The sequence below is a fragment of the Sinohyriopsis cumingii genome, chromosome 16, assembly GCF_028554795.1.
Source record: "Sinohyriopsis cumingii isolate HCF-2022 chromosome 16, ASM2855479v2, whole genome shotgun sequence".
Lineage (NCBI taxonomy): Eukaryota > Metazoa > Mollusca > Bivalvia > Unionida > Unionidae > Sinohyriopsis > Sinohyriopsis cumingii.
The window spans coordinates 78,185,352-78,322,687 of record NC_142976.1 but is presented as its reverse complement, the minus strand read 5'-3'; the positions used below and the strand labels follow the sequence as shown (position 1 = coordinate 78,322,687).

The following is a 137,336-nucleotide window of genomic DNA, read 5'->3' as shown; positions in this document are numbered from 1 at the left end:
AGGTTCCTGCCTAAGGGTCGGTGTGACTTTAGGAAAGGACAAGGGACAACAGATATGGTATTTGCATCAGCAGCAGAGAGACTGAGCCCACCAACTATTCCGTCCAACAGAACCCTCTATCGAGAACACTCTTGATAGAGGGTCTTATTTCACAAAATAAACCCTCTATTCAGAAAACTATGATAAATAAGCTTTCTCTGCTGACTAGAAGAGTTATTTCATGAAAAATAACTCACTATAAAAATACTTCTTGACTCCGGGGTCTACTAGACGAAACACTTGGTGGCCTAGTCTCTCTGCTGCTAGAAATGTAAATATTTTTAATCCTTCAGGATTTCTAGTTAAAAATTGTATCTAACCCAACTCGATACCGTGTCCGAGGATCATGTAAATTTATCGTTACAAATCCGTATGGTTTTGCCTGAGCACGACTAAAGAAATTTCTGAATTTATTTATGTCCATGTCACCGCTGCACCAAGTCCGATGAATATTTTGTAGCGTGTGTGCGTCAACGCCGTTAAATACCGCGAGAACGTTACAGTTATCTCTGATCACTTTTGGTATTTGTGTATACCGTTGAGTTACATAAATCACATCGGTGTTTTTATGCCTGCCACGTGAAAATATCCTGGCAGGGTTTGATTGTTTGTCCAACATGATATCATCGTACACGACTAAATTATTAATACTCCCATCAATATCATCGATACTCGGTACTTCATCAATATCAGTTATAAAATCAACAACATCTTCTTCACTTATCAATTTTGCACTTTCGTTAAAATCTTTTAATACCTGATAACATCGCTGATCGTCCACTGATGGTGCTATCAAATATAATTTTTCCCACTTCATCCACTTCATTATTAAATTAAGTAACAACTGCGTCTTACCCGACCCAGATGGACCTATAATAATCATTCGAATTGAATTTGGTAGCACTGAGTTATGTTTGATTGGCTCTCGTCGCTTTGACGCAGAAAAGTCAGTGATCTCCATTAGATATATCATAAAATAAATATGAATTTATATTGTGTGAAATGCCAAGCACATACCCCAACTGCGGATATGACAACAATTACAACAAAAAATAATCGACAAGCGCTTACAGGCAAGTGTGAACGATGCGGTATAAAAAAGTTTAAATTTATTATTAAAAAAAAGGAGGTGATATCGCAGCCAAGTTAGCCATGTTACCAGGGGCTCCGTGGGCTAAATACCCAGGAGAAAAACATCTTCCAGGATATAATTATTGTGGTCCAGGAACCCGACTTGATATCAGACTTGATGCTCAAGATCAGCCCAATCCAGGTGAGTATCCGATAAACGCTATTGATAAGGCGTGTCATGCGCATGATGTAGCTTACCGAAGTAAGGATTTGCAACAGCGCCATCTCGCGGATGTGAAATTAATTCATGCGTTAAATGCCATCCCTGATAAATCTTTCAAAGAAAAGTTAACATCCTGGTTAATAAAATCCGCAATGAAAGGTAAATTAGCGTTAGGTACTGGTATATAATGGAGTCGATTTATTATTCCCCAAGAGGATATTGGAGAGGTAGCGCAGCAATTAGTAAACTCGCTGAAGAAGCAAAAGTTACAAAAGTTGCTGCTAAAAATTGGTTATCCCGACAGGCAATATGGCAAATTTATCTACCGCGCCCTAAACAAATTTACTTTGCACATTTTGATGTTAGTGTGCCAAATGAGGTTCATCAGGCTGATATATTATTTCTGCCACATGATACTATCCGAAGACGTACATACAAGTACGCGTTAACTGTAGTTGATGTTGCAAGTAGATACAAAGATGCTGAACCGTTAACGACTAAAACAGCATCCGAGGTTGCTTCTGCGTTTAAACGAATTTATCACCGTGGTCTACGTTGGCCAAACCTATTACAAGTTGATCCTGGTAAAGAATTTCAGGGTGCAGTATCATCGTTCATGAAACAACATAACGTCACCATCAGACGAGGACATACTGAAATTCATCGCGATCAGGCAATTGTTGAGCGATTCAATCGAACACTTGCTGAGCGGTTATTTGGATATCAATACGCGAAGGAATTTATTCAAGATACGAGATCGCGCGAATGGGTTGCAAGATTACCAAGCGTGATAGCTGCGCTAAATAGCGAGATCACACGAACAACCAACATGAAACCTGCCATCGCGATCACAAAAAACATATACCCGTACGACGTGATTCTTCAGCACAGCCAATACTGGGTAATGTTACAGTTAGATATTTATATGAACCGGGTGAACTTGAAGGTGGTAAACGAAGAGCCACTGATCCTATCTGGAGTGTTACCACACACAAGATAACCACCGTGACAAGATCTACTGGTAGACCAGCAATCTACAGGTTGGATTCAACTGCTCCTCAACGTGGATTCACACGTGAGCAACTACAGGTAATTCCCGAGGACACACAATTACCGCCAAAATCACTTCAGTGATTTCGATCACTTAACTAGCGCCTCTACGTCGATTGCACTCAAGACAGGTCAACATGATATTATCACGTGTATGACCGCGATTGTTATCTTTTCTGTCTACGGTAAATTGTCTTGAATTTTTATTCGAATACTGCCATAGCATTATACAATTACAGCTCGCGCAGTGATTATTCTGCTGTTGTTTTAACTCAATAATAAATTCAACATCAAGATCAAAGTCGCGATTATTTTTTTTTGTCACTCTGTTTGTAACCAGAGAGTTTTTTCTTATTACATCATCATCGGTGATGCTGTTGTTTTCATTATTAATTTTATCAGCTATTGAATCTTCCAAGACAATTCTTCGCAGTTGAGATATTCTTCTGACTCTGGACACCGCTAGGTAGACTAAGTTTGACCATTCGATTCGATCATCAACAATCCAGAGAGTTGTATCACTAATAGTTAGTCCTTGAGATGAATGAATTGTCATTGCGTATCCTAGCGTCCACGGGGATTTATTCATTTTTAGTGCATCTTTGACAGCATTAATATCAACTAACACAATATCATTCAGTACTAAATTCTGTTTCCTTGACTCTGTCAAGGTCCCTGACGCAGTCAGACGCCCTGGAATATCAACATCTATATTCTGTAACCGCGTATCAGCTGGTCTATAACATAACGGCACTGGCAGCATTGGAAACGTTTCTTGTTGTAATTGAAATAGTTGTTGTTGAAGTGTGTCTCTGACTATCTTTCTACTTGCCACTATCAAATCGTCTGGTTTCCATACACGTAAAAAGTCGCTCATTGAAGTTTCAGAAATCATCTCGCGCATAATTTCACATTGAATTTTATTCGGTTGTAATCTGTTTAATGTTTTAAATTCTTTCAACGTTGCATCAAGTGCTCTATGATCATCAGACACTTCTTCGTAATAATCAACAAATCTTTTAACCAATCATGCGGAGATGCGCCGACAAACGGAGGTGGTTGACCGTGATCGCCGCACATAATCACTGCAGTATTTTTCGTTAGCAGCCAATCAAGAAATGTTTTTAATGTTTCCAGCGGCACCGTACATATCTCATCCCAAATTATTATATCATTGATATATTTTGTTCCCATTCGATCTGACGTCCACACACCGCCGCTGTATTTGAAAAAGCTGTGATAAGTACAAGAATTGACTCCTCGCTGTTTCATCTCCCTGGCAAGCCTGTGTGTAGGTGTTAGCACAATCATATCCGATTTTCCAAATAATTCAATCGCTCGAGTTGTTTTACCAGACCCGCCCGGCCCGTTTAAATAAACGGTTTTGTGTCTAGTGATTGGATCATACACAGATGGTGCGTTCGACATTTCTGACATTTCTGATAATTTACAATAATCATCCTTAATTGCAACATCAGCGGATTCACAATATTCGTGTAACATCTCCGCTTTTATTCTCCACGAACTCCATGATTCATCAGTGCTTGTAAAACGAGCCAAAAAACTGTATATTTTTTATTGATATAAAATGAATCCGTTGCAACTCTAACTGCGGTGTCAGGAAATCGATTTATCATTGATAGTAAATTTATAGAAACATAACCCAGCATTGAAGATCTTAAATGTGTGTACTGAGGCGATTCTTCGTCGATATAACTTACAATTGTGCCCAACTTTTTCCCGTCGGACAAGAACACATCCTCCCGATTACAAAATATATTTCTTGCAACAGCGTCAGCAATTATAAAATCCAATTCAGCATCATCGATAATCAGTCGCGAGTGATGCATTTTATGATCAAATGCTGCACCCTGAGTAAATTTACCGATTATTCTTCGTCCAAGATCTTTTGCTATTTTTTCACTATTGCTATGTTTGATCTTAAGAACTTTAGGAGCCTCACTGACAATGACATCCATCGGGGTATTTGGACTCTCTCGTGCATACTCGCTAATAACTTCATCCACACTGACACGCTCCGGTGTTGGTAACCAAACTGAGGTCTGCGGTCGATATGATATGATTGCTTCACTGACAGTCAACGATACCAGTATTCGGCTGTCAAGCATATATCGCAATAACACTATTGGTACCCAGCACTTTTCACTGAAGTGTCTGCCAAACCAAACATAACAGCACGGATGAAGTCTCGCGGCGAATTCAAACGAAGTCACATGAGCAAATCCTGTCAGGTCAAAATCGGGTAAAACGCCGTTTATAGCAAGTCGTGTCATCGAGTTCGTGGGATGTCCAAATCGCTTAAAGTATTCGCTGCACCCGCCCATGCCGAGAAAGCTTCCTGGGTAGCAAGCAATCATATCCACGGAAATCATATCCCGGTAGTCATATCGGGTATTCCACAGCCCGCCATGCCCATACTCGACACAACTTAATTGTATATCCGAAAGAAACTGACTTCGGGTTGGTCTCCACGAATTTCTTTCTCTGGCGGCGTGAGCGGCAACACTTGGAACTGTAAAACAATTAACCAATAACTGCTCAATGTTGTCTTCGGTTTTCGCATATTTCTCTGCGAGTTTTTTCATTTGTTGTTGCAACGACTCCGTCCGGTATAATACCCCGTTGGGTTTTACAAATTGATCATACTCGGAATCTTCGGAACTCTTAAATAACCACACTGACACAGGGTCGGTTTTACTCAGTGTGTAAATAGCATCAAATATATTTCCGGAATAAAGTTTGACAACACGATCTCGTGGAAATATTGTAACTGCATCAGTCCAGGCATGAGAGTTATGATCAATAATTTCAATCGGTGATCCTGACTTTTTATAATGTTTGGAACTATATAATATTTCCCCGTTTAGTGTTTTTACTGTTAATGAAAATTTTAATTTACTTGATAGCACAGCAACATCATTTATTGTTGCCCCAGTATCCTTGACTTGCTCAGCCCATGTTGTTATTTTTTCACGTCGCAGATCGGTTAAACCGTTTCCTCGTTTTGCGTTTTTAAAATGTTCCATTATTCGCTCGGCTACACAATTCAGCGTAGAAACGCTTGCGTTTCCAGAAAATCCTTCGGATTTTGACGACGTCTTCATCGGGGTGAGTTTATCAATTTTTGTTTTTTTTACCAGATAGATTCCATAAATGACTGCGGTTACAGGATACGCTCGAGCGTAATATGGTTTATCAATCCCGGTCAGCATTCCTGGTTTACAACCACTACTTAACAGAATGGTCTTTCCGTTAGCAACAACAGGGTCGAGTTTGTCACGGATAATCCATTCATCGGAATCTGTTTGCACAATAAATTTTATTCTGAAAAAATATTTCTTACTGTGTTCATCGCTTTGATGAATATCAAATAGGTAATCAATAATTGTTTTTGCTCGGGCATCAGTCATTGTAGGATCGATGACTTCGTCAACATCGATGCTGTCATCGATGATTTCGTCAATATCGCGGATAATTTTAAATGACGACCATACATGAGAAGCGCCGTCGTCGCGGAATTCTTTTTTTACCCTCCCTGATAATATTAAATAGATCAGTTAGATTCCGCCGTCGTGAGTCTCTGTTTAGCATGTCAAGATCGAATCTCCCAGGGTAAAATAAACCCTTCATATTATATTTAAGACAAATATTTAAATAAGAAATATTATATAAACAATGAATAACTGCAAGTGGTTAAAAGTTGGATCTGTAACAGTCTGTAATAAGCCTTGCAGGAAGGAATTCTGCGGTGAACATATACAAAGCATCAAACGAGGAAGCACAGGACCCATACCGTGTCTTCGATGTGGCATTGGTGTCAGGGGTAAAACACAATTATGTGCGGGATGCGGGGGGAAACGATACCGTGAACTCAAGCGATATTACAATAAAAAAAATAACGGAGATGTGCTGAAATCCGAGAGCGATTATATAACTAAGTTTTCAGACAAATTATAAATTAGACAAATATATTATTACATAAATGAATCAAGAATTTGTTCGACATCCAACCGTTAAAAATTACGAAGCATCACGTGAGGGAATAGTTAGAAATAGCAGGTTGAAAAACCCAGTTGGTGCTGTTAGTAATACTGGTTATCTAAGATTTAGGGTTGGTGGGGGTAACACCTATCATAATCACAAGTTCGTGTTCGAGTGTTTCTTTGGAGAGATCAAAGATGGTCTTGTAATTGATCACATTGATGGACACAAACTTAATAATTTATCCAATCTGAGAGCTGTGACGCAGAGCGAAAATTGTAGGGCTAGGAACACTGGTCGTGGTAATAAGATCGCCAGGAGAGTTGTTTCCATAAATTTAAATACAAATGAAGAAATAACATTTCATTCGATGAATGCAGCCAGTAAGCATTTTGATATTTGTGGGGCTTCGGTTCAACGTGTTGCACAAAATATTATCAAATCAACTTTTTCACGTAAGTTTGATAGCTGGATTATATTTTCTTATGTAGATAACTCTGCAGTGACTGTGTGAAAATCCGAAGGAGTTTTGAAGTCAATGATACAATTATTTCCCCCTTGTCACCTTGACAGCGTCAAGGATGACAGCGCGCTATAACACTTCCGCATTCACAGGTAACACAACGAGCAGACGATTTTCTGCACAATATCTTAAGGTGTATTTTCTTACCTGTAAGCGAGCCCTACCTGTATAAATTTCACAACAGGTAGATCAGTATATAATAATTTTTAAATCCTATATTATCAGATTGGACAGTGGCACAGTGGTAACGCGTTTGACTTTCGTCCCGACGCTATCAAATGCCACGTTCGAATCCTCGTTACGGACATATTGTCGACGGGCCCATTTAGGGGTTTTTATAATAGATGGGTGTCACGGAATGGTGTAGAGGTTGTTAATTAAATACATGTACTCGGGTTTCGTTTCTTTTCTCTGTACAACGATGCCCGAGGGTGATTATATCAGGGTCTATTGTATTTCGAAATCGTGAGTACGATTCGTCCTGTGCCACACGTGCAAGGTGCCTTTGATAAAGAATAACGAAAATTCTAAAGGTATAAATACGTTACTACGTGTAAAGGACCTTTACAATACTAATGGTTTTGTCAGCAAGCGGCCTGCTTAAAGGATTCGCACAACTCCAGCTGTAGGGGTAGGTAATTTTTGGGTTTTAAGTGATAACTAGTGTATTACCATATTTGCCTTTGCATGTTTGTTACAGTTTTCTTTACATACCATAATGCGTGCATTTTTTATTCTTGTTGCGACGTAGTGCAGGACTTATATGGGTAATGTAAAGCTACATTTTTTAAAAGAATTGTTTACTATTGTCTTATCAAGCAGGGTTAGGTTTACTATTGAACCTCTGTTTTGTAATTGCCATAATAATATAATCTTTTTAACTTGCCATGTATAACGTCCTTACGTTATGTCTGTAACAAGTTTAGTACACTGCATCGGGTATATTTTCAGCTGAGTTTTTGATGGTAGGAATATCCGGGGTGTCCGGTGTTGTCAGAGGGTAGAAACGTCCGTGTGTCAGGAGCGTTTAAGGTGCCGGAGCGTCTAATGTCTAGCGTCCGGAATGTCAAGAGTGACTAAGTGGACCCAGCTGTAGAGCCGTCAAAGGACCAGGGGGTCCGGAGGGTCTAATATTTCAAGTGTCCGGAGGGTCTAATATTTCACGTGATCATAGTATTCCGAGGGTCCGGAGTCTATATTGGTTGTGAAATTGATTCGGAGGAGCTGTGGAGCGGATATGGTGCACGGGTGACGGAGTGCATCTCCACACATGTATTTTTAGCTGTATGCTAATTTTGGGTTAGTAAGACCCAGTGTATTATTCAGGACTGGAAGGATAGATTGTATATCCGTTCTTGTTTAGTGACGTAATTTCGCTACCTGAGCGAATACATTTTTTTTACTATGTGTAAACACCTACATTGTTTACTATTTGAGTGAACTATATTCATCTTTCCATTATTGAATAATTGTGAAATCATTTATCCTGTGTTTTAGGGTTACTGAACTAAATTTATTTGTATATTTTTTCCATCTTTGAAAGTGTGCGTTTTATGTTAAATAGATCCAATATTTGGATTATAAATACGCACACATCTTCATAATCCACTACTCATATAAATCGCCATATTAAACCATATATCTGTGTCGTCAAAACGTGTTCTGTTGTTAATCCGAGATATCCCACCCGGTTATCTTGTTACAATGGGGGCTCCAGCAGGGGCCTTGTGTACATATCTCCTCCACGTCGAATCGAGGGGGTACGTTTTACCCCTGGGATTCGATTGGGGGGGTATGTACACAGACAGTTTCACTTTCGCTTGGAGCCCCCAAAATAAACAGTAGCCGTTGATGTATAAAGCTCTACGGTCAAAAACAAAATACGGCTAAAGAACCGATCACGAGGATGCCGAGAAGCTGTAAGAAAAGCTCTGTAAGACTGAGATAAAAAAAAAATCTGAAAAATAAAAAAATCACCTTGACAAAGTGTTTCAATGACAAAATCAAGGAAGTAAAAAATCTCAAGTCTGAAAGGACCCATAAGACTAACCGCTGATAGCCGCTAATGTTTATTTTTGTTTATTTTAAATATATATAAATATGAATCACGAAAATATCAATAATGTGATTGATGCTATTAAAAAATTAGAAAAACAAGGATTTAATATATTACTAAATCCTGAAACAATTCTGTCTGATTTTGAATCATTATATGAAGCTAAATGCGCAGGGCGTTATATTCTTCCTGCTCAATATCGATTCATAAAGATGATCCAAAATAATTTGTATAAATCACTAGCTGGCGTAGAAGAAGCACAAATAAATGAATTTGTTCCACTGTCTCGTGCAATCGAAAAGATCAGGCTGGCATTAGCAGGCGAGTATGAGATGAAAAAGATAATAAATAATCGCGTCCGAAAATTGAAACATTGTATGTCCGCTGACACTGTCAGCGATGACACTGTCAGCGATGAAATCAACGAGGAAGTAAATACCTCACCTTGATTTCGTCATTGACGAAGTCAAATACCTTGATAAAATCAAAGAAGTGAAATCGAGTACTTGTAAGTGAAATCGAAAGTAAAAAAAAATATTGCTTTTTTTTACTGTCCAAATTATGCAATTGTCCGATTTCACTGATTGCTACTAGCAAATACCCGATCAAGATTAGCAACTTGGACAGTGTTGCAATAAAATATTATAATAAAACCAGCAATTTGGACATTTTCTCTGGCTTTTACTAGCAAATACCCTATCAGGATTAGCAACTTGGACATTTTCTCTGGTTTTTACTAGCAAATACCCTATCAAGATTAGCAACTTGGACAATTTCTTTGGTTGCTACTAGCAAATACCCTATGAAAACCAGTAAAATTGTCAGTGTTGTAAAAAATATATATAAAGTAAAAATTCTTTAGAATTTTCAAATATTTTTACTGCACAAAAAAATAAAATTATCGTGAAATCGTCCGATTTCTGTGATTTTCCCCCCTTGACTTTCACTGCAGTATCTTATCAAGATGATCCCGCGAAATACACGAGTGAGCATAATTCATGATTTGGTCTGGAAAACATGTGATCGCTATGATATGATTTTCTTGTAGTTGTTTCAACTGCGATTCTGTCAGTAAAAAATTATCATTGCCGTATTTATCAATAACTATTTTAACTTCACCTAATTTCATCATTGATGAAATCGACGACGATCCGCCGAATAATTTTTTGATATATTCTTCAAGTGTTTGTTTGTCGTATATGGAACACGTGCTGATACATGCTATATTTTTTTATCATTTAATATAATTTATTGTGACAGTGCTGTCATTGATGGTGATGTTACCAACAGTGCCATCATCGTCGTCACTGTCACTAACAATAAAATCACTGTCAGAGACATCTTCATCACTAACAATAAAATCACTGTCAGAGACATCTTCATCACTAACAATAAAATCACTGTCAGAGAGATTTTTATCATCATCATCATACTTCTGGTAATTCTTCGAATTTCTCGGAAACGCTTTGCATTTCTTGTAAGTCGAAGATTTTTGGGACATTATTATGATATGATATTATTAATTGAAAATCGTTTCACGATTTCACCAGCAAATTAATAATAATAGTTTCATTTCTCAGGTCCAAAAGTCTACCCTGCTGGTCAGTGACTTTAAAATTCATCCTTGTCAGCATTGGACTTAAACACTGCAGAAATACTGGATTAATTGGCTCTTGTACAATCAAAAACCCAGGTGGTTCTTCAGGAGTAAATGAGTATAGTATAAACCCTTGCTGGGCTTGATTTGATACTGTTGTGTCTATGTTGTAACTGCCATCAATTGCGCTACACACAAGATTGACCGCGACGACATCAGTGATATTTACGATTCCCGGAGAAATATGTCTGCCATCGCTCGCTGTGGAATTGTCATATCTGAGGATATTTGGCGATGGCAATATTCGCTTGTGGTGTTCAAGTATGTCACTGAAGTATTCATCGACGATATCAGTAACAAATTTTTTCAAGATGACCGGGGAAACGTATCCTGGAAACTTATAATTCGGCAACGTGGCTTCGGTCAGCGAGTACCTTTTCAAAAATAGTTTAATGACGGGGTTACTGTAAATTACTACCCGAATTGCTCGCCGGTTAATATATTCCATATCTGCGGCAAGTTGATTTAATATCTCAATTTGTTCAATAATTTCGCTGCGTGAACTCATATCGGAAATGTGTACATTTCCAAGATGTTCTTGGAAGCGCTGTTGTAGCCGTGTTAGTTGTTCTCTATGTGACATATTAATAATTTTAAAATATTCAGTAATTTCGCTTAGACGAAGAGATGATTCATATTCTGAGATAATAAAGGACCACTCAATATCGTCGCCATCTTTAAAGGGGGTAATCCGGCCAGACGATGAACGTTTTATATCATCCAGATGTTGTTTGTATGACGGTGTAATTCCGTGATATGACTGCGCGTCAGTGATATAATCAGACCTTTTTGGTTCCGGTGGTATCGGCGATGTCGGTGGTGGATTTTCAGACCATCCTAATACTGTTCTGATTGAACTGTTACAAATGTCTATGGCGTAATCCGGTGAAGCGACTTCGATGATCGTTGACAACGTTGGCTCGTGGGCGGTTATTGATATTTTTGCTTCTTTTCCGGTGATACGCTTTATTTGACGCTGTATTTCTTTGTTGATTTCTCCCATCTGATAAGACCCTGTTGGTAACGTGACAACGTTCCAGTCGGGGGTACCGTCGGGGTTATTCTGATACGAAAATACAAATGAATTATCTGGCAACTGTCCGTGAAATGATGTCGACCTGATGTTGGGCCAACTGTGATATACTCGTAATTGTGCCAACGCGATTTCTTTTACTGGAATTGCAGTTGGAAAATTAATATTAAACTCTGGTTGCGTCGAAGATATTGTTATCATTGATGTTTTTGCCGGAGCTGTGTTTGCGGCTATCTGCTGAAGTAATTCCGTCATTATTTATCTTCATCGTTTTCAAATCAAAGTACTTTGAAAAACACTTTGTGTTTTTGTAATCGTTGTATGCGCTGGACATCAACGTGAATTCGGAATCGGATATTGTTGTATCGTCAAGGCTGGATGATATCAACGAGGACAATTTCGAGTAGGTGCTCGTGGCCGCGTTGTTTAACTTTTCATATTCGTGTAATTTTGTTAGCGCACACGAGGATATTTTGTTTGCAATTATATTAGCAACTCCTGCAATCGTCGTTGATGCTGAAATTATGATTGTAATCGCGATTGCAGTTGTCACTGGTGTCAGCGCTGATAATAGCACCCCAGTAGATGTAACTACCGCGGATACCGAATACACTATTATGTCTAATAAAGTTACACGCCGTTTGTATTTTTTTATCTTTGTTGCACAATTGTCAATAGTGGTTTTTAACTCTGACTGCCATTCGCGTACTTGATCATATCTATATTGCTGAGCATTTAGTGTTGTCGTTGATGCCGAAACACTTTGCATTTATTATTTTACGCGGTAACCAATTGAGGCGTTTCAGCTACAAATTCCAAACACCACCAGTAAGATGTTGCGGTTAATTTCTTGTCTGCGGTTTCCAGTATAAATGTTTCTTCGGTTCCCTTGTTTAATATGATAGTCACAACCCCGGAATATTTATCGGTGGAATGTCTCCAGGGATATGTTGTGAAGATCTCAAATTTAGCGGCACTGAATACAGACAGTCTATACACGCCAGTGGCTGTTGCTGTATATTTGATAGTATTATTTTGTCGGGACCATATTGCGAATCCCGATGATACCGTGTATACGATGTTGGTGATATGCCCGGGAGTAACTGCAGTGGGGACTTTAATCAGACTGGTTTTGTTAACGATATCTTGCTGTGTTTGTTTGATCGTGTCAATGTTGGTCTTGATTTCAGAAAGTTTCATATCGATGACTGGAGGAGCCGCAAAGAACTTATCCACGGCCTCATCAGTTTTTGCGAAGTTTCTTCGAAGTCTTGTAAACGCGCCCACGTGAACATCATACTCTGCCCGCAACGTAGTTAGTTTACTGTCAACGGTGTCTACATATTGTTTGTTTCCGGCATCTTCCGGGGATGTTGGATCTCTTAAAACGGTTATTTTGTTACCGTTCATGCTGAGTTCACCTGTCATTGTATCACCGGTCTTCGCTATACGTTCCCTTGCGGCTTTTCGTGCATCATCTCGATGCGCCGCGATTGATATCAGCGAATCTCTGATTCTGCCGCTGTCAGTGAATACAACGATGTTGTCCGTGGTAGCTCCAATAACCCTGCGAATTATGTCATTCCACTTAATGTTACTGGTTTTTAGCTTGCCATGTCGATTTTGAAAAATTACAATCTCATCTGGGTCTATTCCGGTTAACGTTAAAAGATTATCAATTTCATCTTTGGTCGCATACTTTGATAAATCGATATCTTTTTTTTTCTTAATTTGTTCTGCTTGATCTTCCGTAAATATCAACCATTATTAGTTATGGGGTTGTTTAAATTTGGAAATCACATCTGTGATTTCAACGTGTATTCATGCACGACTTTGTGAGAATTCGCTGATTTCGAGATCGCATCAAGAACATTTAATACTTCACGGCCACATATCGGAGGATCGGTTAGTGTTTGTGTTGGCAGCGTTGAGTACCAAACCTTTGCTGACGTTGTTAACGGGGATACATATCGGAGGAATTCAACTGGCGGTGCTAGCTCGTACAAATCAAAATAGATAATTCCACGTGGATCGATCGCGTAAGCAACCCAGTGAGTTCCTGGACCATCGCTGTTATCAAGATTAATAATTCCTGTTTCTGGATTATTCGGTCGTGCTGGTAATTGATCTCGCATAAAGACACCTCTGAAATGTTTTACGCGTAATCGTTTAGCGGCATCAAGTAAATCAAAGTTGGACGCTGGAAGTGAAACAGAAACACCTTGTGTTTTCAAAACCTTTTTGGGTACCATGATGGTGGAGTTCCTGGAAGTCTTAGCCCTCGGCCCGTTTTTTTTCTATATCCGGATCCTGATTGTTGTTGCACTTTTGGCAATGATCTTAAGTGTTGTTGCACTTTTGGCAATATCGTAGAAAATACTTTTTGTGCCACAGGAGCTAAAGCCGCTGCGAATTCTCTTCCTGTTGGGTTAATTTTACCGGTTAGTGCACGATTCATTCCCATGAGTGGCAGGAGTATATTTCCTCCTTGTTTCTTATATTTTCCTCCAGTGGCTTTCTTTAGTGCCATTCCAGCTGCGGTTCCAACTGCTCCTAACGCCGCAGCTTTCGCTACTGCTGGTGCTGCTGCGGCAATTAACGCTGGTATCGCTGCAAGAAGCGGAAATATTCCACCGGATTTAATCATATCACGAACTGCTTCGGCACTAAAATCCAGTCTGATTCCTTTTCCTGTCGATTTAGCCTTGTTGATTTGATTAAGCTGTGTTTGTGTAACTGATAGCTTATTTTGACCACCACTTAGTTGTCCATGTTTGAGTGTTATTGATATTCCTGTGGCATTTGCATGCTTTGATTTCAATTTTTCGATCTGACCAGGAGTCAGAGTGACATTAACATGACTGTATGACATTTTATTTAATACGAGATTGATCTAATTGTTACCTATCTTCGGAAAATATTACATATTTTCTACTGGTGCATCAACGAGTATCATTCGGAAGCCAGCACCTTCAAGCAACATTGCTTTATCGGAAAGTATGACCGCGATTGCTCTGTAATTAGCTATAACTCCTGCGTCTCTATTCACGGTAGCCCGAAAGTGAATGTCAACGACAGACTGTCTGGTTAAATCAAGATGCTCCAGCGAGAAGTAATAGATTGGATAATGAGATATAAAATCCAATTGTGATATTTGCAAACCAGTGTCGATATTTAGATCACGCTCAGGATATTTCGTCAATCGTTGATATGCACGTGCAACATGGTTGTTAGCAAAATTTAACATTATGTTCTCGGATGGTTCCTGATGTCCGTTTATTCTCAAAGAAACGTCAGTGATACCAAGTTGATCAAATATCATATGCGAACGTGTTTCATTACCAACCCGTGCAGCATCCTGAAGAGCGATGAAAATATGTCGCGGCGCGGCAACCCCCTGCTGTGATGCTATATGCCATGTGAATAAACCGTTATTGGTACTTTGAATACTAGCTGTGGTTGTTGTAAGCCACGATAGCAGCACTTTACCACCTTGATCCATAAAAGAAAGCAGTCGCTGTTCTTCAGTAATTGCAGGAATCGTTACCGGCATCCAGAGTGATAGTTTTGTTATGTTTACCTTACCAGCGTCACCTAGAGGTCGCCATAGCGCATCATTATCGTCGGCTTTTCTAACAAGCACGACTGTATGTTTTGCTCCAAAAATCACCTTTCTGACATCTCTGCAAAATCCAAAGATATGCGACAGCGGAATCGCACATGAAAAATTTCTACGATTACCTTTTAGCATTTGTCTACGTGCAGCGAAACCTAAATTAAATTCTGCATTAGCACCACGAACCACCGGCCACACATCAGCGTCAGCGTTATCGGCAAAGTTTCTTGGTCGTCTAATATCGTACTGATCACTGTTAGAAAAATTAGAAGTGTCCTTGGCAAACATCATTGATGGACCGGCTGATCTTGTATAATCATCAGAATATCTCGCTAGACCAATTATTGTTGTAGCAACATCGACATCTTTTTGAATTGATTCAATATTTTTTCCATCAATCATGTAGATAGCACTATCAAACAAGGCCATAATTCCGTTATTGACAAAACCGATTTTAACATTGGGTCCGTATTCTGTGTCATCGGTTTTTATCATTTCACCTTCTACCTCAATAAATGCTTCAGCGGGCAGGAAATATCTACTTGTATCCTGAACCTGAAGTTCAATTCGTCCTCGTTTATTTGGTTCTCGTGCGTCATAAGAATAATACTGATAATCACGCACTGATTCATTTTTAAGAACCGGTTCGTCTATGTCGAATGCTGGGTCGGATTCCCGTTTAAACATTTTATTATAGAAGTTATCGTCTAAGACGAAGACCACTTCCCGCAATCAGACTTGTGTTTGTTTGTTCAGGATTTATCAGCGCTGCTAGTTTTTGATTTGCGGCTTCATTTATTACTTTACTAACATTTCCTGGCATGTCTGTGGTTGCTGGTAATTTTACCGGCGGAGGTTTTCTACGCATCAGTAATGCTAGTCTGTCCTTGATTGCCAGGAATGCTTTACTGGCAGCGCTTCCAACAGCGCCAGTAGCTTTATCTTTAATAACATCAATGGCTTTCATTGATAATTGTTTTACGATCGGTATTGCTTTAGGTGCCATCCTCCCGAATAAACCCCGAACAACATCGCCTAATCCGTTTCCATAAGTCATCCTGTATACGGGTACTCGTGAATTTACCACCCTGACCATGACTGGTCTACGATGAGAATTGTGTACAATCATTTTATTTAATTGTTATTTCTCTAATCGCTGTCCACGAGTTCATCAATAAGTTCCCGATAGATGTGAGCATCCATGATGCCGCCGCGAAATAGTCGCTGACAGATATCAGCTGCTTCATTAATTATTTCTGGTGAGTTATTTCCGGCACGCCTTCCTCCTAAGAGAATTTCTAGCCGTGATACATCATTGATGATATTATCAGGACAAGTAATGTGACCACCAAGACCACTACCTGTAGCTCCATATAAGCCAAGACTTTTGAGAATATCATCATCTTTTTCATCTGGACGCTCCTCCAATGGCGGTGAATAGGGAGGTGGAAGTCCTTCTTGTCTACTTTTGTCAAGTTTCTTTATTGCATTTACAAGGGCTGAAAATTTTGAAACGTTAGATTTGACCGTTTTCTTGTCGTAGTATACACGATACGCCCATTTAACAAAATTGTCATCAGTCGTGGACTTATATTTCTTGTTTAAAACTTTTTCTTCTGGTGTGTTTTTAAGGATTTTAATAAAACCCGGATCAAATTTTGCAGTCAGTTCAACAATTTCTTTTACTGCTTTGGGCGCAGCAGTTTCGGCGACTTCAGTGCCTTCTTCAGCGGTGGGTGGAGGTTGAGCTACAGCGATGGGTGGAGGTTGAGCTGCAACTATATCAGTTGGAAGATCTCGTAAAATCTTTTTTGTTTGTTTGGTTCTCCTTGCAATCTTTTCAGTCTGCTCAGCGGTTTGTTTTAACACTGGAAGAATACCCTTTTCATCTCCCAATAAAGCTCTTTCAGTGACCGCCGCAGCTTTCTCAGTAGCTGTTGTAACAGGTTTAAATAATTGTTCTGCACCTGTTGCAAATTCAACTTGTGCTTGATGCCGTGCTTGTAATTTTTGTCTTACACTGTCTCGCACAGGAAGAAATTTTTTTATTGCTTCTAGTCGCTCTCGAGCTAGTTTAGCGGAATGTGCTTCTCCAATGTTGGCCATTATAGTTAACTTAAATTTTTAATTCACAACAGAAATCCTAGAATATTTACATTTTGAGCAGCAGAGAGACTTGGCCACCAAGTGTTTCGTCTAGTAGACCCCGGAGTCAAGAAGCATTTTTATAGTGAGTTATTTTTCATGAAATAACTCTTCTAGTCAGCAGAGAAAGCTTATTTATCATAGTTTTCTGAATAGAGGGTTTATTTTGTGAAATAAGACCCTCTATCAAGAGTGTTCTCGATAGAGAGTTCTGTTGGACGGAATAGTTGGTGGGCTCAGTCTCTCTGCTGCTGCATCTCGTCAACTCCAGGAGAAATGCCAAGAAGAGAATTACAACCTGACATGACATTCATTGACCTGACAAAAGCCTTTAACACAATCAGTCATTGAGGTCCTTAGAAAATTATGTCAAACATTGGTTGCCCAGAGAAATTCATCGTGATGGTTCGGCTATTCCATGATGGCAAGCTCGCTTGTGTCATGTACATTATCTGAACTATTCAAAGCCACCAATGGAGTCAAGCTATCTCTGTGTTGGCCCCAACCCTCTTTAGTACAATGTTCTCAGCCATGTTTATTGATGCCTTCCATGACTATGACACTGAGATTGACGTCAGACACCGGACTGAGGGAAACCTCTTAAATCTGAGGAGACTACAGGTGAAGGCAAAGTTACAGTAAGCGATTGTTCATGATCTATATGCTCACGACTGCTCCAAGAATGCCAAATGTGTGTCGCCCAGGGAACTGAGTATGCACCATTTCTATTCAGCTCGTGCCAGTTTAGGTCTCAAAATCTCTTTAAGACAGACCAAATTACACCAAGAAAGCTTTACAAAGAGCAAACTATCACAGTAAATGGACAAACCCTCCTAGAAGTGGACACCTATCTTAGCAGCATACTGTCACATAAAGTCGACCTAGACGATGTAACCAACACTAGAATTTCTAAAGCATGTGCGGCCTTATACATACTACACGCAGATGTGTGGGAGCGCAGACATCAGTCTACAAGCTGATCGTGAGGTCTACAAAGCCATTCTGCTTGCAAAATTTCGACTGTGTACAAACGCCATGCCAAGAAGATAAACCATTTTCACATGGGTTGCACGAGGAAACTGGTGAGGTTGATATAGGATGAAGATAGCAGGACTTGGTCCCAGACATTGAGGTTATGAAACGAGCAGGCAATTCAAGAATCCATACTCTGCTAATGAAATCAAAGTTGCAATGGGCAGGCTACGCAATTAGGATGTCAGAAGAGTGACTACCAAAGAATATCTGAAGGAGTGAATGAAAGACACTGTGGCGTTCTGACGTATTGGGGTGGGGTTCTTCCAATATAATTTAATTAAATTATGATGAAAGTTCCACCCTGGCTCGTTAGGTTAGAAAGTTAAATTAGTGACGAGATAGATTTACAGCTCTGAGCCCCCACTCAGCAATGCCGACGGTTAAATTATAGAGAACACGAAGATGAAATTCAATCAATAACAATTTAATGAATGTGATAATTTAAAACGATAACTTCCAATCACTCGTCTTTCCCTCGACCAAGTGACAGCCTAATTCATCCCGTGATTAACAGTGTGAGTTCGATTTTCCCCCTGTTCTTGCATCTACTCATCTATTTCTTCCCGCTGATTCTTCCTTCTTTCCGTTCCTCTAACTCCTCCTTTGTCTCTGTTTCCTCTCTACTATCTCCTCCTCCAACTTCGCTCCCAGACTTCAACTTCTCCTTTCTTCTCCTTTCCCTCTCTATTATCTCCTCCTCCAATTTCGCTCCCAGACTTCAACTTCACCTCCTTCTCCTTTCTTCTCCTTTCCTCCGTCTCTCTATCCGAGACTACGGGACCAAACTTTAACTGGTCTGTCCCTCAAAGCTTCCTGTGAAAAACCACAAGGCGTTAACATATGTTTCATTGAATCTCACCTCACACTATAGCGACAATTAATCATCAGATAGCTATCACTGTTTCGGTCACGCATGCATACACATCGAAATTCCCACACACTTCTTGCAGGGTAAACAATGGCGTAATAACACGGTATCAGCGAATTGTTATACAGACATCAATACATTGCGTCACGTCAGTATATACAAATATATATTTAATCTCATCGTACTATAATCTGACAACAATCAGACGCATGTCTGTACATTACAAATATTCAACAATGGCAAAATCTATAATCATATGAACATATGTGTTAGTCTACTACAAAATACCCGCATAGCAAAGTACAATATTAACTCTTACGACGGCTAGCAAGCTATATAATTCTTTACAAATATCAACTCATTTCTTCAAAATATGCAAACATATTAACAAAACAAAGTAATTCTTCGTACTACGATTCTAGTAATAATAAAGTATACATACGACCTACAATTAAAATGCAGTCGCATTCCACAAAGACCGAACAAATATCTACTGACCTTTTAAAGCTTTCTGTACTTAGAATTTCCCGCTCTAAGATTTTCCCGCCAATAACGAATGGCTATTCGGAGTTACGCTAACCTCTTCTCTGGGTAATTTCTCTCAGCGAACTAACTTTTGCCGGAAAACGCGGGGATATCATTCTACCCAAATCAAGGTCTCCCCCCATCTCGATTCTGATTGGGTGGCGCTGTGCCCCTGTCCAATCGTCTTAGCAGCCAGTTCAACCTGTCTGTCTGTTTGCAGGGGAAAGAAGTTAGGACACTCCCACTTCTTCAGGCAATTTCTTTTGATCTTGGAAACATTTCGACACCTAGGTGATAATTGGCTGTCTGTGACTTTGCAACTCCGATGTCCGGTTCTTCTATTCTAGCTACAACAATCTTACGTAAGGGATTAGTGCTAGCCCTCGGCAATGTTTAACATCAAACAATGGCCCGTCAGAATTACCTTGATTATACATGTTTCAAACTGGGCTACTCTGGGTCGGGGTAAACATGACAGAGACTCAAGGTGGTCAGAAGAAACGCCTCAAAGATTCCATCAAGTCATCATTGAAACACTTCAGCATTTACCCCATGTATTATGATGATCTTACACAGGATCGCTCCACCTGGCGCAGTTTAATCCATACTGGAGTTACAGACTTTGGGCGGAATGCAGTTGGAGAGGCTGTGCAATGTCAAAACTGCAAAACGTCCTCTGTTAATCAAGCAAACCCAAGCGGTATCACCTGTATGTCAAGTGTGCCACAGACAGTTCAGAGTACAATTGGCATGATCACTTTCTCACATACTCGCAGAAACCCACTCAGTGATGTCGGCCATCTTCGACCTCGAAGGATGAGCAACATTAGTAGCACATATATAAGCATCTGATATATATTCATAGGCTGACAAATATGGTGTTTGACAAAGATGAGGGGGTCTGCAATGTCTCAGTTGCCATAAAGAAAAAAAAGCATTAGATAAAATAATTGTCTTACATGTACAATTTGTATTCAGAACGTAACTAGCTGTGATGATGAATACATCTATACCTTGTTTACCTGCAAAGACGATATGTTCTTTACTTTGCTCCTAAAAATTTGATAAAAGGGTTTGGGGGAAATATTTTAACTATAAGACTTATAGAAACTCAAGCAGGATAAAAATACAACTAACAAAAGACAACTAATGTAATCCCTCAAGTTGGAATGTCTTGTCACTAGGTACTAACTTCAATGTTGATTGTTAGTCCCAATCTCATAATATTCTGATACAGGTGAGATAAAATGGTTTTCTGAAGGTAAAGATCCATATATCTTTATCAACTCCTGTAGACGTAAGGCATCGTCTGTTGCCCAAATTGGCTGCGAACTTGCCAGCACACAAAATTGGCGACTGATTTCATAAAATAAAATAAGAATGCTAGAAACTCAAATCCTTACAAGTAAACTCACATTAAGTAAAATCTGTTGTTTCATGATGTTACTCTCTGATTTATATTGATCCTTCGGTAACTGTTATGTTAGTAACCCGACCGCGTTCTTTCAACAGATCTAAAAGCGGTGGTCCGATTTTATATAATGTGAATATACACGTTGCGAGTATTTTGCATGCTTTTCAAGTTGTTAACGGAGTCCTTTCGATAAATCTCAATATAAAATGTTTTTCATTCTCGAATGACGAAGAAAGAAACGAGTTATACAAAAGACTTGTTCAAGCTCATTACATTGCTCACGCAGAATAGTTATTTGGACCATCATGATCTAAAGCCCTACCAAGAAGAAGGCTTCAGAGAACAGTTTGTACTTCGTCAAGCGTTAATTTCATAGAACTTAAGCTTACTTCAGTATGTAAAGGTCTATCTAGAACTGGCACGTGCAACTTTTAAAGTCGCGCCCAATGATGTAAATAAGCACGTAAAATCAGGTCACGGGCCAGATTCGGTACTCGAGCCATATGTTGTATCACAGGAGTCTGAGTTTTATCAATAAAGTACGGCGAAATCTCTGACAACATGAAATCACCTTATTGGTAATACGGGCTACTTCCGTCTGGTGGATTCTGTATGAAAGGGTTTGTGACCGCAGTGGTGAAAATAAAGGTTAATTCGCCGGATTGGATTAATTACATGGTCGTCCGAGAGTTATGCGTTGGTACGTCACTGTCTGTTGAATGCACATGTGTAGTTTTTCAGTCTCCTTGCGATTCTGAAGCGATTAAAGACGCGTGAGAAAAGTCGAATAGAGCGGAGATTTGTGGTCACCGTTGCACTCCCTATGTTCATTTGTATATGCCTCATCGAGAAAGTTATCATTAGCTTCATGGAGCACTATTTTTTCTGTAAAAGTTGGTTAAATAATTCAGCTTTGTCAACTTCATCGGTACTTATTGAGCCGTTGTGTTGAAGATGGGGATTAGAATGTGCACGGTCAGGGCTGATGAATACCGTAAGGACTGACCTGCAGTCTTTGGATAATGTAGTGCATGATTTCAACTTTTGTACTAACTTGTCAGTATTTAGCTGTTTGACGTCTCCACTCATATAGATTGTTTTATTCCGCAGAGAAGGAAATCTAGTCCAGTGAGGTGAAAGGTTAGATTACTCTGCTTTCTTGATAGACTCTCTTACGTTTGTGTATTGACCTTTTGATTGCCGTATTGATTCAATGAGGTTCTGATGGTATAACTTTAACAGGTCTGTTAGGAACACATTGGCCTAGGTAGTTTCTGATAGTTTTGGTATATTTGTCAGTTTCGTCACATTTCAAGCTATCACAGTCGGTGGTGGATGCTTTATGTTTCAAAAGGTCATAGTCACCTTGGCCGTATATACATACGTGCCTCGGAAACTATTTAATTTTTTGCTTATATGTAATTAAATAGCCCATAAATGGGCAATGATGTAAACTTTTCACGGAATAGAAGGTCTCAACAACAAAAACAACGCTCAGAACTAATCTTTTATTATTCATTACAAGTAATAGATCTATCAAGACTGAAGAGCTTTCGTTGAAATAAGCTGGATCATTAATGCTAATGCATAGAAGAAGGGAAAGATCATCACATCCTGATTTCACTTTGTGATCGGAGAGTGGATTTAGCATATTGAAGTTAACGTCGCCTGTTACAGTTTTATCTCTAATCCCTTTATCAACAGTAATGTGTATGGAGTCTTCTATCATTGAAGTATACGCGTTCCTTGCTTTGGAGTTCAACAGAATAAGTCAGAGTCCAATCTATAAGCATTCTAAAGAATTTAGTTCAAGGTCATGTCGCGTTTGGAAATGAAGCGTTTCTTTCACATATATTACACCACCGTGATTATCACCTACACGATCTTTCCTAACTTGCTTGTGGTAAAATTGGAGTCAAAGGTAATTGGAAGAAATGTAGGTTTAAGCCAAGTTTCAACGAAGGTCAAACTATCGAATTCCTGCAATTACGTATACAACATATTTAATTTGGACACAATACTTTGATATTATAGTGCGTAGCAATGGAGGGGCTATTTGAAAAGTCACGTAGATTGCAAGAAGAAACTGATAAGCTAGATGTGTTGTATGAGGAACAACTGAAGGAGGCTGTATATTCTGGTGTAAAATTAAGATGAAGGGCACCGGCTATTATGAATAAATTCAGAAACCAGATGCTCAGAACTAGGATAAATATAATGCGTACAAGAAAGAATGTGAAAGTGATATTACTTATATAGGAACTGTTTGCTAGAGCACGTCTAGAGTTACCAATCAGCTGATTCCCATATGAAATCAGTGAGTACTTGGGCACTTCAAACACAATACTCTCATCGCATATTTAGATCATGAACATAATCAAACCACAAAGCAACAAGGTAAATATTAGATTAAGACGACATGACCTCATGACGGCAACTGGATTGCTTCTACGAGATTTTACGTAAGTGTGATGTCATAAGTCAATGAAGAAACAAGCGAGTCACGACCATAAAAATGTGTGCCATCAAACACACGCTACACAAATAAACTTTGCTGAGTAGTACCTGTGTCGTCATATATCTGCATAAATTTGCTCCATAAGCACGAGTTACACGGTGAGGAATAAAAAAATAAAAAGAAGTGAGAAAAAAATATGCAAAACAAAAATAACAACGAAAAAGACACCATGTGTGGAGTAAGATCTTTCGTCTGTAAGTTGTGATTGGTGTGCGAAGATTTAAATGTTTAAAAGAATGTGCATGATACCGTTGTAGCATAAACTACGTGTATTGATGACTAAAGTTTTAAGTTTCACAGAAATCTTGTAATAAGTAGTGCAGAGAACGCAGACTTTATTTGTATATAAGTACCATATTATCAGCTAGGAACAAGGTAGTCACAATCAGAGATGCAGCGTACAAAATTTATATATCATGAGTTTTTGCAGACATCAAGCAAATACCTACTGTCCAATGCCTGTTTTATCTGAAACCAAGTGATATACGGATGTTAGAACTAAGAATTTAGCAACGGTAAAGTTACAATTACAAGTAAACTTGTCAACCACGTATTTCTTTCTATACAGGGATACATTTATAGCACACATTTGAAAACAATCTTCAGCATCGTGCAAATAATATAACCTGCATAATTATTAAGCAACAATTTATATGCGTTAAGAAGCTAAAACGTGCACAGTAATACAAAGCATGCAGGTGTAAGTATTTTCGTTGCGAAAAATCAATGTCAGCCTGATGTACGGGCGAGAGGGCGCTGCAATATTACAAATTCAGAAAAGGGAAGTTGTTGTTGCTGTAGGGTTTAACGCCATTTTTCAGCACACGATAGGCTATACATGGCGGCCAGTATTAATGGTGGAGGAAGAACCCGGGAAATCCCCGGAAAGAACCACAGACCCTCGAAAAGCTACTGGCAAGCTTTCTCACATACCCACATTGGCCGAATCCGAGACTCGAACCCACGCAGACAGAGGTCAGATGGCAGTGATCCGTAACGGAGAGCGCTTTAGACCACTCGGCCACTCAGAAAAGGGAAGTAAAAAGGGTGTAATTATAAACGTATAAAGGACAAGGAGTAATAGGATAACGACATACGTATGTTAGAACCAACTATGATTTTCATGGGTGATGATGAAAAACAAGTTACATGACAAGTATGAAGATAAACGAGAAACCATGACTAGCATAAAGGTCCTTAGTGGTTATGTTGTGATCATGTTTACAGAAATGTGCAAAATAGCGTTCCAATATAAAATATGTATCCTTAGTTTCATGTTGAGTTTCAAAGGGTACTTGTAAAACAATGTAATGCAAAGATACATACAAAGACCTTTGTGGCTAAATTAATATGGTGTTACCAAATGGGAACAAGTGGGTAGAAAAAAAACATGACGCAATGCTCAAATATTTTACTACACATTTGTTACCACGTGAATTCTTTCACCACGTAATGTTGCTTAACATACAAGCAATTATCCATAAATTGTGCCAGCCATTTCTATCAAGAGCATACTGCTAAATACATGGCTATACAAATATCAATTTTTATATAGAAAATATTTAAAAAATAATTTAGTAAAACAGACAATTTGAATTTTATGAAAAATCATGAACAAATTTTCAAACTACAAAATATATAAACAATGTGGAAAATATATATAATTTGTCGTAGCGTAAGCAAACAGTTTCAATGTAAATTAGCAAAGCAATAATGATATTATATCCATTCTTTTTTATGTAGCAATAACGATTACTTAAAGATAACATTTATCATCCACTTCCTTGTACACGGATAATAAACTTGTAACAGATATGAAATATTGTAATAGTAATTTTATAAATCAACTTCCCTAGTAACGTGCAAAATGGCATACTTTGTGAGACTATCAACTAAAGTGCTTAAGGATATTTGAAAATCTACTATAATACAATTCTGAGTAAAAACTGAAAATAAAATGCCAGTTTGGTGCAAGGGCGAAGGGAACATGTTGCAGTTACATAATACAATATCCGCAAAAATAATAAACTTAAAAAAGAAGTGTATCAAATCTACAAAACGGCTGGTAGAAATAGAACAATAATGGAAATAAGTCAAGATGAATCATGGTTTTCTTGGGCCATGAAATGAAGTGATATATCTCCATCAGCGGTTGAAAGACAATACTGTGAAGGTTCATTGGATAGAGAATTTAATGTTACACCCGGAAGAATTTTCTCGAGGTCCGCAACAGAATTAATGGAGTTTTCACGAGTGATTTTTAAACATGATCGTTGAATCAGATGTCGTTGTTGTTGTAGTTTTTAACGCCATTTTTCAGCATACGATAGGCTATACATGGCGGCCAGTATTAATGGTGGAGGAAGAACCCGGGAAATCCCCGGAAAGAACCACCGACCAACGAGAAGCCACTGGCAGGCTTTCTCACATACCCACATTAGCCGAATCCGAGACTCGAACCCACGCAGACAGAGGTGAGATGGCAGTGATCCGTAACGGAGAGCGCGTTAGACCACTCGGCCACTCAGGGCCCCGAATCAGATGTCAAAGCTTTAGCCAGAAACTTGGATTTTGCTAGCTAGTTTTCTTAGATCCTCATTAATAAATATTCCATCGCAATTCTTGTCTTAGGTATGTGTAGGGGCTGTATACAGTCTGACAAGCACAATAAGAAGCAAATTTGATAAGTATATCCCTGGGTTTGTGTGACTGTCATTACGTTGGATTTTTGTTATCTGTCAGTGTCTTTATCTAAGCAGGACGCATTTGACAGTATCATCATCATATCATTATGAACAGTCCAAATAAATGTTTTTCCTCTTGAATAATATCTAATTACAATATAAAACATGTCTGCAGACTTACAACAGGAACGCAAGAAATAAGAACGACTCCAAAATAGAAATGACTACGATTGTTCAGTTCTCCCTTTATATACACCTTCTATTACGACTATATTTCACAATATACCCCACGTGATGAATCTTACTACTCGATTGATTGCAACAATGCATATTCTTGTGATCTAGCCTAAACAATGGAAAGTTTATTAATTCTTCTAGAACCGTTCAAACGTCATCAGCCAATGCGAAGTTAACCCAAATTCGTCATGAAGACTTATTATTAAGATGATTATTAGTAATTGTCAAAATTTACATAAGCATCTATCATTAGATCTATGTAATGTTATGCTCTTAATATTCCTTAACCTGGATAGAGTCACGTAGACAAAATCTAACTAAAGACAATCTGTTCAATTCACAGCCATGAATACGAATTACAAAAATTAAATAAAAGCTTGTTCCAGGAGTTATCAAAATATAGATATACATAACAATTATGAGACTGCTGTGATCCATTGCAGTTTCGGCGGCTATACTGTAATGCATGTATTGTATTGTAAGCATTTAGGTGTAGTTTCCTAATGCGATATCTGAGTATTGAGTTCTCATATTCCAGTTGTGTAATTCTGGCGCTCAGGACTGTAGTAACACCATCGACTGTAGATTGAACCATGTATGAATATTTCCTGCAGCAGCTTGGATATTTTTTAGAAGCACCGCATGTCTTAGTGTTATAACATGCACGGAAGAAGCCGATACCATCTCTTGCGAATCAAAGTTTTCTCACTCTCCAGGGAATTCTGAATTTTCACTTGTTCTGATTCACCCATTCATTCTCGTGTCAAGTCTATATTCAGGTGTTACGTGTTTAGGCTCGAATAAACAGTAACAGAAAGAGTGAAAACAACAAGCTTTGTAAAATTTTATAAATAATTTATATTCCTGGAAAATTTCTATTAAAATAAAAAAGGAGAAGAACTTACGGTTTTAAGAATCAAATCCAAATAGTATGTAAGAAAAATCCCCGAATTAAATTGCAAAAGTACTAGTAATAAATGTTCTAATAAATTTAGAACTAAAAAACAATTAAATAAAAATAAATATGAATTAAATCAGATATGCGTAACAGCTTTCCCCATAAAAAGCAAGATTTATATGATAAAGCTTTCTTTTTACAATAAATTAACACATGAGTTTTAAGAAAAACATAAGAAGTACTCTTATGAATTACAAACAGTGTATATGAAATATTACATTTCTATACACGGAAAAGTGCATCTGCTATTAAATTATATTTTCCCTTGATGTGCCTGATGTCAAGATTATATTCGTGTAACAACAAACTTTACCTTAGTAGTCTTTGATTTTTATTTTTCATCTTGCCGATGAAAGTAAGGGGGTTGTGGTCACTAAATACAACAATCAAGGAAGGAGCTGAACTAAGGTAAACTTCAAAATGATGTAATGCCAGTATCAAAGCCAAACATTCCTTCTCGATTGTTGAATAATTCCTTTGGTGCTTATTTAATTTCTTGGAAAAATAGCACACTGGATGATCAATATCACTTTCATCTTCTTGAATCAAAACTACTCCAACCCCAACATCACTTGCATCAACAGAGAGTTTAAATGATTGGCTGAAATTTGGAGCTGTAAGAACTGGCGCGCTTGTAAGTTTGGCTTTCAACTTGTCAAAAGCCTCCTGACATGTTTCAGTCCAAAGGAACTTGTTTTTCTTACTCAATAAATTTGTCAGGGGTTCGGCAATGTTAGAAAAATTGGAACAAATGTTTTGATAGTATCCGGCCATACCTAAAAATCGCATCAGTTGCTTTTTATTAACAGGCACGTGAAATTCAGAGATAGCCTTTACCTTAGCATCTATAGGTTTAATTTGTCCATGTCCCACATTATGTCCTAGAAATGTAACACTAGCACGACAGAACTCACTTTTAGATAAATTAATTGTCAAACACGCATCTGTGAGTATGTCAAGGAATTTCCGAATTGTTGCTAAATGTTCTTTCCATGTGTCGCTGTAGATGATGACATCATCGATATAAGCATCACAATTGTCTAGACCAGAGGTAATCATATTCATGAGTCGTTGAAATGTACTTGTCGACCCTTTCATCCCAAACGGTATTACTTTATATTGGTAAAGTCCATCTGGAGTCACGAATGCCGAAATTTCGTTTGCTCTTTTCGTTAGTGGAATCTGCCTAAATCCCTTCAGAAAGTCAAATTTGGTGACATACTTGGCATTCCCAATCTTATCAATACAGTCATCGATTCTTGGTAATAGGAATGAATCTGTTTTTATCACACTATTCACCTTCCTATAATCAGTACACATACGGAAAGTTTTACCTGGTTTTGGAACAAGTATGCATGGTGAACTCCAGTCACTTTTACTGGGCTCTATAAAATCATTCTCCAGCAAATACTGAATTTCATTTTTTTCAAGTATTCCTGTTTGAGAGGGTTCATCCTGTACGGGTGTTATTTGACAGGTTTGGAATTTACAATTTCAGCGTCATGGAAAATGTTGTTTGACCTTGTAGGAACATCTGGAAATAAGTGCTCATATTCAAATAATAAATGTTTAGGTTCATTTCTTTCTTGCTCTTGCAAATATGAAAGTTTCTGGTCCAGATCTTTCATGCTTTCTGGATTCCGAAGAGTTGTCACTCCAGTGGCAGTAGAAACTGATGATATTCCTTCACTTAAATCTTCACTGAGTGGGACAGGTACAAGCATGTTTAACTTGGCTCATTCAATATAATGGGACTCCTATAATTTATTTAGATCCCAGGAGCACTAATATTATAATTTAACTCATTCATTTTCTTCTTAACCTTGTAAGGGCCACAATATCTAAACTGAAGAAAGATTTGAAGAATGAGCAAGAGAGACAGAACTTCACTATTACAAAACTCAAAAGTTCTCTCCATTTTAGTTCTGTCAAACCATAAGTGCACTTCTGACATGAATAGCTGAATGCCAAATTCAAGCACAATAGGCTGGAAAGTTCCATACCTAAAATTTGACTCTTGACCCAATTGGATAGAGTTAGAAAGGCCAAAGTGAGTAAAATACTTTACATAATGGTCAACAGGTATTGGTTACCTGACTTCGTCTTAGGTAATGGACCAACACAATCGACCATAATTTTATTGAATGGTTCGTCAAAGGCAGGAATAGGTTGTAGATGAGCCTTGGGAATTTTCTGATTTGGTTTTCCTAGCATTTGACAAGTATGACAAGATCTACAGTATTTACCAACATCACTTTTGACTTTTGGCCAATAGAAATGAGTTAAGATCTTGTGATAAGTTTTATTGATGCCTAAATAACCAGCCAATGGAGTTTCATGGGTCAGACTAAGTATTTCCTGTCTGTAAGGTTTAGGAACTACAATTTGATAGTTCACTGACCATTCGTCATCAGGAGGTACCTCGGGAGGTCTCCATTTTCTCATATGAATTCCATTTTTAATGAAATAACAGACAGGAACTTCACTAGCTTCAGTTTCACTAATGGTCTTCTGAAACAAACAGGAGATCTCAGGATCTTTTTCCTGATGGACGAAAATTGATTGTCGTTTATTACCCTGATTAGAATAAAAAGAATGTGTCGTTAAAAGAGGATTACTGTGTTCAATACCTTCGGCTTGATCCAAATAAGGAGTGAAAGTGACCTCAACAAAAGCCTGATCAATACACGTGTCAGCTAAAGGAATACATTCCTTATCAACACCATTCTCAAGAGCTTTCTTTGCCATAGTCCTGGTAACTGCACAAGTGTAAATAAATCAGGAAATTCTTTTTCAATTGGATCGACTTTCTAATCCAAGCTAGGCTTATCAGTTGCAAGTGTTTGTTGCCTATTAACAAATGAATGCCCTCAACGGGTAAAACAGAGACTCTTCCGACTGTCACGGGTCCTGAAACTAAGTCTGATTACAAATTTACACAAAGGAGAGGAACATCAATAAAGCCGTACTCTACTCCCTGAATAAGAACACTCTCATTAGAAGAAGACTTCTAAGAAAAAGGCAAACTACTTGACAATAAAAAACTCTGAGAAGCTCATGTGTCCCTTAAACTTTTAATAGGGATAGGATTGGCCGAATCACCCAAGAGTGATATAGAACCCTTCGATATGAACGGTTCATAATTCTCCATAATCAAATCAGACTGGGGTTTATTAGACCGAACAAATGTATTGCTTTCAATACATGACTGTGACCTTGACCTCTTAAAAATAAGAGCATTTGGAATAGGTCTTCTTGATTCTGATGCCAATTTTTCAATTTGTAGCAATCAGAAATAACGTGTCCTTTTGTATTGCAATAGATACACGTAGGAAGAGATAATGATCTTTAATCCAGTTTCTCCGAAGTTTGAATTTTAGAAGTTGTGCCAGTTTGAGTTCTAGAAAGGCTTGTAATAGGCTGAAATACTTTCCTGCCAAAAGACTGTTGTACAGAAGTCTTATTTACAAAATGAATTTTATGAGTTAAAGAATACTCATCAGCAGCACGGGCAGCATTTTCCACGGTTTCAATCTGATGCTCGTCAAGATAAGACTTACTGTCACTATGTGCACAGTGTTTGAACTCATCAAGTAATATAAGTTGTTTAGGACGTTCATAATTTTGTTCAACTTTCTTGGCTAAGCACCATCTATCAAATAACTGTTCTTTTTCTCTAGCAAATTCGACACGAGTTCATCCAGCTTCTATAGTTTCTGAATTTTTGCCGATAAGCTTCAGGGACTAATTCATAACCCCTTAAGATGCATTCTTTAACCGTAGCATAGTCACCACTTTGTTGAACTGACAGTGAACGATAAATATCACTAGCTTTACCGGTGAGTACACATTGTAATAATTGAGTCCAATGATCCCTTGGCCATTTCAAATTTTCAGCAACTTTTTCAAAATAAGGAAAATATTTGTCTACTTCTTTTTCTCTGAAAGGTGGCGTAATCTACTGTTCTTTGTTCTTTATCCTAAATAAACCTTATATGTATGCATAATTGGGATAAGTATTGAATTTTTTTGTTGTTTGTAGGTATTGCATTTGCTGTATGCGTTTCCGCTGGTGCGAGAGAAGGCACTTCCCACAAAACTAGAGTGTGATTGAAATTAAGAAAAAGACAAATTTTAACAAAACTGCAAACTGATCAGGAGAGATATATGAGCAATTCCGTACTTTAGAAGATGGCACTCTGTTCTGTTATTTTGGCTGTTGCGATCGTGTTACGATTGTCACTAAACGTGAACGCAGTACTAAGTAGAATGCAAAATGCCTAATGACGGTGAATATGACATGTATACATGTATATACATGTATATATCCGTGTCCTTTTATATACTGGATTCTACGGTGTGACACGTATAGGACACGTAGAGGGAAACTGTTGACACTTATTTATCGAATTAATCGTATACATATTAGTGGTGATCTAGTGATATTTTTTTATCTATTTGTTATAAACGGTTATTTATGTTATTATATTTATGATATTTGAACATCGGGTAAATTAGTTGTTATTGTTGCACAGTGTAGTCATTTGCAAAGACATGGGGTGCTTTATAAAGCAGGATACAATAAGGTAGCTTAATGTGACTGATGGTCTACATAAAGGGGAAATATTAGACCAAAGTCTCTCATTTAGTACATTTGTCCTAAAACCCATTATTAGGGATATCAAGAAAGCAGTTAAGAGATTTAAACCCAAGATTCATGAATTAATAAAGTAGAATAAACTGAATTATCAATTATGGTAGAATTATTTAGATAGACAGATAGATAGATAGATAGATGTATATCATGTATGGAAATATATGTGAGCAGAGAATATGGAAACATTCCAGGCTGTTCATTTTGGGGATCATCATAATGTTTGGAACTAAAAATTGTGTCATTATTACTCATCATCATCATCATCATCATCATCATCATCATCAGTCTCATGACCTAGTGTGGTCGTTGAGGCACTGTGCTGCTGAACATCTGACCAGTTCCCTCCACTTGTCTCGGTCATGTGCCAATACCTGTGTCTCCGCAAAACTTTTCCTGGTCCATTCTGTGATGTTGTCAGTCCACTTTTTTCTCTGTCTACCTCTCCTTCTGCCACCCTGGACGCTGCCCTGCAGGACTGTTGTGGATAGACTGTTGGCTTTAGTGACATGGCCATACCATTTCAGTTTTCTCTTTTTGACGGTGGTGAGGAGGTCCTCATATTGGCCCACTTTGCGCCTGATGGTGTTACGCACCTCTTCATTTGTGATGTGGTCCATGTAAGAGATGCCAAGGATGGTTCTGTAGCATCTCATTTCAAGTGACTGGATTCTTCGTTGTAATTCTGCTGTCAGGGTCCATGCCTCACATGAGTACAAAAAGACTGAGATGACTAAAGCTCGCAATAATCTGATTTTAGTTTTCAGACAGATATTCTTGTCTCTCCAGATGGGTCTTAGCTTTGACATAACTGCCATTGTTTGTGCTGCTCTTGACAAAATTTCTGCTCTTGATCCCTCCTCAGTGATTATGGAACCAAGATATTTGAACTGGCTCACTGTTTCCAATTCATGTCCTCTGACTTCAATCTTGGTTGAGATTTGTTTGCCACTATTTGTCATCAGTTTTGTCTTCTCAGCGCTTATCTCCATGTCAAATCTGGAAGATGTTTCATCCAGGTTCCTCACTAAGGTGGCTAGCTCGTCTTCACTGCCTGCCAGTCCATCAATGTCGTCTGCAAAGCGGAGCTTGGTGATGTTACGCCCTCCAATGCTGACTGTCCCACAGTAGTTTTCCAGGGCTTCGCTCATGATGCGCTCTAAGTAGATGTTGAAAAGCGTGGGTGACAGGAGACAGCCTTGACGCACTCCCACTGTTGTCTGGAACCAGTCCCCCACAGCACCTTGGGCAATTACTGCACTGGTAGCCTTGGCGTACAGCTGCTTGATGGTATTGATTAACTTTTGACCCATGTTATACTTCTTCATTGTGGCCCACAATGCCTCATGCCACACTCTGTCAAAGGCCTTTTTGAAATCGACGAACACATGATAGATGTCTTGTTGGTGTTGCGAGTACTTTTCGCACAGAACCCTGAGACTGAATATTTGTTCTGTTGTGCTTTTTCCACTCCGGAACCCGGCCTGTTCTTCTGCGATTATTTCTTCTGCTTGTGGTTTCAGTCTGTTCAAGATGATCTTCAGCATTACCTTACTAGCATGGCTGATCAAACTGATAGTTCTGTAATTTTGGCATAGCTGGAGATTGCCTTTTTTGGGAAGTGTTATAATCAGTGACTGGGTCCATTGTGTTGGCCATTCACCTGTCTGCCAGATCTTGTTGCAGATTTTTGTTAGTAGCTCTTTCACTGATTCTCCCCCATTCTTGATAAGTTCAGCTGGGATGTTGTCTACTCCAGCTGCCTTCCCATTCTTCAGTGCTCTTATTGCTAACTCCACCTCTTCTTTGAGAATGGGGAAGTCATCATCATTTGTGGAGTTTGGAACTTCAAGCACCTCTGGGTCTCCTGTGGACTGATGGTTGTAGAGTTCTTTGCAATACTCAGTCCATCTTTCTGCAATGTCACTCGCTTCTGTGAGGCATTTTCCATTTTTGTCTTGAATGGTACTGACTCTTGGTTGTTTCTGTCTAGTGAGGTCTTTCACAATTTGGAATGCCTTTTTGCTGTTATTCTTTATCAGACTGTTCTCCATTTCTGTGCACTTTTGTCCAATCCAATTTTCTTTTGCTTTGCTCAAGTTTTTTCTGATATTCTTGTTTATTTCTCGGTACTTCAATGCCCCTGTTGTGTGTCTGGTGTTTTTTAGTTCTCTTCGGGCATCACACAACTTCAGAATCTCTTCTGTAACCCAGGGTTTCTTCGTCGGTCGATGGAGGCCAATGATGTCCTTGGCAGTTGCTGTCATGACTGTGTTGAAGGTGTTTGTCATCTCATTGACATCACCATCCATCACAAGGAGTGGAGCAAATTTTCCTCCAATTGTGGCTTGGAATGACTTGCAGATGTTAGGGTCCTTGAGTTGTTCAAGGTTGAATTTGAGCCTGATGTTCTTTGGCTTGTTAATTTTCTTCAGCCTCACTCGGAAGTTCATAATCACGAGGTCGTGATCACTCCCGACATCAGCACCTGGGAATGTCCTTGTTTTTGCTCTATTGATGCCAGATCGGTAACGGTTTTGAACCAGTATGTAGTCGATCTGGTTGTGATGGGTTCCATTTGGTGAGTGCCATGTCCAGCATCGTGAAGCTTTATGTTGTCCCAGGGTGTTGGCTAGTACCAAGTTGTTGTAGCTTGCGAACTCGAGCAGCCGTCTCCCTCTTTCACTGGTAAGCTCATTGCAAGAAGGTCCACAATGTACTCCCCAGTCTTTTAGAGCATCTTTGCCAACTTTGGCATTCCAGTATCCTTGGACAATGAGGATATCTTTCTTACTGACCATGTTTAGAATACCCTGTATTTTATTGTAAAACTCCCCTATTTCTTCATCATCATGATCGGTAGTTGGAACATAGACTTGGATAATTGTGATGTTAAAGGGAGATGCTTTCAATCGAATGGAAATGATTCTGCTAGATATGGGGCAGCATTCAAGCATAGATCCCTCGATGGCTTTGTTTACAAGGAAGCCTACTCCATGTATGGACTTGTCACACTCTCCACTATAGTATAATATATGCCCATTGTCTTCATAAAATGCTGCTTATGGCCAATACAGGCCATCGTACATTTTTTAGGCGTTACTGTCAAGGTTGTTCAGGACTAACTAGAATTTTGTTTATTTGCAAACAGTATGTGCATAAAAACATGTCCTGTTGAATTTCTCCAAAATCCACTTCTCCTTGCCACTAATTGGATTATTCATAAGTGTCAGTGGCATTTCATTTTCTCTGCAGACTCCATATTGCTGTACACGGCACCAATCTATGTGGACAAAAAGGTATAGACTTTTTTACAAGTTATTCTTTAACACACTCGCTACTTAATGTTGCATGATACTTAACTGAAAGAAATGGGACATCACTATTACCATAATTTGTAGCCATTTCTTCACAGAGTACCATCCCTCACCCATCTGTACTGAACAGTACCTTAATAATAGCCATTAAGACGTGTACATGCCGTAGAGATTTTCAATAACACAGCTAGGTCGAATTAATGTACATGACAGACGAATGAAGAATTTATAAATAACATATAAACAATGATCCATACAAACTACTCATACTAATGTCAGTTGCTGGAGCTCATAAAAACAGCTAAGACTGGACATATTCTCTAATTCTGTCCAGCTCAAAATAGAAAACATCCGATCATCCGCCATTTTATCTCCTTTAGATCTCGATCATACTGTCTTGGTAATACCATCATAGAGTGTTTCTTAATTGTAGTCTTAAAATAATATATCATCAGAAACAAATTGCTACGGGGAGTATTTCTATAAATGCAAGAGATGTACTGTCTAATTAAACATAGCTTCACCCTCCCCCCACCTATTTCTGGATGTGAAGTCTACTCATGGCCCAGTCTGATAACATGAATATAGTCACTGACCTATCTGTCAACCAGGGATGTGCAGTCTACTCATGGCCCAGTCTGATAGCATGAACATAGTCACTGACCTATCTGTCAACCAGGGATGTGAAGTCTACTCGTGGTACAGGATGAGCACCTTTATCCTGGTTATGTTAAACCTCAGAGACATAGTGATACTACCTAACAATATACCTGTTTCACTTTTCCATTTTCAAGATGAGTTCTAGAGAAGACAGATGTAGTAGAACTGTGTTGTTTAAAACTGATTTTCATTATATATATGGTGACCGGATTATAGCTGATCCGGCAGTACATTATAAAGTGGGGGTTTCATCTGCACGCAAGAGCCCAAAATAAGGTACATAAATAGCTCCCACGCCCGCCAATGGTACTGATAGCCAAAGTCACGTCAAACACAGAATGCAAGGAGTGATATATATGTTTTCCTACGGTTGATGTACACCCGCCTAACCGTGAACAATATTTGTAATAGAGATTGTCTTTCTGTGACACAGAAAGACGTCTTAATATTTCATTTGAGACAATATGACGAAAGTATATATACACTGTTTAAAATGATCAAGAAAACATAAACATAAACTGAACTTGCCATTAGTAACGTCCATTTAAGTTACCATTGCAACGTCGCGGATGATAGAATCACGTGAGTTTTAGCGAAGTGAAAACCCTCTTACTCTCGTCTGCATCCAGCGTTTGTACAAGTGAGATAATGTGGGATATTGCCCTGAGTATTTTACTGTCAAATACATCATCTAGGATAGAGAATTAATGGATCCGGACAACTTATTTCAACTCGCTTACTGGGAGTTAATGTATCAGACCATTGCAGATTGCTGTTGGGATTAGAATGATGTAAGAGGAGCCGTTTTTGTTTCATGATTACAGTAATTTTGACATTATGACCAGCTCACTATCATCAAAAAATATGTGTTAGAAGTAATCGGAAAGTACACAAAAATTTCACCAAGGTGAAGAATATTTAAGAGCTAGCATGCTTAGATGCATTACCCATGAATACAACCGTGTAACTGACTACATAAGACTAATAACATTTGCAATAAGTAGCATATATCTACATAATGTCTTAATGTGGTTTCTCTTTGCAAAAATGCACATTCGCTAAACCAGAAGATGCAAACTATCTCGTTACATTCGCTTCAAAGTGTCTTTCACTTGGGATTGAATGTGTTACTTCGTCAGTAATGATGAAGCAGTGTGGACCTGGAACCGTGATCGATAATTATGACCTGAAAGACGTCTATGTATGACATATAAGTGATCATAGGAACAGAGCTCTGTTTTAGTGTACACTAGATGGAAAATGATTATAAAATTATGTAATCTGAGTTTAGATAAGATTCTTCCGGAGAGGTACTGTACTGTGGAGATAATAAAGAATTATATGGTCTTCACCATGGTTTACCCCTCGTTAGAGACCTCCATTACCCCCGTTGCCTTGGGGATGGAGATGTTTGACTTAGTTACCATAGCACCATAAGTAAAGGGTGAAAATAAATAAACATATTTGGTATGACTAATATGACTAGGTCGTTGTGGATTCTTGTATCTGTCTTTACTGTTTCAAAATCTGAATTCCTTCAGTCTACGAAGAAAGATACATAAATAGGTTGGCTACCACTGACATGATCACGACAACGGCACGAAACAAAATCTCTTTGGTTACTGCTTTATGCCAGAGACTCTTCCCAGAACTGATAATTGTCTACATCACAATGCTAAGTTCTACATGGGAATTCTTTTTCACAAGGTTGATATTCCTATAGAAAGACACGAAATGAAAAACGCTGATTGTCTTTCAGTTTAAAACTTGTTCGGCCGAATTTTATTTATTTTGCAAACTATATTGTAAGCGACCTCTACGAAGAGTTTCTTGAAGACGTTCCACTCAAGAATAAGTAAATTAAAATTTCTAATGAAAGTAGCACACAAAAAATATGGAAATGTCATCATTTTAGTTCAAACCTGTATGAATTAATCCAATTAGGAAATGCTATTTCATTTTTTTGTTCTTATATAGTAAGAAAAAGAGACAAATGTGAGTAAATCATTGCAATAAAATATTTCAGAACAAGACAGTCTTTTCAGTGTTTGCAAAAGTGAAATAGTACTTGAAATCATAATATGACCCTAACATACAAAAGTATGAGGATTTGCTTTTTATTAGTTTTAACCTAGGTCACCAATGTGGTGTGATATAAATGTAATCTAGGTTACCACAGTGATGGGAGATAACTGTAACTTAGGTTAGTAATGTGCTGGTAGATAACTGTAACCTAGTTTGCCAATGTGATGAGAGAAAACTGTAACCTAGTTTACCAATATGGTGGGAGATAACTGCAAGAAAATATGAAAGATTAATTTGTTTACTCGAGTATTTAATGACAGCTACAAGCTACACAATTATCAAATGCCATCATCTGCAAAATTACAAATGTTTTACTAGCTTTTCACCTAAATAAGGTATAAATGTACCTACAATTATAAGTATTATTATTACCTTGCCGGTCCAATAATATGTTAGCATCATTGTCATCATCATCATCATCATCATCATCATCATTGTCATCATCAGCAGCATCATTGTCATCATTATTGTCATCATCATCATCATCAGTAGTAGTAATAGTATTAATATTTAAAGAAGGAATTCATATTTATTTATTTGAATATTTTTGGATGTTTCAGTACTTGAAAGGGCGGTGAACTTAAAATTCACTAATGATGTTTATATGCCAGAAATACGCTTTTGAAGAAATTTTGTTTGCAAATTTGAACTCGACTGCAAGGAGAAGTTATCTGGCAGGTAGTGTCATTCAACCCTTTAAAGGACCTTCGCTAACAGGTGACACTAAAATATCGACAAGCATATGGCACCTGAAATGTAGACCCTAGTGATGGTGCAGTTATATTCCACATGAACAGCACGTTGTTCAAACTGCACAGTTACAGAAGTATGAAAGGTCACTTCAAGCTTTGATTTATGAAACAGTCGTGGGCCCTAATGATGGTACAGTTGTATTTCCTGGGACTGGAGAGCAAATTAACATGAATCACTGTTGTGTTAAAATTTTGCATAGTCGCAGGGGCAAGAAAATACGCTGCAAGCTTAAGTTTTGAAAACAAAGTCTCATAAAAGAGTTTCCTGCTAACATAGTCAAATACACATAAGTATGGGTTACTGACACTTACTTTGTACATGGGACAAACATATTTCATTAGGTGGATACACGTGCATTTCGCAAAGTGACTACATGTAAAATCGAACAGTCTACTGAAATATATATATATATATATATATATATATATATATATATATATATATATATATATATATATATATATATATATATATATATATATAAACCGAAGATGTCGAGGAATGCATTCATCTAGTTGAGCATTCGTTGCATAGTACTTACACTTTGGTAAAATTGGATAGATTTGTTTTTTGAAAGCTAAAACGTATCTCCACCCTCCCTACCATGACAATGTCATGCTGTTATACTGGTACTATATACATGGAAAGGAAAAATCTAACAAGGTAACTTAAAGAGAATGTTGTTAGTTGTGTGACAAAACAAAATCCCCGATTTTGAAGGTCAAAGGGCGACATGCAGTGTCTAGAAGTGACCATTTCTGGTGTCATGGGACCACAACTGTCCTAAATGTTGGTTTTCGTGACCATAAACATATTCCCATGGTCAATGGTTCATATTTCATGTCAAGGAGTTGATGTTCACTTGTGTGTAAAATATCTTAAAAACTATTTCTGATACAGATCGTGGTACCTTTATATATTAATAGCAGTATCGATGAAAGCAATACTAGTTACAGCGAAACCTGTCTAAAAAAGACTTGGGGCCAGACATTTGCAGTTTATATATAATCAAAAACATGGATACTAAACATGAGACTCAGAAATGACGTACTTTAAAAGCACGAGTTTTATGAAGGTGTCTTGATGGACAAGTTTCAATGTAAGTTGGTGGAAGAATTAAAATATCTTGGTCATATGATAGTAGTCTTCCCCCATTACAAATGTTCCAAACAGCAAAAAAGAAGAAACAAAAAAAAAGGAAATTTTTTTTAAAATCAATTTATGCAGAAACAAGTAACGTTTACGTCAATAATAATATTCAAAAATGTAAAAATAAACGTGTAAAACTTCTGTAATAAAATATGAATCTAACAAAGCTCTCAACGTATACATATCAACATCCATACCATAGCTGTGTCTTCATCGATTTTTGTTCTAAACTGAGCTAACAATTTTGTATTTTAAAAATTACAAATAAGACAAATTCAAGACGTTACAAAATGTGAACAGACTGGAATATAAACGGTTATTTGATGCAAAAGAATTTATTTTCACTTGTTTGTAAAATATCTTGGAAACTATATATATATATATATATATATATATATATATATATATATATATATATATATATATATATATATATATATATATATATATATATATATATATATATATATTCATATGCGTATTACACATATGCCTACTAAATTCCATCTGCCTATCTAAAGTGACTTTAAAGTGATTTTAACTTAATCTTTCTTACAATGTTTTGTCCAAACATTACAAGTCCCAAACGTATGCAAACGTACACGAGATGGCAAATTATTAGAAAGGAATGAAAATCCAGTAAGGAATGATATTTCAATTAATATAAATATGTCAGATTCCATTTGTGAATCTCAAGTGATTTTCTGAACTGGGTTAAAAAAAATTTTTTTAACAATGTCTAAGACAAAAAGTAAAAAATGTAAGCAAATAATTCAAAAATAATTTAAATTGCCAGAACCAAATCAATTCATGGAACCTACTTGCCATATATTAAAAAGCAGTCTGGCCTTGTCGGTTTGTTTTAGTTTGATTGTTTACAAGTTATACTGTGAGATCCAGATTTATAGATGGACAACCCGAGACCTAAATATGAGTGCAGTGTATGCAATGATTAGGTACATATTATATTGAGGCATGATTAGGTACATATTATACTGAGGCATGATTAGGTACATATTATACTGAGGCATGATTAGGTACATATTATACTGAGGCATGATTAGGTACATATTATACTGAGGCATGATTAGGTACATATTATACTGAGGCATCAATATTTCAAACTTATCTCTATTGATAATGTCGATGAGTGAGTAACTATTGTGCATTACTTATGCTAGAACACAGGAGATAAACACATGATTTACTCTCTATAAATTAGGATTGTGAACATAATGAAATGTGTTCCAAGCATTCCACCAAAGACGATGGTGTTTGGAAACATTTCTGAGTAAAACTACTTCCTTGCAATAGCCACGTAAAAGAATGCTCAATTATTTTTTTATTTCTTGGAAAGGGTTTCCATGTGATCAAACAATTGCGAGGTTTCCATTATTACTCGACGTCAAAAATATGCACTCCACCTAAAATACGACTAAGGATAATCAATTTCCATTTTATTTTTATTTTTACCAGTAAGTATGTCCAAAAACTGAAAATTAACAATTGTATGTGCAACATGCCTTTATCTTATAACCCATTTGAAGATAAGCTCCTGTTGTCTTTACTGTACTTACTCTGTTTGTTTTTTTTTTTAAGTAACCAAATAAATCACAAGGCATCATGGCTAATGTAGAGCATGTTAAGCTATGGTGCACCTGAAATGCCTCCTTGTTATTTAGGTCCATACGATCTACCATATAACTCGAGAATTAATGTGCAATCAATATCGTACACGGTAATAATTCTTTATTCATGTATGAATTACTCTTTATGGTTTAGTTAGGTAACTAAAGAATATTTAGTATGACTACGGTTCATTCATAGACATAACTGGTCTCCACAAATATGAAATGTTAATATAATTTGTTTCGAAATGAGTATTGTATTAATAAGCTGATTTAAAGTGATATTATGTATACTTCTGTGCAAACAACGGTATTATTTTCAAAACGTACATATAAAATTCTTCATAGGTAATGTATACAAATGGCAAGAACAAAAGAGTTGTCTCCCTTCCGTTATAATGACAAGCATGTTATTTATTTCCGGGAGTGTGAAGGTGGTGATTATAAACAATACTATGTTAAATGAATTTATCTATCTGAAATTTAGCACGATGCAGCATATAAAATGATGATGGACTTATATTCTTGAATTTCCCTCTCTTAGACAACACCGAATTTCAGTTTGATGGAAAGATGGACTGAAATTAGTGCAAACGGTTAAGATGTCATAACCCCAACTGAAGTGATGCCCAACTGCAAATGCTGAAGTATGTCATTATACTCCCTATAAATGCTCTGATTTTACAATGTGCTATTGGCACATGAGGAGAAATGTTGCTCCTTGGGCGAAAATTGTTTTCGTCATTGTCTTGTACCCATGTTATACCACACGCAAAATATCTGCAGGTGATCGGCGTGCAGCTGCATATAATTTTTAAGAACATTATTTTGTCGATTCGGCATTACATTTATTGATGGGTTCAAAGAAACAAAAAAGCTCAAACAAAAGTTTCAGAACTTGTTAAATACATCTCGTAATGGACATATTACGATAACACCACGTTACAGACGCGTGAGGTTAATATCAAGTGAACTTAAAAGAAATATAAGAACATCTGAGAAGACGAATATTATATCGGACAATGTTATATAATGTAACTGTCACGTGGGTGGAATTCTTAAAATATGGCATAAAAAAGAGGTCCAAGTGAGTCTGAGATTGCTTTCCTGACAGATATCGACCAAATCGAGATGTCTGCCAATAAATATTGTTTAGTATAACAATTTCTAATATATATTATAACTTATATTTTCTTATTTAACAATGACTGCGGTGTTAGTTGCTGGATTATCGTTACACACAGGCTTGAAAAGCCTATTCCAGGATGCTCTCTGTTACATTTTGTTCAAGTTACTTGTTATGTTTTGATTTTTCTTGTTTCTTTGTAACAACGGCTACACTGAATAATGGATAACCTTCGTTCGAGCACATTTGGAAGCATGATGCTTATGTCGGATTTTTATCAGATTATGTTCGGCAGTTTTTGAGAAGTTATGCAAACTTTTTTTTTTTTTTGGTATTTCATATCATTTCTAAAAATGTGAAATGTTTCTCCAAGCTTTCTGCAAAATTTGGTAGATTTCATGTTGGGCAATTTTTTTGGGGGGGGGGAGGGGTGAAGTCGTTTAATGTTTTCCTTTTTTCAATTGACGATAGGGTGACCATATTTGATGGCCGAATCGTATTTTTTTTTCCATTTTACAAATTCATCAAGCTATTTGGTTAAGATTATTTCTCGTCAAATATGGTCAAATGCTGTTCAGCGTTTTTTTTTAAATATTATATTCAGTTGCTTACATGTGTTGTGCTCATGTTGTTGTTTTTGCGGTTTTATTTGTGAAGGGTTTTAACGGCGACAATACTGAAAGACGGATTGACAAAATTTGTATGAACTTTCAAGCATACGTAACAATTTATATCATCGGTTCTTTTTAAGAGATTTTGAGAAACTGTTTACAAGTTTTCTTTCCTTTCTTTTTATGTATGAGCGACCATATTTTATAGCCTATTCATAGCATAGAAGCCGAATCGGATTTGTTTGTATTAATTTAAAAAATGTTCAGCTCGGAAACAATTTGACGAAAAATTCTTGTTTGGTTTTCTTTTTTGAAAAGGAACTTATAATATCCATTATATTGCTTTAAACATTGACAGTTATCTTGAGGTGAAAGAAGAAAAAATATTCATGTTCGAAAGAAAATACATGCCCACCCCAAAAACTAATTGTTGGTCATTGAGAGGTTTTCTATTTTTAATAACGGTTTGTCGCATCTGAGGGCTTATTGGCATCATTTGTACAAATATTTGAAGGTTCTATTAAGAAAACATTGCGGGCATTATGTAGTCATGTCTGTCCGTCGGTCAGCCCATCTATCTGGTAATAATTTAGTATCTTCCCTTATACTGTTGAAGATACAGACTTGAAACTTTGGATATGGTTGACCATTGTAGTCTACTTCACTACCGATTTTATAAACAATAGGCATCAAGGATATAAAAACAAACAAATATGCTCAAAACTAAGTTATTTCATTCATCAATTAATTACCTGATTGTCGTCAGAAGACCCAAAACACTACCAGCTTTTTGGCGCTTTGAACCAAACGGGAGTTTCATTATTAACACTGTCGCGATATTTCCTTAGACGAGCCTATGTTTACAAGCAAAATATGAGATGTAGTTCGCCGTCGACGATAATCTTAATAATTCCATCAAGTTTGAAGTTATATCTCTATTAACACATGTATACAAGAGTTCGTCTTTTTTCCTGTTCAGTTTGTTTTAGACATGTTAAAAATAGACGTTGCAAGCATTAGATGCAGATTTTACTGAAATGGACTGTTCTATAAACCAGAAAGGACATGAGCAGTCTGCCCCCTTGTTTACACTGAGTGCTCCGTTTAGTATGAAACATCAATAAATTGACAGTGTTAAGGACTCCTGGGGACAGTCAGGTTAAACTTATAAACTGATGAATGAAATTACTTAGTTTTCAACTTTGATTATATTCTTTCCTGTGGATTTTGAGAAGAAATTGATCCAAAGTTATAGTTTAGTAATGAAGGCCATATTTAATGGCGGATCTGTATCGTCTGTCAGAGTGGTCCCTGCCAAAGGTTTGTCGAAATTATGCTCTGTCTATCTCTATTGTGTGCTTAATATTTGTCTATGGTTGTAGATTGTACTTTACGATAATGGTCATTTGTAAGCAACATGTTTTCTAAACTTTGAGTTCAAGGTCTGACCTTATTTACGATTACTGAATTTTTCCATTAGAAATGATCCGTTCTCAATAACATTATGTTGAGTTATAGGTCAGGTGGCAGTTTATATATGTAATGGGCCTTCGTAAACTAAATCTTCACTCCTGTTTAATACCGGTCCTTGTGAATATATATAATCAGAGGTTTTATACTTGTGTTCAGATAACATTTAAGAGGAATTATTTACTGAATATATTCTTTGGAAAGTGTTCATTGACTTTTGGACCAAAATAATACTTTGGGATTATTGAAGACTCCTTCAAAGACATTCTGGATTACATCATTGTGGCACATCAGGACATTCAAGACTATTGGAATTCATTTAGAACATTCTTTGCAACGTGATAGGACACTGAGGATTATTTGGGACGTAAGTATTTCTTAAATTTATGCTTTGTAACTTTAAGAAATAAATTATGTGTTCATTATATTCTTTTGCATAGCTTAAGACCATAGAGTCTTAACAATAAATTTTGCAACTTTTTAGAAGAATCGACAATTGCAATTGTTCACTAAGCATGACTCACACGGACGCAGGGCCATACCATAAACTAACTTGACCATACGGCCAGGTGAGATTAAACTGAGAGTAGAACTTTAAGGTAAATTAGACAGGCAAAGGCTTGTTTCAACACCATAAGTATCAAACCGTAATTTGTGGAAATGTATTCCGGTCTCCACGTTTAAAGCAACTATGAGTCGAAGTGACTCTCCATGAGTAAGGGGAAGGCTCCAGTTTTTCACGGATTTATTCAATCGATATAGGTTTACTTCAGCCGATTGGAGCACCAAGTATAAAATACCAAGAAATCACATATACGTCGTAGGTTTTACTCAAACTTTCCTGACGCTGATTGACTAAGCTATGTTATAACAGAAACTGACAACAAACATTCCCTCGAGCAACATGGTTTATAACCCCTACACTCTATATATTCTAATGTACGGGTCACATGACTGTTTTCTACAACATCCTTATACTTTACACTGCCGTCATGTCACCGCTCTGGTGGCCTATTTTTTAGACCGTCCACCTCAAATGCGGGACGTCACGGTTCGAAACGGACGAGTCATACAAAGATTCATAAATTAATGGTACCAACAGCCCTCTCGCTAGGCGTTCAGCATTAAGAGGTTAGTGTTAGGACTGGTTGGCCTGGTGTCAGGACAATGTGACTGGGTGGGACATCATGATACATGTCTGCGGCATGATGTCCCAGTGCTAGACATCTCTATAAACAACCACACTGCAGACATCGTAGCGATATGACTGAATTATTATTTTTAGCTACGTTAAAAATCCAAATCACACACACACACACACACACACACACACACAAACACACACAAACACACTACCTTCATGTTTGAAAGAAACCGATATAGTACAATGACTCAATAATTGACTCATTTCTATCTGGTGTTATTCAACATTAGGTAAAATCTATACGCTTTCTATTACACGTGAGGAATGGGAGAAAAGATTCATAATGTTATTGGCGAATACTGTTCATGTCTTGCAAGTCTTTATAGTTTCCATCTCTCGCACCAACTATATCATATTCATTTAGTCTTTATAGTTTCCATCTCTCGCACCAACTATATCATATTCATTTTTCCTGGATAAATCAAACGTCTTTCAAGTGTTTAAAATTCACCTGATTTAGAATTCATGCATTTATCTATCAAATGGACCTTTCTGATGCATGATATCCGCATGGATAAAAAAAAAAAATGTGGCATATTTTGTTTGCCCCCCCCCCCCAACTAGATTAATTACAAAGAAGCCCCTTACCGACCCCAGCAAAAACAACAAATAATTAAAAACATTAAACTACAAAATTAGCTACTACTACTACTACTAATAATAATAACAATAATAAATAGAGTTTGGCACGCGTTTCGACACAGAGAAGTCGTTATTTCAATGCACAATTTCCTACAATTACAATTGTTGACATGGGTGTCGGATTCTTTCCGTTACACAAGATGTTACCGCCACAATAATTGTCAATTTAAATTCAGAAAGGAGGTAATTGCCATTATGCTATTTCCGCTAACCACTTCATATAGATTGGAACTTCAGGGTACAAATTTTTGCTAAAATAAAGTTATAGCTTCAAAAACTTCTTAAGAAAGTTAATTAGGTGCGATAATTTATTTGCTTTCTTTTCAGCCAAATGTTGAGAACAAAAAATCAGAAATAAACGATTTTTACTTTTCATTCTCATAGATTACATTTACTTTACCTCGCTTTATGGAACAACCTTTTTAAGAACTTGTAGAAAATCCTGCTGATGACGTGGATGTCAGTATCAGCATAAGTAGTAATAGCAGTGATTTCTGGCAAATGTTTCAGTTTTAAAAGACTACGCAGTGTTTTTTCGAGTGAGTCCTCCTATTCCAGTACTGCCTAATTCATATTGCTCTAAAAATTACTGACCAGTTCGACTCGATTATGTTTTGAAAATCATTGAAAAAGCACGTGGAAATTCGTAAATGATTGAAAATTTTTATACATCATAAATAATGCAAAATACACATGCAAAATGTCAGCGGAGAAAAATCTCGTAGTGTTTTGACCGTGTATTTAGCTTGTACCGGTACATTTGAAATATAACGAGTTGATTCCATTGGTAGTAGGATATGTACTGTCAGTTTCAGTGTACCTGAGTCGATGATACATTTTAAATGTTTAACAACATATTAAAAGTAATATTTGAAAGATAAAAAATAAGCAATAATAAAAATACAAAAAGGATATTAGTTTATTTTTGTTTTTAAGAAAAAGAACCTATAAAAAAAATTTCTTTAAAAATTTGTTTTAAAAAAAAGAGATATTTGACAAAAATACTTTTGAGAAAATAACTACGATATCAAGATTATATAATGAAAATAAACATAGTTGATAAATGGGTACCACCTAGTGGTCTAATGTGCTCAGTGCATAATATAAATCACATTTTAATGTAAAAAATAAATAGCATCTCTGAGGTTTGCAAACAACATTCCAGGTAGTGCTCTCATTTATTTTTACATCCAAACGTAATAGGTCCGCTTTTGTATTTTTATTAAATTTTTAAAACAGTGTCCTCTTCCAGACGTGATTCTTTTGCAATGTAATAATCTACTTCCTGTTAACACTTATGAGCGAGCACGCGTTGCTTGTTTTCTTCTAATCCAATATCCAAGCCAAAAAGAAAACATCAAACATCTTACAGGTTCAATATACAAGGAAACACGGTTTGTGTATAATCGTGACAACATATAAGGAGAGACATTTATTTTGAAATCCTGATTATGTTTTGTTTGTGTGTGTCTGTGTGTGTGTGTGTGTGTGTGTGTGTGTGTGTGTGTGTGTGTGTGTGTGTTTATGTGTTTTAAATGTATATTCATTAAAATGTTGAGGAACATAGTTCAGTCCATTAATAATAACTCAATACCGTTTCCGTGTTATTCATTTTTAAATGTCTATATAATTTTGTCAATTACGGTTTTTGCTGGATCAGTTGTATCACTTAATGCTAGGGTCTAGATATATCTATTCACTTAATGCGAGGGTCTAGATATATCTATTCATTTAATGATAGGGTCTTGATATATCTATTCATTTAATGATAGGGTCTTGATATATGTATTCACTTAATGCGAGGGTCTAGATATATCTATTCACTTAGTGCGAGGGTCATTTAATGATAGGGTCTTGATATATCTATTCATTTAATAATAGGGTCTTGATATATCAATTCACTTAATGCGAGGGTCTAGATATATCTATTCACTTAATGCGAGGGTCTAAATATATCTATTCAGTTAATGATAGAGTCTTGATATATTTATTCACTTAATGATAGGGTCTTGATATATATTCACTTAATGCGAGGGTCTATATATATCTATTCATTAAATGATAGGGTCTTGATATATCTATTCACTTAATGCTAGGGTCTTGATATATCTATTCACTTAAGGCTAAGGTCTAGATATATCTATTCATTTAATGCTAGGGTCTAGATATATCTATTCACTTCATGATAGGGTCTTGATATATCTATTCATTTAATAATAGGGTCTTGATATATCAATTCACTTAATGCGAGGGTCTAGATATATCTATTCACTTCATGATAGGGTCTTGATAGATCTATTCATTTAATAATAGGGTCTTGATATATCTATTCACTTAATGCGAGGGTCTAAATATATCTATTCAGTTAATGATAGAGTCTTGATATATTTATTCACTTAATGATAGGGTCTTGATATATATTCACTTAATGCGAGGGTCTATATATATCTATTCATTTAATGATAGGGTCTTGATATATCTATTCACTTAATGCTAGGGTCTTGATATATCTATTCACTTAATGCTAGGGTCTAGATATATCTATTCATTTAATGCTAGGGTCTTGATATATCTATTCACTTAATGCGAGGGTCTTGATATATCTATTCACTTAATGATAGGATCTTGATATATCTATTCACTTAATGCTAGGGTCTTGATATATCTATTCACTTAATGCTAGGGTCTAGATAGATCTATTCATTTAATGCTAGGGTCTTGATATATATATTCATTTAATGCTAAGGTCTTGATATATCTATTCACTTAATGATAGGGTCTTGATATATCTATTCATTTAATGCTAGGGTCTTGATATATCTATTCATTTAATGCTAGGGTCTTGATATATCTATTCATTTAATGCTAGGGTCTTGATATATCTATTCATTTAATGCTAGGGTCTTGATATATATATTCATTTAATGATAGGATCTTGATATATCTATTCACTTAATGCTAGGGTATTGATATATCTATTCATTTAATGCGAGGGTCTTGATATATCTATTCACTTATAGCGAGGGTCTAGATATATGCATAAATTTAATGCTAGGGTCTTGATATATCTACTCATTTAATGCTAGGGTCTTGATATATCTATTCATTTAATTCTAGGGTCTTGATATATCTATTCATTTAATGCTAGGGTCTTGATATATCTATTCATTTAATGATAGGGTCTTGATATATCTATTCACTTAATGATAGGATCTTGATATATCTATTCACTTAATGCTAGGGTATTGATATATCTATTCATTTAATGATAGGGTCTTGATATATCTATTCACTTAATGCTAGGGTCTTGATATATCTATTTCAATTTTTAATCTGCTTCCATTGTTAGTTGTTCCAAAGCATTAATATCTTTTATAATTTCTTTCATCCTTTCATCAATACTGCTTTGTGACACGCTTACAGTATGAACCACTTAACTATTGTATTTGTTTTAGATTCTTCAACTAGTAACCTATTATAAATTTTGCTATCAGAACATCTTTTTCTTTTTGTCACACGCTTTTGTCATTGGGGTAAAATCTTTCTTCTTTTGTAACTCTGACAGAATATTATGTTTATTTTTTATCTTGTTCAATTTTTTATGCTTTTCTTCTATATGGCACTCTTAATGTCACAGGTTAGTAGCAGTGGGTTTTGCAGTGACATATATATTATCGATGTATATATGTATGACAATGAATTCATCCCCACTCAAACACACACACACACACACACACAACACACCTAGCTAAAAAGTCATTTTCTTTTCTTCTTTTGCACGATTTAGATTAAGCATCTACTCTGCACAATGAGCATATACATGTACGAAATACTGCAATGTCAGTGATATGCTGAATTAAAAAAATTAAATAACAAGACATTTTACCTCATGGTGCCCAGTTAAATATTTACAGTAGGCTATGTACATAACAGACCTGGAATATAATATTATGTCATTATAACAAACATGAAATTAATTGGTTCACTTTGCCAGACATGAAACTATTTTGTAGAATTAATATAATTTATGTTGAAGTAATGAAATTGTAAAGATGTTATATTCACACATGAAACACGAATCTATGCTATGAACTTGCAGTGTTCACAAAAGTTGTAAATTCGAAAATAGTATGTAAAAATGTCAATAGATATGACTAAGAGATAGAAAACAACATAGATTTCAGCTAAGTAACGAGCCGAAACAAATACGTCAAGCTGACAGAACTATTGAAACTAAACTAGAGCAATTAATTAGACATATAACACAGATGGAGGAAAATATTAGAAAAAATATTGAAAGGAAAACGAAAACGTTGGAGGAAAATTATCAAAAGGTTAAAGGCTAAACTAAATCTCCATACAAAATTATTATAAATTAAAGTCAAAACTAATTGTCCATACAAAATTATCATAACCTTAAAGGCTAAACTAACTGTCCATACAAAATTATCATAAATTAAAGGCTAAACTAACTGTCCATACAAAATTATCATAACGTTAAAGGCTAAACTAACTGTCCATACAAAATTATCATAATGTTAAAGGCAAAACTAATTGTCCATACAAAATTATCATAACATTAAAGGCTAAACTAACTGTCCATACAAAATTATCATAAGGTAACAGGCTAAAGTAACTGTCACGGTATTGTTACAAGCCATGGTTTGATGTCTAAACGTTGCCGCAGGCTAGAGTTGATCTCTTACGCAAGGTTACATTGACCAGAGAGAAGACCCGGCATCTTGGAACGGCACAGGGTTAGATCGAGCGACTTCCCACCTATGTATTTCAGCTTAGTCCTAAGATCAGAGGAACCCGCGAAGAACCGGGGCATGTTCTAAATCCATCCCCACGTGAACAGACAGCGAGATGACATTGTCTGCTAAGTTTGATTGGATCGGGTCAAGCGACATTCAATCGGAATTGTGATAACAATTTCGATCCGAATTATAACTTCTAACTAACAAGCGAAAATTAGTTACGCCTACACAGATTGCTGAGCAATATAGGGTTACTCCGAGGAAGCCACTCGTAATTTGGCGGTAAAACTTAGAGTGGAGATTCTAAGGAAAGACAAAGCTTTCTAAAGGTCAGTAAAATAATAAAATAAACTACAGACAAACAGTCATACATATAATTATATTGTTATAAAGGATATACAATATATCAATTTAAATTATACAATTTTATATAGTGCATTAGCATTAAGTCAATTAGGATACAGAGTATCTAACTTATGAATCCATTAAGTTTCTTTTATGAGTCTATTCAGTTCACCATGCACAATATCTATTGGCATGAAAGAAAAATCAGGTAGAGAGTGATTATTGGTGTTAAAGTGTGTTGAAACATTAGAGGAAAACTGAGGATCTCTATAATTTTTTATATGAAAGCGATGTTTATTCATTCTCTTAGAAACTTGTTGAAGTGTTCAAGCAACATATTGCATGCTACATTTTTTTACAGGTTATTAAATAAATCACATCAGTTGATATACAGTTAGTGTTATCACGTAGAGAAAATACCTCTTTTGTATTAGCACTACTGAAAGAAGTACTTTCTCTTATGTTTGCACATTGAGAACACCGGTGTCTGTTACATTTAGATGACGAAAAGTGTATTTTTTTATTTTCTGTCTGTTTAGTTCTGATTACAAAATCTTGCAAATTCTTTGGTCTTCTATAAGCGATAACTGGTTTAATTTTGAAAAGTGATTTGACGCTAGTTTTATTGGATAAATTTAGGAGACTATAATATTTATTAATTATACGACCTATATTAGGTAATGAAGGATTATATTGTATTGTGAAAGGAATTACATCTCTCTCTATTTTACATTCTGCTGTGTTTAAAGCCTCATGTTGAGTAAGATTAAAGGCTTTGTTCAATGCAGAATCAATTATGTATGTAGGATAATTTCTATTTTGGAAATAAGTTCGTAATTTATTCAAAGAATTTTGTAATTGACAATCATCTGAAATAATGCGTCGGTATCTTTTGGCCTGGCTATATGGTATACCGTTTTTACATGACATGGGATGACATGAAGAATATTCTACATATTGGTGGATATTAGTTTCCTTGATATGAATATTTGTAGAGATAGTGTTATTAATATTTTTTATTACATTTACATCTAAAAACGAAACATGCGTACTTGATGCAGTATAAGTAAATTTAATTGTCGGATGAAAATGATTCGGGCGATCAATAAATTTTTTCAGTTCTTCATTCATAAAGGTCAGTAAGTTATTCTCGATTTTGCAGAATATTACGGCATTGTAATTGTAATTATGTGCATAATGTATACTTAATTACTAGGATCGTTTAGTACGTAGGATTATCTTTGTAGTGTTCATTTACAGGTGTATTTGAGTATTATGGAGAGAATTATGTAGATTGCTAAAACTTGTGGTCAGAATTAATTTTGTAATTCGCTATTAGGTTACTTCATAGTAAACTAGTGCATTTATGGATGTGATATGTTAAATTTTACACATGCTTGAATTTTGAATTTGGAAAATGGCTGAAGTGTGTAAGATTTGTTAATATGGACGTGTGGATATATCAGAGAATTGATATTTAAATATTTGTGTACTTTGTATGAGTTTTGATGTAAAGAAATGCGTCGGATTGCTCTGATATTGCTTAGTATATTGGGATTAGGAATATGTACTGATGTGACGCAATCTATTGATGTATGTATGAAAAGTAATTGATACCGTGCTCGTATTACGAAGTTGTTTTACCACACAAGAATGTATGAGTATTTCGATGTGAATGAATGCGTCACGAGAAGAAATTTAATAGCCGTTTTCTGATGATATGCTGGGTGTAGTGTGAGATGAGACGGCTATGGAAAATATTGTACCGTCCTTGTATTTCCACATGAAGCTTTTTGGGGATACAGAACTTCCGGTTCAGTTAAGTCCCGAGTCTCTAAGAGGGAGACAGAAGTGAGACTAGCAGATCAATCAGAGTCGACAAGTCTAGTCTGTGAAGAGAGTCGAGGAGGAGGATGAGGAAAGGATTCGAGGAGGAGAAAGTGGAGAAAGAGGAGTATAAAGAAGTCAAAGAGGAGAAGGAATTTGGATAAAGTCGGGAGGAAGATGAGAAGGAATTGGAGGAATAGGAGAGAAGAATACACAGATGAGTATAATACAAGGACAGGTGGAAAGCTATCTCACACTACTATTCAAATGATGCAGTAGGCTATCACAGGGTCGAGCGGAAGGAGAGTACTTGGGAAATTTGAATCTCTTGACTATTGAATCGTTATTGAACTGTTATTCGTTTAATTTCACTTTTTTGTATATTCAATCATTTAACTGTCGACACTGCTGACTGGGGACTATGAGCTTTACTCCACCCCAACCATAACACACCTACCACAGCGACGGCATAACAATCCACGTCTTATCACAATAACTGTCCATACAAAAGTATCGTAAGGTTAAAGGCTAAACTAAATGTCCATTCAAAATAGTTTAATAAATTTATGCTTTAGCCACTGCTGTCAACTGTTGCTATAGCACAATTTCGGTTAAAGGTTTAGTAGGAGTGGAGATGGGCTGCAGGGTCTGGTGGTTGAAATACAAAGTAGACAAAAGCAAACAAGGAGTTTGTTCTTGGTGTCCAAAAAAGCCACAGCAGTTGCATTGACTGGAATTACTAGAAGTGTAATAAACATCTTCACAGGATGTTTTGTGTTCACCGATAATATCATTTGACACAATCCACCATTAGTTAATTTGCTGTTTGCAACTTTGATCAACGGTGTAAACAAAGCAACAAGCAGGTTTATAAATTATTGTTCTGTACGCGTATATTACAGAATCGGGCTTCGTATGTATTTCATCAGCTACATAAAAGGTACAATAGTGTACCTTCTGAAGCCCTTATTAACAATATCAGGGAATGTTTGCTTATTTAATTATCCGACTTGGTATGTTCTCTATGGTTAATATTGTTCTTGAAGCTTTCTAAATCGGTATTCTCATACACTTCATTGTCATGAGTCACTTGAACCTCCGAAATTTCTGAAAGCATCATTGGTTCTGACAGTACGACCATCAGCTTCAAAATCCTTCTACTCTGCATATCAGTACTGACGGGAGGGTTTAATCCAAGTTTATACCGGTCTTTGGATTTCTGTAAATTATTTTTTTCCAACTATGCCACCAGTTTTCGTAAACATATTATTCGTATTACAACAATACCGTGGCCACCCATAACATAGTCAAAGTTTTCTCTTGGATATAATAGGTATTCTGAAAAATTGGTCCTGATAATTCATCTGATGATAACCTTCTTCCCTAAATTAACACATTATTTCTCTTCTTGAAAGCGTTTGCTATACGGTTGAACGCACTTGATCCAGGTGGATTAACGTTTACATTAAATTGAATTAAATTAAGCTAAGTGACAGGACATAAGCAAGGTGCAGTACTTGTTAGTTATTTTAATCTGAAATCTGTTACTTTGGAAACTAAAGAACACTACTTTAATATTTTTTCGATTACTTTTGGACTAGGAGTCTTCTAATATATTTAAAGACTCTGCAAATATAGTGTTGAATTTATGCCTGTTTCTAATGACAATTATTTATATTTTTAAAGTGTGTAATTGGCTGTTCTTGTGTAAATACATACCTTTTCATTATTTTTCTTTCTGAATCGCGTGTACCTCTTTCTTGATATCTCTCTCAAAAGTTTTAATTTCCTCCAATATACTATCATATTAATCTCTTGGACAGTACTTTTACATCTCTAGCATTTTTGTTTTCAGTTTCCTTCATCAGTGTTCTCTGTTGCATTTGTTGCATTTTACAACACATTGTGCCTGGATGCAAGCTGTTTTCAGCAATATTGATGCACTGGTACACGTTCCTTTAGCCTGATTGGACCTAGTTCGAAACATCATAGTTGGATATGTATAATATATAATATTCATTGTACCATTTATTTGTTTAATTTAATTTCAGTTACTACTAGATGTGAAATAAAAGATATACTGAATCTTAAATATCATAATATCCGCTCATGGCATGCTGGATTTTTCTTTCATCAATATATTATAAAAATTCTTCCAATATCAAGTGATTTTGATTCAGTTTGTAGTAAATATTTGTAGTGATGTGTTAAAAATTGTACAAGGTACACATTTTGTCCTGGAAAAGTGCATCGTTAGGCGTGGAGTTGGTATACTGCCTTTGAATAAAATTTCATAGAAGTAATGTTCGCATTAAATACATGAACATTTATTTAAATGGGTTTCTCCAAATCTTGTTAAAATTCTCACAGACTAGCTTGCAGTCCTTTTGTTTTTGTTGTTGTTTTAAACCGTTTTTCCACGTGGTTGGAATGACATTTATATCTTGTCTATTATGATCTCTTTTGATTTATTCAGTAATATCATTGTTACCCTGGCAAGATGCTGAACTATTGTAATCGCCTTATCATGATTTTCGTGTCTTTTATTTTGTTCCATAATATGGATGATTGGGGGTTCACTTCCTTTTGTTCCCTCTAGTTTTTAAATCAATGCAAATGTATATGTCAAACAAGATTTAACTCTTGTATATTCTAGTTCCCTGTTGCTTCTATGTCTGTCACGTTCGTGAAACGAATTATCTTTAAAAACTCTAAGTTTGCGTGCTGCTTAATAGTTCTATATATTCTGTTACCATCAGATGCACTGTTTGTAGTTCTGTGTCAAGGCTTCGCCTCTCTACGACTTGAACTTCGTTTATTTCAGCGTCATTTTGGTTTCAGGTTGTATCCAACTGTTAAACGAGTCACAATATCCTTTCCATTACGTGTGTACATAATTTTCATGGTACATTCTTTTGGTGTTCAATATCTTTTCAAGTTTTGATACGTCGTCTTGTGTGTAATACTGTTGCAATTCTGTTTCAGAAAACATGTCATCGACATTTAATAGAACAGACTTATCTTTTATTTAGAGTTTTATTTGTTCTCTGTATCTGGCCATTGGCATGTATACAATATCATGCAACAAAATAATGCATGCGTTGAATAAGGATAATAGCATATAGAAATAGGATAGGAATAGGGCGACACTTTGACATATACATTGTTTCCTTACTTCAGATGGCAAGTAAATAAAGTGAGACTTTTTCAGATAGTGTCTGTAAATCATTGCTCATACGATCAGTAGATAAATGTATAAGATGAGAATTTATAGTGATTAGATTTATTATTTTCTTCCTTGTTTGATTCAACCGGATTTATGTAAATGTATCAACGATGAGTATTATTGCAGACACCAATTCAATTTTGTTAAACATCATCCCATTGTATGGCTTTGTTTCGATTATATTTTTAGTCTTTTTAGTTCTGTTAAATATTTCCACAACAGATGTTCATATAATCTGCATCGTGTAAAAAAATCCTTAAAAGCGTCTTGTATTTATTTCTCTTTCGTTTTCATTTTTCAGTCCAAAAGTTTGTTGTTGTTTTTTTTTTTGTTGCTTTATAAGGTTTCTTTTGGTGATGCCCATAGGACAGACATCTGCAACATGAACGTTTGTTTGTAAGAATTTGTCATGTTTATTCAACCCTTGTAAAGCTCTGACTTTCTGGGGAATTATTTGGTCACATTTTGTCTCCCACATGGTTGAATCTAAAAGAGTAACTTCACTATCTATTGGTTAAATCAAACTGCTTTACCATATATTTGTCTATGCTTTTATTAAATCGGTTAAGATTAATTTCGAGAACTTCAAGTTGTAATGTATATCTTGGTGAGTACAAAAGTATATTATATTTACATACCTAACTTGTACCTTTTGCATGCTCTACTATTATCAGTATTATTAGTATTGGAAGAAATCTCCAAATCTGTTTTTATGAAATGTCTATTTTTAATTTAAAATCAAAAATTAGAACTTTCTGTCATGTACTATAACAGTTCGATATCGCTTGTCCTAGCTGAAGGGTTTTAGCTGAGAGGCCACTATTGTAATTGTAATTTATTCATTCATGGCTCGTTCCTTTTTTCGTTCTTTCATTCATTCAATCAGTAATATGTGTGCTACGTATATATTCTTACGTGCGCATGCGTGTGTAGATGCTATGCCAGTTTATCCTTATATAACCAGTGTATATACATTAAACCAAATATTTATATCTTATGATTAGTGGGATCCTATGGGAAATTAAAATTACGATGTCACCATGAGGGCCTAGGGAGATTTTAACATCACTGATATCGCTATGGAGATCTTTTGATTTTGTAAGGATGACCAACGGCACTTTGGAGTCTGTGGAAATTTAGCAGAATCCCAGGAAAGTTCTATTCCAAGAATAAAGAAGAAAAGACCCGACGTCGCACATCATTTTGCTTTCAGGAGTGCACACTAGCATTTCATGACATTCAGTTGATTGAGAAGGGCACATTAAAGTGTTTATAATAATAATAATAATAATAATAATAATAATGCTATATTTATAGAGGGCGACTCATTAGTCAAGGACTATTCTTCCTTGAGGCCCTCTAAGGATAGTATAACAATGCACATAATATGAAGATAGTAATAATTGCTGTTTATATTGACATGTTTAGTATTAAAATACTAAAATCCATTAGAAGCACATACATGCTCATGATATATCTTCTTAAATACTCTAATATTTTCAGCAGAGTTTACATGTAGTGGAAGCTTGTTCCACATAACTGTACCAGAGTATTGGAATCTATTTTTAAATTGTTCTATTCTTGGTTTCCATGTGATATTGATCTCAACTGGTATTGTGTTGAAAAAGGCCCGAATAAGTCCTGAAGTTACTCTAGTGCAGTTCCATGAAGACATATATATATATATGTGTGTGTGTGTGTGTGTGTGTGTGTGAAAATCTATCCTGTCATATATTGTGAACCATTTGAGTTCTGTAAATAATGCTTTTGAGGGATGATCAATAGATGCACCTAAAATTACGAGTGCTGCTCGTTTCGGAATTTATAAATCCTGTCAAGCTCAGATTTAGCACAGTTTACCCATACATTTGAACAATAATCCATTGTTGGAAGAATATATGACTTGTAGTATAGATTTCGAGTTTCCATAGGTAAATAGTTCTTGATTCTGCTGAGTAGGGCAAATTTGGATGACAGTGTTTTACATAGCTTATCAATATGGTCATTCCATAATAAATTATTATCTATGGTTACACCTACAAGCCTTTCATGTCTGACATTTTCTAATGTATGATTATTTATTGCAAGAGACGGTTTTGTGATCCCTGACTTGTGTAGCTTTTGTGATGTCTCCAAAATCATACATTTTGTTTTACCTTCATTAATTATCATACTATTTTGTTGTGCCCCGTTTTGGACTCTAATAAGGTCTGAGTTTAATCTCATTTGGATAATTTCAGTATCAGAACTAGATGTATACAAGGTTGTATCATCTGCAAACAAATCTGTATTTGTGGATTCATTATTTAATGGTAGATCATTGATATAAGATAAGGAAGAGAAGAGGGCCCAAAACTGAACCTTGAGGTACCCCTGAATGAATTGTTCGAGTTTCAGAGCTAATATTGTCAATGCTTACTTGTTGAGACCTTTTGTTTAGGTATGATCTAAACCAATTTAAAGAAGGGTTGTCGAACCTGTAACAGTTCAACTTTTGCAGCAGAATTTCATGATCAACAAGATCAAAAGCTTTCTTGAAGTCAAGGAAAACAATCCCAGCCATATGTCCATTATCCATTTCCTTCAGCCAAATATCAATTAATTTGGTAAGTTTTGTTTGGCACGAGTGGCACTTTCTAAATCCTGATTGCTCTTTATGAAACAGAGAGTATGTTTCAATAAATGTATATACCTGAATGGATACATGCTTTTCAAATAATATGAACAAAACAGGTCGAATTGATGTTAGTATGTAACTCCCTGGATCCTTCTTTTTCTCCTTTTTTAAAGATAGGTGTAACCTTTGCACATTTCAATGTTTCTGGAAAATTACCACTCGTTATACTTAAGTTAATGATATGCGTTAGTGACCTTTTTATTACTGGTGCAGCAATTTTAAGAATTCGTGGAGCATACAACTGAAGTATCGTCTTTTGTTTTGCTGATCTAATTTGTAAACCCCTCTCTCTCTCTCTCCTTGGATCTCGGTGACAACAATACTGAGTTGTCACATAAACACTCAAACAAACTTTTAACTTATAACCTTGTTTTGACGAAATATATTAAATAATGTATTTGCATTAGATAAAATATAAGTGAATTTCAATGTGGTTCGTGCTGCATTTGCACCGGGTCATAGAGAGCCATCATTAAAGTTAAAAGCTGACAAACATACCCTCCCCACCCCCATAGTATATCGAAAGGCCCCAAACATTGTGACCTACTTTTTGTCCTTGTATTAGAAACCAATGCATGACAACACATTTTATAATCCTTAGTTAGAACCCTATGATACAAACTCAGTGTTGCCAGCTTTAGACATAAATTGGGGGGTGGGGTGATTTCACACAGACACGTTATTTAGTAAGCATAATTAACTACACTCCATCAAACTTGAATAGATACCCTTTGTGGACGGACTGAAAGTCATATTTAGCAAGTGCGCATAGCAATTTAACTGTATCAGCTATCCCATAATGCGCTGGCCAGTCAGGGTTTATGCTATTCGCTTTGAAATCATAGATACAAAACTTGTGAAGACTCAGATCATAATATGACCTGCCACGGTTCGCTATTATGCACTCCTGATAAACAAGCAAATAGAGTAGATGTTGAATCGGGTTGCGTGATAAAGGTTGATAAAACCTTTTAAGTGTACTGCACTTATAAAAGTAAATAATCTATGCATTTTCCTACAAGCAGCGGTGTCGACGCTACAAATCCCACTTGCGGACTAAAATTCGGGGCGTGACCCCTTTGCAGTCAGAAGATTAAAGTTGTTGGTGAAATGGCAAAGTATGTCATATCCTTCACTTTCGCTGGCACAGGACTGAGCCTCTGTGATGCGTTGAAAATTGTTCTCTTCTATTATCTATCGACGAGTAAAGATGAAACGTGGGTTTCACACAATAACTTGAGTCTGCTTCAAAGGCCCCGCAGAATTTTTTTTTAAGGGGGTGTTTGTGGCAAACATATAGTGGTAAGCTATTAAGTTTTACGGATGTAGGCCAGAAGATCCCTGCCCCTATATGCGGGCGCTCATGGTCTGCTTTCGTCGTTAGTAACCTGAAACTCGTTGCAAAAGGTTAAATGTCACTGTCACTGTAATCCGAAATGTTTCGAAGGTTTAGTGGTTTTTAACATTGACAACCATGCTTCCTTCACCCGATTTACATTAAACCACACAGACAGTCTACACGTGGGTTGAGGCAAATCCCGTTTGATATGAAGGTCACGTTATTATAGTTATGGTCGCTGGACTTGACGCGTTTAAATCAAGAACCCTACTTCATTTTTTATTTTTTCGTTGCTTTGTCAGGTTACTGTACATTAAAAGCAAGATCTTACTGATTTGTGTGTGAATATGTCAAGAACATCAAATCCAAAATTTTTACTTTGGTTTCTATTTGACAAATAAAGTTGTTTGCATAACAAAAAATTATATCAAACTTCATCAGCAGACAACAGTTGAGGGGAGGAGCTTCCTGTCAATTTTAAAGTTAGAGGCTATTAAAAAATTATCAATGGCGCTGATCTACTTCTATTATTATTTCATGTTATTTCATTTTTGGCCACAATTTTCTTTCTTCGTTCTTTACACTCTTTGTCAATAAACTTACCAATAGGATGTCAAACTTTTTTTATCGCACGCTGATGTACCGGCATTGGAATGATGGTGGGAATGAAAAGAAAAAACAGACAAGCATAGGAGAATTTAAGAACTAATTAATCTTGTACAGTTACACAGTGGTAAAGGTAAAGGAGAGAATGTTACATATTCTGTGAGAAACGTTTTATTATCACTGGAAACGCTCCCTTAAGATTAGTATTTGAAATAAAGGTTTATAGAGCATTTTTTTCTAAGATGTGCTGCACTTAGAGGTCATAGTTCATGGAATGTATTGTTTTGATAGGGTCAGTCACTCTTTTAATATCAAATACACGTTTCCGAGATTAACAAACACATGGCAACTTTATGGATAATAAAAAAAACACTACCGTTCCAACATTTAATAATAGCGAAATTTAATTGCATGTAATTTGCAGCAAATTCAAATATTTCATTAAGAGAATAAATAGCCACATGCAGAAATTTAGCAATTAAAATAGATTTAGCTACTTAGAACTTCAAAGTGTCCGACACAATTATTAATGTGAGCTATTTACATATTGTCGGAAACAATGCTATATAATATGAGTGTGGTTGATGTTGCAAAATAAAATAATGGTCTCCTTTTCAAGATATTTCATGATTTCAATTTAATTGACATCGTCTCCTAATCAATGCTTTCACCGATGTAGAAGCAATCAATGCAGAAGCCATGTGATTCAGCCAATGAAACGGGATGAGCTGTTTGCTCAGTGGCGAAAATTGCAGATTGAGGTAAAGGAAATGTGTGTGTGTGTGTGTGTGTGTGTGTCCTCATTAAACATATGTTTATTGATACAACCAAAGAGACCATTTTTATGTCGCTTTCATTAATCTTCCTCTCATACTCCGATACTTGTTTTCAATATAGGTTTAATCTCTAATCACAAAGAATAGAAAAGTATGCATTATGCCCTGCCTGGGAACAAACCCGGATTTAGAGGGAGATGGGTTTCCATATCGATCCTCTCTAGCTGGAGTGTATATTTTCTTTTATCAGATATGGATTACATTCGTACCTCCTCCCAATTTCCCCAACAATCACATTCGGACTATTTTTATCATTGGCCTGATATCTAGAATGCTCACTGCATATTTTATTGTTTGGGGTTTTGTGTGCTTTTGTTGTGTTTTGTTTTTGTTTTTGTTATGTCTTTGTTGTTTATGCGTATGTCTTTTTGTGCGTTTTTGTGTGCTTTCTTTTATTAATGACGTGCTAATTGGCAGTAATCTCAACCGGAAAATTAAACAGGTGGTCAACCCATACCCGACTAGTGTAATGTTCTGGTCACGGAAGAGTGGCTTTGCATGTTGTAATGAATAATCAAACCTGGTATTTTTGTTGAAATGTTTCTACGGTCTTGAGCAAACAGCAAAATACTTCGATATCAATTTTTTTAAAAATGTATTGGTAACTCTATGAGTAATTTTCTGCCTTTCTGTCATAATTCGCGCGTTCTCTGCAATATGATTATATTTTGTTAAACAGTAAGAGAAAAACAAAAGAATGCAACATCTTCAACAAAAGCAGATCAACTCCTAAATCGTTATTGCATATAAGTCCTACTTCACAAGTCAAAGATGCTCATCCATCGATAAAAAAAGCTGATGAACTAAATTTATTGGACATTAATTCCACAAGCAGATTATTAAAAGGTAAATATTTATCCATCTGGACAACACAAATTTTAAAAGAGAGAGAACGTATTTATTTGACACTGTGCATACCGATCTATTTTGCAAACTAAATATTGATGGCATCATTTACTTCGATATATGGACTTTTGAGAAGATAAGTCGTTTCTTCGGACCGGATCCTTGTTGTCATCTCTTATTTTTTCAGTTCCTAAAGATAATAAGTGTAAGCTCGAATATAACATTCCAAAGTCGACAAAACTCAAGTGGTTGGGGTGGAGATTTTCTCGGGTTTCTGGTGATGATTTCACGAACTTCATTTTCAAAATCAAGCAAGGTAGAAGAGTTGTATGGAGTTTGTAATAAGATAGCGTCATCTTTTATTTAACACAAAGTGATTTGTTAATTATTAGGTACTCAGAGATTTGTCATTATGTTCAACTCTAGGTATGTTTTATTGTATAAATGGCTGCTGGTAAAGGTGATGTCATTAGTGTATGTGAATATCGGTAGTTCGTTGCAACATGTTTTTTTAGCTGCACATTAAGCACAACGAAGTCTGCACTGCCTATTACTATAACAACTATGTGCCGTTTTGAACAGGAGGGTCTTTGTAAATAACGGATGACACAGTACTTGACTCGAGACCGTTCGGAAAACTTTTCAAAGAGAGCAATTACAATTTCGCGTGTATTATTTCCGTGGCTTTGTGGAAGTGAGTAAAGTGACAGATGCAAGAGAATGTTATTAAAAAAAGTGTTGTCCAAAGAACAGTACAGCCATTTTGGTCTTCTAAAATCAAGTACTTGTGGAAAATATGAGTGAAAACGGATGTTTATTTTTATGTTCGCGTTTTCCAAAATACGTGATTTATTCTGTTCGTCTTGTTATGTATCGAAAACAAAATCTCAATGAAATTAGTTTGCACCGCTAGGTCTAGTCATATAAAATCATATATAATTAAATATGCATGGAATATGTCAGATAAGCTGAACACGTTATTTTTCATGCGTGTCATATTTGTTATTGTTGTTGTTGTTCTAGGGTTTAACGCCATTTTCAGCACGTACCCAAGTTAGCCGAGACTTGGACTCGAACCTACGCAGACAGAGGTGAGATGGCAGTGATCCGGAACGGTGAGCGGTTTAGACCACTCGGCCACTCGGGGCCCCCCGTGTCGTACTTGTAGTTCTCTAGTAATTTATTGAGTGATTGCAGCGAGTAATGTAATTCTTGTAAATATTTCCAGAAAGAACAAAATGACGAGTCAAACTGATAGTAAGAAGAGACCTGTCCGTTTGCATTGGGTAACTTGATGCTTTTGTCTGCACCCCTCTTCTTTTAATCCAAAATTCCTCTACAGGTTTTGTCATATCGTACCCCAGATACAGAGCCGGCATATCCAGAGGCAAAGTGGGCAACATGCCCAGGGCCCCCGAGGCTCAAGGGGCCCGGTATATTATCGTCTGATTTCACAGGCAGGGCTCCCGGGCTCAAGCGGCCCAGTATAGTATCGTCTGATTTCACATGGAGTGTTGTTGATAGTACTGTAACCATATCTACGGACAAGGCAGGATAGATATGAACCCCTATGTAGGCCGTGCCCAGGGCCTCCAAATGCCTTAATCCGGCCCTGTCCATATGCAATAGAGATATATTGACTCCGTAGCAACAGGTCGCATGGATTTGGAAGTTTTCCTTACATCTGATATAAACGATTTTCTTTATGAAGGCTGTAAAATAAAACTAGAGGATACGGATTAAAACATTATAAAGAAACACAAATATTGTATTAACGCTTTCTAGATGAGACTCAAAAGCTTGAAATTTTCTCACAAAACATATCTGATGCAAATAGATTATCGCTGTTTCAGTTTTATCTGTGTTTATCACATTAAGAAACAATAACGCAAAGATAGCAATTTCCTGCTTGAGTGAACCAGTGAAGTGATATTGAGTTTTCAAAAAAAATTCTGTCGCTGATTCAGAACGTTGTATGAATTCAAGGACAGATTTTCTCTGGGATTGCTAAGTGTAACTGCTGTTCAAAATTATAATTTTCATCGAGCTCGGGAATGAGTACGTATTCTCGATGTCCGCCACAATATATCCATTTTAACCAATGAGTACAAATCCTTGATATCCAACCCAATATAATCATTTTACTCAAGGGGTACACATCCATGATATCCGTCCCAATACAGTCATTTTATTCAAGGAGTATATATCACTTGTAATCGCCACAATTTACACATTTTACCCAGAGAGCACATATCCTTGATATCCGCCCCGATACAGACTTTTTATCCAATGAATACACATCCTTGATATTCCCTCCAATACACACATTTTACCCGGGGAGTACATAACCTTGATATTTTTACCCATATAGTACATGTCCTTGATATCCGCCCCAGTACAATCATTTTACTCAAGAGAGCCAGAATCTTCAGAAACCATTCCATCTGCCTGCCTCTTTCCCGATGTGGAATTTGTCCATTTTCAGGCAAGACTTTTTCTTTCAAAGAAATAACAACTTGATTGAATAGTAGTGAAAACATCCACACTTTGCCTCCACTGGAAATTAGATTAATACGGCTTATAAATATAAATATAATTAACTGTATTTACATACAAATTTTATATATATATATATATATATATATATATATATATATATATATATATATATATATATATATATATATATATATATATATATATATATATATAATGTGTGTGTGTGTGCAGAATGCTAACGAAGCAAGCTTCAAATGACTTTTAATAAAGTACAGATTCTTCTATGAAAACGGCTACACCAACGGTTTATCTGGAAATTGCGACCTTCTCTATTCATTTAGTATGGCTTGCTAAAGCTACTAAAACATCAGTTCCAATTAATCACCAATCTATCTGATTTTGTCAGCATCCATAGCAACTTTTTGTCGGTGGATGTCTTTCATGTATTACTATACAAATAGAAACATGAAACTGCTTTTGTTCCAACTTCCTCGTTCTAATAACACTCTAGATTCTAAACCTCTCCAAAGTGACTAAACATACTTTGTACACTTTCAAGTGATTCAACTCTCAACTTCCGGCCTAACCATTGCGGTCTCTGCTTTCGCGAGATAAGTCTTTGTTTCCGGAAACAGTCTTTACTGCGACCCGGAGTTTGGCCAGAGTTTTAGACCCCTACTTACTGAGGGCAAACGAGTCCTTATCATCACAATAGCACACACACATATATATAGATATACACATATATAATTCTTACACATAAAAACATTGTCAACAGCACTCAAGGGATGCTGAACTCACGACAGTGATATTTACAAAGGATACTTGGAATTTGTCTTCTCGAAAATTATGGTATGTAAAATATAAAATCGTATTTAGCATGTTTTACCACGTAAACTAAGTTCTGAAGACATAAACAGGCTATATATATATTTATTGTGGATAGGCGCCAAACTATTGTATTTTCCTGCCCTTTGTTAAGCATACACTTCCCGAACGGGAAAGAGTTCTACCGGAGCCAAAGTTATGAGCGGGTCATAGGAAATCATAGATTGAGTGAGCGACAAAAGTCGCCAAACTGAAGAACAAAGGATTTCCTAATTTCCTTGGTATTCCGGTGTAACTATAATATGAACGTATAATCAGAAAAATGCCTCAATTGTCAAGAAGTAAAGGCGGTAGGCCAGATGACAGTGTGTAGATTGTTTTGATACATCTTTTGCTTGGATTTGTAGAATAATGGTGTCTAAGTTCCATGATTATTTGCGGTAAATATAGAGCAATTATTCTGTGTTCCTGTAATTCCATAACCTGGAAAAATGTTATTATTATTTTCATTATACCTCATTCTGATTTGCTACAATTTTCTGTACAACGTATGAACTGTTGAATGTATTGTCGAAAACGTTTCTTCTTTTGATGGATTAGCTTAAATACATTTGCATTACTATCAAAGAATATAACTGGAATATGTTAAAAGTTTTCACTTATTAGATTTACATATAGCGCATATAAAATAACATAAATGCAACACATGCAAACATATAAACATGCATGCATCCAGATACACACGCGCGCGCACACACACACACACACACACACACACACCCCTACTATTGATATTTTAATAATTACAACTAGTCTCCTGTTGGTCGAATGGTCTAAGGCGTACGCCTTTACAGATCATCAGCATTCCACCTTTGTCCGCGTGGGTTAGAATCTAGTATCTGGCTAGGCCAGCATGGGTATGTGTGAAAACTTGCCAGTAGATTTCCGTGGGTCTTTGGTTTTTCCGATTTGATCTTTTAACTATTACACCCGACTATTGATCTTTTAACTATTACACCCGACTATTCATGTTCTAAGTATTACACCCGACTTTTGATCTTTCAACTATTACACCCGAATTTTGATCTTTTAACTATTACACCCGACTTTTGATCTTTTAACTATTACACCCGACAATCGATGTTTTAACTATCACACACGACTATTCATGTTCTAAGTATTACACCCGACAATCGATCTTTTAACTATTACATCCGACTTTTGATCTTTTAACTATTACACCCGACAATCGATATTTTAACTATTACACACGACTATTCATGTTTTAAATATTACACCCGACTATTGATGTTTAAACTATCACATCCTGCTATTAATGTGTCAACTATTACACTTTACTATTGATGTTTTTAACTATTTGACACTGTTATTGATATTTTAAATAATACACCTTACTATTGATATTTGAACTATTAAACCATACTACTGATGTTTAAACTATTACAGCCTGCTATTAATGTGTCAACTATTAAACCATACTACTGATGTTTAAACTATTACAGCCTGCTATTAATGTGTCGACTATTAAGCCATACTACTGATGTTTAAACTATTACAGCCTGCTATTAATGTGTCAACTATTACACTTTACTATTGATGTTTAAACTATTACAGCCTGCTATTAATGTGTCAACTATTACACTTTACTATTGATGTTTAAACTATTACAGCCTGCTATTAATGTGTTAGCCCTTACACCTCAATACAAAAATGATATTTCATTTCTGATGAAAGCAATTAAATGCACTCGGAACGCAATGAAGTGTGGGAAATGGACTAACAAAAAACTTTGTTTTATACACCGGAGGCTTCTAGTTATCGATTATATATACTGTAGACGCACGAACTACAATTTTAAGGTGCGAAATGTTTCAATCGTTAAATATGAATGCTTTTATATATTTTTTGTTTTCGTTTAATTTATCTTGATTGGTTTCGTGTCATTTTATGCAAAAGCAAACACTTTTCGGGATCTAATTTATTTCTGAGACTATTTGCTGAATTTAGGCAAAACTCTAATCGCTTGTCATTTCACATGTAACAACATAATATCTTAATACGGTTGGTAGATCTAAGTGTAATAACAATGTTTTACAATTTTCATAACACACCGACAAACATTTTTCCTCATTGGAAATGCGACATAATAAATGTTAAAAAGATCAAATGTTCCAAAGTTTTCTTTCCAATATTGACTATGAAATTAACGAGTATAAAAAACTGTTTCTGAATTTTAAAAAAATATTTTCAAATAGCAGCACATATTTTCAAGTTCCGCTTACCAGACACTACTGGCGTATACAAAAACTTTAAATGTTCTATTTATTTCAATGTAAAAAAGTTATTAATCTATAAGTATGTAATGCAGATATTTCAAAATACAGAGGATTGCTGGCATAATTTTGCACATTCGAGACAGGGAAAAAGAATTTAAAAACATCTGATTGACCTATATTTGAATAAGGAAAAAAATTCAAGAGGACAATTGAATTGTCAAGTGCTTGCTATGAGTTCCAACAAAACCAACAGTTTTCAATGCAATCAGCGAAATATTTTATGGTTGACTGCTTAATTTCTGTGATAGGAAGGGGCGGAAGAGCTTTTTATCACCTTTAAGATTCATATTAAAAGAAGAACATAAAGTCATTAGACTGTTCCTTAACATGATCTGAACCCCCCCCCCACCCCCCACCCCCCGCCCCGAATGGTCGAAAGCACTCACCGTTACATATCATTCACATCTCACCTCTGTTCCGCCTGGGTTTGAGCCTCGGCACGGCCAACGTGGGTATGTGAGAAAGCTTGCCAGTAGTCTCCCGCGGATCTGTGCATTTTGTCTGGCTCTTCTTAGGTTCTTCTTCCACTAAATATACTGGTCACCATGTATAGTCAATGAAATGCTGAAACAGGGCAATGAATACCACAAACGTAACAACATTGCTTTGATTTAATGGTGTACGTGTTGCTTGTTGTATTATCCCTGCACACACACACACACGCGGAACAACAAGGATTTTTGTTATATTGATATTGAGATATCTAGTGCCCTTTGTAAAATGAGTTCATGACAAAATACTTTCTCTTAAATTTACGGATTTATAGTAAGCGCTGTTAAAATAGCCATCTGAGTTTTTCTAGTATAATTTCGCATAAAAGTCTTACATTTTTCTAGTATAATTTCGTATAAAAGTCTTACATTTTTCTAGTATAATTTCGTATAAAAGTCTTACATTTTTCTAGTATAATTTCGTATAAAAGTCTTACATTTTTGTAGTATAGGTTCGTATACAAGTCTTACATTTTCTAGTATAGTTTCGTATAAAAGTCTTACATTTTTCTAACTTGAATTAATGTATCAGAAGGAAGTTAAATATTTTCATCGTGATTCTCCATATTACGGACAAGCGGCACTATAATTAAATTAATTTTCGATATTAAAATCATACATTTGACAGAATTTTTCTTCATAATAAATATTTTCATATTCATATCTTCATGCATTAGCTTTGATTTGCAAAATATCCGCATATTAATGTTGTGAGAAAAGTATCAGGCCCAATCAATTCTGTATCTTTTTGACAATTCTGGTCTATTCGTAATGTCAAGTAGAAATGCCGTCTTTTTTATTTATCATGAGAGTGTTGCCTAAATATATATTTACATCTGTGACTAAACATTTTAAGAAATCTATTTTCATCACTTACCTCTGACTGCACCAAACATTGCCAATCAATACATAAATAGAAGCTTTATAACATTATTAGCCAAGCAATCACACTTCCACCCAATTTAGTTTTAAATTCGTTTAGGAAACCTGTTTTCTGTCATTTTATTAAATTCTACGTCAACATTTCAAAATGTGTTCGTATCTTATATTTTGCATGCTAATTCTTCCTCATTTTATATATGCAAATAATTTTTAGTAGACCTGGATATCCAACGAAAATATTTACAAATGGCTTTGTTATATATCGTTGACATTATATAAATCCCAAACATCAGACCCATACATAAGAATAAGCGCAATATTTGAGTCGAACAGATGAATGATATAAATTATTATTATTATTATTATTATTATTATTATTATTATTATTATTAATAGTAGTTGTAGTCGTAGTCGTTGTTGCTGTATTATTATTATTATTATTATTATTATTATTATTGTAGTAGTAGTAGTAGTAGTAGTATAAAACCTCTCTATAAGCCACCTGTAGGAAATGCAAATTGAGAAATAAATGCTTAAAACAGAGGATATCTTGAAAGAGTATACCTAAAGATAAATTTGTCTGTTGTAATAGTAGTAATAGTAATAGTAGTAGTAAGTAGTAGTAATAGCAGTAGTAACGGCAGCATCAATGATAATAATAATAATAATAACGAAGACTATGATCCATAAAACATCTGTTAAGAAGAGCTCTCTCGCCGATGTAAGCATCGAATTTCCCCATTTGGATATTTTCTTTTGTCTAAACCATGCAAGTTTATTGTAAAGAAAACAATAGACTATTGATACAATAGAGAGAAAGGAAAATAAATAATGGTGCTTTTACATATGTGTTTCAGTTTCTGAATTAACATTTCCTGTTTGAGAATCTTTAAAACCTTTTTGTTTCTAGGACACGCCCATTTCACTTTCCGAAAACTTCATGTATTTGCATGACATCAAAGCGAATCATAATTGCCTACAGACAAGACAAGACTTTATTACACTCAGGTTGTAAGGTTACAACATATGAGGCATATAAGAAATAGAACACGACTATATAGCGTGTGATGATATTACTTGATACTTAACAGCGTGTACAATATTTAGAAAATAATCTAAGAACCTGCAAATATTTTTTAAGTATTCATTAATTGCTTATATTTATAAACATTATTCCTGGAATTGTAAAAAATAAGGTATAAAATTTTGACTTTCGTCGTGAAAATAAGAATGTGACAGAAGATAACAATATTCATCCCCTATTTCTTCACACTGATAAAGTGTGTAATATCTTTCGTTATAGAAAACACCGGTCCATCTATCAGTACCACCGGAAATCTATGATTTGCAGTTCTAAACTTAATTATATATTTAGATATATTTTTGTAATAAGAAATACATCTTTTCTAAATCTAAACTAGTTTTAAATAACGTTATAATTTAGACCTTTAGATGACGTATTGATGTCAGCTTCCAAAGCTTGTATGTATTGATCTTTTAGTCATTGTTCTACTGAGTTTGTTCAACATTTAACTAATACAAATGTTTGATTGCTCGTATAGAGAACATAACCCAACATCATCTAATATAGATTTGACTTCAAGCAAACATTTATTGTCATGGGAATTATCAACAGTGTACGAGAGAATACATACGATAATTTTTGTGTTTTTTTTGCGCTAACCAATTTAACCCAGTAGTTTATCATGCCACTTTTAGTGTTGATAATTAAGGGGAAACGACCAAGTTCGCCGTATACCATATAAAGAGGGGTGGAGTTTTAACATCGAATATAATTCTAAGGAAAGAAAGATGGGCTTTTTCGACTTTATTAGATTTCACAGATCCCCAAATTTAAAAAAAAAAAAATGTTAAAATTGGTACAATGGTTTGATCGAACTGTTTCAGTTGAAAATCATTAGGCAAATCTAAATTGTGTATACGCTTTTTGAATAAATGTATACTTTTATTATCTATGGATACTAGATTATTCAGGCCGTTGTATAGCTTTCCATTCTTGTGACATACAAGATCTAAATACTTATATTCATCAACAACACCAATGTCGGAATTGTTTGTCTTAATTTGATATGTATGCTTCTTTTTTACACAAATACCATAAAAAAATTTATATGTGTTTATTGTAAACTTCAGCTGTGGCAATATCTACCAAACATATCAAGAATATATATCTATAAATAATACATAGTCACCGCACAGTAGCATCGTCAGCTGCCATATTGTTCACATAATGTATGCCTAATTACTAACTTCAAATATATACTTGATCTGTCTGATAGCTGATTATGTTGCTAATAGCCTTGCATTCTGTTGTAAAAAGATAATAGCAAAGTTATCGTGTTTTAATGGCTGATCCTGTATCAAAGATTTGTAGGTCATAAATGTTGACAACAAAACATTATACTTTGTAAATATGAATTCAAATTATTTCAAAAAAAACTACAGTCACCTTTGAATCGACATTAATCAGTGCTGCAATCAACGCATCCGCTCTTGCGAAATAATTACTGCTGGTATGCTAGCAAAATACAAAGAACAATTCCATTCAATTTTTGTCGTTGCTATAACAGTCGTAAAAAATAATTGGGACAGGTGCTCTAAAGAAAACAAAACGTGACAATGATTGCTTTGAATTACAAAATGTAATATATTAACCTTGATGAGGAAAAGGTTTACAAAAAGAAAATTACGAGAAGAAAAAAGCTGACAAATAATTGTTAAATAAAACAGTTGTCGGTGTACAGAGGATTTGATATAATGAAGTATACATAACTGTACGAACAATTCTTTAATCATAAACATCTCTAAGCGAGCCACTAAACTATTTTACACAAAGGCTCGAACTACATTAGTGTCTAGAACTGTTCCTACCACTTTAGAAGACAACATACTTGATGAACACTTTGAAGCGTCTGTAATATTTCTTAATGTACTTAGCTCTTGACTGTTGCATAACTGGCATTCGAAAACGAAATTATATTGTGTCTTTCTACTTGAATATAGCATCCCAGTGTCAACTAAGACAACACGAGGAAGTGAAAGATTTACACAAAAAATTCTTTAAATCATCTGACAAAGTTTACACATATACTATTGTATGACGAAGCCATCATTAAGACTATGTATAGAAGATGCGTGCAATTTTCACTAAATTTGCGAATTAAAGTTCTGTATAAAATGATTTCTTACTCGATGTTTAACAAGATATACTTTTTATATTAAGTACCAACTGTGAAGTCAAAACCTTTTATTATCTAACAATAAGTACAATGCACGAACTAAAAGTCAAATTTAAGCAAAGTGCAATTTAGTCGCATAAAGCAACAACAAAAATTAACCTAGACACGGAATCGTTAATCAGAAAACAGTTAAAAAGAACCTTATAGAGGTTACATAATGTAAGTCCAATGTAGTAAAAATCTGATTTCCATGCTACTACGTGACCTTTCGGACTCCCATTCTGCTTTTCTTAGCAGACTATCAAACAAAATATTGCATTTCGTGTTAGGGATGAGTTATCGCCAGCGGCCTATCAGATAGAATATAGCATTTCATGTTAGGGATGAGTTATCGTCAGTAACGGCATATTCATAATTTGAAGCTGTGATTTGACTGATGAACCATAAGTTCAAAAGAACGTGGCCTCTTATCGGTGTCTATCAGATCTCTACCAAGGACTGGAGAGAGATCTGATTTTAATCCGATTCAAATAGAAATCAAACATAAAGTAATTCTTACGTAGTTAACCAGTTCAGCAAATAAGAGACGATATAACTGTGCATCCATCATCAGTGCAAACCCCAAACATTTTAAGCACACTGATTATGAATTGATATCGTTCCCATAGAATGAGACGTGTCCTGTAAGCGATTTAGTTGCTAAATATTCTCAAGTACCACATAAACGTATATCTCACTCAGAAACAACCAGGATATTATGGCGATTATATATTCATCGGGAAGTCATGGCAGCCTAACCTTTTTTGCATATCATTCTTCCATCCCATATGATAAAAGAAGATACATGACTGCACTCACTTACATAAAAAAGGTCTTTTCGAGTTTAACAAAATAAATGACACCCTGCTATTGGAAAAATATGAAAGAAAGAAATACTGTGAAATGAACCGTTTGTATCTTCTTGGTTAGATGACACTTGTACGTCATCAGTGCCTGATTAAGGCCTTCAAGACCCCTAGGCACTGAAAATATTATGGTCCCCTATCCCATCCTACAAAATGTGACACTCAAAACATAAACAATATTAAAAGCTAAAAAGGTGGGAAAATGCCAGCGTTGGATTATTGCAAATCAACATACTCGTACATGCAGATCGAAATGGTCATATATAATTCACTCAATTTATCATCAACAATTAATTTGATTTTTTGGGGGGCGGGGGAGGCCTATTGGGCTGGTGCCCTAAGCACGTGCTTAGTGTACTTAATGAGTAATCCGGCAGTGTGTGTCATATATACATATATACATGTACTCCTCCGGAACAAGAACATGCCGAGGCATTAATATCCAGCAACAACTATTTTGCCGCATATAATAATGTAATATGTGAAGACTGATAAAGATCTAAGATGATCAGTCGAAATCCATAGCAGAAGCAATAGCACAGACCCTGGTCTGTCGGTAGAAGGAATAGCACAGACCCTGGTCTGACGGTAGAAGGAATAGCACAGACCCTGGTCTGTCGGTAGAAGGAATAGCAGCACAGTCCCTGATCTGTCGGTAGAAGGAATAGCACAGACCATGTTCTGTCGGTAAAAGGAATAACACAGACCCTGGTCTGTCGGTAGAAGGAATAGCACAGACCCTGGTCTGTCGGTAGAAGGAATAGCACAGACCCTTGTCGGTCAGTAGAAGGAATAGCACAGACCCTGGTCTGTCGGTAGAAGGAATAGCACAGACCCTGGTCTGTCGGTAGAAGGAATAGCACAGACCCTGGTCTGTCGGTAGAAGGAATAGCAGCACAGTCCTTGATCTGTCGGTAGAAGGAATAGCACAGACCATGTTCTGTCGGTAAAAGGAATAACACAGACCCTGGTCTGTCGGTAGAAGGAATAGCAGCACAGTCCCTGGTCTGTCGGTAGAAGGAATAGCACAAACCCTGGTCTGTCGGTTAAAGGAATAGCTCAGACCTTGGTCTGTCGACAAAAGGAATAGCACAGACCCTGATCTGTCGGTTCCTTATAGCTGTGTCGATAATGCTTATTGTTAGCCACACATTTGACGTGAACAAATATAGTGGACTCGTTTAGAGCCGCAGAACATCAAAAGCAAGAAGAAAAATAATTAATATGGAATTAGAAAGCAACATATTCAAAGTTCAGATTATAATAAATACTTTCGACAGACAAACAGATGAGGGCGTGGGATGAAAGGTGATGAAAGTGATCGTCGTTAGAATTGTTATATTGCAAATGGCCGACTGTCATGTGCATTAGTTTATGTTTGTTAGAGGCACTTATCACAGTTTCAAATGATATCAGTTGTTGAACTGTCGTGGCTTTTACTGCAACACATGCTCAAATTGACAGATAAAATCAACGCGTGTGAAAGTACTGACCAAAATGAGGTCCCCTGACAATTATAAAAATGTGAACAAGAGCTGGGTACCACGACAAATTTCATATAGCGCTATTTGGGACGTCGCGCGATACTTACCATTATATACCGCAATTATATTAAGGACCAACAATTCAGTTTTCTGGGGCGGAGTCTTGCACATTTTGTTTAAATTCATTCTGTAAATAGCTGGTAAAATAATATATTGCTCTGACTGATAACAAAATAGCATCATATTATATCCATGATATTATTTGAACAACACAACTTTATTATCTTGAGATAAAAGAAAAGAAAATATTTTAGCTCAAAATTAAAAACTCAGTACATTAAAGCTGGTGAATTTTCTATGTATAAGTTAATTGTTGTATAAGTTGTAATCTAAAGGATGTAACTGAAGCAGCTGATACTGTGAAAGGCATCGTTCTGACATTAGAGAGATTATTGGTAAATTAGGAAGTTTTGATTCTGTTGTAATAAGCAGAGAAACTTAGAGTGATGTGCCAACACCTAGGCAAGATATTTTTTTAGAAAAGCTAGTAAGCATAAAACACTTCTTCGACAAATGAGAAAATATTTAATGGGCTTGAGCAATTACGCAAAGTTTAGACAGAAAACAAGTGCGCTTTTGAAATTCGTAGGATTATTCGCAATATTACAAAGTAATACATATACTTAGCAAATACGCATGCGCTAGTAAAAAACTAAAGCATGACATGTTTTTAATCAGAAATTTTCGGAAAGTTGGATCCTGCTCGAATATATATTACAAAATAAAAGCAACAGCAACAAAAATGCCGCGATAAACTGGTATATCAATAATACCGCGTAGCTCTAATATAAATGATTTCGAACATTGGTTAAATAAACTGACTGAGCGAAGAAAGTTTAAATTGTCGTTATCCTTCAAAACATAATGGACGTTTATGAACATTTCGGAAATATTGCTCTGTTTCAGTTCTCAAAAATACTGAATTTTTACAGCCGTTTATTTTAAACTTGTATAGCCTATTCGATATAAGAAAACAAAATTTTAACTATTCTTACCTGATATAGCAAAGTGTTTCATAAATGCGCGCCTGACCTATTTTAATAACTGTAGATGACATAAGGACAGTAAATAATTTTTATGCTAGTCAAATATGATGTCACAAGATGTCAGAATGCGGACTGCATGTGCATGACTTCAGACAATGTAAGACAGTCGGACACTGTAAGCCTTATATCTGTTATTGTTTTTCTGTATATTCAATGAGTCCGGCATTTCTATGGAACTTCATCTGATATTTGTAAACGAGACAGTATATATATATATATATATATATATATATATATATATATATATATATATATATATATATATATATATATATATATATATATATATATATATATATATATTCCGAACTTTTCACTCAACTTTTGTTGCAGTTTTCTTTTTTATGAGTATAGGGTTATATGCTGAGCTTTATAGCCAACTAAATAAAAATACTTCGTTACCAAATGACCATTAGTTCATCATCATACAAAAATAATGTTTTGTTCGAGAAAAAAATCAGCAACATACGTTGTATTCCCCATGACTACAACTACACCAAACATGTGAGACCCGTGCGCCATTTAAAAACCCTTTTGCTCATACCACCAGAATCGAGTAAACACATTCTATTTTGACGCATTGTCATAAACTCCCAGCTCTCGAGAGAACGCATTTCTCAATGACATTACAACCACAATATTTGTTACATTGATCAATATCGAGTCATGCAGATAGAAAAAAGTTGTTGAAAATCCTATCATTATAAATTGCAAAATGAAACAAAAATAATATCATGAAAAAATCTATTCTATTATTTCTCTTTTTCCAATCAGTAAGTCCTCACAAAAGTCCCTACTAACTATTCTGACGAGGCAAGTCAACTTCCCGCAATAATAAGCATCCAGTCTGCTACTTAAAAATGTGTTAATCACAGATAATAACTGCATCAGTAACACTGTTTTTCAGAATTATATATACGGTATTTTAAGGTTCCATGTGGATCTGTCCTTAATGAGTTATAATCTTGTTGCATTTTATTTGGTTTAAATTATTTATTCAACTTATTTATTCGCTGGAAATACAAAGTGTTATTAAATACTATTATTGGACGGAGACATTAAATGGGAATTATTGTGAATTCAGACAAGGACATCGTGGGTTATAATATTGTGACTGATCAAAAGACTGTTGTGACATCACCACGTCAAATCCACAACAGCGATAATCAACACCCTCAGCACTGGATCTTATTTCGAAAACCACTGGAATTTAATTGAAAATTTATTTATTCATTAGGGCTGGTGATATAACTTTTTGGACTATTTTTTAATTTATTTCGCATTACATGAAGTTCTTTTTAAATTTTCATGTTGTATTCTATGGAAATAAATTATGTTAAATTTTACCCCAAAAAATACTTGTTGATTTTCGTTTTTTTTCTTTCTATTACCTTATTTAATGAGATGAAGCCCAACCATCAACGTATGGTCTTAAGGAGGGGGTCGCGCTAGCTCACTGGCTAGCGTGCCGGACTCACGAACAACTGGATCCTGGTTCGAATCCTGCTGCGCCGTTCAGTATCAATCGATGAATAAATCAATCAATCGATCGATCGATCAATCAATCAATCAATCAATCACGCAATCGTGCTTCGCGACCATCTTGAAAATGAATCGCCAATGACAAGTTTTTAAAATGAATCAATGTTATCTACATGACATTTCGAGATGTCGATTTTAAGACAGAGTCATAACCTATCGAATTCAACGACATTACTGTAATACTTATAGACATTACCGATACATTTACTCGAGCACAATGTTCACCCAACTGAAGACCAAGGCCTACCGATATCTAAGTGACCGGTCATTCATTTTCCTTCTTTTTCTTCTTCTTGATAGTAGGTAGGTGGGATGCAGCTAAGATTTTTAGGGAGAAACAAAAAATCCGGATTTGAACGAAAATGACAACCCCCAAACCGGAAAATTAAATATCAGTTCCTAATAAGCATCGTGCTGAATTTTTCGGCACAACAAATGAGGAAAGACAACAAAGAAGAAAACTCGGTGCATCGTGTGTTACTGTTCCTTGCAACAGATTTGCTACGTTTCATTGCTAATACTAATCAATTACACAGAATATAATGTTATATTTAAAATATGTTGAAGCTTTGCATGAAGTGCATGAGATAAAATAGATAGGATACAAGATCGTGTCAATGATAGAATCACACTGTTCTTCAAGTTTATTCACGACTCAGAATTACATTAACGTGTCAATGTATATAGCAAGGCACATCTTCGTGACCTAAGTTTCCATCCATATATATCGGACATATTATACAATGCGGTCAAACGTATGTTGCGTTTTTTTTTTTTTTAGTGGACACGCCTCTACAGCTAAGCCTCTAAACTCTCAGATGTATATACGATGGTACTTCTGGTCTAATCGGTGACTGATTTGAGAATGATCTTCCGGACGCATACAAATATAAAATCAGTAATTTTAATAAAATTATTGTAATTTTACTCTAAGATCACGCATTTTGTTTTAAAATTATTGCTTGCAAGGTTTGGTAGATCACCCCCACTCCATCGATTACGCATACGGAGAGGTGAGAAGACGCAATTATTAGCTTACTTGGAAAGCTTGCCCTCTCGCAAGCCACTGGAGACAACCCGCTTCGCTGTACACGTTAAAATAGCTTGATAGATTATCGCATATGATTTGCGGCACCGGCTGTCATTTGGCTGAATGATTTGGGCATCTGGTCGAAACTTAATGGTGTAGAGGGTAAGAAATGTGATGTTATTTAGGATTATTTTTTTTCTTATAGATATACTTTAGTAAGTTTGTCAAGATGGCATCATTAGTAATATGACATTGGTTTAAATTTGTTTTAAAAACTTACATAGAGAATAATGACACAGTTCTTCAAGCAGGCATTTACAAAAAGTTAAAATAACATTTGAAGAATATTTAGAGCAACGTAAAAGGTATGAAGTGTAAAGTGCAAGAATGCAGGAGCAGACTAAGCGCATCACTGCATTACCATGACAATGAAGGTTCATACCAGTCTGATTCAAATCAGATCTCTACTGTCATATGCAAAAATCTGGCATCGACCGCTTAGGGGTCATATTTTGGTGATCTTTGAATTAGCCAATGAAAATGAAAGTTTCAGAAATCTGAAAGTGAATCAAATCGTTTGGCACACATTGAAGCTCTTCGCCCATAATGTTCGGTCTCCCAAACGCGAAGATATAAGACTTCGTCTGACTGGCTGATAAAAATTAGCGATTATGGTAACAACATAGGTCATTAGAACATGACCCCTAAGCGGTCGATTTCAGATCTTCATTTAGGACAGTGGTGATCTGATTTTAATTAGACTGGGGTCATACAGTATTGGTCTCGTTCATTAGGTTTCAAAACCTTTATATTTTTAATGTTACCAACCATGATAAGACTTTGCGTGCTTTCAAGGATAGATGAATTAATTGGTGGATATACCGAAGCATCCAGCTTTTGTAGCTGGTTGACAGTATATTTCTTTTTTTCAATTTATTATTTGTTAAGCATACTGAGGCATGGCTCAACAATTGTGTCAGAATGTTGATAAAAGCCACTGACATCACTTACTTACGCCATGGTAGATAATCCACCTTTATTTCAGAAGGAAACAGGCCAGAAGCAACGAGTTCTCTAAAGACCATTATAGAAGCAGTGTGGGGCAAATTGTCCTGTTTGCTAAATATCGTAAAATTACAGCTTCTGGGAGACTGCATATATGGTTATATATATATATATATATATATATATATATATATATATATATATATATATATATATATATATATATATATATATATATATATATATATATATATATATATATATATATATATATATATATATATATATATATATATATATATATACATATATATAAAGCCTTTTAGTATGTACAATGTTCTCTTTGCATTATGCTGGAAGCGTACAATAAACAAAGTTTTAGTCCACATTTTAGTCAATACTGATTATATAGACAGGCCAGTATTGTCGGAAACACTGTTTTTACTGCGTTCGTGTCGGGTACACTATTCTCTTATTACAGAGAACCTTTCTTGTTTGAAGCCGAGAAAGGCAGGACACTTTTCCTTTAAGAAATTAAAGCAACTCTTAAACTCCCGTATCTAATGGATCGGATCAAAGGAGACGCCTGATGAAGCTTGGGCAAAATAACATCTATTCTTGCCGAGTTTCCTTGGACTTTTGCCAGTCATAATCCGATAAATCGGACCCTAAACTGTTCCGATGCGGATGGAAGTTTGAGTCTGGTCTCACGTATTTATTAAATCGTTTAACTGTGCGGACAAGTTTTTCTGCAAAATATCAGTGTACATTTAAGACAATTACAGGTATTTCACGCAGCAAATGAGTTACGATCGGTTGAAAGATCTTTTCGGCAAAATGAACCAAATCCTGTCTTTGACAACGTGTGTACCCACATGGAATAACAAAATATCCCCCTGCCACAATTTCAAAATTCATGGCTACATCCGGCTGTTCTATCAGATCCAGAAAACAATCAGATGGGATGTTCGGTCTTTCGCTCATTTAAAAAAAAAATTGGTTGTTTTTCGTTGTCTCCGCCATCTTAAATATTCGAATTAAAAATCGACCACTTCTGTGTTGGCATTATAGGATTGAGAAATACATGCAAAATTCACTTACCTTCAAAATTAAAGAACTTTACATCTTACAAAGCAATACACCTCCGAAACTGAGGATCTGACGACGAAAGTGTTTCAATAAGCACGGACAATTGTATGCTTTGCAAAATCACGTGTTTTTTTTTTTACGAACAGTTGCACTTAATTAAAATTACAATCAAGAGATATGTTAGACTGACCTTAGCAAGTTATGAAAATAACGAATTAATGAGGCCACATGTTTGAAACTAATTTGTCGCTTTTAACATGCAGACATGACGCCATAGTTGGTCGGTGTAGGGATAATAATATCCAAAATTAGATAATCCCTCGCATGATAGCAAAGGCGTTTACTTAGCGGCGATGGTGTAGAGTGCATATTTGGGGATTATGATATATCAATAACGTGAATTTCCCAAAACAGACCGTCGATTTTGATATAAGACTGCAGTACTAGATACACTGCTGAAAATGTGAGTTTTGCGCCCTTCAGACTATTAAGACTATTATTCTAAGAAAAATTATTTATTAGTTTACACTTGGCTGTCAGCCGTAAACAGTATTGACACAGATCTACCGTCTACGATTCAACGTATTATGCACAACCATTTGGGTATTTGTTTGTCACAAGCAATACACCGAACTTGTCCTCACATGGTTTATTAATTATACCCTTAGTAGGCTTGGGGATGTCGAGAAGACCCTGTGCGCAGTCCTGTTATGTCGAAGTGGCCCCTAATGGTGGTAGAAATCAGGTTGATTCAGGGTTAGCGTGACAGACAAACAGTAGGTCCGCGTTTTCGAATCATACGATCTGATCAGAATAGGTTGGCTACCGTGATATGTCTGTGGGCAGGCTATTTTACTAAAATTTGCCTCTGTTAACGTTTCTTAACTTATCTAGGCTAATTAATATTTACGTCGAATATTGTTCTTTACAAGTCACAAATGCTTAAGAATCATAAAAAGTTTCCTTCACTGGTTTCGAGTTTGACAAGATGTCGTGAAGTTTAGCTTCTTATGTAATGTTGGCTGTACGATATGCATCTTCGTGTGTGAATGCGTCCGGTTGAGTATAATACCATAATGTCAAAAGTAGGTCCACTGTGGCCTACTTTTCGCAAATAAGTAACTTGTTTCAATCAAGAAACCAGAGAGCAAACTCTCATATCAGTGATTACCGCAAAATTATTGCATTTCATGTTGTTAACTTTATTTTAATTTGTTTAAGATTGGAATAAAGGCAGAATTTATATTGTTTACAGGATCCAGGCGAACATCAGGAAATTCACGCGGAATCGCCCCCATCACAGGGCAACAGTTCTGAAACAGTATCATCGTCAGAAGAGACATCACCATCGTACGATGAAGTCGAATCCTCTCGAGCACCTTTATGTGCCCCAACTATATGTACACCTGCTCATATCATCTCTGAGGAAGATCGCGAAAAATCAACCATTAAGACAGAGCCCATGGTCCAAAACCCTGGTCCAGGGGCGTGGGGTGTGTACACTACTTCTGGGTCTGGTCTGGAGAACGCAGACTATGCTCAAATGCAACACCCAATTCATTACGGTGGAGTATACAGCTCTACATCGGGAAATTTTGGCAGCATGGGCGTCAGCGTTGGAAATGTGGGGTTTCAACCGGAAAGACATGGATTTGGTGACCCGATGCTCCCCAGGGTGAGTGAAATCGAAGAGCTGTCTCCTTTCGACTCACCTGCATTTAACCCGGCTGCTTCAACAAATCCATACGGGACTGGAGTAAAAAATGAACATGAACCTTTTAATTTGACATGCCCAAGGCCTCCGGAGTCCCTGGATCCGCCTATAAAGAGCTTTCATGAAACGATGATGGAGTCTTCACAAAGCTTTCAGCAGGCAATTAATCAGAACAAGCGGAGAAAAGTGTATGTTCCTGAAGGTGAGTTTTATTTATTTGTTTGTTTTTATTTTACTGTTATTTATTTTATCCTTTTTTATTTGTATTTTTTTCTTCTAGTTTTCTTTCTTTTTTGTTGTTGCTGTTGTTCTTGCTGGGGGAAGGTAGGGAGGTTAGAATAGTCTTTTTAGGTTTCCATGATTTCATCCTTACAATATAAATTTCTTAAACATAAGTTATCACTAATTGTAACATAAATAGCATTGACTAGAGGAATACTGAAAACAGTTTATGATCAAATGGAAAGTTTCAGCTAACATCTAACCCGAAAACATCATGCGGTAGAGGAGTTTGTAATGCCTATTTCTTCATGAAAGCATTTGTATGTTTACAGAATAAGATTTGTTGTTTAGTGTATACTTTTTTTGAAATGCTGCTCAAATACAACGTATGTAGAAGGAGCAATTAATTCTAAATATTATACGACGTATACATTGTTACACTATTGATGACGTCAGGAGCAGGGGCGTAGCTACCATACAGCAAGAGTATGCTAAGCAGAGAGGTTCACGAATTATTTATTATACTATAGATTAGGCATGGACCCATCGGTAAGCTTTGCATAGTGGCCTGCATAGGTGCCCATTGGTAAGGTTTGCATAGTGGCCCGCATAAGTGTCGATCGGTAAGCTTGGCATAGTGGCCCGCATAAGGGTCAATCGGTAAGCTTTGCATAGTGGCCCGCATATGTGCCCACCGGTAAGCTTTCCATAGTGGCCCGCATAAGGGTCCATCAGTAAGTTTTGCATAGTGTCCCGCATACGGGTCAATCGGTAAGCTTTGCATAGTGGGCCTCATAGGTGGCCATCGGTAAGATTTGCATAGTGGCCCGCATAAGGGTCCATCGGTAAGCTTTGCATAGTGGCCCGCATAGGGGCCCAAATATCCTAGCTATTCTACTGGTCAAGAGGTTATTAATCATTCTCTTGTCATGTTTTATTCTGATCAAGGTACATATTTAGACATCAATGTCTCGTGTTTTTTGTTTTGTTACTAGAATGGTGCAAAGCAAGCGATAAGATTTACATTTGCAATTATTGTTATTACCGATATATTGTCGTACTTCACCCTTATTGGTGCATTGTAATTATAGTTTGAATAGCTGAACCATACTTAGGACTCAATATTTCATTACCTATTTTGTGGATATGTAAAAAGTAGTATTCTAGGTCAATTTATCCTGTTATGTTGAGTGCTTGGCAATGTTCCCCAGGCACTATTGGGTTAGTATTGTTAGCTTAATAAAAGAGAAAGTTGACTGTTAAATAATAATGGTACGTGACTAGTACGATTCAGTTGGAGAGGGAGGGGCTTAGATTTTCTTTCGAGCTGAGATATTTCTCTTTCACCTCAAAATATTTTTTCCACTAATATAATGAATAGAAACTGGTTGTCAGTCAGAGCAAGAATATTTTTGTGAATCCATTTTAGGTCCGGAATTTTGTTCCCCGAAAAATCTCAGGCCCTACCCTCAATCCCAAATCGAAAATTAAGTGGTTAGTCCCTTCGTGAAATGTTGAAGTTTCAAGACAAGTAATGGCATGTAACACAAGACATTGAAACTTTATCACCTTCACGATGCCTTAGAGTATCTATCTAGAATTGTACGAAAACAAGTGTACCATGGGCGATATTCTGCTGTATGTTCACGTTAAATGAATTTCTACTTATGTAAGCATTAAAAGTATGGTCAGAAATTTTAAAAGTCCACTTTATAAGCACTTTTGTAATGAAAATGTACTCCACTCTAGCTTTCTTAAAATAACCCTCACAGTCGATTATTTCCAATTTATTTTGTTCTACTCTGTATAAGCATTCATGAACTAGGTCTGACATTGACATTCCCAAATCATACGTGTACCGTAGGGCTTAAAATCCAATGGGAAGACTTTAGGGCCTTTCCACCGATAATCCGAATTTAATTTTATTTTAGGTAAAACATGATGTGTTCCGACTGGCTAGAAATTGTTTCATTCGGAATATCATTATCTCTTTCAGACGCGAATCGAATTACTATCAAACACATGGCTGGCGTATAATGTGCTTTTAACGATACTCGTGTTCCTTATTTCCAACAAAGTTGCAATGTGGCTGCATCTTAGAATGAACGCACTTTGTGCTCCAAGACTTGATTTGTCCATGAATATGAGAGTCACTAACTACGATCAAGTCCAGGTTAAGAAGTGATCTTCTATCATGCTAAAGGACAAATAAATCTTTTTTTAAATTTAACAAGAAGAACTTAATACAAATCTACTAGCTAAGCAGAGTTGTGTTCCTCAGGAAGTTCGGTTTATTATATTCTTATTTAGCCTATAAAAGGTAAAAGGTATTGGTATGTTTACGCTAATCGTACTTTGTCCGCCATAACAGATAACACGAGGTTTTCGCAGTAATTCGTTTTCCAAATAAGGCTTACTATAATATATCTGGATATTTTACGATACGTTGTTCCTTGTGGAGTGACATGGTTTGCGAGCAGCAAGCAGAAGAATTTTTCGTACGAGTTGTATAAAGAAAAAAAAAAAGGTACTGAAATTTCAAAACGTATTATAATTCAAAGCATGCCATATTAACGACGAGATGTTTACTTTTCCAAATAATAATGTAATGTTCTTATACGGTACACCATGAAAAAAATAGCCTGAAAACGAAAAGAGTATTGGATGAAAAATTCAGTTTACTCGAATTTTATCCTCGTTCTTTATGCTCATTAATTTTCCTTTATTAAACATGGTTTGCAAAAAAAGAAAATATAAAATACAATAACAAATATATTGGGGAAATAAATGTTTGATTGGGTCTCATTACACGAATGTCGCGCCCGCCCCCCCCCCCCCCCCGCACCATACAACAACAAAAACAGCGATGTGTAAGCATTGTACTAATCACTTAATAAGCCGATTCATACAGATATGAGCCAGATAAATCACTTTAAAAGGGAGATAATCTCGCCTTTTGATAGGTTTATCCCCGAGACGATGTAGCTAAAATGATGCATATTTCACTTAAGATTGTTTAAAATACTTTGTAAATAATTATCGAATGGCATCCAGTATCTTGGAGATATTGACATAAACACATCTGGGTTACAGTTTTAAAATTGAATTGAAATCCTGATCGTTTTATTAATATAATTATTTGAACAATGACCTTGTCTTATCTACTTAATTTCTCTTTTAGGTTATGTGTGTGATAGCAAACACCCACCGTTTTGGGACTAGTCTTGCGATAGCTTAAATAGCAAACACCCACAGTTTTGGGACTAGTCTTGCGATAGCTTAAAATATGTTTTTCTCCTATTTTGTATGTTTTCGTAATTTTGTTAATTTCTACTATAAAAAAAAATCAAACAGTATCTTTCTCTCCGCCTTCTTTTACACTCTTATGTGACAGCGCAGACTGCAGCTTCCCACCAACATCCACGACCTCCATTCAGTGCCTCGGTGCTTGACACCCACACGGCTCTTTCATATTTATATCGGACGAGTCTTAAAGAGTTTAAAGCACAAGATTGGTGGTTCCCGGAACAAATACTTGACTTTATGTATATTATTTCTACATGCATATAAATCAGACTTCGTGTCGTATCGTGTAATGGTAATTCAATATTTGATATTTGTTTATAATGTCAGACTGGTTTGTGTCAAAATTGTTCTTTTGTTTTTACTTATATTCTTTTATCTCGTTCTTCGTAGTAGTAGTGATAGTAGTAGTAGTAGTAGCAGTTCGATTTCAAAATTATCGTGACTCATCCAAAAGCAATAACTTTAGTATCAACTTTTAATCTCCGTTTTAAAAATGATGTGAAAAATATGCTGATATTGTGACACTTTGATATAGCGTTGAATTTCTTTCTCATATAGATTTTGTCTGGGTTTTTTAAATCGCTTCATATTTTTTTAGCTATTTATGTTTTTATAGTCGCTTTTTACTTTTTTAGAAATTTATTTTTTTTTAAAAAGTAGCTTTTTATTATTTTCCTGTTTATGTGCAAAGTTTTTACACATAATAGCAAATCATTAAAATATGATTTTAAAGACAGAGGAAAATTGTGCGTAAATAATTGTGATTTAAATTTTGCCCTCAACACTACACATTACTTTATTACATTGGAGTCAAAAAGCGTATGTAAAACACAGTTAGTTGCAGATGGAACTACATTTAGATATCGCAGAAGTCATTTGTTTTTGTAACTCCTCTCATATACAGATGTATATACCATTGTTTGTGTCACATCATCCTTGAGTACCGTTGAAGTCCCTAGCTTAGAACATAAATGATCGGTGTTACTGAGAATAGAAAAACCATTTGCTGATGAATAGGAGCAAGTATCTATTTCTCGCAAGAATCTGCAAAGTCAAATTCAAGGATCAAGTTTTGGAAACATAAAGACAGAGTATGGACTTCGTGAATTTTTATTCTTGTCCTTTCATTTAACCTTTAAAGTCACATGACCTTGTCATACAAAAATTGTTTGTTCACTTCAACATACAGATTTAAATGTACAAAATGTAAAAAATAAATAAATCTTCAGAATTAGGACCAAATAATGTGTACCACAGTATTTTTTCTTTCTATTATCACCTAAAGCATGCTTTTTGTGACAAAATTAATAAATTTACATAAAAAACAAACTCGCTATTTCAGCCATATGCCCAAAAAGAGCAATAAAAATTCAGCTTGTATGTTCTTTGTAAAATCAGCACTCGTAACCAGCCATTCTACTTGAGACACACATTCTTTGTAAAATCGGAATGCGTAATCAGTCAGTTTACTTAAGACAAATTCTTATCTCAAATCGGAACGCGTAACGAGTTTACTTAAAATACAAATTCTTTTTAAATATTCGGAACGCATAACCAGTCCGTCTACATAAGTCACAAATACGTTTCCTTCAAATATTTGTACTTTTAAAGTGTTAACAATTTTGCATAGAAAATGGTCATCATCCTGTATATTACAGCGACTTTATAGGTAATTAAATAATGTGTATTGAAAACTGGTCTAAACAAAGGATTTGGAAAATTATTTCAGACCATAATATTGAAATGTCCTTTGTATTTTTTTATACGCATTTATCGCTGTATTGTGCTGTTTTGCTGTTCGATTTGTGGGCATAATTAATTCTGTTAGAATTTTTTTGTAATAGGGATGTTTTCATTCCTGTTTGCATTCATTTCAACTTTTTGTTTCTCTATTTGCATTTTTAGACTGTTTTTGTTCCTCTGTTTGGATGTTTTAGATTGTTTATGCTCGTTTGTTAGCATTTTTAAAGTGTCTTGGTTCCTCATTTCGAATTGTAATAATACTTTTGTTCCTTTGTTCGCATTTTTAAAATGTTTTTGTTCCTCTGTCTGTATTTTTAGATTCTTTTTGTTCTTGTTTGCATTTTGACTGTTTTGTTCCGGTTTTGATTCACCTGTTTGCAAGTTTGAGACTTTTTATTCCTCTGTTTGAATTTAAGACTGTTCTTTTTCCCTCTGTTTGCTTTTTTTAAATCGATTTTTTTCATCCTCTGTATGCAGTTTTAAACTGTTTTTGCTCTATTTGCATTTTGTATAATATTAATTTTGTTTTTCTGTTTGCATTTTTAAACTGGTTTTATTTCTCTGCATCTTTTTAAGGCTATTTTTATATTTTGTTTGCGGTTGTTATAATGTTTTGTCAGAATAACAGTTATGTGCTGCTAATAGGACATTAAAAGACATCAACGTATTAATTTTATATTAATTATTTGAATCAAATCAGTTTATGATTGATTAGTTTAATTTATCATGTATGTTATTCACATTGCATACAGCTTTCCATGATATTTTAACGTGTTCAGTTTTACAATGAATAGGAAATTAATATGCGTTGAATAATGGAACGCTGTCTTGAGGTTTTCTATCTGTAGAGTCTACATATCAGTATATTCCCCTCTGATATATGCATTTTTGTATAAATGCTAAATAAATACATGCACACATTCATTACATACATACATACATACATACGCACGCACGCACGCACGCACACACACACACAATACATACATACATGCATACATACATACAAGCAAAGCTAATACAGTCTGTTTTGACATTATCCGAGCATATATGAATCATGTATGTTGGCAATATTTAGGTCTATTTTGATAATTTACTACTACTCTCTCTCTCTCTCTCTCTCTCTCTCTCGTGAAAGTAACGGAATTATATAGTAATAGTAGTGGTTGTAACAGTAGTATCAGAAGCAATTATTTTATGCCGATTTGCACAGTAAATTGTTAGAACTTATACGCCGTTATCCTCGTCGTTGTAGTGATAGTACATATGGTACTGTAGTAGTACAAGTTCTTGTTGTTTTTGTTGTACCAGAAGTAGCAGTATCTGTGAATGTCTTCACCCTTCTCAAATATGTGTATTCCTAGATCCTCTGAAATGGAAGAACATCCATGTACAGGCTTGGTTAGAGTGGGCCATTGATGAATACAACCTTCGTGACGTCATTGACGTAAGCAAGTTTCCATCACTGGACGGCAAGGAACTGTGCCGAATGAGCCGTGAGGATTTCGTCCGTTGTCTTGGCCCTTATGAGGCGGCCGATCGCTTGATGAGCCATCTGACCTACCTAAGAGAAAGTAAGTATCGTGCCATTTATTCTGTATAGTGTACGTGTGGATGAATGAACGAGGACAGGAAGTAACAAACGAATGGATGAACGGATGAATAAATAATTATGGCAGGACGAAAGGTAAGATGGATGAATGACTGGGCAAATAATTGTTTTCTCTTTTCATATATACTCTTTCTTCATATATTAACAACAAATTAATGAATTTGTGAATAGAAGGAGGGTAGTTAGTATTTACTGGCATATAATATTAAATGAGTATTTATTTATTTATTTATTTATTTGAATAAGCCATACACATTATCCCACTGCCTTCTATGTAATCTTCCTACTTCACACTTATCTATGAATATGAGTTGTTATGTTGGTACGGTAATGGCAAGGGGTACGAGTGAAAGTTTACTAACATATTTATGTAGCTTCTTCATTTGTCAACCATGTTATACACGAGAGAGAGAGAGAGAGAGAGAGAGAGAGAGAGAGAGAGAGAGAGAGAGAGGGTGGGGTGGTAGGGGAGGAGAATTTGTTCTCTCTCAGAAATTTACCTTATTGTCAACAAAACAATGTCTCCGATGAAAGCAAATTATTGACACTAATACCGGCAACTTCATTTACACCAGTTCTATTACGAGTAGTGTCCCTTGCATTATGTACGTAAAATATCACGAGCATAGATTTTGTTTTAGTACCAGATTTGCTGGTGATTCAATCAACACTCATAATTTATTTTTAGCAAACTTTAATAGATGTATTTATATATGTAAATGATTTTGGTAAAACTCTGTGAAAGTTAATAAAGTCTTAAAAGAATAAAAAAACACTTTTGGGGGCTGGCTAAATTGTATTTCAAGACCTATGAACATGAGTAGATGGCGTCCCACTGTAAAATATTAATGTGGATTATATCCGATAATACATTTTTTTATATATAAAAAGGTGACTTTTATTCTTTGTTTATTTATTGTCCGATATCTTGATTATAATAATAGTGAGTGGGGGAAGCTGAAAAACATACCTCAGATAGCCATGAAAATATTGTACTGGGACAGTTTCTAAATGTTTGAATGCTAAATGTTTAAATCATCTAATCAAGATATAGTACGTCTAATACAAAATTTTGCACAAAAATACCGTATTATATCTTCTGCTACAGTCATTTTAACTAAACATTAATTATTAAATTCAAAGAAGTTATTGTAAGAATAAATTATGGCTGAAAGAAGTATTCAATAAACAATGTAGATCAAAAACACGCACAACACATTTCAGATTTGAAAATGTTCAAAAAATTGTGTCAGGGATGTCACATCTTTTTCTTCTCCTGCGATGATCATCATCATCAAGAGGACGTTTATTATTATCATTGTTTTATTATTATTATTATTATTATTATTATTATTATTATTATTATTATTATTATTATTATCAAATCAGCCTGTGGACGTGAAAGAAATAGCCCTCTGATCCACGCAAACAACAATATAACTTCATACACGCATAGCAGTGGAGGCAGCTGCATAAATGTTAAAACCGGTAAGTTAAATTATGTCTGTATGTCCTTTCTCAGACACAACTGTAGAAAACTCATTTAAAGAAGCAGAAATACAATTGATTCGCTTTAATTCGATTTGGGATATTAATGTCTCTGTTTTGTTGTTTGCTCCTTCTTTATTTTCCTGAATCTTGCTTTCTTCCTTTTATTCTGCCCGTGTTTAATATGTATTAGTTTTAATAATACTCATTTATTCTTCACATCCGTTGTCATAAGACCAGAGAAGAGGGGGGGGGGGGGAGGGAGGGAGGGAGAGTAATCGCGGAGTGGGGAATTTAAAAGGTACTGAATTTCTTCTGGTTTGTCCTCACATACAGCGTGTGCTGAAAAATGGCGTTAAACCCAGAACAACATAAATACTGCTATACACACATACTGTATCCTTTACAAATGTTATATCTTTATTAATTAAAACTTTCATAAAGGAAGACCGTATACACTGACTTGGTATATTACACAAATCACCCTATGTGCACTTGGTAAAACATAAATGAAACCCTGGAAAAACACTTGATAATATTAAACCTATTTTTGTTTTTGGAAAGTCGCACCCCTTGCGTTGATGAGGTGTCGACAGCGTATCGGGTACACAAACCTGACTCATGCATACCTCTTGAAGGGTGAACCTCAACCAGAGTGTGTACGCTACCAGTATCCCCTGACAGTGGATCACATTTTTAGCGAGTGTATCGACTTCTACCCCGTGAGGCATTTTCTTAACGTGAATTGAATTAAAGAACTTTATGATGATGTAACACCAGAGAAAATGCTAGTCTTTTTGAGAGAATGCAGTTTATATTTAAAATATATTTTAAGAATATTTCATTTTCCATCTATATTTTATTTTATATACATTCTCCAGACTTTCACCTTTTATCATGTAATACTTCATTTGTGCATTGATTTGGAAGGCACCATCGTCTAAAGGTTTCGCGCAATTCTTCATTTTTACATGTTTAAACCTGTGCTTTTTGGTGGCACTATATGTTCGTTGTTGTGCTGAGGTGCCGTTAAACTTTAATACAAACATTCATTCACACATTCATCCGTCCATATAGTCATACATGCAGCCAGCCATACGTACACATATACGCACCCACCCACACACGTACACACGCACGCACACACACATACATACATACATACGCACGCACGCACGCACGCGCATACACATACATACATACATACATACGGAAGATAATGTGCAACTTTTTTAAACTGCAGAAACATTTATTGCATTAAATATTTCAAATTAGCACCATATGACAACAGCATCAAAGCAACAGCACGGAACTCGCTATCAAAGCCTTTATCTTCTTTGATCGTAACAAAGCTTGGAATGCCAAGAAACTCATTTGTCCCGAGATTTGGAAGTTACTTTCAAGACTGTTCCATTACCGAGAGCTTTTACACTTGAGAAAATGTACAATGAAAAGAAACACATAAGCTTTTTCTTTTCAGAATAAATAATCCACAAGGCCATAAGCAAAGTTCTCAACTTTGTCGTCTGCTTTATCGTAACACGATACCGTCATCCCAAGGCCGTGTGTCCGCTCTTCCTCCACCCCACCCCTGACCCGGCAAAAAGTACGCACGCAAACGTACATTTGTCACTTGAAACTGAACCATTGTTTTATTCTTGCGCACGTTTATTCGGATTATGCAAGCTTTGAGTAAATAGACACATAGACTTTTGCTTTGGTGCCCTTTCGAGGAAAGTCGGGTTCCTTTTGAAATTTTGTGAGTAACCCCACACACACACACACTTGACCTGATCTGGCGCTACATGTCCTTTGATCAAAGGCATCCTCTTCTTGGTCATGTTTATCTGCATAAGCTAAGCCTCTTTAAGCATTAGTTTTCGCACAATATATACTGTTAGTTCTGTTATATTCTTATAAGCATACTTTTCCCTCATTCCTTAGAAGTATTTACTCACTTGAATGTATGCCACTGTGGGTGTGGGAATTCCCTAAAAGCATTTTGTTTGTTCCTCTTCAAGAAACTGAGGATGAGCATGACCGCCTCTCCTTTACAGTAGTAAAAAGCAAAGAAAAGAAATAGGATCGATGAGGGGGAAAACACAACAGAAAATGGAATATTGCAAAAGGTTGATATTTTATTTAATTCAGAATCTTATGATGTTCACTGCCGTTGTTGTTATAGCAAATATTTCCTTCAAACCCATCTAGTAGTAGTAGTAGTATCATCATCATCATCATCATCATCATCATCATCGGTTTAAATATGTACGTAGTCATCCTATCTTGGTCAAACATAGATAAGTAGTCATAACACTCTTAAACACCTGCGTTCATACTTTGACGTACCCATCTGCAATCAAACTCGTACGCTTAACGCTATATACCGTTCTATGCACACACATATTTAATATAATCTATAATCTGTAATTAGCACCAACACTATCTTTATAAAAAAAATAGTGTTCAAATGGCGCAGTCGGTCTTTCAGTCTTTGTCTACCTTTGTCTCTTTTTGTCTCATTATGCATTCAGTTTATTCAATGGTCTCAGGGATCGCATGGTTACTATATTTTTTAACATCGAGAAGGAATTGTCAGAATTATTCGCGTCTGTTTTTGGCATTTGAAATCATGACAGCGAAATGTTTTCAAAATGGTCTCTGATGTCATCGTGAGCCTCTTGACCCATGCTTAAGTGGCAGGTCTCGGTAGGCGGAGCCGCGTAAGGGTTAAGTTAAGTGTCTCATTTTACCACTTCATCTTCGTGCTAGAGAGACACATTTACGTCGAAAGCTATATTAGTATGTGTAAATTAGAAATAATTTGTGTTTAAAACATGGCGTATAGCAACAATATATACCTTACACCTACATTCCCGCTATGGGTTATTTGATTGTTGTATGATATATGTGTTTAGTATTTATGAAACTACATCTATAAATCTAAAAATGGTAAAATCATTATTTTATTTTTTACACAGAAGGAAAGAACAATAGCAATTAATATATATGAATATTCTTCATAAAACAGCCAACATATTTTGTGACTACGATGAGTCAACACGCTGAAATCAATGTCCTGTTATTTCAGTACGAATGATATCATAGTTGTTTATAATATTCAAGTGATATGACGTAGTCTTCTTTTTTTTTTTTACAACCATACGTAATTGTGGATAATACGCATCCGTCTGCGAACAGCGAAGACTCCAATTTGTCTAACAGCGTAGGTTCCAATTTTTCGTATCATAAAGAATTAGCTAGGTTGTTTGGTTGAAATTAGAACGAACAACGTGGACTCTGATCTGTCGGTGCTTGGATTAGATCACTTGTCTATGTTAGGCTCAAAGCTCAGTATGCACAAACATATGCGGTACATATAAACATTGATAGTTGCCCCCATTGTAAATATAATAGATCCCATGTTTAATATTGGTAATATAATAAGGCATATCTCAAAGTCATCAGTAGCTTCGTTTTTCTTTGACACGTATACATGATACCAGGATTTCTAAAGCAAACCTTGATAAAAATAATAAACTTTTTATTAAAAAAGTGGTTTGTTATCTTTATGCAACGGGGGGTTTATTTCACTTAAAAAATCAATCAGTATGTATATGGTGCCTGAAATGGGTGTGGGTGTTGGTATGAGCAGGCAGACAGACCCATCCCTCTTAACTGCAGTGGTTTGACTATTTATTTTTCCATTTATTGTTATTTGTTTGTACAATCTGAACATATATTTGTACATTTTATCTACACCATGCGTGTTTGGATAAAGCTATTATACATCTAAATCAATATAAAACTTAAAATAACGTCCCGTCATATGTTGTAATTTAAAATAGAACATGTGATCCAGTACTATTATCATATAGTCCTATAATTATACATCATTTTGCATCATAAAATCATTGGAGCAGAAGATAATCAATTGACAAACATTATGTTATTGTAAGGTAGTATTAGAGCGATGAATGGTACTTTATCTTGCTCTAAAATTACTCCTAACGAAACGTTACCGTATAAATCTAATTTTTAATGTATCGTTTCCATCACCGAGAGTAATAACGATGAACAATTTAAACAATTTGAAAACAAAATGGGTTAACAATAATGGCTTTGGCATCGAAACTCCCTACAAGTTTAGTGTATTTTACACCCCCACCCCCACCCACGAGTGTAATCATTATTATTAAAAAAACGTCACGTCTCTGTGACGTCTCATTCTGTTGTGACAGAAAAGAAAAAAAAATTTATATATATATATATATATATATATATATATATATATATATATATATATATATATATATATATATATATATATATATATATATATATTCTCTCTCTCTTTATCTGTGTGTGATTTGGATTTTTAACGTAGCTTTAACAATTGTTCAGTGTGGTGGTTTATAGTGATGTCTAGCACTGGGGCATCATGCCGCAGACATATAGCATCATGTCACACCCGGTCACATTACCCTGATACCAGTCCGACCAGCTCTAACACTAACCTCTTAATGCTGTGCGCCAGGCGAGGCAGCTGTTAGTACCATTATTTTTTAAAGTCTTTGGTATGACCCGACCCGCGACCGTCCCATATGAGGCAGACGATCTAACCACTAGTTCACCGGAGCTGTCTGAGAATATATGAAGTCGGATCAGAAACATTCGAAAATCATATTTTAGTTATAATGTTTCTTTTCTCTTTCTTACTTCTGACCAGTACCCAAATCCTTCACCCCAGGAACCCCCCTGTTTGGTACCCAATGAAAACACCCATCTTACAGATAGTTACTACAGGGCAACATAACAATAAAGTTGCGCTTTTTCCAACCAGCGGTTTAGGAGATGCAGTAACGCACAGACGAACATACCTAACGACACACACACCGATCACACATAAAAGTTTATTTTTTTAAAAGTGGGAATAAAAATTATATATATATATATATATATATATATATATATATATATATATATATATATATATATATATATATATATATATATATATATATATATATATATGTACATTGTTCAGTTTATCTGCGTGCCGTTTCTGCAAACCTGTCCCTCCCTAGTATTTGACTGTTCGCAAATACCATAAACAGGTAGTCATTTACGGTCCTTGAACAGATTTTAAAAAATGTGCTACGATCTATAAGATTTCAAGTCGTTTTCAAAATACTCCCTAAATCTCACCATCCGTCTGTCTGTCTGGATCGATAGATTTGATTTTATTGTACACAGAAGTTCCTTAATCTGGGTTACTCATCCAGAAATGACTAATACTGCCGTCGTAAATAATGCAACTGTTCGTCGTTGCATGCGCCTCAGTATTTTGTAGCCGTATTTCAAGGTTCCTAGAAAAATGGATTTGTTCAAAGAAAATAATAATATAGGCTTAAAATTAATGGGTGAATTTTGGTGACGTCACCAAATTTGAATACGCCTTACACGTTTGATCATTTGTGCATAAATATTGCACATATGTTACAAAAATAACCATTCCTTTAACAATGTGTATGAAATTTCCCAAAACATTGTTAAACAAATAGTAAACTAAGAGAAACAAATGAATCTCTCATGCTCCTCAATGCAATAACTGCAACAAAAACAAACTCATTTATTAATTAATTACTAACTGAAAAATACAGATGGTAAGTATCCATCATAATTTGACTTTGTATCGTGAAAAACACAGAGCAGGGATTGTAACTTCAAATGCTTATTATTATTTTTTCCAACAGCATTCACTAGATTTCGTTAAGTACTTTAACTTGTAACGCCTTTCCAAAACTTACTGGTGACTATTGAAATTCTAAGCGATTTCGGGAGAAGTATAAATTCATTAATGATAAGGGAAAACATGTGATATTGCCTGTCTGTGATGAGACAATGTGTAACACTGAGTAGTTTTATTTCTGTACAAAGCTTTCGCCAAAGATCGTCCATTTACATTAGTACAAGATACAAACGAACTGCTATTTCTGTTTGGGTTGGGTAGGAGAGGACTTTGTCTGGACATTAACAGGCACAGAAGAAATAGTGCATGCGCATTATAATGACTGAAATGGGTGAACTTCGCAAATCTGCAGTTTGCAATAAAGATACAAGGCAGTGCACGGTCACTACATTTCTGATTAGATTTACATGTTCTAGTCTATCAGTTAACTATTAATATCCAAAACTAAGCATGAAAATGTTTTTGTTTTTTTTATTTTTTATTGCCCTCTTTTCTTCTGTAAGAAAATACAGTTACCAGGTACGCAGTGAGGTTACCCACATTTCTGTGAGATAGTACCTCACTTTTTAACATATGGCATTGGTCTGGTGGGGTTTAATGTCATTGTTCAGCACATGACAGGCTAAACGTGGCGGAAATTATACCTGGTGAATAAATTTAAAAAAAAGAAAAGACACCGGGAAGAACCGCCGACCCACGGAAAGCCTACTAGCGATCTTTCTCACATACCCACGTTGGTGGAGCCGAGATTCGAACTCATGCTGACTGAGGGTTGAGTTATATGAGCGATACATAAAAGCGAACGTCTTACACTACTCTACCACTCGTGGCCAACTCGTTAATATTGATAGTTTCGACATGACATCATTTCTGGTATTCAACCAATCAAACACAACTATCGGACCATTCGAGTAGGTGATTGACTGTTTTTATCCTTTAAGACCTTCGACTTTGATAGCAAAAGAAATCCGTCTACCTTGATTTTTTGTTTAAAACTAAATGTTTATAAACACTAACATATTGAAATGTATTTCCAAGATTTTCCAAGATTCATTTTGAGAAATTCTATGATGAAGAAATTAGACACTTGTAAGGCAGGATGAAGGATTAGAACTGAATAAACCAAATGTTTTCCCCTTCTGGAACCGTGCGTCAAGCCTGTTATAGCGCGTTAAGTTAAAATTATCAATATCGCAGGTGTGCAGGGCAGAGAATTTATGTGAATAAATATGGTACAATCGAATGAAACAAGTGCAGTACATAGATCAAAGCCATGTTTGTTGACTCTTAACAATTTATTGTAACGGAAGATTCACCGGCAATAGGAAGTCCTAGAGGAAGCCAAGACCGTGTCACTTTCCCGCAGTGCTTAAAATATCCTTGGTCAACAAAATCACTAAAAGAATAAACAGTGACTAAAATACACTGTGTATCTGTAGCAGTCGATAAGAGTAAAATACATGTATTGACTTTATTACAAAATATGGAGACAATCACCGGATGATAATGGATTTTATGCAAGCTCAGCTCCGACTTTGTACCGTATCGGAACTAAATTGTTGGTGCACATCCGTTATAACAAAGTAGTTCTGTATTTATAAACGAGTAAAATGGAAAATGACATCGTGATGAAGCTAGTAAATGTGGGTCGTTATCTACCTCTCCATCAGAGTGCTTTTATACAACTTCATCATGAAAGAATTTTGGGGGTTATACAGAACTTAAAAAAGTGTCTAATTTTATTAATATCGTATGTTAAAACTGTCACACAGATGATATTTTACTATTTTTCTACACGATAAGTGAGTAACGGTGACGAAAAAGATGAATATAACGATGCCAAACTATTTTTTCTTCCACTAATTCGACTACCGATATTAGTACTGCTATTTCTATTGTACGAGAACTACCAGACAAACTATAAATATGTTTTAAAAGTATCTAGCGAAATAAAGCCATATAAATACTTGAAAAACTATGCCACATTATTATATATGACTTAAATTTATTTTAAAAATATATAATTCTTCAAATTGTTGTAATAAGTTGCCACTATTTTTTACTCAAGCAGACGTTCAAAATTTGAATGAATCTTTTTTTTTAATGTACAGTGAATTTGAATTTTGATTAAATAAATTATTACAAAAATATAACTTTTAATCTACCTCCTCATATTGTCATAATATAGCGTGCACATTAGTCAAGATTTAGCACGCATATTCTAGGCTAGTAAATGTGGAAATTGACAAGTGCACAGTTTTCAAGATTAAACATGTATTTTCGAGGGTAATAACTGTGGAGCTAACATGTGCACACTTTTTCAAGATCCAAAACATTGTCGAGGAAAATAACTGTGAAAATTAACATGTGCACAGTTTTCAAATTTGAACACGTATTTTCGAGGTTAGTAAATGTTGAAATAATATTAACTGTAACGTCTAAGCCAGATATTTTGTAGGACTTAATCTTAAATTACTAAGATAAGGAATAAGCAATATCACATACAGATACTGATATAGTCATTTCCAAAATTATCTCTTTGATAGCGAATGTCTGGCCGGTTAGTTTTCAACATTTTTGTTTTGTTTTGAATGTGTTTAATGTTTAAAATATTGATGGCGATTAAAATCGAAAGATGTTCTCGTAATACAACCATTTTGGCGCCTTTTGTAACGAGCATGACGCTCCTTTGCTCATCTATTTGTAAGCTGTCGAGCTTTTTCAGCGATCAATCGGGTATTTATAACCGTTAATTAGAGTTTTAAAAAATTTCAAATATTTACTTGCATACACAGAGATAGTGTTCACTATTTATGCTGTTATAACTAAGTTACTTGTTTCTTTTTTTGGACAAGATGGAATGCATTTTTTATACCTTCCAATAAATAGTTGAATTCACACATTCAAGAATAAACCTTAACCAAGTGCTGAGTTAAAGAATTTATTTAAAAAAGTCTTTGACCGCAAAAAACTTTCCTAAAGTGCAAATTCAAGCAAATGTTGAAACCAACCTTTCGTTCAGACTGTATTTTGGTATGGTAAACAATCCTATCGTATGTAGGAACCTAAATAAATAGTAATATATTTACAGCAGGGGCGCCAGCAAAAATGGGGGTGGGGGCAAACATGTAGTGGTCAGCCATTAAGTTTTAAGGATGTAAGCCAAAACACGTTTAGAGGTGAAATCGAGAGGGGGGACGCCTATGACTGATAGAAAACAAATAAGAAACGTTGATTATGATGTGGAATATCTTTTTATCATATACACTGACGCAAATGTTGTTGTCAGACATTAATAGTCTGGTTCAATAACTCTTATTCCGGATGCGCGGTTTATGGGCGTTGAGGTTGTATGTGTGATAGTACATTAGTATTGATCAGTACTTTTAAAACGGACATGAATATTGGCTGCTTTACGTTGATTCATGTTAACTGATTGGCTGATTGTTATGATTTCCTGTCGCTTGATTGGCTATCGAGAACAGAGGGCTGAGGCGATCGCCGGGCGATAAAATTGAGTTTCGATCTGTCTTCTATAGAAAAAGTAAAGTGGAAATTTAAGTTGGCGGAAACTCCCGGCCTTTACTGGTGATTATCGCCACCAAAGTGATTAATTTTCTCCTGATCTCTATCAGACGGCGGAACTGATGTCCTTGTGTCAGTTTCTTTTGCAAGCCATGTGCGGAATTTTAACAGTGTGTTAGATTTTCAAATACGGTTCGCATCAAAGTGCTTGCGATTAAAAAGGAATGGACTATTATAAAATGCGGTGGAATTCTCTAAGCATCTATGAAGATTATAATTCTTACATTGCACAACATAACAAAAGATGACTTTGAAAATAATATTTTTGACCGAGAATAATTAGAGGTTTGCTCATTCGAACAGAGATTTTTAAAAATAAAATCTGCCATTGAAAGTCACAAAACTGATACACGAAAAAAAAACAGGAATTTTTATCGAGTCTCAGACTTTTGCATTACAATGCAATTACAAGCTTTAAAACAAGCGGACTACTTACGACAGTGTTCCTATGCAAGTTTCTCAGGATTCATGTTTCCAGGTACTTTTAATATATTTCCAGGTATACTGCTATTTATAAATAATCACGCATTATTCAATTCATAATCATGTATGTATGTATGTATGTATGTATGTATGTATGTATGTATGTATGTATGTATGTATATGTATGTATGTATGTATGGAAGGATGGATGGATATAACTCTGTAGATGGGTCTTGATATCTGCATGGGTGGATGTCCAGACAGTTAAATGGCAATTATAATGCATGCATCCATATGTACCAGAGTGTGTACAACATAGTTACAAAACCAAAAAACAAGGAAGAAAGTCAGTGAATCAGTCAGTCGTTTAGTAAATAGGTACAGTATTTTGTATGTTTTTATGCATTTATGTGCGTGAGTATTTATGCTGATACTATGGAAGAAAAATATTCTTATTTCTTTAATTTACTTCTTTATATTTTCGAAGGCTGTTGATTGAATGACCCTGTGCATTGTTCTCTTATATTGGTTCATATATATTTCTTGTTTATTATATAATCTAATTAAACGCTATAATGTTCGTGCTTTGTTGTAACAATAACAAATCGAATTTATTTTATACTCTCCTTTTTAAAGAACTAATATCAGCATAGATGACCATATTGAATTTGATAATCTGTGATACACAGCAAAGAGTGTATATGATAGTTTGTGTAAATTGTATATACACTTACACAGCAAAGACTGAATATGGTAGTTAGTGATAGTGTAATTACATACAAACTTACACAGCAAAGAATGCATATGATAGTTTGTGTAATTATACACACACTTGCACAGCAAAGACTGTATATGATCGTTTGTGTAATTAAATATACACTTACACAGCAATAGGTTTGTGTAATTATATACACATTAAGACAGCAAAGAATGCATACGATAGTTTGTGTAATTGCATATACACTTACACAGCAATGACTGCATATGATAGTTTGTGTAATTATAAACACAATTGCACAGATAAAACTGCACATAACAGTTTGTGTAATTATAAGTACACTTACACAGCAAACATTGCATATGATAGTTTATGTGATTATATACACTTACACAACAAACACTGCAAAAAGATGCTACCTTCAAGGTAACCAATAAGCACGATTGTGTATCTCGGACTAATACTATAGCCAGGACTTTTAAACTAACTAAAAGCGAACAGAAACGATGAGGACAGCAACATTCGCAACAACAGCAACGAACAAGCAAATTAAAAGCATGATTAATGACTCATTTCAAATCAAAACCATATCCTATTTCTGGTAGTCTGACAATCTGAAAACAAACAAGTATTTCCTGGGGTTTATTTTTTTCTTCTTCGTTTTCTCCTTGTAAATGTGTGTTAAGAAATTAAATTCTAGCTCAAACATCTGTTTTAAATCAAACATTGTGACTTGGTAAGATATTACTTTTATTTTTCAATCGCACTTTTTCACATTTTTCTACCCTACAAAACTGAAGCAAGTAGCTATTATGGCAACGTATAAACATGTTTGCATTATATTTGATTTACACTAGATAATTAGAGCATTGGTAACTTTCTCTTATTTTAGAAGAACGTTTTGATATTTTGGCTGAACTACAGGTTAAATAGTGACACGAAACATAAAGAAATGTCAAGGTGTGTGCATAATGCTTTCCTATTTATATGGTGGGTTGGTGTTTAACGGCACAGTAGCACATCAATTAGTATAGGGTGCCTAGGCAGCCTGGATAAATTACCTTGGCCATAGACAAGCCATGACAGATGATCCAGGTTGACAAAGTGGGATTCATACCCGCAATCACATAGTTGCGAGAGTCCGATACTCTACCACTGAGTCACCGCGGCTTCATTCGAATTTTGCTGAAAGTAAAGGAAGATAAAATGTCCCTAAAGAGAACTGTATAATTTAATTTCCAAGACTCTTTATCTTTTACAGTACTTTTATTCTTTCCGGAATATTTAATTATATTTTATGCCAAATAGTTTATTTTTCATTGTGAATATTGACACAATTTTAACATATTTAATTAGTGACATTTATTTCAAAAGAAGAGCTCAAGTCAGTCTCGTATTTATTTTTATTATTTTGTTTTAAATATTGATTTGAAATGCACCCATACTAAGCTGTCTCAAAACAGGACAAGATATTATGCCAATTACTTATCCTTTACACCAACACGTTCCGACGTGGAACTACAAATGACAGGAATACATAAACATTTACTCGTATGTATTTCTTTTCTTCCACATGGATGATTCCATGAAACCGCCAATCCTCTTTCCCGCATATTCTTCGCCACTATGTGTCGTCCCTTCTCACCAATAAACATCTAGGACAGTTCCATCAAACTCCCTTCCCAACCTATTTCTCACCACTATGAATCATCCCTTCCCTACTTGTTTCTCACCACTATTATGTCATTTCGTTTCTACTTATTCCTCGCCTTTATTATATGTATCATCCCTTTCCTATTTATTCCTCACCACTATTTGTTATCTCGTTTCTACCATTTTCTCACCACTACGTATCATCCCTTTACTACATATTCCTCACCACTAAGTATCAAGGAGGGTTCAATCAAACTCCCAGTCCCTTCTGAACCTATTCCCACAACTATGTATCATCCCTATCCTACCTATTCCCACAATTATGTATCATCCCTATCCTACCTATTCCCACAACTATGTATCATCCCTATCCTACCTATTCCCACAACTATGTATCATCCCTATCCTACCTATTCCTACAACTATGTATCATCCCTATTCTACCTATTCCCACAACTATGTATCATCCGTATCCTGCCTATTCCTCACCGCTATATATCATCCCTTCCCTACTTGTTTCTCACCACTATGTGTGATTATTTTTTTGTAATACTGTACTCATTGCTAAGTTCGGAATATTCTTATTATTGCTGTAAAAATACATACGTCGATTCCCTGTTTTTAAATGTTGTCGTAATTACAATGACAGCTTAACAATCCACATGGCTGATCGATGTGATGGGATGTGTTGTATTAACGGGAATTGATTTCGGGTTTACCTTTGTAAAATACTTGATATCAGATTTCGTTTGAATAAGGGGATCTTATAAGCAAACATGACTTGTCGGTTGGCACCTGATGAAATGGTAAATATTTCATAAACTACCACCGACTCTGCCAGACATTATGGCTCTGAACGTTAGTGGCCAATACAAAAGCCAACACGAAACGTTTAATTTGCTTAGATATAATATCTGACATGCATACAAAACCAATTTTTTTTTCCCTCACTTGATTATTTTCAGCAAAGGACAGGTTACTTCTTCTATGAATCAACGCCATTAAAGTCAGCAAATGGCTCAATGTATTTCATGTGACAAGTTCGACTTCAACATAGACGAGAAACTCTTTGTCTGTGAATGAGACAGACAGATATACTGTGAACCCGAAGAGTTTACCTCATTATCACTCTTAGAAATAAATAAGGAAGTAATCTTGTAATAGTTCTTCTGTGCTGTGTCTTTCGGCTATTTTTGTTGAAACCAAGACAACGTTCCTTCCTATGTTTGCGACAGAAACTATGACGGCCATGACTACGAAAATGCTGAGGTTCACACAACACACAATTCAACAAACAAAAAGTACGAAACTGTATAGTGTACTTGTATACATGTATCAATGGCTGTACAAACTTATGCCCCTTGTTCCATAAGTTCTTTTTCTTGCAGAGTCTGGATACTCAAGACCATGGCCCTCTCAGACGAGTCCAAATCAGGGTAAGTTTTTAATTGCAACTAATCTGTGTGGCACAGTCTTTCTTCCTTTCGTTCTTTTCACTCTTTTGCAACGTTTAATCTGTTTCTTTCATTAGACCCCAATGAAATATATTAAGTCGAAGACGCTCGTACCCAACAAACGTATGTCTTTATTTTAAATAAAACATATTCTTTCCCCCAAGTAGTGTAGTACTGGCTCAATTTCTTCTCTTCATTGTTCTTCAAGATAAGTTTCTTTTCAATGAATTCGATTAAAACTTTTTATCTACCGCAACGACAACAAGGATGGCAATGACTCTTAGCTATAATTTTGCATGGCAATAATGTTAAATTACAACGGAGTGAAACGTTTTGAAGAATATATATATATATATATATATATATATATATATATATATATATATATATATATATATATATATATATATATATATATATATATATATATATATATATATATATACACATATGCATATATATATGTATATAGATATACATATAGATATATATATGTATATATATATATATATATATATATATATATATATATATATATATATATATATATATATATATATATATATATATATATATATATATATATATCTTAGGTATTAAATTTCATAAAAATATGTCACGCACCTCTACATTATTAGAGTCAGTTATTCATAAAGGTATTACTGTAGTATAATTAGGGACTTTAAACGTGGCCCCTACAAGATCTGATTGGTATTATTGATATTATTCCCCAAATGTTTTCATTCTATTCAATTTTAATTTCGTACCAAACGGCTTCGGTGCTTCGGATTAAAGAGACTACCCGTAAAATAATCGTAAGCAGACTGACGCTTCATGGAGACATTTTAAATAATTTGCACCCAATCCTCACAGTCGGCACGTATTCTCTACACCCTACCACCCTCCTTAACATTTTACAGTTACCATATAACAACTCTGATTAGGATTTGGTATCAGTGTACCTTCCTCCCGCCTTCTATCACTTTTCCTTCGGAATTATCTTTTGTAAATTAAAATCAAAGAGCTCATTAAATATTGTCTGGATGTCGCCAGTAATAAAGTATCTACAAATACAGATTTATAATCCAGAAATGCAAATAGCTAAACATTAAAACATTATTCGGTATTTCCAATGAATTTTTGGAAAACAAAAATATGTTCAATTGTGCAGTCATGCTAAAACTCAGAACAGATTAAACTATGAAAGAAACCAATTAAGGGTAAAGGATAAACATCGACCACGCGCCTCGTTAGGAATGCAAGAACCTTCATTTACGAAAGTTCGTACTGCAATTTTGTGACATACAATTATTAGGACCTAGAAAGGGACAACTTCATCGAGTAATTAAGGTGACAGTTATTTCACACACTTCTCTAAATTTAAGGGCTGTCATAGGGACATTTCCCATTAATCCCTTTGTTCACCAGTATTCAGGTTGACCTAACCAACCCATGTCACATAATTCTGCAAGACACGTAAGTCAGAAAGAGTATAGCTTTTTCGGGGCGGAGTTCTAGATGTTCGAAAGCTTTTGTCAATGGATTTGGTTTATGAATCAATGATTGTTCCACTCGATGCGCACCTCACCTGGTCTTTCGAAATAATTCACCTGATGGGCGCACACGCCCTTTGTTGTCATTTGTCACACGGCTGTCTTTGAACAATAATGGTCCTCATAAGTGGAGTTTGTTCAGTGTCAAAAACCGATTGCACAAGAAATCATACACACTTGTGGACTAAACGGATTAAAACGGCTCTTCAGTTCTGTGAGGTATAAAATAATTACATTTTGTTAACGAAAGAGAAAATGATACTGCATTAATCTAACAGTATTTCCATCGACTGTCAATTGGACTAAGAGGCTCGCAAACCCAAATGAAATAGTACTGTCTTCAATTCTAACTGTTAAGTCAAATTTGTGTGAATTAAGTGAAAATACGTTAATATTGCTATTAATAATAGATGGCGAATTCCATTTTTGAAGTCTTTTTTTTCATGAAAATAGTTTTACTTACAGTTTGAAAGAATACTTATGCGCACACACAAATTGACATAGTAACAGAAATTCAATCATCATTACTTCCACATGTATTTCGTTCTGAAACGAAATTTTTAATTTCTAGCCTTCAGTTCGTTTGTGATAAATTATTTTAATCTAAAACGGCTACACATATTTTAACTCTTACAATAAATAAATGAATGAATAAGTTGATAAATTTAATCTCCCAATGTTCATTGCGTACTATTCCAAAATTACTAAAACCGTCGGACTCGAGGGTATTATTACCTAAACGATATATTCACGGTATGAAGGGGATCAGCACTGCGAATACCACATAATCTGAAATCCTTAGAACATAAGTGATGCCATATTACAGCTAGCAAAATTTTGAAAGGGAGATAATTTGTTAGTTCATTATGTTACTCCAAGTTATATCCCCTGGTAAGAGTTATTTATAGCATCAGTTAAACATATGCAAATTTACCTTCACTGTGAACATACTGGGGCCCTACCAATATCTCTGGCTCGAAGCGAACATTATCTGAGTAGGATGCTACTCAGGGTCTGGGCTTAATATTTTTTATAGTGTGGAATGCATCACAACTAAATCATTCATGTTATACACGAGTTAAAATCATAATATAAGCCGTCCCAAGCATGAAAGTCCTTATTGATGAAATATTTGTGTCTTTTTTTATACTTACGCAATATACCTTGCAGATCACTTGCTATATTTATGATCTTTCATACTATTGGATTTTATTCCATTATTATTTTCATTAACAATTAAAATAATTATATCATATTTTACGCAATCATATAGTTCACCAGGTCACAATCTTGATTGGGCTTACCTGATTTCAGCTTTCGTTATAAGTGACATTATACAGAGAGTGATGTAATACACAAATAAAAAATAATGAGATTATTTCGACTTGCGGTCTTCGTCAGGTTACACAGAAAACTGCGATATAATATACTCTACGTCACAGTATGCAGAAACATTTATATAATATACAAGTAAATTCGAATTCTCTCTTTACGTTACAGTACACACAAATTAATTAAACAAACTATTTCTTGTGGATTTATAGCATTACAATTATTTAAACGGCTAGTTTATGAAATTTACTTCTTTAACAATCTCAAACCTAAATTTGGGGATAAAATTAAACTGTTTTAATGACTGATACTAATTGATCGTGTGTATGTGTTCAGATGGAAAACATTTACCGTGACATGAAGGATAATATCAAATTTTATGACACTAGTGAATATGCAAAAGACATTATGTATGGTGGTTTTATAATACAGGTGAATAACCAAAAGACAGCATGTATAGTTTTATGACACTGGTGAATATCCAAAAGACGTTATGTGTGGTCTTTGACCAGAGACTATCCAAAAGACAGTATTATGGTTTTATGACACCAGTGAATATCCAAAAGAGAGTATGTATTGTGGTTTTATGTCACCGGAGACAATCCAAAAGACAGTATAACTGTTTTATGAAGCCAGTGAATATCTAAAAGACAGTATCTATGATTTCCGACAAATGAATAGAAATGTTGTATACGTTTTCGGGATGTGTGTTAATGTCACGCTTAATTTACAGCAGAAAAGTAGGCCAAAGGTCGTGCAGTATTAATCGGAAAAAAATCGTTCATATTTTCCCATATAAATGCAGTAACCTTTAATTACAGATTTGTATTTTGTGCATTAACCATATACTGATACTAGTATTTTAAAATGTCTACTGTAAAAATCTAGTTTGATTAGGTTAGTTGCTTTCTTTCTTACGTCATCCTAACTCAAGCAGTAACCGCTCTCAATGCAAGTTCTGATGTTATATTCAGTATAATAATAATAATAATAATAATAATAATAATAATAATAATAATAATAATAATATTGATATCTAGCATTAAGATATAATCTTACATATTTGTCCTCATATAACTTTATACATTCTACATTTGTGTATAAGACCGCTCCAGTGCCCTAAAGACCACTCCGGTGGACTAGTGGTTAGAGCGTCTGCCTCTGATGCGGGAGGTCGCGGGTTCGATCCTTGGCCGAGTCATACCAAAAACTTACAAAATTGGTACTAACAGCTGCCTCGCTTGGCGCTCAGCATTAAGAGGTTAGTGTTAGGACTGGTCGGCCTGGTGTCAGGATAATGTGACTGGGTGGGACATCATGATACATGTCTGCGGCATGATGCCCCAGTGCTAGACATCACTATAAACTGCCACATTGGAGACATAGTAATGATATGACTGAAAAATTGTTAAAGTTACGTTAAAAATCCAAATCACATCACATCACACACCAGTGGCCTAAGTAATTAAAGCGTCTGCCTCGGATGCGAGAGGTCGAGGGTTCGAACCCGGCCGAGTCATACCGAAGACTTATAAAATTGGTCCTAACAGCTGCCTCGATAGGCACTAAGCATTAAAAAGTTAGTATTAGGGCTCGTCGGCCTGGTGTCAGGATTATGTGAATGGGTGGGACATGCTGCTACATGTCTGTGGCATGATGCCCCAGTGCTAGACAGCACCTTAAACTACCACACTGTTAAAGCTACGTTAAAAATCCAAATCACACACACACACATTAATGTATACATGAACTTAGACTCCTAAACCTACTTTAGGAAAACATAGCAGAAGAGCAAACTTCGTGTATACAATAAAATAAAAATCTGGAGATCATTCGGAGGTTTCTGTCATGAAAGAAAGCAATCTAAAAGTGTAATGATATTCGGAAGGTTTTACTAAACATAGCAAACCATGTGGCTTCGGCACCAGTGTAGTATGCATTACCTTCCTCTCATAGCAATTATCCTTGTGTCATGTATGATTCATGATATTTTGTTCAATCCCATTTATTTCAACCGGATCAGGTCATTGCAAATGTTTATTTATCATAAAAAAGGTGTAATCATTCAACTTAAATAGTCTATTGCTTCCATAATATATGGTTACATCAAACGCATTCTATCTAAATGCTTTACCACTGCGTTGTTGCCACTTCTATGTATCGTCATATCAAACGACAAACAGCTTGGTACAATTGGTATATTGGTAACTGGACTTGGTTTTGAAATTGCTATCTTTCAAATTTTGCTCGAGTTGTGGATGCTACATTGATGTGTTGGATAGAGGTATTGAACTCTTTTCCGTATCTATTCCTCCTTGTGAGGAGTTATATATAGCCACCATACTCTGCCATTTATTGTTCTAAAAAGAAAAAACATCTGACATCGGCATGGATGTGCTTTGCACACATGCTTTGTTCACGATTATGCACAAAAACGACTATTCCGGACTCTCTTCGTCTAGGCTTTGCAACTACGGTCTTTCAGCTTAAAGAAACTTCGTTCACTCTCTGAGGATCATTGTCGACAACGTCGGAAATTTACTTGTACCCAAACAATCTGTAAACAATAAAACGCTAATATAAGTGTTGTGAATACAATGCACTCATATTTTTACGCGTCAATGCTAGCATTATGAACTCGTGTTTTTACTTGTGTATAGAATGTACTCATATTTTGCTTGTGAATACTATTATTATGTACTCGTATTTTACTTGTGAATAGTGTTATTATGTACTTGTGTTTTATCTATTAATAGTAGTATGTTCTTGTATTTTACTTCTTAATAGTATTATCATGTACACGTATTTTACTTGTGAATGCTAGTAATATGCACTCGTATTTTACTTGTAAATAGTAGCAATAAGAACTCGTAATTTACTTGTGAATATTAGTATTATATACTCGAATTTTATTTGTGAATAGTAATAGCACGTACTCGTATTTTACTTGTGAATAATAGTAGTATTACTCATATTTTACTTGTCAATAGTGGTAGTATGTACTCGTATTTTACTTGTGAATAATAGTATTATGTACTCGTAATTTATTTCTTCATCACAACGGTTCACTGAAATCGTTTAGTTTTAGTTGTCATGGTTTATGAAGTTCATCGAAATTTTTAAATCATGGATACCGCCAATACTATGAGTAGATCGTTCAAGAAAGAGACATAATCTAGACTGTTCAAGTACCGAGTCACCAAACATTGTTCTTTTAAATTTCTTTTCGTATAATCGAGTGTCTAAGCACTTTATTTATTGACCTGTGCAATTACCTCCTGTAATTTGTACACTGTTTATCATGGTTAATTCTCTCTGTTATTTTAGATACATCTGGATCAATTAATTTGAACATATAACCACTTCCTTGAATTGATAGATCGTTAGCTATTGCTTCTCCCGTAATTAACCATGCTACTGCCATTTTGTATTTATTTTGCAGCGATGAAAAGTAAAACGTTTGTTCATCAAAACATTGTTGTATTTATGAGTAAATTTTTTAAAACTTTTTAAAATATCATTTTTGATATATTTAATTAGACTGTCATTTTTGTCGCTTATTAAGCAGTAATAAAATTTTTAAAGATCTGTTAAACCTAAAATTGAAACATTATTGGCTTGTTGATAATACGTCAGCGATTCATATATTTACTTTGCAATAGTCTGTTTTGTGAACAAAACGGTAATTATATATATATATATATATATATATATATATATATATATATATATATATATATATATATATATATATATATATATATATATATATATTAAATTCAAATGTATTTTAATATTTTAATCTTCAATTGACAATTTTATGAGCAGTGAATGCAATCAGGTTTTCTTTAGAAATGTTAAATGCATATGACTGCTATGATTCTTTGTTGGCATTAATGTGTGTTAAGTAAATGCTGACAAAGCCGTTGATGGCACTAATGTGTGTTAAGCAAATGCTGACAAAGCCGTTGATGGCAATAATGTGTGTTAAGCAAATGCTGACAAAGCCATTGATGGCAGTAATGTGTGTTAAGCAAATGCTGACAAAGCCGTTGATGGCACTAATGTGTGTTAAGCAAATGCTGACAAAGCCGTTGATGGCACTAATGTGTATTAAGCAAATGCTGACAAAGCCATTGATGGCAGTAATGTGTGTTAAGCAAATACTGACAAAGCCGTTGATGGCAATACGGCCAGTGCGGGCATTGCCATACCAAACACCCAACCCCAAAGAAGAAAATAAATAAATAAAAGTAGAAATAAAACCATTAAATAAAGACCATTAGATATAGTTAAATTCTGTGAGTAACATCATTGTTCTTCGTTATGCTTTGTAGGTGAAACAATTTTACTGATTAGACACGTTCTGTGCAGAATGATTTAATTATTGCAACGCAATTAATAAGTTCAGTGTAACAAGTGACCTGTTGTAAGAAAGTCACACTGCAGAATCATATCACAACAATGCCACACTGCGCTAGTCTATCGTAACAAAGTCAAAATACAGTAATCTATCGCAACAAAGTCACACTGTAGTATTCTATATCGTAACAAAGTCGCACTGCAGTATCCCATCGTAACAATGTCACACTGCAGTATATAATCGTAACAAAGTCACACTGCAGTATCCCATCGTAACAAAGTCACACTGCGGTATCATGCTGTAACAAAGCCACACTGATGTATCCTACTGCAACAAAGCTCATGGAATATCAAGCAAATGTTGCTGTCACTAAACTGGACAATGTATAACATTTACAAAAGGGGGAATATCATATAAACAACAGAAGAGTATTTCAGTCATTTGTATATTACAGTAATGCGAAACAGGTTCAGAACAGTTTGCTTTTCAATGACCAAGCGACCCGGTTTATGCAGTGTCACTTTGTTACGATAGGATATCGCAGTGTGACTTTGTTACGATGGGATACTGCAGTGTGAATTTGTTACGATATAGAATATTACAGTGTAATTTAGATAACCTAATTCAAATTCCTATTAAATCGTTAACCTTTGTGTCAACTATCCAAGAGATACCTCTGCGTATTGCATTATTCAATGCCCAATCAGTAGGACCACCGGAAAGCGCACAGAAATAGTTAATTTTATCAACAATCAGAATAGTGACGTCTTTTTCCTGACAGAAACATGGCTAAAAACATCAAGCGCTGAGCCCAAGTGCGTGGATCCAACACCCACTGGTTACTCCATGAGTCGTTCCCCCGCCACTATCGCGGATGTGGAATTGCTGTCATCACAAAGAACTCCATGATCAAACGTCTTAAACATACGACAACTTTCAATTTCTACCACACATCGTTTAAACCACACTCACAATGCAACAAAGTTCAGTCCATTTTTTCTGCCTATTCTGCCCTCCTCCTAGTAGGTGGCAACCTGATTATTCTTGGAGATTTCAACTTTCACTTTGACTGTCCAGGAAACCCAAACACATCAAAACTCCTAGATATCCTTAATGTTTTCAACCTCAAACAGTCAGTTTACCAACCCACTTATAAACATGGTCATATTTTAGACTGGAATCTTCATAGACCTGATGTTAATATTCTACTGTTCTCCTTGGTATCCCACGAACTTGCATCAGATCACCTCTGCACTATATGCCATCTTGACATATCAGTCCATAACCTTCCACCTTTATTTGTTACTAAGAGAAACCTCCGTATGATAAGTAGAACCAATCTAATGCATGACATCCAAGCAAACCTAACAACTTGCTTACCTCCTGCCGCAGAACACCTCGATAACTGCCTGCGTTCATTGCTCGACAAACATGCCCCATCCACCAAGTGCAGAGTATCAATTCAAACGTTTTCTCCATGGTATAGCAGTGTTAGGGACCAGCTTCGTACTGCTAAAAGAGACCGCCGTAAAGCTGAGAGGCTTTGGCTTTCCACCAGACTCACTATTCATAAGCAAATCTATGAAGCCGCTAAGAAGAACTTCACAAACATAGTCCATGCAGCGAGATCAGCCCACTACAGTACTAAGATCATGGAAAGTTCCAGCTGCAAAGAGCTCTTCGAGATTACTAATAAGCTAATGTCAAGGAACAAATGTACACCACTTCCAACTACCTTCTCTCTAGTCGACCTTCCTTCTGTTTGCAGATTTCTTCCGTGACAAAGTACAAACCATTAGATATAAGCTTAACAACACAATTTCAATTGACTCGTCGTCAACATACAGCTGGGATACAGAATTGTAGCGGCAACCATTAGCATCGTTTGAACCTGTTTTCTGTGGATTTAGTACGTACACTCGTGAAGAAGAGTGCACCAAAGTCATGTGAACTTGATCCAATTCCAGCATCACTGTAGTTTGAGTGCTTAGATCCAGTATTGCCTTCACTAACTGATGTTATTATTACCTCTCTCTCACCAAGGGAATTCCCATCATTTTTTAAAACTGCCATTGTAAAGCCTCTGCTGAAGAAACCAACACTCGACTATAACCATTTAAAGAACTACCACCCAGTTTCTAATCTCCCATTCCTATCAAAAATCTTAGAAAAGTACAATCTGCATATCGCCCTTGCCACAGTACTGAAACTACTCTTCTAAAAGTAGCTAATGACATTCTCTCTCTGCTTTGGATAGCGGAAAGATTACAGACCTCACCCTCCTTGATTTGTCTGCAGCATTTGACATAATAGACCATGCTATATTACTTCACCGTCTCCAGCATGTATCTGGCATTCATGATACAGCCTTACTGTGGTTCAAGTCCTACTTGGTCAACAGGACACAAATTGTATCTGCAAATGGAATACACTCCAGCCCAGTTGATCTATGTTGTGGTGTTCCAAAGGGGACTGTTCTTGGACCTGTACTCTTTATTATATACACTCAGCCGCTCTCAAGTGTCATAGATCATCATCCAGTGTCTCACCAACTGTACGCTGATGACACCCAAATATACAAATCTAGCCACCCATCTGAAGTTGATGCTACCATCCAAGGTGTAGAGAGGTGCATTTCTGATGCGAAATCATGGATGACATGTAACAAGCTGCAGATGAATGATGATAAAACTGAGGTCACTATGATCACAACACAAAGACTTTCTCAGTCACATCATTTACCTCAAACAATAAATATCAGCAACACCAACATTAAATTCACACAGTCAGTACGAAACCTAGGTGTCTCTCTGGACACTAAATTCACATTGCATCAACATGTCATAAACATATGCAAGGCTGCATATCTTGAGCTGAGACGCGTAATCTCCATTCGCAAATATCTTTCAGTTGATGCCACTAAAACATTTGTGTGCTCACTAGTACTTTCAAGAGTGGACTATTGTAACTCAATTCTGTCTGGTTCATCTCAATATCTACTTCAGAAATTTCAGAAAGTTCGAAACACAGCTGCTCGGATCATACTTAGAGCACCACGATCAGAGCACACCTCCCCGCTGTACCCAACACTGGCTTTCCATTCGATCCAGAATCAAACACAAAATGTATTCTCTGTGCTACGTTTCACTGACAGACTCCAGTCCAACATACCTATCAGACCTCACCCATGAACCGCTCCGGTGGCCTAGTGGTTCGAGCATCCGCCTCGGATGTGGGAGGTCGTGGGGTCGATCCCCAGCAGAGTCATACCAACGACTTAAAAAAATGGTACTAACAGCTGCTTCGCTTGGCGCTCAGCATTAAGAGGTTATTGTTAGGACTGGTCGGCCTGGTGTCAATGTGACTGGGTGGGACATCCTGCTATATGTCTGCGGCATCATGCCCCAGTGCTAGACATCACTATAAACTGCCACACTGCAGACATCGTAGCGATATGACTGAAAAATTGTTAAAGCTACGTTAAAAATTCCAAAGAAAGCACATACAAACACCTCACCCATGTGTACACACCACCAAGATGCTTACGCTCCTCTTCTGACAATCGTATACTCATTATTCCCACTACGAAAACGAAGTTATATGGACAACGGTCTTTTGCATACCAGGACCCAGCAAGGTGGACTGATTTGCCCACTGAACTTAGACACAACGACACAGTAATCCCATTCAAGAGTGCTCTTAAAACTCGCGTATTTCGACTGCAAGAACAAACTTAAAGACCTAATAATGTTTCCTACCTTAAATATTTTCAGCATGTTTTTTTATGTTTTCTAATTTCATAGTGTTTGTTTTTTGTAATAATATCATTATATATGTTTTTTATGATATAGGTGTTGTCTAATGTTATAAGGCGCTTAGAGCTCCTAAAGATTAGGTGCTATACAAAGTCCTCATTATTGTTATTATTATTATTATTATTAGGAGGAGGAGGAGGTGTACTATAAAATAACTATTTGACGTTAAATAACTTCAAAGAAAATTACATTTTATTAAATTTCAAAAGAAAATAGAATTTATCTTGAGATCAGATACGTATTCTGTATTACTCTCGTATCTAGTTTCTATACATTTATTTTCTTGTATTCAACTTAGATTTTACTTTGATCAGAAAATGGACAATGGACGACAGAAAATCTGTTGATAAATCGGAAGGCGGTGCTGAATTTCAAGAGAAAGTTTCATGCACATAAACGACTTTTAGATAATAGTAAGCATGGAGCACGAAAGAAAAATAAGAATCCCTAGCATCATCGCATAATTTCTGTCTACTGGTCAAAACACAGGTTGCAAATTAAACTTACTAGTAATTGGTTTATAATTGCTTCCTCGCTCGCTCTTTTGATTCGTTGTTTCTTTTATTTTCTTCAAAAATATAACTTCATATGATTCAAATGTCAAGCAAACTCATCAATTAACACTTCAATACGCTATCAAGCGTTACCGTTTATTGAATCTCAGCACTGCGCGTTACATTAACAAACAACCTTACACCAAGTAAATCCTACTTCTACCACTCCTTCTCTGCCGGTGACTGGCCCGTGCTGTGGAGCCAGCTGATGTAACGGATGAACTGTTTTGTACCTGTGCACATAAATCACAGATTGCATATGATTTTATATCTTGAGTCATTTGCTATTTGCCAAAAAAAGAAGTAAGGCCTGCCGATCAGGTTAATGTCATAAAATTAGCTTTATGGTAATTTAACCTTCCAGTATCCATATATATTATCCCAGTTACATTATTTTCTACATTATGTGATACATCTGTATATGCCTTCCTGTACCATGTCCCCCCAGTTACATTATATTGATTTTAATTGTTTACATCTTTACGTGCCTTCCAGTATATTGTACCTATCATCGTTTATAATATAATTATTAAGTTTTTCCCGATAACACATCCAATCGTGATGCGACTGAGCATTAAAGTTGACGTATAACTTTGGTGAAATGTTTATGATAAATTGTATCCTCGCCAAATGGATGTCTCAGTCAGTTAGTTCCTAATCAGAAAGTACAAATTAAATGTGTATACTGGTTTTACAGACTGTGATACACGTTTGTCATTTAAATGCCAAACGCAATTCCATAACACGTTGATGCCATCCAGACTGTCCAATTTATTTGTTTCTGCTAAAAGTGTATGCAGAGAATCTTCACCGTCAACTTTTATAGTATATCTATCAAAAATGTTTAATGACTTGTGTATGAATAACTTAGTTTCAGCATAGTAGTTTTGCAATGTTGTAAATAAATAGTAACCGCTCTGGTGGTCTAGTGGTTAGGGCGTCCGCCTCGGATGTGGGAGGTCATGGGTATGATCCCCGGCCGAGTCATACCAAAGACATAACAAAATGGTACTAACAGCTGCCTTGCTTGGCGCTCAGCATTAAGAGGTTACTGCTAGGACTGGTCGGCCTGGTGTCAGGATAATGTGACTGGGTGGGACATCATGTCACATGTCTGCGGCATGATGTCTCAGTACTAGACATCTATAAAATGCCACACTGCAGACATCGTAGCGATATGCCTGAAAAATTAATAGATTCCCGCATTCTTATTATTATTATTATTATTATTATAGTTTACCATCATCCAGTTCCATTCGGTGGAATGACGAAAACAGGATTTGAAAATGGATCCAGTCAGTGGAAACAAGGTATGTATAATAAGACTTTTTTGCACCTGTCTACTCTATTTTCTTCCTTTGAGCTATGAATTCGCTCCCTGCCTGTCCTGCAATACAAAAGAACTCTGTACAGAAAGTATAATCCAATGCAATCCTCAGAGTACAAGATATTTTAAATTATATAACCATTAAATACGCCCACAAAACTTAGGAACATCCTAAACTATCCCATCAAATGATCATCAAACAAACTACCTAACATAAAACAATCTTTACTTACGAACGCAAGTATCCCTATTAACAAGTTTTTGTTTTATTTATATGCACCAGTCCGAGAAATGAATTGCAAAATTTTACTCACCCATATTTTGCAAAACTAATAAGATGTATACGAGCATGTAAATAATATCCCTCGAAATCCGCAAAAGTTCTGAAGGTAGAAGGATTTAAATCTATTTTTGAAAGAAAAAAGTTGCAAACATTATCTAAATTAAAAAGACAAAAAATCATTGTGTCAGTTTGTTTGTTTTGGGGGTGGGTGGGGTTGTGGCGTACGGTGTCTTTTTTGTTGTTTTGTTTAAAGTTCATGCTGAGAGAGTTGGAACATTAACCAAGAGACTAGGGTGGCCACTGAAGAAACTCAGGAATACTAGATACTCTTTGCACACGTGTACAAATTATTACGTTAAGAAGGGGGCAGACCAGCTGAAACCGGATGAATGGCCATCCTAAATAGGTACAGATAGAATCTTCGTTCCATTGAAACCATACAAGTACCTTAAAAAGTGAAAGCAATGTCTTCGAGTGATATAATTTACCTTTCATGTTTCCTTCCTTATGTCTAGTAACAACTTGATCAGTGACATGAAGACCGCATTATTGAACAAGAAACTCTACCCTCCCACATCCGCCAACTTGACTCAAGGCTTTCACTCAATACTGACTGTAGTGAATTTCTAAGAAATGGATACCATTTTTCTCTATCGGCGTGAATATTGTCCATACCAAACGGAACGGTTTATGAATAGTCCGTTTCCGGTCTGCAGAACTGTATGAATAATCTGGCAAAAACTTAGGAAGTATAGTACAATCGATTTGTCTAGGAACCGATGGAACCGGTCTTTGGCCCACGAAGTTCACGATCTCAATAGCTTTTTGATGCAGACATGTAAACGTATCATTTTTACTGTTAATAGCAAACATATGATTGATATTGCAATATTTTTATACATAACTAATTAGGAAGCTGAATAAATGTAAATGTTTATCTTAACGCCTAAATCAGTTTACAATGTGCTGATAAAAATTAGAGTAGTGAAGAATTTAGTTCTAGAGGACATGGGTTGATAGTGGAGTTAGCCTTGTGTTTTTATTATGGAACCAATGTTCTGGGTCGAGGAACACTCTCGCAGGAACACAATAGCTATCTGAATATTGGAAGCATTGACAAGTAAAATGATGTGAACAAGTTTTATGACCCTTTCCAAGAAGAGGATCATACTAATTTTGTCTTGTCCTTCTGTCCGTTTCACATACCTTATATGCAAGCTATCTAATAATATCGAACAAAACCAGATCAGATTTTATATTTGGATACCTTTAATGGATCCTAATAACTTAATTAGGCTGTTTTAATTGAATCCTTATCTATTAGGTCACTGGGTTATGCTTTTTAGCGCTAAGTGAAGGAATTCAGCTTATTGTAAGCAAAGTCTTTCCATTATGGTTGACACCAAACTGGACCAGATTTTAAATACAGACGTCTTGGGAAAGTCTCATGATCTGTTTCCTTTGGGTAACCATGAGCCACCTTTCAAGGTCACATGGTAACATTTTTGGACGGTAGTTGGTGGTTGTGGAGAGTGCTCACACTGACCATGTAAACAATATATCTATAAACAAAACTACTGAACCAAACCAGTCATAATTGTATATTTAGATACATTGAGAGAGTCACAATACTTGATTGGGCTTTGGTCACTGTAACCTAATTTACATTATCTCAGGGGAATACTATGCGTTTAATTGAAGGAATCCACTTGTTAACCAGTAAGCAGACAGCTACACTATGGTCTGACCGAGCTGGACCAAGATTGATATCAAGACGCCTTTAGGGTCCCAATATCTGACTTAGCGTTTCCTGAACTTGAGTAAATTGTCATGGCTGCAGGATAACGTTCTCTATGAAGCTGGTTTTTATGTCTCGTGGATACGCGATAGAACCTGCTTGACATGTAAGCTTTATATCTTGAGAACAGTAAAACAAAATGTTACCTTACTGGGTCTTGATTTTTTAAAATTATCACAACCTTACTATATCCTGGTGATCGTGAGTTAATTTTCGAGGTAAAATGACTGCTTTTGATTTACAAAGATTCTGCTCATCGCATTCTAGCAGATTTCACCATTATCTCTGCAAAGTTTGATTATGTGTATTTAAACATTCGTGTAAACTACGCTTGTATCAAAGGAATACATTTTAGTTGGACCCTGTGTGTTCTTTGCAAAAATGCTTCACTGTAATTATTATCACGTCTCCTGACATTATTATCATCAGCAGATGGCATAATTTGTTATCAAAAATGTATTCCAAGATATCTTATACACATGGTAACATCCACTCCTTTGCACATACTATCAACTAGTGACTTTCTATCAGAACCATAATATGCTTAGGTTTGGACCTTTGATACTAAAAATACTTTTGTCACAAAATGAATTACTCTTTCATGGCACAAAATGAATTACTCTTTCATGGCACAAAATGAATTACTCTTTCATGGCACAAAATGAATTACTCTTTCATGGCACAAAATGTTGCCCTTTGACATGTGTCACACTTCTCATTTCATTCATATTGGTAGATTTTCCCTTCCTTCTTTCAAGTTTGTCAGGGTCACAGAATTACATTAATTGTTGGGGAGGGTTATATGTGTTTGCTTTTTTAAATTACAAAATACATTCTGGTTATTTCTTTAAAAGTGTTTTGTATGCTTGAACTTGTGTTTGCGATGGCCCGGGGAATATAATCTCTTAATATCCATTAGTGTAAGCTTCATCGTTGTCTGTCTTAACATACACATATATATATATATATATATATATATATATATATATATATATATATATATATATATATATATATATATATATATATATATATATATATATATATATATATATATATATATATATGTGTGTGTGTGTGTGTGTGTGTGTGTGCGAAACAGACCCAATGAAATGGCCTTCTATATTATTTATCAGTACCCATCTCTTACAATGGAATAGATTTATGGATACGCGGTCTACTGTCTCGCACACAATTTGAGTAAGTTGCCAAAACAAACGCTATCTCAACCTATTGATTTCGACTACAAGCTGATACCGTATTTACTTGATATAAAACATCCCATTCTACAACGTTGACCCCGACAGAAGACGGACTGGAACAAAATGTGGATGTACCTTTAAAATTGACAACGTATCATCACGGTGGCCCTCTCCTAAAACTTTTACCATAAATGCGCAGATTCTATGTTTGGGCAGATTGCCATATGACCAGTCAGTCTGACACTGGCTTTGGCCTTCCATCACATACAGTATTGCAGATCAGAGTTTTCTCTCTTTCTCTGAAAACCACAATCGAATGAAAAGTGTAGATTCTGATCTGACGCTCAGTGTATGACATCCGGTCTGGCTCACCACTCTTTTCAGTATGATATATGATATGTGTTATATACGACAGAATATGGTATTTGTGCCCAGTCTTTCCACGGTTCAGCTTCATTCATTGCGACTCGGCCAATATCATTGCCATATCCTGTTTCATAGAAACATGGTGGGAGGCCGTAAAAAAGACAAGACACTTGAGGTTAAGATTTGCTTTGCAAAGATTGTCCACTGCACATGGCTTCCTTCGCTCGGTTCAAAGATTAAATGAGCAAGTCAATACAGACTCAGCAATAGTGCCTCTGACATTTGGTCACTGTATGATTCTGAATTCTCGACTGCTTTAATTGCGAATTTGATAGCAGTAAGGTTTCTACTTCATCCTTCCACAAACTCAGTTTTATTGATTCGTGATTCATCTTATCAATTTCTTAAGTCTGTAGAATTATTGGTAGTGGTGGTAGTAGTTATAGAAGTAACAGCAACAGTAACAAGAATAGTAGTAATAGTAGTAGTAGTATTAGTAGCAGTCGTGTAATTAGATGAATCTCGTGCTGTCTACAACGGATACGTTAACTGTAGTTTCGAGTTCAGCCAGATTTTAATAATCAGAAATAATGCTAGTGCTACTCCAACTACTACTACTTATGTTGCTACTGCAACAATGAATAATAATAATAATAATAATAATAATAATAATAATAATAATAATAATAGATATGCCAGTGGCAATCATTGAAAATTAACTATTTCAAGTCTCTGGTCAAATGAAGTCGTGGACAAACAGTTCTAGAACACGCACTACCAACGCTACTTCATCACGGTCCATTAGAATACGTTTACGAACTGAGAGAGATTCACAATTAAATTTTAATAAATCGAACCAGAAGTATTTTGTCAAAAATGCACCAACAGTCTTTTGATTACATGCATAATTGAAATAAGACCAATGTTTCATCCAAAAACCTGTTATTGGATTAGCTTTGCTCTTTTTTAATCAAAGTTCAGCGCATCGCACGGCACGTGTCACGTCAATAATCACGACTCACGTCCAGTGTCAATGACAAGGATTTCACGGCAGGTCAGAGGTTAACATTGATTTTGCAGACCAAATGACCAATTTACTCCAGATCAATGCGCATTGCTTAAATAGTCCTGTGTTCACCATGCTGTCAATAGAAAAGTCATTGTTCAGATGTCGCTCTTGCAGCCTTGACACTGACTTAACAAGTTATTAAAGCAGATTTAGTTGACTGTAGCAATATTGAAGTTAGATTCAGGTGTCTAAATCTCATATCATTGTACATTTGCATGGCATGTCATAACGAGCTGAATTCGAACGGTGTCGAGGAAAAAAATATGAGAGAAATGCACTCGATTTTCTTCCAGAGCGTATATTCTATTCACACATTTAGAAGGTCTATTAAGAAACAGTTGAACCAAACACCGCGTGAAACACAAAGTTCTGTGAATGAATGCAACATGCTGGAAATGTGTATAACTTATTGTAAATGTAAATCGACACCCATCCCAATAAAACCCATGTATAACCAAAATAACGATAAATAAAATATTGATCCACGTCGTTTTCGATTTGTAACTTCTAATTCGAATTTTGCTTTATTTCCTCTAATCTGACATCGAATGACTGAATGATAATTTATCTTTATCCGAATTTCCTTCATTGTACTTGCATCGCTATCACAAAGAGAGTACATTTATCTCTTTTTTGCACTTTAGAATGATAGAATTTTATATATTTTGTTAAATTTTATTGATAATTATTTTGCACCACTTTTGACTTCCTTCTCGCTTTTCTTCAATGCTCATTACTACATGTTTTGCTATAAATGTTTTAAAAAAGCATCTCAATTATAATTTATAAAAATTCGTTCGCCTATCCACATTTTCCCCCTTTATCATAGTCAGCCTAAAAATGTTAGTTCGTGAATGTATCCATATAAGTAGCCTTACTATAACTGAGCCAAGGAGAGAGAGAGAGAGAGAGAGAGAGAGAGAGAGAGAGAGAGAGAGAGAGAGAGAGAGAGAGAGAGAGAGATTTAACGTAGTTTTAACAAGTCATATCTCTACGATGTCTGCAGCGGATCAGTTTATAGTGACATCTTGCACTGGGACATCACGCCGCAAACACATAACATCATGTCCTACCCCAGCTCACTATTCGAATACCAGATCCATCAGTCACAACACCTACCTCTTAATTCTGAGCATCTAGCGAGGCAGTGCTAGTTTCATTTTTTTAAGTCTTTGGTACGACTCGGTCCGGGTTCGAATCCGTGACCTCCTGCGTCCGAGACGGACGCTCAAACCACTTAGGCCTCCATGTGTTTGCCAAGGAAAGATCAAATGAATTTCGTTTTTGATCTATTCGTAAAAGTATTTTTTTAAGGAACATACACGATTACTGATGTGTGTTAAATAACAAGGCCAGGCTGACTTTTCGAAGGTTAATACAAAGGTGCTAACCGTAAATACATATAGCTTTTAGTTATATCCGGATGTGTGTGTGTGTGTGTGTGTGTGTGTGTGTGTGTGTGTGTGTGTGTTCATATATACGATGTCTGGCCAAAGACATTACTTTGTAAAGTAGATTAACTCAAAATTTTCCCAGATTGATTTCCCAATTGTTTTCTCATACTACCCCATTCCATTACGATAACCACGAACCAAGAAAATATTCTGTGAGACAATTTGTTTTTCATTAGAAGGGCACGTTACAATCATTTCCCTCAACATTTCCTTCTTCTGATCACTAAACGAATTCGCTCTCAATATTGGTGTCCGTGATTCACACGAGATTTCAAATCAGATTAGGGAGGAAAGATTGTCTATTGGTTTTGCTGACATGACCAAAGAATCCCTTTTCATTTCGCTCAATTTAGCCATATAACGATCCATCTAGAGAATTAAAGGAATAGGAAATATTGAAATGGGCCGGCAATTTAGATTTAAAATGACGATAATGGAGTTGGAAGAGACTAATTTTATTGACATCTCCCCTGCATTACATCGAATGGGTATGTTTTCATAACATGGTCAACGTCAAGCGTACGTAAATTACCAGTCCATTTAAAAAATCATTTTGAGATTAAGACGCATAGCTAGCTTAGCTGCTAGATAGGTGGTTTGATAATTGTAACATGTGTTTGCCAGATTGTACATACGGTTTATTTTTTTTAAAGCGTTAAACTTGATGGATTTATCCTGTACTTTTCACACGTTGTTATTTTTATGGACAGTCATTGTGATTCAGACAGACTAGGTTTAAATCAGAAATACAGTCCACATACATGTAAGAGAAGTAAATTTAATTAGTACTAACCTATCTAATACCGCGTTTGTATAACTAATGTAAGGCTTCGTGTAATCTGGACAAATTTCTCTGGAGAAGAAGTCACTAATATTTTATTATATATGGGTGATTTTTTTTCTTCCCCAAAAAGTCGATTTACGCAGTACAACGACCAAAACATTCCCATCTCAACGTCATACCACTCATCGTTCATAACAAGTACAATAATGTTCCTATTTCAGATAGATTACCTAATTTACTCCTGTCACTCAAACGTATATATATATATATATATATATATATATATATATATATATATATATATATATATATATATATATATATATATATATATATATAATTTTTGTAATTTTTTTTTTAATTGTTTAAACAATGATCCTAATAAAGCAGAAGCTTTATTACTATTTTTTGGGGAGGTGGAGTTTATTCGTGTTAAATTTACAAGTAGAATACTTTAAGCAAGAAGACCGATGAAAGCTGATAGATACTGAGGTACCAATTTCAATACATTTCAGCCTTTAACGTTCTTTTTGCCTGTAAATGCACCCTCAGTGTGACCATAGATGAAGCACTTTATATAATCTGGGAAGTAATTAGTCAGTTGGAAAGAAGAACTCTGATATTTTGTTGTCTACTTGGAACTGGTTTAAAAGCTAAGTCATTGCGTAAGGAAAATTAATTCATACGCGCGCGCGTGTGTGTGTGTGTGTGTGTGTGTGAGAGAGAGAGAGAGAGAGAGAGAGAGAGAGAGAGAGAGAGTCTTATAGAATAATAAACGAGATTGGCGAATTGGTTTTTTATGTTGACTCCATTTTTTCCCACTCTGCTGTTTCCTGAATTTCTTCTGTCATTTTTTTTCATTCTTCAGCTTCAGTACATTTTTGCTATTTTCAGATCCGTATCAGTTATTGGGACCAATATCTGCTCGATTTTCTAATTCAGGTAACTATAGAACAATAATTAAACTCCTTTTTTATTTCATGAGAGCGAACTGATACACATCTGACAAGTCCACTGATACACGTGTGATAATTCTACAGATGCACGTGTGACAAGTCAATTTGAGACAAGTGTGACAAGTCTATTTGATACACGTGTGACATATCTATTGACACACGTGTGGCAAGTCTAATGATACAAGTGTGACAAATATATTTGATACACGTGTGACAAGTCTATTTCATTCACGTGTAACACGTATACTGACACACGTGTGACAAGTCTAATACATCCTCTTTCGTAAAGAAAAGTATTTTAACAGAATTATGTCACGTCACTTGTCGGTATCAATAAACAGTATTAAACGTTTCAATAGAATTAACTTTCTCTTAAAAATCAAAAGCATATTGTGTTGATGATAAAGTTTCAACAGGATTTACAAACTAGTTCGATGTAGTATTTTGGGTATAATATGTTAACAAATAAGGCTATTCAGTAATGACTGGAAATAAATTGATCAAAATCATATTTTGGTTCAGTTCCTACACATGTTGACCTCTGAAATCAACACAATTAATGTTATATCCTTTTTAATTATTTTTCCTCCAGTGTTACACTATTTACGAGACAAACACCTTCCTGTTGGAAAAACTACATGATGGACTAAAAATGGGAATTATGTTAGGGCTAATTGTGCAATTTATCGAGGGAAGAATACATTTCCTAAAAATTCTTTATTGCAATACCATGTAAATAAATGTAAAAGTCTGTATATAGTAATGGGCATCTCATCCAATTTTGTATCGCGAGACAGACAGATTAGATAGAACGCGTGAACTTATGTACAGTCATCTGTGCCTCTAACTAAATCAACAATGATTGTTCACGAAATGGCAAAACATCACGCGATGTCTTATAAAATCTATTTGCCTGAATTCTTTACTTCTTTTCACCGGCATTAATTTCCTGCATTTCAGGAAGCGGCCAGATTCAGTTATGGCAGTTTCTATTGGAGCTTCTGTCTGACAGTCGGAACGCCCATTGTATCACATGGGAAGGGACAAATGGAGAATTTAAATTAGTGGACCCAGATGAAGTGGCCAGAAAATGGGGAGAAAGAAAGAGCAAACCCAACATGAACTATGACAAACTCAGTCGAGCTCTAAGATATTATTATGATAAGAATATTATGACAAAGGTACATGGCAAGAGATACGCTTATAAATTTGACTTTGTTGGACTACAACAAGCGATGCAACCGACAACCCCCGACCCAGCAGCTTACAGGTATCAACAAGATATGTTCATGTCAGCTGCAGGATACAACCCTTCAAAGCTTCTCATGAGTGCACATGCGCCCATGCCAGCAACAACATCACCAGGTCTGTTCGGAACTACTCCTCCTTATTGGGCAACACCGGCCAATAATTTATTTCCGAGTATTTCAAATCACGTGATGTCGCACCACGCTGCTAGTCATCTTCCATCTCACTATTATCCATGAACTCTTGTGGAAGTCCGTGAAGTGTAAATGAGATATTTTTTTATTACAGTGATATTTGATCTCATTTTTACAGTCTGTCTGGTGTAGATTGAAAATAACGACATCTAGCTGACCTCACATTCTTTGCTATTATTTATCCTTTATAACAGTCTCCTCGGACTCTCAGACGTTAAAGATGATGGTGTGTGTGTGTGTGTGTATATATATATATATATATATATATATATATATATATATATATATATATATATATATATATATATATATATATGTGTGTGTGTGTGTGTGTGTGTGTGTGTGTGTGTGTGAAAATGCTGAAAACATCTCAGATCCCCTGCAGAACGTACACCCGTTATAACACCAGCATATCTTATAATCAACAAAGTGCACAAAATGGATTTTCCAACTATTTCATTCCCGCCTCATTCCGCCAGCATCGCTTACCACCACTCACCAGCTTAATATTTCGAAGCAAATGTAATTTGCTACACTAATAGCAGTTTTTGTAACGCCAGTTAATTCTCCCATGCATTAAGATCATCCTTCAGTCAGTCAGCATTTGCATTAAGAATAACCCAAATAGAACTTGAAAAGATATTCCACATGTGGCAATATTGCAATCATTTCAGATCCCATGCAAAACTTCAGATTCAACGATAAACGAGTTCGTCAAATAAATTTGTGAACATTTATTTTAATATCAAAAATAATTACGGCTTTCGTTTGAGATTTACGATTAACATCTTTCGTTTGAGATTTAAAATTCGCTGTCATAGCAAAGAAAAAGTTTCACTTGAGACGAAATTTAGAATCGCCAAAAATTACAAGATTTGTTTTACATTTTGGATCCTCTTGGGCTTCTGTGATGGGATTGAATCGATAACATTTAACTGCAATGCAACAGATCGAACGAGACAAAAGTGTAAGTTTCCCATTTTAAAAATGACCAATAATTGAATTGAATTTAATTTTGTTTTGTTTTGTATTAAATTGTTTCGAAACTTTACATACTATTCCTAGAAATTAATGATCGATATATATATATATATATATATATATATATATATATATATATATATATATATATATATATATATATATATATATATATATATATATATATATATATATATATATTCTTTTTTTCTCCCCCGTACCGATCGGTGAGGTAAAAAACAGTACACCACTGCGGTATAAATCCAAATTTGTCTGCGTGTATGTATGTATGTATGTATGTATGTATGTATGTATGTATGTATGTATGTATGTATGTATGTATGTATGTATGCATGCATGTATGTATGTATGTATGTATGTATGTATGTATGTATGTGTGTATGTATGTATGTATGCATGTGTGTGCGTGTGTGTGTCTGTGTGTGTGTGTGTGTGTGCGCGCGCGCTCTCTTTTTGAGAGAATGAAATGTCAATAGACGTCATGTTCTTGAATTTGATAGAAAATTGTGAAAAGTGGAAATGTAACGATCCCATCGATTTAAGACGTGAGTATAACCCGGGACCTTGTGACATTTGTGTTTAACGTAAATGAAGTGAATGGAAATATTACATTCTCAGTTTTAAAATAAGTTAGTACTTGCATACGCCTAGCTGGCGACTTATGTAAAGATGGACTATTCTTCCAAAAACAACACCACATACCTTAGTACAATATATACAGGCTTGAATAGGAAAAATCCATGGACATCCGCTGTGATATGAACGAATATCATGCAGAATTACTATGGCTTTCACCATGATAGCATTTATTATTCTTAATTGTTTTGTATATACTTGTAGAACATATTTTCATAGGGTTGTAAATATGGCAATTATATTCGCACATTATTTATATTCAGCATTATTCTTTCCACATATTTCATTTTCAACATTCATTTCCTACAATATGATGTATGTATTCGTGTTTTCTGTTGTTTTTTTATATCATGGGCAGTCAACAAGAGTGAAGAAATTAATATCATCTGCAAGAATATCTTTAAACAAAACTATTGGTACTAATCATGTTTGAACGCAATGGTTGTAAATCCGCAAAGGGAGATGAACACCGAGTTTGACTAAGAAATGATATAATGAACTGTTTGTTTGATTGAAATGATACACGTTTTCACTTTGAATAGTATCTGGAGTGATTTAAGCCTATTAAAAATATGATCTCAAAATATATCTGCAAACATATATGTCATTTTGCTTTAATTTTCCTGATCAGTGATTTAAAAAATGCGATACAAACAAAAGTAACTGTACATAATGCTTTCCATCGAACCTGTGAAAGAAAACCGTACATACTTGAAGCGTACCGCACCGTCTTGAAATGTCGGAAATAGCTCAATTACCTGTAGGTTGCTTCCCTTTCTACCAGGGAATTATCTCCCCATAGTAGGTATTTTGATGAAGAACACGTGTATTGTAATGACATCTAAAATCTGTATTCAGTCTTAGCTGATAATAGTTTTGATAAAAATGTTTGACAAATTGTCTTGAAAATTACTTAAACCTAGGAAATTATTATTTGAGTAGTTCACTCATCCATGACTGACCATACAATTCAATTTGTTCCAATCTTTGAATGACTAGATGCTTACTCATGGTCCCACTCAATTTCGGTTGTCAGTTTTGGACATGCTAGTGTATATTCTTCAACAATTTTCTAACACGTGTTTTAAATGCCTTCTTTGCCCCTTATTTAATAGTTCACATACAGGCACTTTGGATGAAATACTCAGTGTTACTCAGTAAAAAGTTAACATTACGAGGAGATTGAGGTATTGGCTTCCGCCTGACGTTAAATTGCGATTCTAATGTTGCACTGCCGTACTTAATGCACCAAACCACCTACGTAGAGCGCATGACTACTATTTTTAGAATCATTAATCCTTGTCATTGGTAGTTGTATTAGATGCAAGGCGCACTGTAGACTAAATGAGGCCCCAAGCAAAGGGCGTTTTCTTCTTCGCTCCTCACCCCCATTTAATTGTTCAACTTTTTAAATCTCAAGCCCGATGGCCACTCCCCACACCCCACCTGAAGCTCCAGGTTGCCTGGGTCACCTTCTGTGAATTCGGCCCTGATCAGATGCGTGGGAAAATATTGATAACAAAGTATAACATTTTCAAATTGAAATTTAAAAATCGTGACATGCACATGGCCGATAATGTCATTCTATTTAAACTCGAGTACGCTTGACAATTTTAGATTTAAAACACAAAAATAATAATAAAAAAATCTATGTTTTAAATTGTATGCGTAGTGAAGATGCATCACAAACTGTACTGTACTGTACTGTAATACACCTATTATGGAGAGGCTGTCCCTTGGCAAAAGCAATCAACAAATAATTAATAATAAAAGCAAGTTTTAAGATCTAGAAAATATGGTCTTGAATTAGTTTTAATATAACAAAGAAACAGACTTTGAATGACAAAAAATGCATCTTGTCAATGAAAAGTACTGACGTTGGTATAGTATATTAGTGCAGGTTGTCAATGGCACTGTACAGTATATTAGTACATATTGGCAATGAAAAGTACTGACGTTGGTATAGTAAATTAGTGCAGGTTGTCAATGGCACTGTACAGTATATTAGTACATGTCATCGGTGAAAATTACTGATGGCGCTACAGAATATTAGTACATATTGGCAATGAAAAGTACTGATTGCGGTACAGCATATTAGAACACGTTGGCAGCGAAAAGTACTGATTGTGCTACAATATATTAGTACATATTGGCAATGAAAAGTACTGATGACGGTACAGCATATTAGAACATGTTGGCAGCGAAAAGTACTGATTGTGCTACAGTATATTAGTACATATTGGCAATGAAAAGTACCGATGGCGGAAATGTGTATTAATGCATATGAAGAGCATACAAGTCGTACAGTAAATAACAACTTCGAAATCAGTAATTGTTATCACAAACATTTGATTACTAACATTTAAATTTAAAATCCAGATTTTTTTATATATTCGAAGACATATACTCAAAGTTGCATTATCTATTACACCCTCATCAGTAATTTTGACTGTCTAGTTCCATTTCATTCCGTGACATGTTTTGATTGTCTAGTTCCATTTATTTCTTATATATGTCTTGACTGTCTGGTCCGCATTTCATTGCGTGACATGTTTTGACTATCTAGTTCCATTTCATTCTTATATATGTTTTGATTGTCTGGTCCGCATTTCATTCCGTGACATGTTTTGTCCGGCTGGCTGGTCCTCATTTCACTCCGTGGCATGTTTTGTCTGGCTGGCTGGTCCTCATTTCACTCCGTGGCATGTTTTGACTGGCTGGTCCCCATTTCATTCCGTGACATGTTTTGACTGACTGGTCCCCATTACATTCCGTGGCATGTTTTGACTTGCAGGTCTTCATTTCATTCCGTGACATGTTTGACTATCTGGTCCTCTTGATATGTTTATACCCTTGGTTACTTTATATTAATCATTTATAAGTACAGCAAATCCTGACTGAATACTTCACCAAAGTCATGTCAGCAGTTTAACTTGCCTCACATAACTATATCGAGAAATTCACAGAGCTGTCCATTACATGGTCAAAAAAGATTTGAACAATCACACAAATTACATCAGCAAACAACGATATATGACTGGTATACTTCTCAAAAGTTTTGGAATCTCCAAAATGCTATTTTCTTTAAATTTTCGGTAGATTTCATGCTAGTAATTTTTTCACTATTGTTATATTTTGTCATAGCTAAGCAAACAATAAAGATAATTTGAGTTCATATCTAAATCTATCACGATTCATTTCATTTTCAACTGACATGTATGTGTATATACTTGGCTTGTTTATTTCCGTTGTGCATATGCGTCCCTGTAGTTTAAAAGGAGGAAATTATTCGGTCCAAAATCTATTTTGGCGAGGAAAATCAATTCAAATTTGGTTTTAAATAGCAAGATCGCAGAAAGAGACTTTATTTGCAATGTTCCAAGGATCCATGTGTCGGCACACATCTGCAATTCTATTTAATCAGCTCTTTAAAATATCTAAGAAGCAGAAGTTAACCTTGTTTGAGCTGCAGAATTTTGAGATTAGCTCACCTAGGTATTCTCAAGACATATTGTGTCACTAAGATGACGTCTAAATTAGGACTTCATTGTTGGTGCGATATGCGTTATTCAGTTCTTCATGTAGCAACCCATCCAAGAAATATCAGGGCAGGAAATGTTTGAAACGTATGGTCTGAGGGATATTTATTTATCTGTTTATTTCCACTGATATACATGTCTTAATTTGTGAAGAACAAAAGTCATTGTGATCTTTGCACATTATGTCTAGATACAGACCAGAAACTAACGCAAAATTAAATGGTTCCATACATATGATTTACTGTGATGAACCTATTGTTAACGATGGTTAAATGAAGAAGAAAATTGTCTTGTTGAACTACGCATTTTTTCTCCTGAAAAATAGACAATTTATTTCATAATTATTTGTTTTCTGAAAATTATTAACAAGAATTAACTGGCGTATTTGAAACATACGTAAACAGTGGTGTTTGGATTTAAGAATCTTCTTCATGTGACAAAATCAGTTAACTGTAAAACAAATATGTCAATTTGTGAATATATATGTACTGATTTTGTCTCAATCGACTAATACTTATTACTGAATAAAGAACATTGAGAGAGTATATCTGAGAGTTTCTGGTAGGCATAAATTAAACGTCAACAGTCCACGCATGTAAATATGATAAATAAAATTACACACAAGGGTAACATGCAGCTAACAAATGTCATCTCTGATACCAAAATTAAAGTTATAACTGCAACTATTTGGGTCTTTTGTTTAGGGGTTTCCCCATTTATTTTTCACTTAATCTCTCTCTCTCTCTCTCTCTCTCTCTCTCAACCGTACCATACACTCTTCTTCTCATATGTTTAAAATAAAAAAGCATTTGAAATATTCACATAATTTAAAGTTACAAACTATCCGAAATAATATTTCGAGTTTGGAGTAGGCGATGCGGTCATTGTAGGAGAGATTACAAAATATTTCACACGGACGCAAATACAGACAGGATCACTTAATTTCTTAAGCTGTTGCTTTGATCGAATGAGATATGGACCATGAACTGTTGTTGGAAGGACAACAAGTGAAAATAATGGACAATTCATTTCACGGTCATGGTAAAAATCGTTTCAGGACTTAACAAAGATGCATGGATCATGAACGATACCTTGACGATATAGAAGAAAACACACACACACACACACACACACACACACACACACACACACACACACTATTGCTTCTAACTTAAATAACTTAGAAGAATGTCAAATGCACAAGATAGGAAATGATTTAAAGACTTGTAAAGAATGCTGCATAGAAGGTGAATACTAAATATGTATTCCTTTCGAATAAAAGTTTTGTTTTGTCTGGAAATATCCATATCTGAACGCTCTCATATGAAAACATTGTACATTTTCACAATGACCCTCGAGGACATTACAATGTCCTGACACATTAAAGTCCAAAATGTTGTAATTTACAGGTTCGTCACGTGACTATAACAGTTAAATACAATAACAGGACTCAGTTTTAAAATTACTTCTGTTAATATCCAATATTTCAAAAGATACGAGTCACATAAATGAGAAATTCAAACCCATTAACAACCCTTCATCCCCAACAGCGTTCTTCATACTGTCAGGTATTTAAATTGACATATCGTGTTCGGTTTGCTTTATTCGTATCTTTGATTCTTTCAGTCGATGGGCCTCTACAAGCCAACAGTGTGTTTCTATCAGTTGAATACATCCTGAATTTATGACACGGCTTTCCTCTGGTAGGAAAGTGCAAGGAAATGGGTTCCGGAGGTTGTCAAAAGACATACTCGCAAACCGGAAATGGCTTTCAATTCTCTCTGGATGCGTGAGTTTGCCAATATCGATTCGGTTATTTTGATCATACCATACACACCCGATCAAGAATTAATAACATACAAAAAATCAAACAGTGCAAAAATTAATTTCTAATTGTACCACCTGTTCCTGTTAGGATATAAAATGCATCGACTGGTAGCATAAAATAAAAATGAACGCTGTCGAGAGACAGAATTTTTTTTACACGTGATTCAGAATTTGCAGGAATGGACGAAGCATTGCCGAGGTTTCCTCGAATACATTCTGAAACTCGATGGCATGACTTCCATATTCCTTCCAAGTGTATATGACTAACTATTTTTCTCTTATATCCGTATAAGATTAAATGTGGTTGAGATCATATTGTTGGATCAACTGCAATGTTCTGTAATTGTAATGGCGTCCTTTGGCTCAAAGGCAAGTTATGCGTATATCGGGTCATCAGATGCACTCATAGGTGATAGGTGAGTTTCTCATTCCCATACATCTGTGATACATTTTGCCCATATGTGTGTGTGTGTGTGTGTGTGTGTGTGTGTGTGTGTGTGTGTGTGTGTGTGTGATTTGGATTTTTGACGTAGATTTAATAATTTTTCAGTCATGTCGCTACGATGTCTGCAGTGTGGTAGTTTATAGTGGTGCAATGGGGGCATCATGCCGCAGACATGTAGCATGATGTCCCACACAGTCTCATTATCCTGACACCAGGCCGACCAGTCCTAACGCTAACCTCTTATTGCTGAGCGCAAAGCGAGTTAGCTGTTAGTACCAATTTTATAAGTCTTTGGTATGACTCGGCCGGGGATCGAACCCACGATCTCCCGCAATCGAGGCGGACGCTCTAACAACTAGGACACCGAAGCGGTCTTGCCCATGAGAGATAACCATTTAGGATATACCTTTCCTCAATGTGTGCACCTGATGATTTGATTTGATTGACATCGTCGTTTCTGGAATGAGATGCTAGCTATTCTTTGTGCAGCACAGTGGAGTATATCCAACATTATGATTTAAATTAATGAAATCACAACCTCACGATCAGGACCAATTTGGCCCAGTCAGGCCCCGCGCTCACAGGGACCCCGCGCGTTAGTAATATTTTAATGTATATATCAAATAAAACTTGTTAAAGGTTTATTTCTAAATGCTGTGCTCACATGTGGCAAACGCGTAAATCTAGGTGGCCCCGCCAAAATGATCCAAGTAGGGGCCCGCGTTTGCTAAGGCCGCTGCTGCTCGCGGTTAGACGTTTGTGAGTAGGAACTTGGCACAGCCTCGTTCCTATATCAAATTCTGACCCACAGGTGTCTATCCCATGACGTGAAAATTATGAATTATTGTATCCACACTGGCAAATTCCGTGACAAATATAGGGAAAGAGAAAATTTGGTAACCTCTCAACATTTATGTAAGGATCTAACTTGCAGACAAGAATACTTTACTCCGGATCAGGATTGACTCTGCACGTGTACTAGAAATTATATAGTTTGCATAATCTTCTGTTCACGCTCCACAGTTCCAGTTGTTTTCAGTATCGGGTTTCCACGTTTGCTGACAAATAGGGTGCAATTTTATACGTTTTCAAAGACTAAATAGTGATCGTTTAATTTTCATAACACGCCAGCCTAAAACGATTACATAAAACCTTTAATGGATGTCAAACATGCTTTGATTGTTTTAATCACTGGATATCGTGTTCTGAAAAAAACACGTTAAGTCTTTGGCTTTTGTTTCCTAAAGTGGCCTTTACAAGGAAATGCTTTCTGAGCTATCGGCCCTTAAAATGTTTCTGACTTCCTGTAATGAATAGGTCAAATGGTGAAGATCGAACAATGAAAATATTTGTATTCTATCGCCTCCCAAAATTAAGGAAGCCTATTAAGGTCACAGAAAAAGATAATAATAAAAACAAGAAATTTCAAGTTTTTATTTGTAACTTTAATTTTTCTGACCTTAATAGTTTTTGTGGAGGGAAATATAATTAGATTCTGATACTCCTTCTTGAGAAGTAAAGTCTTTTATCATCGGCAATGGCACGTACAACGCAAACAGCAAGAAAGTCCACCGGACCCAAGAAGTGAAGATACATCTAAATTATGGACCAGAATGAAGATTTAAAAAGAATAATTTTACAAATCTACAAGGATACAAATCTACAAATTGACAAGAGAGAAGAATATGTTTGCAACTTTTGATCAAAAAACTCAGTGACTAGCACGATCGGCACGCAGAGCAAGAGAAAGATGGCGTTAAACAAGGAACTCTCTGAACTTGAGAAATTCTTTAATACCAGTCGGATTGAGACAGAGAACGGAAATTATTTAGAATGCACGTACAAAGAAGGTACATAAGAGATTGATGTTTCAAAGATACCCTTTGAAAATAGACCAAGCTGTTCACGAATCTCAGTATCACTACAACTCTACAAAAAGAACTTTAGAGAACTAACAGACTCGTTAAATAGGAAGGATTAAATTCTGGACCCTAAAGCCAAAGGGGAACAAGCCTATACTACCTTATGGAGAAATTGAAATTGCAAGGGAAAAGGTACTCATAAAAGAACCGGAACCCATAGTAAG

The 137,336-nt window shown here is 35.6% G+C and overlaps 1 protein-coding gene across 2 annotated transcripts; it reads left to right on the top strand.

The window, feature by feature from the left end:
• The first annotated feature begins 66,627 nt into the window (after positions 1-66,627).
• LOC149780856 (retroviral integration site protein Fli-1 homolog) lies at positions 66,628-133,664 on the top strand. Of its 2 annotated transcripts, XM_089937942.1 has the most exons (8): positions 66,628-66,766; positions 83,089-83,749; positions 90,183-90,392; positions 91,820-91,918; positions 105,438-105,485; positions 118,356-118,430; positions 126,298-126,345; positions 127,320-133,664. In XM_089937942.1, the coding sequence occupies exons 1-8, from the start codon at positions 66,764-66,766 to the stop codon at positions 127,844-127,846; spliced, it is 1,671 nt and encodes a 556-aa protein (XP_089794068.1). In that variant the 5' UTR covers positions 66,628-66,763; the 3' UTR covers positions 127,847-133,664. The 2 variants fall into 2 exon arrangements, with proteins under 2 accessions (XP_089794068.1, XP_089794069.1); XM_089937943.1 differs by lacking the exon at positions 126,298-126,345.
• Positions 133,665-137,336: the final 3,672 nt, after the last annotated feature.

Bases quoted from the DNA above. Each gene is read 5' to 3' on its own strand.
- LOC149780856 (XM_089937942.1), top strand. The intron at 90,393-91,819 runs GTAAGTATCGTG...TTATCAAATCAG, and splicing joins TCTGACCTACCTAAGAGAAA to CCTGTGGACGTGAAAGAAAT. The intron at 126,346-127,319 runs GTAACTATAGAA...CCTGCATTTCAG, and splicing joins TGCTCGATTTTCTAATTCAG to GAAGCGGCCAGATTCAGTTA.